At 42.2% G+C, this 136618-nt stretch overlaps 11 protein-coding genes and 1 pseudogene across 20 annotated transcripts; 4 read left to right on the top strand and 8 right to left on the bottom strand.

Annotated features, from left to right (window-relative positions):
• Window positions 1-36697: 36697 nt before the first annotated feature.
• On the top strand, window positions 36698-40695 carry zc3h15 (zinc finger CCCH-type containing 15). Its single transcript, XM_057048168.1, has 11 exons — window positions 36698-36921; window positions 37757-37858; window positions 38169-38280; window positions 38463-38615; window positions 38891-38982; window positions 39071-39253; window positions 39411-39491; window positions 39579-39644; window positions 39721-39825; window positions 40105-40237; window positions 40407-40695. The coding sequence occupies exons 1-11, from the start codon at window positions 36847-36849 to the stop codon at window positions 40571-40573; spliced, it is 1269 nt and encodes a 422-aa protein (XP_056904148.1). The 5' UTR covers window positions 36698-36846; the 3' UTR covers window positions 40574-40695.
• Window positions 40696-41662: 967 nt separating this feature from the next.
• On the bottom strand, window positions 41663-46825 carry rbm45 (RNA binding motif protein 45). Its single transcript, XM_057048167.1, has 11 exons — window positions 46514-46825; window positions 46119-46241; window positions 45912-46038; window positions 45686-45811; window positions 45368-45538; window positions 45150-45279; window positions 44720-44813; window positions 44294-44448; window positions 44143-44218; window positions 43938-44066; window positions 41663-42050 (listed from the first exon to the last, which is right to left on the bottom strand). The coding sequence occupies exons 1-10, from the start codon at window positions 46784-46786 to the stop codon at window positions 43950-43952; spliced, it is 1392 nt and encodes a 463-aa protein (XP_056904147.1). The 5' UTR covers window positions 46787-46825; the 3' UTR covers window positions 41663-42050; window positions 43938-43949.
• Window positions 46826-48958: 2133 nt separating this feature from the next.
• Window positions 48959-51691, top strand: LOC130534185 (cytochrome c). The gene is made up of 3 exons (XM_057048181.1): window positions 48959-49100; window positions 50291-50465; window positions 50626-51691. Exons 2-3 carry the CDS (start codon window positions 50297-50299, stop codon window positions 50769-50771), a joined length of 315 nt encoding a protein of 104 aa, XP_056904161.1. The 5' UTR covers window positions 48959-49100; window positions 50291-50296; the 3' UTR covers window positions 50772-51691.
• Window positions 51692-53474: 1783 nt separating this feature from the next.
• Window positions 53475-58671, bottom strand: LOC130534181 (gap junction alpha-5 protein-like; annotated as a pseudogene).
• Window positions 55914-66901, top strand: LOC130534183 (follistatin-related protein 1-like). Of its 3 annotated transcripts, none has more exons than XM_057048177.1 (13): window positions 55914-56062; window positions 62493-62539; window positions 62621-62694; window positions 62846-62920; window positions 64731-64820; window positions 65155-65284; window positions 65496-65525; window positions 65648-65778; window positions 65886-66004; window positions 66134-66246; window positions 66417-66527; window positions 66607-66707; window positions 66831-66901. In XM_057048177.1, exons 4-13 carry the CDS (start codon window positions 62846-62848, stop codon window positions 66852-66854), a joined length of 924 nt encoding a protein of 307 aa, XP_056904157.1. In that variant the 5' UTR covers window positions 55914-56062; window positions 62493-62539; window positions 62621-62694; the 3' UTR covers window positions 66855-66901. The 3 variants fall into 3 exon arrangements, with proteins under 3 accessions (XP_056904157.1, XP_056904158.1, XP_056904156.1); XM_057048178.1 differs by lacking the exon at window positions 55914-56062 and adding an exon at window positions 59818-61696; XM_057048176.1 differs by lacking the exon at window positions 55914-56062 and adding an exon at window positions 59819-61696 and having other exon boundaries at window positions 62493-62694.
• Window positions 66902-67153: 252 nt separating this feature from the next.
• On the bottom strand, window positions 67154-69043 carry runx2a (RUNX family transcription factor 2a). The gene is made up of 6 exons (XM_057048300.1): window positions 68980-69043; window positions 68491-68696; window positions 68195-68354; window positions 67900-68004; window positions 67749-67814; window positions 67154-67662 (listed from the first exon to the last, which is right to left on the bottom strand). The coding sequence occupies exons 1-6, from the start codon at window positions 69041-69043 to the stop codon at window positions 67322-67324; spliced, it is 942 nt and encodes a 313-aa protein (XP_056904280.1). The 3' UTR covers window positions 67154-67321.
• Window positions 68927-73918, top strand: supt3h (SPT3 homolog, SAGA and STAGA complex component). Of its 6 annotated transcripts, none has more exons than XM_057048170.1 (13): window positions 68927-69014; window positions 69847-69947; window positions 70677-70793; window positions 71079-71163; window positions 71804-71890; window positions 71965-72061; window positions 72152-72282; window positions 72363-72438; window positions 72744-72856; window positions 72941-73045; window positions 73164-73283; window positions 73420-73511; window positions 73778-73918. In XM_057048170.1, the coding sequence occupies exons 2-13, from the start codon at window positions 69859-69861 to the stop codon at window positions 73815-73817; spliced, it is 1152 nt and encodes a 383-aa protein (XP_056904150.1). In that variant the 5' UTR covers window positions 68927-69014; window positions 69847-69858; the 3' UTR covers window positions 73818-73918. The 6 variants fall into 6 exon arrangements, with proteins under 6 accessions (XP_056904150.1, XP_056904149.1, XP_056904153.1 ...); XM_057048169.1 differs by having other exon boundaries at window positions 72146-72282; window positions 73420-73509; window positions 73776-73918; XM_057048173.1 differs by lacking the exon at window positions 70677-70793 and having other exon boundaries at window positions 73420-73509; window positions 73776-73918.
• A 5-nt stretch (window positions 73919-73923) lies between these two features.
• cdc5l (CDC5 cell division cycle 5-like (S. pombe)) lies at window positions 73924-79451 on the bottom strand. The gene is made up of 19 exons (XM_057048166.1): window positions 79233-79451; window positions 78514-78617; window positions 78159-78320; window positions 77833-77960; window positions 77596-77695; window positions 77337-77463; window positions 77157-77248; window positions 76925-77069; window positions 76632-76820; window positions 76398-76546; window positions 76131-76314; window positions 75873-76037; window positions 75694-75774; window positions 75315-75566; window positions 75120-75227; window positions 74937-75026; window positions 74696-74827; window positions 74466-74546; window positions 73924-74311 (listed from the first exon to the last, which is right to left on the bottom strand). Exons 1-19 carry the CDS (start codon window positions 79275-79277, stop codon window positions 74198-74200), a joined length of 2448 nt encoding a protein of 815 aa, XP_056904146.1. The 5' UTR covers window positions 79278-79451; the 3' UTR covers window positions 73924-74197.
• A 1744-nt stretch (window positions 79452-81195) lies between these two features.
• Window positions 81196-85536, bottom strand: napba (N-ethylmaleimide-sensitive factor attachment protein, beta a). Its single transcript, XM_057048179.1, has 10 exons — window positions 85283-85536; window positions 84093-84172; window positions 83766-83882; window positions 83201-83247; window positions 82992-83069; window positions 82855-82910; window positions 82549-82633; window positions 82286-82390; window positions 82139-82207; window positions 81196-81921 (listed from the first exon to the last, which is right to left on the bottom strand). The coding sequence occupies exons 1-10, from the start codon at window positions 85378-85380 to the stop codon at window positions 81769-81771; spliced, it is 888 nt and encodes a 295-aa protein (XP_056904159.1). The 5' UTR covers window positions 85381-85536; the 3' UTR covers window positions 81196-81768.
• Window positions 85537-85859: 323 nt separating this feature from the next.
• Window positions 85860-101777, bottom strand: LOC130534177 (1-phosphatidylinositol 4,5-bisphosphate phosphodiesterase beta-1). Of its 2 annotated transcripts, none has more exons than XM_057048164.1 (32): window positions 101349-101777; window positions 99328-99405; window positions 98893-98970; window positions 98446-98586; window positions 98285-98364; window positions 97909-97962; window positions 97080-97155; window positions 96565-96665; window positions 96173-96336; window positions 95584-95730; window positions 95267-95424; window positions 95052-95134; window positions 94882-94966; window positions 94643-94808; window positions 93734-93789; window positions 92823-92919; window positions 92498-92582; window positions 92180-92304; window positions 91485-91639; window positions 90598-90765; window positions 90421-90520; window positions 89994-90098; window positions 89518-89630; window positions 89295-89445; window positions 89156-89209; window positions 88755-88932; window positions 88489-88621; window positions 88234-88310; window positions 87995-88084; window positions 87864-87921; window positions 87704-87790; window positions 85860-87612 (listed from the first exon to the last, which is right to left on the bottom strand). In XM_057048164.1, exons 1-32 carry the CDS (start codon window positions 101445-101447, stop codon window positions 87460-87462), a joined length of 3495 nt encoding a protein of 1164 aa, XP_056904144.1. In that variant the 5' UTR covers window positions 101448-101777; the 3' UTR covers window positions 85860-87459. The 2 variants fall into 2 exon arrangements, with proteins under 2 accessions (XP_056904144.1, XP_056904145.1); XM_057048165.1 differs by having other exon boundaries at window positions 98902-98970.
• Window positions 101778-107286: 5509 nt separating this feature from the next.
• Window positions 107287-110516, bottom strand: crls1 (cardiolipin synthase 1). Its single transcript, XM_057047988.1, has 7 exons — window positions 109937-110516; window positions 109513-109650; window positions 109312-109441; window positions 109147-109232; window positions 108967-109035; window positions 108800-108891; window positions 107287-107886 (listed from the first exon to the last, which is right to left on the bottom strand). Exons 1-7 carry the CDS (start codon window positions 110375-110377, stop codon window positions 107793-107795), a joined length of 1050 nt encoding a protein of 349 aa, XP_056903968.1. The 5' UTR covers window positions 110378-110516; the 3' UTR covers window positions 107287-107792.
• Window positions 110517-110628: 112 nt separating this feature from the next.
• mcm8 (minichromosome maintenance 8 homologous recombination repair factor) lies at window positions 110629-115933 on the bottom strand. Of its 2 annotated transcripts, XM_057047987.1 has the most exons (21): window positions 115796-115933; window positions 115190-115483; window positions 115004-115069; window positions 114826-114908; window positions 114592-114741; window positions 114417-114514; window positions 114131-114329; window positions 113956-114041; window positions 113679-113824; window positions 113529-113603; window positions 113298-113433; window positions 113181-113211; window positions 112955-113092; window positions 112804-112864; window positions 112618-112698; window positions 112237-112432; window positions 111949-112162; window positions 111660-111869; window positions 111488-111564; window positions 111176-111365; window positions 110629-111032 (listed from the first exon to the last, which is right to left on the bottom strand). In XM_057047987.1, the coding sequence occupies exons 2-21, from the start codon at window positions 115473-115475 to the stop codon at window positions 110940-110942; spliced, it is 2616 nt and encodes an 871-aa protein (XP_056903967.1). In that variant the 5' UTR covers window positions 115476-115483; window positions 115796-115933; the 3' UTR covers window positions 110629-110939. The 2 variants fall into 2 exon arrangements, with proteins under 2 accessions (XP_056903967.1, XP_056903966.1); XM_057047986.1 differs by having other exon boundaries at window positions 115190-115891.
• Window positions 115934-136618: the final 20685 nt, after the last annotated feature.

The following is a 136618-nucleotide window of genomic DNA, read 5'->3' as shown; positions in this document are numbered from 1 at the left end:
GTGTAAAATCCCATTTGCTCAGTTTGGAAGTGTATCACTCTATTTTTACAGCAGAACCAGAAAGTGGTCTAAATATTGGTCAAGCAGCAAGAGCAATCCAGCAACGTGGAAAATGTGGCTCCTTCAAGGAACCTGAGATGATGTTCTGGAACTTTGGTTTCTGAGAAGAAGGCTTTTGAGGAGCCCAGTGTTAGTATAAAGGGGCTTGAGATGTTCAGGTAATAATAGATTATATTCCTCTTCATTTGCCATTGAAATGCAGTGCAAAAAGTGAAAAATTGAGAGATGTCAATGGATTATGATAAGCATTAGTTGGCCACATGTTCTTGTTTGTAAAATGTTCTACAAAAATTAGATTAATATAAAATCGGCAGGAGAAGAAAACCTTTGGAATGCCCTCTGAAAAAAGTATTTTTCTGTAAGCTTTTTGCTTTTTTGATATAAATTGGTGTGTGCTTTTCAACGGAGGGTTCTACTTTAGAGAAAATGACTACTCTTATTAATACTCTTATTGTGGACGATGTCAGCAGCATCATAGTCCTTTCATATCATATCACAGTTTTCAAGCAACTGCTATTTTTGTAACAAAGTGTTGAATAGTGGGACTATTGTCGGGCTAATGCTTGTCAAAATACAAATGTTCACCACCACTAAATGTTAAAAGCTTGAGCATGATTATTTAAAACCATAGCAACAGCAGTTTCACCCTTTACTTGAAATGGCTTTTGAAGCTCTCGAGACAATAAAATAAAGTGGAGGAGGGGGGGGGGGCTTTAATCACGGGTCAGAGGTCAAGTGCCACTTAACTCCTCTGTCATAATTGCTGATTATCTGCCAGAACCGTCAGCGCGGCAGGCAGCATCTAAGGAAGAAGCAGCGCCGATTACAGCGTGATTACAGCTCACCTGAGCTGACCTGTGAAAAGATCAGAGTCGTGTGTCAGCACGCTGAAGCATCAGCATCAATCTGCCAAATTTCACCAGATGGGATATTAAGTGCAGGGTGCCATCGTCCGTAATTACCTTTGAGAAATATGCGTTCATCTCGCAGTTTCCCAGTTACCGTTGCTGCTCATGAATCTGTAGATGTTAGTTAAAAATGCTGCTGTGTGATTTGTGATTGAGGTTTTGTTCTTGCCGTGAGTCATTGTAATACAAAAAGCATGCAAAACAATGTTAACACACATTGTATTTGAGTAATAGATGAATTGATGTATTCATAGGAACCCTTTAAAAGTGTGCTAAATCGTCATATTTTATCATCTAATCTTTTTTTTCATGCAAACACCCAAAGAACATGATGTCTCTTCTATTTGCTGTTACTGTTTTCTGCTCTGCTTTTATATTTCTGACGTTTCCTTTTTAAAAAAAATCCACGAAAGAGGGCAAAAGGTTTTAGATCGGCTTGTGGAATAAACATCTCATTTATTCAGCACCCCATCATGTTCAACAATGATGGTGCTGCTCTGCACCTACACAGAAAATTTGCACATTTGATTGCAAATAAGACAGATGCACAGACCCACCAGCGGCTTGGCAGACAGCCTGTCCCAAAGCTGCGATCCACATTCAAGCTTGAGCTTCACAAACGCTCCGTCGCTGTTTAACTGCTGTTCAGCTTTTTCCACCCGAGACCAGAGCCATGACTACACATTTATTTTTTTTCCTCTAAAATGATTTCACATTTAATTCAGGAATACAGTTTGTTTTCCATCAGAGAGATAAAGGATACGAGACTGAGAATGGACGACATCTGTTAATGATGGGTTTTTAAATGGAGACTCCTTACTTGCTGCTCTAATTTGCTGGGTTGGAGCCACCATTAAACAGCCAATTAATGCACACCTGTGGCCACATAATTGTTAATTTATATGTTAATGTGCTAAAGGACGGTAATCAAGATTGAAGCGCAACTGTTCGATTTTCAGTTGCGACAGCGTGACACAAAGTACACATGAAATGAGTTCATTCGTGTGATTTGATTCAAACGCAGCTTTGATGTCTCTCTGGGACGTTGTGGGGAGCTTCCGGAGCACTGGCTACGTCAAGTATTATCAGCCATTCCAGTGAAAAGACTGTGGCAGTAACATCCCGGTCGCCATAGAAAAACATCTGAACGTCTCCTCCTTTTGTTGCTGCGCTGAAATCAGAGGGATTGTTAGTGTTGCACCGCTTAACACAGTCGTTCTTATCAGCATCGGTGTTGCGGCGCTGCAAACATGTCATCTGATGACATCCTAGATTAGAGGTTTCACTCTCTGGACTGTTGGCTGTGGGAATGCACGCACCACCTCCTCCCCAATTACATCAAACACCGAGTTGGGAAGCAGAGAGTGAGGGCGATCTGTGCATATGTGTGTGTAAGAGAAAGAGAGAGATAGTCGAGGGGCAGGAAATTAAAGAATGTCTTAGAAGGCCACAGTGATTTCAGAAGGAAGGTCTGTCTTTTAAAAATCCTTTTAGCCGGTTTAACATCAGGATGTAGATGGCTGTCAAATGGCTTCTTCTGCGGCTCATAGTCTTTGCATCAGTGCGGCAAAAAATAAATAAATAAAAGAGGCCAGAGTGTTTGGAATCTGCATTTTCAAAGGCACAAATGCCACTTTTGCTGTCATTAGCAAACCTTACAGCGGTGATACGCAGAGGTGAAGAAGTTTGGGCTAATGCAAATGCCAGGTGCAGGGAAAAATAAGAGAAAATATTTTCCACTGACATGAAAAGTGTGCGAGAGTGAAATTACAAAGATCGAGGCAGGAGTGTGGAGGTCTCTGCTGCTGGATCAAAGTGTGTATTTACCTTCAACTCCTGACCTAACTTAAATCACAGTTCACACTCTGATGGTTTCCATTTCATTTCCAATCACAGGTGAGTTTGTCAAGCCTCTTTCCTTTACCTCGACCTGACTATGTTGAGCAAGTTGCAATAAATTAATGCAATTTCTCCCTCCATTTCCGAGTTATACCCTATGCTGAGATGAAGAGTGGAAATGCTGATAAAGTTGATAACAGCAGTTGATTAAAGTACAAAAGCATTAATCCCCCTCAGATCTTTCATTCAAATTCAAATGCAAATATCCATCAAATGAATAAACTAAAGAAAGAAACCAAAAATATTGTTGTATTGTACTGTATTAAAAAAAACAAAAACTAACATGTTTATTCATTACAAGTGACAAAATTGAATAAAAGCAGGTCTGTTTGGACAATAACTACTGTGAATCCAGTCATTAATCACTGTCACAGTTGTTGCACGGCTGCGCTGGAGAGTAGGTGGTGAAGTAGGCACGACCTGCAAACATCTCATCCAGACTGGCATCACAATTCTTTCAGGTTGTTCTTTCATTCAAATTTTCAAATTTACACCTAAAGCATCTGTAATAATCAAGGCTATCTTTCACCTGACCCTTAAGCAAGCAACAGTCGAAGGGAAAAGATCCATTTTAACAGGAAGAAGCATTGAGCAGGACCAGGCTCATAAGGGTGAGGCCTTGCTACTGATGGTCAGCCAAGTAAAGGAGGAGGGGAAGGAGAGATGGGACAAAGGGGAAGGACAGAAAGAGGAGAGCCAAAGACTCACATCTCAAAGATATAGATTTAAAACTGAGCGGGTCAGTGGTGCCGGAGGTCGGTGCATAACTGTGAAGTCAGCAATACCTGTAGATGGTTGCACAGGGAGTGCGACAGAGAGACAGAGAGGGGAGGGGAGGGGAGGGGAGGGGAGGGGAGGGGGCATGAGGCTACAGAAGAAATATGTGTTAATGAGATCAAACACTGACTTACAAATCAGCCCATTATACCCTCTCATGCTCACCATTAAGGTCTCACTATTTCTGCACTATTTCTTACTATTTATGTATATACTGTATATATGTCTTATCTTATTTTATTTTATTTATCTTATTCTAGTGTTGTCTTTATGTTGAATGTCGCAGCGTCACACCAAGACAAATTCCTAGCTTGTGTAATACTGTGTATTACATGAACAATGGCAATAAATCTGATTCAATCTGATTCAATTCAATTCAATTCAATTCAATTCAATTCAATTCAATTCAGTTTCATCCTTTTTTGCAGTCTGCATTTGTCATTTCACAGGTAATTGATTAAAAGGCTGTTTTGAAATTAGGTTGTGAGAATCTCCAGTAATTCACATTGTCACAAATTCAGATTTTTCTTCCTGCGAGCCACGCCAAATCATCACGATAAGTTGTTGGGTTTTTGGGTTTTTTTTTGCAAATCGCAAACAAGTCTAAAAAAAACCATTAGACTGCCAGTGATGTATCTCACTCACTCTCACTCACTTTCTACCGCTTGTTCCTCCACTGAGGGTCACGGGGGGACTGGAGCCTATCCCAGCACAATGGGCGGAGGCAGGGTACACCCTGGACTGGACGCCAGTCAATCGCAGGGCTAACACATATAGACAAACAACCATTCTCTCTCACACTCACACCTATGGGCAATTTTTAGAGTTTCCAATTAGCCTAATCCCCAATCATGCATGTCTTTGGACTGTGGGAGGAAGCCGGAGTACCTGGAGAGAACCCACGCAGGCACAGGGAGAACATGCAAACTCCACACAGAAAGTCCCCTCAATCCCAACCGGGAATCCAACCCGGGGCCTTCTTGCTGTGAGGCAACAGTGCTAACCACCACAGCACCGTGCCGCCCCAGTGATGTATCTGTTACTGTAAATGTGTTCCAGCTGAATTACTTTTTAACTGTGTATTATCTTTACAAAAACATCTTTTCTGCCATGTGGAATCCCAAATCCCACCTCATGTCTTGGCAATCTGTTTCCTGTGTTCATGAAAAGATAAACAAATTGCTTCCCCCCATTTTTGGTGATATTGGGAGCTTTTTTGGCATGACAGGCCATCACTAATGTCCCACATTTGGATGCAAACCCTCAAATTGCCTGATCACCAGTCTTTATTTTCTTCTCCCCCTCCTGTCACACATTTGCCAGTTTCCTTCTCCAACCTGCTGTTGATTCACTTGCAGCAGCATTCCTGATAACGACGACACTCCCTCCTTTGGCTTTATTTCTCTCATGTTTAAAATGTAGACTGTTTCGAATTCCAGGTTGCACATGAAATCACGAGCTGCTATTTTGCTTCTTTGGTGTTTCAGTAATCTGCGCGGCCACGTGGTCTTTTCTTACCTCTTCACTTCGCCTCACGGTTGACCTCCACCTGCAGCCTGTACGAAGTGGGCGTCCCCTTTGCTGAGATCACCAGCAGTGCTGCCGGTTGAGCATCTCACCAGGGTCATCGGCCACGCGCTGCTGCTGCTGCTGCTGCACTCTTAGGAGATTCTACCCACTTTTCAAAGCATCAACATTCTCATGCACCTTCTGTTCTGCTCTCGCAGTTTCACCACTGTGGTTTGGAGCTGTCCAGATATTCCTGGGCTGTTTTTAGATGCAGCATCAGGCTTTGATTGGCACCTTTATAGCTGAGCATTATTTCTTGATGATTTTCTCTGCAGCTCCCTGCCTACTTTGAAACAGGAAATGCTCCACTTGAAGATCTCCCAGCTGATCTTTAAGGGGAATTGCACTCCAGTTGACCGCATTTCCAGTTCAGTCCAAGTCATTTTGAAACAGGAAGCGCTGCTCAGGCTCGCATTTTTGTGATGAAGAGCACGCAGACATCACGCAGCTGCTGTGTGACAGCTGCTCATCCATGTCAGACACCGTTCACAGCTCAAGTGAAATTTTAGCCAAGCGACAATACTCTTTAAATTTATCATGCAACTCTATGGCACACTCATGGACTCTTAATATTCTGATGTCATTCTGATGGCCTCATCGGTCCAGCAGCACAGCTACACAGTTTCATTGTCAGCCACGAGCTCATGGGCTTCTCCCCACTTTCATTTCGCTCAAGCTGCTGCCGCAGTGCCCAGTCTTTATAGATTTATCTGAGCAGCCTTTTGGACTCAGTCACGGCTTAGTTATCGGCCACCGACCCCCGCCCACGACTGCAGGAGGGTGGATTTATCTCGCTGCAGACATGCCTCCAACATGACATCCCTTGTGTTTCAGATTGATCTGCTGAACCCCAAAGGAGAACACCTTTTTTTATACCAACAACAAAATGCAACAATATGGTGCTTCCATGGGACCGATTTTGTTTAATATGCAGTAAACGTCTGAAGTTTCACTGCAAATGTAAGATATGAGGTGTATGTACATTAATCTCAATGCTTTTGTAATATTAGAGAAACATTACGCCTCATTGCAGCGACAAATTCATATTTTTTAGAGTTGAGTGGAGCAAGGAATAAATATATAAATCACAGTGAGATGAATCATGTTTTAAGCATAGGCCAAGAGATTGGCCTCAGTGGTCTGGGTGTGTGGGGCGAGGGTCATCTGACTGTGGTGCTTTTCCATTTGTCCACTAAGACAGAAATCAATACAAAGTGATTCTGACTGTTCACCAATAGCTCTCAAATCATTTCTTTCCTGATGGGCCTGGTTGTTATTAATTATTTATTTTTTAAACCTCATTAGGCTTCAGTGAACGATTCAGCGTTTGGAAGGAAGCGCAAGCTAAACAGCATCGGAGAAAACGTTGGACGCCATCACTAAAATGAGGCCCCTCTGTTCCCTGTTGGTGTCACCAGAGTTACTGAAGACGATCGTTTTGCTGCCCCTCGCTGTGATTTTAGACAGTGAGGTTGAATTTTGTGTGAAAAGTGTGTGAGGATCACCTGTGTGTGCCTCCAGACATCAACACTAAATCTAATGATGCCTGTATTTTTGAAAAGCCATATTGGGATGTTTCATCTTCACTATATCTGGAACGAGCTCTTCATTGACCAGCAAGACCCCGTTATGTTGCCATGTCACTGTTGCTACGAGAACAAGGAGCTCTCGACCAATAGAAAGCGCTGTCAGTGCTGCTAAGATACGCCCGCGATGCTACTTTCAGAGATGTGCACGACACAACCCAGACCAGTGCGATGGCAAATTTTTATAAAAAAGGAAAAGGCAATGACAGAAGTGTATAATAGAACGGGAAAATAAAATGGCAGGAAAACATGAGAGATAATTCGTACACAGCCAACTGCACATCTGCCAATAAAATGTCTCCATTAGTCACCAAACAGCCTGAGTCAGGAGACAACCAGAGAGAAACAAGCGGCTTCATTGGAGTCAGGGAGTCTGTTTCCCTAGTTTGTTGTCTGGCAGGTATCTCCAGAGGTTGATTTTTCATGAATTAATAATAATATTGATCATATTAAACTCTAATCTGGTTGACAGATAGGCTAGCAGTGACAGGGAGACTAATCTGAAAGCTACATATAATCAAATGTAGTTTACTGCTGCCCGCTCATGAACTATGATTATGGATGGCAGCAGCCCTTATTTCCTTTATCCAATAATGTGTGGCTGAAGCTTCGAACTAAGTGTTGTAAATTTTTTGAACAGGGTGCGTGATTGACACTGGAGTGCCTTTATAGACACTATGTCTGTGTAGATTCTCATTTAAAGGCACTCTTTCTTGTGAAGCTTCAAACTTCTGCTTCTCTTTGTTTGCAGTCAGTAAACAGAACCTTTGATGAAATTCAAATTCCTCTGGTTTGCTCTTTGTCAAGCACTTTTGGCACTAAAATTAATCACCTACAGAATTATTACAGCCCAGCAAAACACTCGTATTTGCCTGTGGGTCATTATTGTGGTGCCTAGGGTCTTTGAAATTTTATTCTATTGAACTTCAACTTGAATGTGACATCAAATCTCACACAGATACTTAAAGACCGGTGAACTTGTCCTGAGCGGCCCCTCGTGTGCCGATTGGTCTCGTGGACACTGTTGAGACTCACTGTTGAGCACGTCGTGATCCACCTGTGTGCTTTCTATGAGTAGACATTTTCATCCAACATGTTTCTTGTGTTTTGCTTTGCTTTGCCGTGTATCTTTCTTCTTGCATCTCATCTCATGGGGAGTTTTATCAGGGAGCGGGAGGGGTGGGGGGGGGGGGGGATTTATCTGGTGATTTGCAGCAGCTTCTGACACGTTCAGCCAATCAGAGCTGAGAGACACGACCATCCCTATCAGAGAGGGAGTTAATGGTACGCAGAAGATGGAAGTGTAGAGTACTATGATGCATGTAGACGGGACGATATGAAATCCAGAGGGGGGAGGGGGTGTGTGTGTTTGTGTGTGTGTAAGGAGGGGGGGGGGGGGTGCTGAAGAAATGGTGAAAAGATGGAAGGAGGAGGACACAGAGCGTGTGATGTCTCCCGCGCCAGATTGTAAGGGGCTGTAAGACACATATGCAGCAAAACTCTGTCAGTCCACATAAATAGCACGTACACATGCACACATGCGCGTGCATGCACACACGCAAACTAAATAAATAGCGTTATACACAGTAACAGTCAAAGTGGGTCAGACATCAAAGTAGCCACTCAAAAAGCCACTGAAGCTGTCGAAGCACACAAACACACATTGGCAAGCGCACACTTGCTTACTCCAAATTGCCTCTTGAACCGTCGCCACACTTATACACACATTTTTAGGTGCACACTTGTGCTTACTGCAAATTGCTACACTTGTCTTCTCTCTTTCCCCTTGCTTCTGTCTTGTCTTATGTGTGTGTCGTGTGTGTGTGTGTGTGTGTGTGTGTGTGTAGCTTCTTCTTGTGAATTGCAACCGGGTGCCCATGGTTGACCAAATAACAGCAATCAAGAAGGATGAGTGCTGAGGGACAAAGACTGTTGGCCACTCAAGACACACAAACGAACACATACACACACACTAACCATCAAATGCAAGGACATTGTCTGTTTTCAAAGGAGAATAAGTCAAATGAGGATGTTTGGTGTCACCTCACAGAATAGAATAGGATCATTCAGGATTCAATACAAGAATGGCAGAAAAGTTTCAAATAAATTCCACTAAATGATAATACACAAGACTTTCAGTAGATTATTAGCACTTTGTGGTACATTCAATGTATTTTTCCCCCCAAAGTGCAAGCCCTCCAACTTTTTCGCACAGTTCTTGCAACTTCAACCTCATCAGCTCGTAACTCCTCAACAGAAACAGACGGATTCCTAACAAGTGAAACGCATCTTTCCTGTATTACAAACATCAAGTGATTTATTGCAGCAACTAGCTTGTTGCTAAACACTTGATAGGAAATGCGAGAAAGGGAATTCTGTAAGGAGTGTTTTTGCTTCCCCAACACCACCACAGGCAGCTGTGGCAACACTCTCACCTCCAGATATCATCGCACTCATTCCTTAATTTACTAGCTGTTTAAAAGAATTTAGACTGAACTGTTCGTCCTCCAGTTTCCTCTTCCGAATCCTTCGCACGCTAGTGCAAACTCTATTAATTCTGAAATGTAGTAAATATTGAGGAATATAAATATTTAATTGCATAACGTGAATTTACATTTAGATCGATTTATTTTATCTAGCATGCATTTTAACTAAGTGAAACATTTTATTTATATGTAAGTCAAGTCAGTTCTTTTTTTTTTAAATATAAGGAAAAATATGTGGTTGAACTTTGAATGTCAAAAATGATCTTCCAACCTGAAAATCTGTTGCAGTCATGATTAAGGAAGGGCTTCTACTCCCTCTGACTGAATTGCTCTCAGCTGCAAGCTTTATTTTGTTTTTTTTCCCTATCGAACACTTCATTTTACTCTCACCTTGTCTGTCCTGCCAAAAATCATTCCAGCCCCGCAGCTTCTGCAATTCACCTTAGAGGGTCTCGCAGACCACAGGAATCGCACTCGGGCGTGAACACGCTGCACAACAACTGGATGAAGGAGAAGGCTGCAGTAATAGCCGAGCTTATTCCTCCCAGAAGATCTGCCAAAACAGGTAAACATGAAGGAAAGAGGAGATTGCAGGAATCTGCTGGTGAAAGTTCATTTCACCGTTTCTGCTGGTGCAAATCTGCATCCTCAGAGTGTGTTCGCGACGTTGGTGTCTAACCCCAACTGTCCCTCGAGGGCCCACAGCCTCTGGAAAGAAAGTATAATTCTTATGAACAAAAAGTAATTAGAGACTGAATGTGGTTTTTCCTCAGAGCTGATGCTAAATATTTCCTTCGGACTCATTCAGTGCATTTCCCAGGACCATCTGCCTCCACTCCTGTGAATCCCTCTTTCCGACACCATTTTCCATCATTCTCGCTGTCATCGCCTTCTGTTGACTCATGACCGACTGAACCCTGACCAGCATTGTCCTAGAGTTGTCATGACGACAATACAAAAACATTTAACTGTTGCTAATTAATGCAGAAATACTGTACGTGTTTCCCGCTGCTGTGTGACTTTCGTGTGTGTTCGAAGCCTCTCCACATTGTCTCCATGTCTTTGTCAGCGTCTAATGAGCCGTGAAATTAATGTAATCCCTTTTTTTTGACATCTTATTCTTTTGTGTTGTTCTACCATTGTAATCCGAAAGATAGCTTTGTTATCTATACAATGTTCATGAAAGGAGGTAAATGTTTGTTTGAGATACACACGGCTGTGATTTTACTGCTGTGAACCAACGATAACAAAAGTGCTGATTTTGGCACTGTTGATCAAGGCAGCAGGTTTATTCCATGTAATTCACTTTGTTGTACAACATCACTTGATAATATGGAATAAAGATGAAGAGGAGGAATTAAATGATGGGCTTTTTCTTTCATTCATATTTATCTCTTCTGACAGTGATCAGTGTGCAAAAACAGTCGTGCAGAGAAACTTCAGGTGTTGCCGTGGTAATGATAAGCCGCATATTTATTAATATTTACCTGAATTGTGGCGGCCTGTGCATCACCCACACATGAGATTGGCTCATTATTCATAGAACTATCATACGGCTGCACATAACTTGGTTAATTGACTCCCCATCAGTTTATTAAGGTCATTTACAACACGTTTCAGTTTTGGTACAATGAGCCTATTGTGGTTGCTATAGAGTCCACATGACTAGATCTTTATTCAAGTAATAGCTGGTAAACTAACTACTGTTAACAACCTTTAAATGTTTTAAAACTTGACAATTAAAACCCAACATATGATATTGTCCCTGTAAATCACAACAATCAAGTTGTTATCGTCATGCCGCATGACAAAGCAAGCAAAGTTGCTCTGTTTTTGCAGTTGTTTCTTTATCCTTTTAGGCTAAAGTCTGTAATCAGGAATAAAACCACCAAAAACAGTTTGCAGCCTTAAACAAGCAGTCAACCATTCAGGGAAGAAACTACCAAAGAATAGATGTGGGCGTAAACTCCTCCACTGAGTTTACTTCAGTGCAATAAAAAGTAGAATACACACACACACACACACACACCACACACACACACACACCACACACACACACACAAAGGCAAAGGCAATTTTTTTTTAAATAAAAGGAAAAATAACATGTTTTCATGCAAGACCAAAGCAGGAAATCTACGTTGGTACTCAGCAGATTTGTGAGCTTATTCTAAAACGAATTAGAGAGGAAGAGGCAAAAGGTTCCTGCATGTGCAGTAAAACAACATTCCAGTGATAAACAGAGTGCCACCGTGATTCACTTCAGGTCTTAAAATGATTCTTATCAGAAGTAAAGCACACATTTTTTTTCTTTCCCATCATATTTCCTGGCAGTGAGGCTGAGAAATGATAAATAAGCTCTCAGATAGCAGGTATCATCCATTCGGCACAGACAATAAACTGATCCGGGACAAAATAAATAAATTAAAACAACGAAAACCAGAATGGCTGCACATCAAATTTTTGTACCAAACCGGTGCTTTTTCCATGGCAACCGTATCTGTGGCAGTTTGGCAGTCGCTCTCAGCCAACCAAATGACGAATCAACAATGTTGGTTCCATCACACATCCACTCAGATGTCTGTCAGCCTGCGTTTTATTCCTGTCCATTCCGATATGTCCTCTGCAGATCAAGATGGAGCCACGCGACCAAAATAAGAATATTAAGTAGCTGCAGAGGGTAAATTGTAGTGTTTTGGTCTTGACAGACCAGACACACACAATCAACAGAGGCAACAGAATTACTCAAAGTGATTCAACAATACTGGTGTTTGATTCTGTCAGGAAAGATGAATGATGTTAAGTTCTCATGAAATGAAGTGATAACTGTAAACTATGGATTTGCTTTGAAAATGAATCTGTGGGATAACCAAAGTGTTGCTTTCAGTAAATTAAGTTACTCTGGTCAGCGTGAAAAATGCAAAATTATACTCTCATTCAGCCTCTTATGCATCCTTTATGAATGTGGAAGGAGGCATGTCAAGTAGTCACTATAAAAAGGATCCTTTCTCATTTTTACATTGAAAGAAACACTCGGAGGAGAAATCAGATGTCTGAAAAAAAATGGAAATATATACACATGCGTCTGTATTTGTTTGCTTCTGTGCTCTTGCTGAATCAAAGCTTTGCTTCTTAGAAATTGGGTTTTGACTTGGGTTTATTTTTTATTCTGGTATCCCATTTTTGCTTTGAAAATGTCCCAAATCAACAAACTACCCAAATTTCCATTCCAAAAGGTGAGGAATCACACGTCTTTCTCACCGTTTGACTCATAATTGTGTCCCTTCGTGTTACCTTGTGTCTCCTGCTGCCCTCTAAATGCTCCTTGGGGACAAATTAAAGCTTCATTTTCCAAGGTTTGGCAATATCAAGCAGTGAAAATACAAAAGACGAGGTCTGAATATCTAGAATATTTGCAATCACCCCGTTTTCAACAGAGTTGAAGGATCTTGGCAGGCTGCCTAGCTAGCAATGGCTTAATTTAACAACTACAAGTATTTTAAAGAGATTTAAAATACCAATATTTGATTTTAAACTCCACAAGTTTTGCAATCTTTTTGTCATGCATTGATACCAGACCTTTATTTTCACTTACATTAATTAGAATTTTTGGATATTTTGAATGCTAATATCAAGAGTTAATCAAATGAAGTTTCAGCCTCAATTGCAAAAATACGCCCTCAAATCCCAGCACTTTTTTAAACGATTTCTGCAGAAAGCGCACTCCGAAGTATGTGACATTGTTTTAACAGTTTCGTATTGTTCGCACGGATTCCCCTGCAATCGACCACCACTGAGCTCCTCTTTCAGCCTTGGCTGCAGCTGACAATCACAGCAGCAGCTCATTATCGCCGGAGCTGCTGATGTGAAGCGGCGCCCCGACTGGCCGACTGTTCGCAGGTGGGTGGGAATGAAGCGGCAAGAAGAGCAACCCTGAAACTCCAGCTGATTGGCTTTATAGTGCGTGTGAATAGGTGCTGGGCATTATCTTCATAATCAGCAGGGAGTGAAAGATGATGGTTGGTTGGTGAAACAATAAACCTCCGCGAATAGGTTCGACCCCCTCATTGTTGTTATTTAGAAAACCCAACGTTTAGGAACGTTTAACGAGTTTAAGATTCAAGTTCTCCTTTTATGGCAGTACATATCTCAGTATTGTCAGTACAGCTCCTGAGAACCTCAACACAAATGTTCTCCCATCCTGTTGGTTTTTCCCTCCTCCCCTCAGGAGGAGCTGACCTTCGTTCTTCTCCTGCTCCCACCCTCAAGCACCTACAGCTCATCCAAGCCAATCTACAAAGACCAGCTCCTTCACCCGCCCCTGGATGCCTGCATCATATTTATTGCAACCAGCCATGGGCTCCTATCCTGCTTGGCCTGGACTCTCCAGGACTCACCATTCCCTGTTGATCTCCAGCCTTGCCATGTTGTTCTTCAGACCACTGTCTAAAGCCTCTACGCAAGCATTTTGGGCTCATTAGAATCTGTACTCACATCCTTTCCTGTGCTGTTTTGACTGTTCGTCTACAAATCTGTGAAAACAGTAACTTCCCCTGTTCAGAGCCCAATAACATAAACCAGTATGAAGAGTTAAGAAAGTATTCTCATGAAGACGCATGGTTGTAGGGTGGATTTAGTGGCTGCACGTGACTGCTGTCATTGACAATGTGTGGAATTGGAGAACCCATGATGTTCTGAGCAGCTCCAGTCAAATGTCCGAACAACCACAATTCAATTAATGTGTATATTTTCCACCCAAGATTCTGCTAGAATTGCAGTCAGCTCTCTCAGCTATAAGGGTGAGGCGTGTGAGAAAACCTTTTTGTATTATTCATCATCACCCTACAATATCTGGAGGTTTAATTTTCAGCTGTTTCAGTCAACGCTGTGGATTTTTCCCAAGAGTGCAGCCCTGTATTTCCCTTATAGATGTGTGAAAACCAGTGCGCTGTGATGGGGGTTTAGTTTTTAAGGGCATGACTGTGGAAATGATTTCTTTTTAGTGATTGTTCTTAGCCTGACATGTCGCCCCAGCTTTATATCACATTTTGTTTCTTGCATTTTTGCAACTGTCATATGAAGGTATAATCCCTGAGCATGCTGGTGGTGTGTGTCCATTATGGTATTGACATTTGCACTTAATAATTAGTGCTGGAGTTTAACACCCATGACTTCCCTCCCTGTGTTGATCTGAAGAGAATGCCTTGTAGGATCCAAACACATTACTCACACAAATCATTTCCTCTGGCAAAGATCTATTTTTTTCTCCCAACCTGACACAAAAACAATTCCCACAGATGCCCCAAAGCTGCTAGAGACTTCTCTATAACAAAGGCTAATTTAAAATTAGGCAAAGTTAATTGTCTTTTTTTTTTTCCCAGTGAAGGCGTCCCTTCCTCTGTAGAGTTTAGTTTGCATTGCTGCAGGGTTGTGAGGGTGCTGACAGCGATGTAACTTTCTGCAGTGTTTACAGTAGAAATTGTTTGAAGCCGCAGACATCTTAAAGCCAAACACTGCCATGACAACAGCAAGGGTTCAAATCCCACCTCTTCCTCTCTCCCTCCACTCCCTCCCCTCAATCCAATCTTCTCTACCAGTGAAACCATTAAATTATCATCTCCTAACCCCCTCCAGATTCATATCTCTGCCTCATCTTTCTCTCCCTCCCTCCCACTCTGTCAATATTTACAGAGTTTCCCATTAACTCTCACAGGCAATAGTGTCTTATTCCCAAAGCTCTTCAAGGGGCAAAGAAAAGCACGCATTCACACACACTGTAAAATGGCTATTCCATCTAAATGAGTGCTATTCAGCTAACAGTCCCTGCTGACAGGTACAACTGCCAGGTGTGTGTGCGTGTCTTCATAGCTCACTGTCCCATCAGGAAACCTAATGGTTCAGAAGAGAAAAGGAGATGGAAAATAGGGAACGAAAAGACTGCTGGGAATGAAGGAGAGCGAGAAATTAAGACAGGCAGAGACATCCCTGCCGCTAGAACAGCGGAGGCCTAAAATGGCAATAAATATGCACACGCTTAGCAAGAAGTGCACAAGCAGAATGTGCATGTAAATATTAATGTGCAATATTCACCTTTTTTGCCTGCTTTCACTGCATGTTTTAGGCATCAGATACCTTCTTAGTCGCCACTGCAGGAGATTTTTGCGTCGCAGGAGTGTAACCCAGTGACCGAGCTCCCATGGTTCATTGGGGTGGCTGCTTGTTCTGCCAGTTGTTAGCCCACGCATACATTTTCTTGGTATCTCTCATGTTTTAATGTGGACCTCGAACAATTTCCCCACTGCTTGACACGTTTGTACAGGATGCGCTGCGATTGAGGCCCTTGTGCCGGCCAGTCAGAAGCAACTTTGGGAAAAATACATATATTTAGTTATCATTAGACACCACAGCACAAAGAGACCTGCTATGAAATGCACCTTCATCTATAGAGCTGCCACTAAATGCTGTACAGCTGAAAATGTCACTAATGACAATGCTGAGGTTAATTTCTGCATTATAACATGTAGGGGAATGCTTTAAATACATCGACGCACACACCTTTTTCAGGTAAGTAAATGAAAACAAATTGAGATTCCCCGTGAAAGCGTATTTAAATGAACACAAACATAGCAGAGATTCATTCACAGCAGCCATATGGACACAGGAATGGTAGAGCAAAGCTTGTGAAAATGATATCTCAAGATGTTAAATATTTAAATCCCCAATAGTTTCACAGCTGGTGCCAGCAGATCGTTTAATCAAATATGCAAGATGGTGTGGGTTTGCTCGCATATAGACACATATACAGTAGACGTATTTATATCATATATGTGGTGGACACCTTTTACAGAAATTACAGAATGTTTGCATCATTTGTCTTTTTGAGTTTTAATGAAAGGAACAGCATTCAGATTTCCTCGCCATCCATCTCTCATTAATAACAACTGAAGACCTCGCCAGGACAAATGAATAGATTACGGTATCTAGACTTTGATTTTTGGTTTTTTCGTTTCACCATTGCACTGATACCTCAATGGTGCTGAGACAAATTACCATGGAGACCGGCACCGACTGACAGCAGACTCTTAAATGGGCAACAAGTCAACCATTGTGAACATCAGCTCATCAGTGTGTCTATTTAGAAGTGGCAGATGACGCTTTTCATTAAAGTGTCTAAAAGTGAAGCAGCTGTCAGAAGTAACACAGCGAAGGTAATTTTAAGACCTCTGAGAACACGACAAAACTCTCCTGCCAGCTGTGCGATGAGCCGTGGCCTGAGAGGTCCAAGTTGATTACATAAGGAATTCTAAAATGCCCTTGATGTAAAGTTGTGACTCAACCGATTTCTTTCTTTATTTCTCTCTTTTTTAGGGCGACGTGGAGCCTAGAGTCTGCAGCCGCAGTGTGACCGGGCAAATCAGCATAAATTAGATGAGCTGCTGCTCCGCTCCTGCCCGCCTCACCTCCATGAAAACAGCCAAGGAATAGAATCCGATCACGGATCAATGCTCAGGCCTCTTTGAGGGACTTGTGAGACTTTGAGACCGCAGACTGTGCTGTGACTGACTCAATTCCAGTTACACGACTGATCAGTTTGACGACCAAGGGCAAGACCAAATATTCCCACTGCCCCCTGAGATTAAAGAGCTACTTCACGCTACATCCCACATGAAGGCAAAGCTTTGATGCTCCCACCTCTGTTGGTTAAACAGCGCTCTCACTGTGCAGATGATCACAGCTGAGTTTGGGGTAGTGTGCGACTTTTGACCGCAGCAGGAGATGTAAAACTGAAATCCAACTTTTAAGGTTCAAGAGTTAAGAAAATTTCAGCCCAGTATTTGAAACCAGGTCTTTTAAATCAGAAGAATCAGTAGGATATTGTGTATGTTTAGGGATCCACCATCATAAAGCCGATCACTCTGCCTTATTGATGTTTTTAGCGCCCCCTCATGGCACGCACACACTCAGAAGGCGGCCTTTGCATAATAAACTATTCCCTTCTCGACACACATGAGACGTTCGCACAGGCCTTGACCTTTGCATCATGTCCTGATGTGCGCACGATCATGAACTAGAAACATCCTTTGCCTGGATATTGATTAACAAATGAAACTTAATTAACCAATTAAAAACTAATAATTTAATTTTCGACTTACCGTTCTACTTGAACATTACTGTTCAAGAAAATCAGCGAATCGGATTGCTCAAAGATTGTACACAGTACATTTCACAAATGAAGTTTAATTTTTAATGTATAAATGATGAAGCCAGAAACACATTCAATCTCTGAACCCATCATTGGCAGCGTGAAGAGATGCTCACATCAATTGGATGTGAAATACTGCGCACGGCCCGGCAGTCTCAAGGCTTCAAGACTGTGGTGGGTCCTCTATTCTTCTGTCTTCCTCTGCATCACGCTACTGCTAATGTTTAAAGTCGGCTTGCTAAAAGTCACCTTACATCGTGCGAAAACAGACATTAAAGGGAAAGAGAAACAAAAATAGAGTCTGACTGTCGTGGGAGGTTCAGATCATGTGCAACCATGTTTAGGTGTGTTTAGGTGTCGTTACAGTGGCCGTGTGCAGCTCCCAAACATCTACAAATATTTTTCTACTGGTGTCAGTTCTGTGGGAGCCAATCCTCCACGACACCTTTTTGACTCTGGGATTCCAGGCTTGACTTTGTGCTGTCGGAATTTCAGTACATGAGAGCCGGAATCATTAAGAGTTTGATGAGCCTTTTGTATAACGAGGTCATTAACCAGCTGCACCGCAGATGACTTACTTTCATAGTTGATCTTGGGCGGCAGACTGGCCAGATCTTTACTGCGCCTAGGAAGCCAAACGTCGACCCAGGATGCAGATCCCGCTGATAAACTATGGATATGATCTGCACTCTTCCAGTGAAGAATTTTAGCTGGCTGATATTACAGCAGTTGTCAATTTAATGCATTTTCTTATTTCATTTTTTTCCCCTCTTCTTTAGTGTAGTTTAGTTTAGAAATATTTTTCCTCCTTTTTCCTTTATTAAAAAAAAGTAAACTCACTAATCTAAAAAAAAAAAAACATACCGACTGTTCTAAAGTCTGGTGTTAAACTCATTACCAGAGCTAAATTTGGTAAAAACATCCATTTTTATAGTGCTACACTTTCTAGTATTCCATGCACACATAATTATCAAAAATACTTTCGACTTTGATTAAATTGAACTGTTTTCCTTCAGTCTTTACTCACACTAGCAGTTAGAAAGTATGATAAACACACAATACAAACAAAAATGTCCACCAATGGATATTCTGTGAATTATTCAAAATATCAAAGTGCAGATAGAGGGAAATGTGATGGGTTATGCATGACTGTTATGGCGCTCAGTGTGGTTTTTTCGGTTTGTAATCTGTTGGAAATATTCACAACTGTCAGCCAATGACGCCTAATGGCAACCATTATAAACCGTGGCCAAAGGATGTAGTGGAAACCATTAACAATTAGGTGCAAAGCCCACCACAAATTATGCAAAGGCTGTAATGGCTTATGAGGCTTCTTTAATGGTTTGTAATGTTTCCACCAACTAAAATGTTCACGGGGTTCATCCGCGCTGTTTCATTCCGGGGTGAGTGTTGCAGTGGGGAATCACAACTGGAACACAACGAGCTCAACAGACTGACATTTAACAGCGAAAGGAAGTTAGAGGTTGACTTTTTCGTTTAATCTGCTGCAGAGATGAAGTATGAAATAGATCTACAGTGCACCCACTCACCCACACATGCAAATAAAATAGCTTTATTAAAGATGCCTATTTTAAGTTTCCTATTTTATTTTATCCTATCAGCAATGTCACTTATCTGGTCTATTAGCAGAGGCAAAACTACCTTCTTGCCACACGTGCTGTAGCTAATTTGATGCCAACCAGGGTTTCCATCACCTACTGACAGTCAACCAAATGGCTGCTCTGGTCCTTTATGTCACCCTAGCGTTCAGTAGCTGTAGGTGGCGCCACGACATATCGACCTCTTACAGTTATTGCACAGAGTTTATTTCATTTTCACACCACCCTGGTAGAAAGGCTGCATACACACGCAGCTAATACATTACACACTTCAACTCCTCATTCTTTATACCAGGAGCTTGCCGTCAGGAACTTATCAATTTGTGATCGATATTTTCTAATCAATTGACCCTATAACCATGGCAACCGCCATTTAGCCCTCCATCTTCAGCCATTCATTATACAAAGCTATTAAGGCCGGTGTGTGTGTGAGCTTGTGTGAGTTATTGCTACCATTAGAGAAGAAAGAGGCTCCTGCTGTCTGCAAACTATGCTTGCAGAATCACAACACCCAATACAGCAGCTGTTTCCTCTTAGGCCCTCACAGACGCAGGTTTATTGCTTAGACATGAAGCTGGAGGCCCTAAACACCCATGCTTGGACTATTCAGGTGATGGACTTCAACACAAACGCACTACTTGTATGCTAATGTGGCATGCTATGGTTTTAAGGAGACATTTCTCACATGTGTTGACATGTTTATGTTAACACAGATCAAATGTTGCTAGGACAGCTTAAAGCTTTATTTCCAACCGTTCCTATAGATAGATAGAAGAAATGTTCACATACCAATGGCTTATGATTTTATTTATTCATCAACAAGAAAGTGTTGTCCCCTTTGGCTGGAATCATTTTGGTGAGAAGCGTTTGTTGCCATGTACCAGCCTGCAACTGAAGAAGGTCTGACCCAGAATTCTTGAGCTGTGGGATGTTTGTTTCTGGCACGTGCAACCAGCTTCAACTCAGCGTGGGCATTGACACATCCATTCCCTGACTCTCCAGTTCTTGGTTTTCAGCCAGTCCTTGGTTGACTTACAGGTATGTTCTGGGCCATTGTCATGTACCAGGGCCCAGTTCTGCATCAAACCTGATTTTTGGGGGGGGGTTGTGCTCTCCCATGATGCTCTCCCATGTTCCTCAAGTCCCCTCTGATCCACAGCAGAAATCATTATGGATTCTACACTGCCCTGTAATCAGATCCAGCAGAAACCATCCCCACGCCATGACGCATCATCTCATCAGACCGAAGGACTTTATTCTAGAACTCCTGGTCCAGGAGTCCTGGTCAGGCTGGCCTTCATGTTTCTGCTTCTCTGTCACTCCTCCCATGAGATACAGCCTCCCTGGTTATACAGGAATGCACTCCCACAGCAACAGTACTGCAGGCGCCTGCTGCGGGTTCCCTGATGACATTTGAGAGATCTTGGAGTCTTCTTGTAACATCTCTCTGCTGTTGGGGAGGACTGGCTTGGATGGCCAGACCCCAGCGTGTCAGCAGTTCTTTTGAACGTCCACCACTTGTGGTCTATTTTCCAGACACTAGAACGGTTGTTTTCAAATTCTTTTGAGATCTTTTTAAATCCCTTACAACATTGAAAAGCTGTTTCAATCTTGTGTCTAATTGCCTCAGATGTGTGCGCCTGATGTCATACATCCGTGTGATTCCATCCATTTTAAGTGGGGAGAAATTGGGAGGGCGGCCTGATTCATTCCTCGGCAGAACTGTCTTCCTTTAAAGATCACATTTCTGAGAAATCTTCTTCTTTTATTCAGTTCCAATTCATTTATATTACTTTGCTCTCGCAGCGAGGAAAAATGCCCTCGTGTCTGTATTGACCGTCACATTGTTAATGCATGTGATTGATTCATTTTGCAGCCACTCGTGTGGGTTGAGGTTTAACCTACAGTTTTGTCAGAGCTCTCAAAGCAAAACAGAAAGTCTATTAACATAATCGATAGAACGCTGACATTTTCACCGGACTTTGAGCGTGTGGAGCTAATTGGCCTGCTAAACCCTAGTTGGATGCAGCCTGCCACTACAGATCAGTGGGTATCACATCAAAGAGGATTGGGGAGTGTCAAACGACGCTGTTCGATATCACACATGCTGAAGCAACGCTCATGTCAAATGTTTCCTGCATTATGTGGCGATAATTAGGTAAAGGGAATGTTTTCTCTTCCGTTCTCTCCATTGCTGCCTCCATCATTTTGCTGCTTCAGCGTGTTTATCCTGGCCTGCTGACAGACGGGTTTACAGATGTCACTGTCAATCTGCCACACTTTGTACACAGGAGAGATGCTCTCAAACAACAGATTGCCAGTTATGTTACTGGGAATTTTCACAGTCCCAAGACGGGGGTTCTAATGAATTCGGTGCCCCTGGTATCCTTGCCTGCACCAAATGTCACATTTTCACAGGATGTGTTCAAATTTAGTGACCATACTGGGATTTTTGAGCACGGTCATTAAAACAGCCACCAAGACAACAGACTCCTGTCATTTTGGACAGTGATTCAGAAGCAGAATCCCAAGAAAGGCTAAATCACTCTAGAGTAATCATATGTAATAACTTGGACAGTGAAAGAGGAGCGTCAGGGAGGATGATCTCTCTAGATTGTCTAGCAGGTAAAAGGTAAGAAGATTCTGCATGATCCTGACGTATGTTTCCTAAAAATGTCCTTTATGGTGTTGATTTTCTTTAATTATTGCACTACATGAATCAACAGGAAGAAGGTTGGCAGTAATTCAATCGGGACTTGACAAATCCCCAAAATAGGCACCATATCAGAGGAAAACACTCCAACTCCAAATCATCATGTAGGAAAATGATCTTGAATATTATTTTAGGGAAGGAGTTTTTTAATTCACACGAGAGAGTCGTAAAATTTTACATTTATATCAGGCAATCTCGGTCCATTGTACTCTCTCTTCATCTCTGTCTCTCCATAGTTCTCTATATTTCTCTTTTTCTCTCTCACACACACAGACACACACACACACACACATGCAGTGCCCTTCTTGCTGAGATGGCTTTTTTAATATTTCACTACATGCAGGGCGAGCCATATGCTGCCCTTTCCCACACACATTCACAAATGTAAACATTCGTATATCCATATTCTTCACGGCTGTAGCTGTAACAGCACTTGGTGTTACTGAAAACATCGTATCCCCCGTTATGCCAAAGTCCAATATCAACAAGTTCCCGAAAATAATGAGAGCTGCTGTTTCACAGTGTAGGTGGATTTAATTTATGCTGTTTCAACGCCTGTGTTTTGATGTCCATGCAAAGAAAAACAAAGCATCAGATAAAGGCTTTTACATTTAAGGGAGGTAAAGATGCAAGTGGGCATTAAAATATATAAGAACATTTAGAAATAATGTGGCTGAATATGCTGGAGACACACATCTAGACTTTCATGTTAGAAAAACTATATCAATGCTGTAAAAGGACGCTTGCTTCCAAAATTTCAAGATTTCATGGAAATGTAAACAATTTCTTCTAGTGGCTTTTACAAGTTTGGCTGTATTTATTTATGTATTTATTGCTGCTCGCGTACTCACCAGCAAGCTTTAGCAATAGCAATGCTGATGTTTCCTCCTGTTTTATCCAAACAGTCAGAAAATGTGAACATTGGAACATTTTTAACGTATCTGATGCTCATTCATTCAATTTCTGATATCACAGCCTGTTTGTGTCAAGACTGGAACTGTCTAAGCAGTATTTTTTGCTTATGATTGTGTGTTGTGTGTGATTAGTTTTCTACAGCTGCTCTGTTCCATTATGTAAAAAAAAATGCACACAAAACAATAAAATCAGCTCACAAGCAGCATTTTTTGGGGAAAAACGAAATGCTAACCTCAGCTCATTTTTAGATTATGGCAGAGGGATGGAGGACGAGAGATTTCCTTTTTCTTTCTTCCATCGCTTGCTGCTGAGGATGCAAACATCCATTTCAGACCGTTTAAGCTGATGCCTGTCATACGCCAAAAGCAATTTGTGTAAAGTCACTGACACTGTTGGGTGTTGCAGATTTGCATTATGTTCTTGAACGATATCTTCAAAACAGCAGACAAACTAAGAGTTGTACTACCCCCCCTCCAGAAGCTGCTCCGGTGGTGCTCTGACGACCAGCACAGCAGGAGACGCACAGCCACAGCCCTTCAAAATGACCTCCAGCAGGTCTCTCTGTGCACATTTCTACCCAGAACTGTCACCTTCATGGAGTTTGTTTCTGACAGAATCCATGACGGTGCCATGAGGGCCCAGTGTCCAGAAATGGGGCCTTTGCCTTGGGCGCTTTGGCCGAGGGCAGGTTCAGACTGAGCACATGTGACAGATGTGGGAGAGTCTGGAGGTGCTGCGGTGGAAGTTCTGCTGCCAAAAACAAGATGGTCCTTGGTGCCCATGGCTGGAGTGTGTCAGTTCAGGATGAGGTTGAGGTTCGGTCAGCCCGTTCACCAGGCCTGAATCCAATAAAACACCTCTGGGACGTCATGTAACATCATGTTCGACATATATTATAGTCTTCCTTTTGAAGAGTAGCTCAAGTCATACCTTAAAAAGGTCAAATAGACTGACAAGGGATAAAAAAAGAAGTGCTTTTAAAGATGAATGATTATGAGAGACAGGGTGTAGCAGGGTATAAGAAAAGGTGGCACACACAAGAAGTAAACCTAAAGGAAATATTGCTTTCAAAGCAAAAGTTTCGCTTGAACAGATGCGCTAGCGTTGGAAGTAAAAAGTTTTAAATCTATATCTAAGGGTTTTTTTCCTCCTAATTTCTATGAATTATTGATGTGAGGTCAAATCGGCACGAGATTACACCAGGAGATGATGAGAATCTGCAGGCTTAAAAGAGAATTGCAAAGCTAAAGGCTCTCAAATGCATGTTTGTGTTGGCAGGGAGCTTCCCTGCGCTCCTGTAAAATTCATTAAACTGTGACAACGTTTATTAACTTTGAAATCTTTGTACTCAATGTTGAACAAGAAAAATCTATTTCCAATTAAGAAGTTCGGGATTAGTTGGGAGAATATGAGCTCTTAAATCTTTATGAATCAGTCTACATTATACAACTGTTGTGCCCCAGCGGTGTTTATTTTCACATCTGAAATTACAAGTGCCATGAAACTATTTATTGGACCAACTCAACATTTATAAAAGACCACGTTAATTGCACAGTGAGGATGAGTTATAGAATTGCTCTGTCCCCACCATACTTGTGTGTGTACTGGTGATAGATAACAGCATGCTCAGAACATAATGTGATAAATTATCAATGGTTGCGGGTGTGTGTTTTCAGATTCTCTATATTTAATGAAGTGACCCATCGTGCAGTGGGCTAGACGTTGTGGTTCATAGCCTGCAAAGGAGATTTTGCCTTTTTCTTTTTTTAACTGTTTATGCATGGATTGTATCTGAATTTCTGATTTTAATCTTGCTGTTAGGCGAGGTTGCTTGGTGTTAAGTAGAAGGCTAAATTAAAAAACTCATATCTCTGATACGTTCAAATTATTACATTCCTTAAGCAATCATTTCTCCCCCGAGAGGCTTTTTCAGGTCATTTCTGAGCTGAAAGAAAGCACTTGGTATCAGTTTATAAATATATGTTTTAAATTGGCAGGAAACGTTTCACAAATGGATGCCTAAATAACTACATGTTTTAGAATCAGCATTTATTTTTTTGTTGTTGTTGTTTAGCATTTCTTAGCATTTAGCTGTAACTGTAACACAGCAATTTCATTTATTTTGCAGTTGAATTAAGGTTAAAAAAAAAAACAACAACCAAAAAACAACCATGCTCACATTCAGTATTTAGAATTACACAGAACACCAGCATGCAAGCTTTTAAAAGGTCCAGTAGGTACATTTTCAACCACAGCTGAATAACATGGCCAGGAATGTAAAACAGCAGCACTGGGAACAGATTTATCGAGTTCTAGCTTCACATCCTCTCCTGCCTCTCTGCGGCATTGACTGACAGCTGTAGAAATGATGGAGAAAGAAATTAGAAAACTCTCAGCTTGCCGCCACCTCCCTCAGCGAAGCCAAATAAATCATGCTGACACGGTAAATGACACAAGCTTGTAATAAACTTGACTCCGGCTGGACACTTTGCCTCCTGTCATGTGGAGTTTATCTGATTATTTTTTTTGTTTTTTTAATGCTGCTCTCTAAAAGCAATGCAATGGCGCACTCACAGAGGGACACTAACAATAATACCTCCCTCTGGCTTTGGTTGTCACAGTATTGACTCATGTCAGGCTGCTCTGTTTTTGCACTTAAAATTCAGACATTTGTTGTTTTCACAGACCAAAAACATGAGAATTTAAATGGAATTAAAACACACACACATGCACACACACACACACACACACACACACACACACACACACACACACACTGTTTGCTTCAGCCGTCTTGGTTCTGAGGCCCCGTACGCCTCTGTATGAGCTGAATTTATGGTCCATATTTTATCATATTTATAACAACTAACCTCAGTTGACTTTGATAACTCTGCATGATACTTATGACCAGGAGCGTGTTTAGTGTGTGTGCATGGATGTGTGTATGACTTTCAGAGCATCTGTTGGGTGCAGCCATGGCGGGGGGGCACAGGTGGTATATTGTTTGAAGACACACACACACACATATGAACACACACACAAAACATACTGATGCAGCTCACAGATGCTGACCTTGTACACGGCCAGGTTCCCGGACTGTCAGCACTTGTCCCACACATGCACACACACACACACACACACATGCATATACACACATATACACTAAGGTGCCCATTTACTCAGGACTTGTCAGTGGCTGCCATCCTGCCCTGCGGGGGTATGTGCGTGAAGGAGTGGGATATCGAGGTGGGTGCACTGATGAATAATGCTGCACTTAATGAGGAAGGTGATGACGGTGACAGAAACACAAGCAGCCAGGAATCTGTTTATACTGCAAGCACTTCACCGCTGCAAACTTCAGGAAGAATGTGAGGAATCTGATGTTGTCATATAATAAGCCCTCCACTGATCACTGAGGTAGGGACCTCTTTGAAGGTGCTCACAAGGAGAAGCTGGAAATTCATAGAAGGCAGAAGATTTATGTCCTGTTGAAGGTGCTACTAGCACCATCACAAATGCTGTAGAGGAATATATTTAATCAAATCTTGCAGTGATTTTGAATGCATCTGCTAAACTGCTAGTAATAGTGCCTGCTCTATTCATATTCATGGTAATGCTACCAGTTGACAGGATTTTTTCATAACTGTTACAGTGATTTTTCTGGACGGCTGCATTTTGGTGTCTCTCCAGGTGTGTTTTGAGGTGGAAGTGTTTGATTGTGAGGTGTTTCATGCTGATGATGTTGTTACAGTGTCTCAGCTTTCATGCACAACACAGAACTGTTTGTCAGAGACTCTTTGGTCACCATTTTTGTGGCTTAAATGACACAGATGCGTCACACATTTAATTGCAGTTGAATATTTGGACATATCTTATAGGTAGGATCTGGAAGGTGTGGAACCTCTAACCTCATGAAGCATCTGTAACTTCATAAAAGACGGCCTTAACAGTTGAATTTGGAGTTTAATTGCAACCAGCAGCAAAGCAGTGAGATGCTTGTAGCTCAATATGTGCTAATTCAAGTTCATAACGTCTAGCAATACTTAACAACATGTAATTTCGTAATTACTTACCATCGTCTGGATAATTGAGAAAAGATGGTCCTAGTTAATAGTAATCATTATAATTATTACAACAAATGACCCAGTTTTCACATGTATTTATCTTCATTATATTAATAGAGCATGGGCTGCACTATTAAAACACGCGTCAGACTTTTAAGAAGAAGAAAAGATGAAATTACAACATTTTCATGGCATAATATAGTATATTAAATAGTTATATAAAGCAAATACCTATGTAATATAACCGATGATGCCAGATATTAATGAGAAATATTGATGCTGCTGTTTTCATAACCAGAGTTCCTCCAAAGTTTCCTGTTGTTTCTTTGGTCAGTTTAAATCCCAGGCATAAGCTTAATTGAGCCGAGAATGAAGAATTGACTGTTGCCTACAAGCACAAAGGCTCTAGATGGTCTTTTCTGCATTCATGTCACTGAAATCAATTGATTATCCATCAGCTGCACTCGGAACCCCCAGGGTCAGGTTTTCATTATGTAGCCATAATGACATCTTCCGCCATTGTAGAAGTTTAACGGGGCATTTCAGATTGTCTCCAGAACCCTGACCAGATTAAAGTCTCGTCTCAGATGTGTTCCTCATTAGATGTTGCTAAAATTATTTGCAAACAACTGTTTATGACCCAAAGTGTCGGTTGCTTATTCAAACATGAAATGGAGGCGGCTATAGAATGGTTTTTTTTTCTGATTTTCTTTTTTTTTTTGCTGTTGTTGTGCTCCAACAACAGCGGGGAAAAAAAACAAAAAAACAAAAAAAAACCCACCAGCCGTTAGTGCTCTGCGCCATAAATGGTCCCTTTAGTGATTTAAGGAGATGAGCCCTACACGACATACAGCAAATACATTCTGAAATGTCACGTTTGCCCATATGTGAGGGGTTCAATGGCAATATTGCGTCTTTTGGTGCGTCAGCAGTCTGGTGCAGATCCCAGCACTCCATTTTCTGTGCATTGATCAACGGCACAGAAATAAAAGGGGGGAAAATGTCAACACTCTCTTATTCCACAGGCACTTTTCATTCTCTGATTGGTTGACAGTTAAGTCCCATAGCTGGACTTCTCCAGAGCGAACAGGCTCCCTGCGAATTGAACGGGAAGATTTATTTAGTCTAGCACAAACAATATGTTTCTAACGTTGCAGCTTATAAAAGCTTAGTAAAGCAGGAAGCGTCTCTGGTTCTGGAATGTAGCTGATAGATTAAACCACTATAGGCACTGCTTTGACTGGTGTATCTGTGTTGTAGATGCTCCGGTCCCCTTGCTTGTCTTTGTAGCCTTCACACACTGTGCATAGATCAAAGAGTTATAACATCTTATCTACATGTATTGCTCCTGCAAATCAAATGTGCAGACATCTTCACAGTGCACTCTCACTGCATTTCTGCCCGTTAGATAAGTAGATTTAGCGTCATGGTGAGCTGTATCTAAGGGCTTTTCATTTCACTGCTGGGATGAAGCTCTCCTCTTTGAAGCACGGGTCAATATTTCCCAAATGATCATGGTTGACCTTTTAAAAGAATCCATAATGAAACACTGTAAACTAAGATAGGAAGACAGGCGTTAACACTGTTTATATTCAACATTTTTTGACCATGTTTGAAGGGTTGAAGAGTCTAGCAAGGTGTTGGAAATCACCTGTAACTGCTGGTGGGAACACAGGGACTGCAGGAAACATGGCAGAAGTTTACAGGAATACCCTTCCCAGTTTATTTTTGGTCTCATCCCAAGCCAAATCCTTTAATTTGGGTATCTGCCAATGCTCACCTAAAGTGTTGGCCAATTATGCCATAATAATAGATGTGCTCTACTGAAGATCTTTGTTTCCACCCATGAGGCTGGTAAACTTTAATGTTGGCCAGCCAAAATATTATATGTTGAAACCACTCGTGATTCCTATTACTATAGCTATATGGTTGTATATGTGGAAGATGTCAGATTATTCTTACTGGATTGAATCAACACAAATCAGCTCAATTTGGCTAAATGTTTAGATATTAGAAATGAGCAGGAAACACATCAGAAATTAGTCCTTGATGCCAGTAGACACGGTGGACCCCCTTAACATGGAACCATTTACAGTGGAATCTGTTGAATCCTTCATTTTCCCCACACTTCCACTGATTGGCAGCACAGCTAATACCTTTTATTATTTTTATTCACAAATGTAAAAATTGTCAAAACTCAAGATGACAGACTTTCTTTTTGGGCTAATCACTCAAACACACACTTTTCTTTAATATGAGTCAGGTGGATGCCTCCAAATGAAGGACTGGAGGCAGACTGATCGCTGGGATGTAAGTGAGATTTTGAAATAAGTGAGATAAGTGGTGTGAGTGATGTCAGGTGAGAGTGTTATAAGCGATATTTTATATAACTACATGGAGGTACCAGCTACCAGACACAGGATCAGAGCGAAGAGCGTGAGCCCACCAGGAAAGGTCACCGGTGTCAGTGTTCAGCTAAGTTTAGCCCTGCATGACAGAACCGCCAGCGTCATGGAGGGATGAACGCAGACTCCATTTATCTCCTGATACAATACGACCGCACGATCATAGATTTTTCTATTGTGATGCTGAGACTCCTCTGACCAATAAATTAAACTTCTGTGCATGTAATTTGAAGGAGAAAAGAGTTTTCGTGGCATTACTGAGGCTATTGTTTGTTATAAATAGGCACCAAGTTACAAAGCTGCTGATGCACAACATCAGTATTCGTCAGTAGTCTGAAGAGTGTTTCAATTTGTACACCAGCTATTTACAAGAAATCACTATTTTACAACAGCACGTTGGACTAAATCAGCCCATAATTATATTTGCTTTTAAAATGTATTTTCCGTTAGATTTTAGTTCCTTGGACACTCAGCTTCCTAAATTGCCCTCTTTCCAGGCTTTGTGGTTTGATTTCTGACTATTTATTTAGTGTTTTGTAATAATGTTCTTTTGAAATTGTGTTTGTAGATTGTGGGACATCCAATGTGGCCGAGTTATTGCTTTTGATTGGTTTATGGATGAACCTGCGCCTCATATTGACTTTGTCATTCCAGCAAGAAGCAGCCAAAGATTCGACCATCATGATAAGAGGGTTTTAGTTGGTGATAGCCCTGGATGTTGTCGAGCTGTCTCAGAGCTCAGTGCTCCCTAATGCACTGAGTATTTACCCTATTTTGGATCTGATTCAGGTGGATCCTTGAAGAACTCTACAACTTCCTCCTATAATAAAGAGAGCCCTTTTAATATTCAGCTGCCTCTTTGTTCAGCGTGTTTATCAGCAGACCCTTAATTTTAAACACATCAGGGAGACAGGAAAGGTCTTTTATCAGCCACAGCAGTTTATGAACAGAAGCCGTGTACACACACCAGCTTTAATAAAAGCTTTGATTATATATAGAATGGATAAAAGTGATAAATTGATATCCAGGAGGACTATACACACAAAGAATCGATGAAGAGGTACACAAGGAATCTCACACACAGCTGAGAAGAACAGAACTACAAGCACGCATGCACAAACACACACACACACACACACACACATATATACATAGAGAGAGGTTGGATCGCCTCTCTATGTCAAATCAGTGCATTCCTTATTAACAGCCTTTTTCTTTTCTTCTCTCTGTTTTTTCACCCTCTTTTCCCCTCTCTTCCTCCCCTCATCTCTCTTGCCCTTCCTTCACTTCTCCTCTCTCTTTTCTTCCCTTCTCTCCCACTCCTCTGTCAGAGAGCAGATCTGCCTGAATAATTTCTTCCCCCTGGACCAGCACTGCTCTTTAATTCATGAGAGTGCAAGAGTCTGCCATGTGCGTGTGTGTATGTGCGCGCGCGTGTCAGAGAGCGTGTGAGTGTGTGTATATTTGTGTCAGCAAGTGAGAGAACAAAAAAGAGAGCTGGTGACAGAAAGTGTGACAACCTCAATGTGTGTGTGCGTAAGCGAGTTCACTAAAGTATAATTGTGGGGTTTTGAGGCTGCTGCTTTCCAGTGTGTGTCTGTGTGTCAGGGCACCATCATTTGTGTGTGTGTGTGTGTCTGTGTGTGTGTGTGTGAGAGAGAGAGAGAGAGAGATTCAACTACAAATCTATTTTTAACTTGGTTGAAACTGGCTCAGAGTTGTCTGAAACTGACTCCTCAAATGAATCTCTTTCTTCCATTCCACGTTAAGCTATCGTTAAGATAAATCATCTACTCCTTTGCAAACTCTTCAGAATGGATCTTTAAGCCACTTTCAGAGCATCTCCAAATTAATTATTTGGTTTGTCAGCCGTTCTAAATTGAGCCATTTAGCTGATTGCAAATCTCAGCTGAAATGCTCTGATCATTAACTCCAAAGTTCATTTCAGCTGCAATCAAAAGTTTTTGGTTGCTCTCTCCTCAGAACGTGACAGGACTCCATAAAAAGGATCACAACCTTTTATTGAAAGCTCAGAAACAAAAGAAAAGGTACGATAATAGTCTTCTTATCATTGTTTTCGCAAAAGCAGTTTGCACGCGTGTGCACGAAGCTGCCGCCGCCTGCAGTGACAGCAGGTAAAACCTCCCTGGTTTTAGTTTTATAGGCAATAACAAACCATGGCTGTGGGTCTGAAACTAATTTATAGCATTCATTTGAGCAGCAATATATTCTTCTTTACTGACTGAGATTCATCTGTTAATATTTGAGAAATGCCATTTATTAAATCCTTAAATCACAACAGTTTTCCAAGCAAAACGTGACATGACTCTAAAGTCTGACAGTACTGAGCTTTACAGTCAGGAAGAATGAGCTATGGTATATATTATTCCATTTGTTATCATCTGCTATGTCATTTTGGAATAAAGCCATTCATTTTTTTTATTTGCAAGGAGCAGTTTTAATTAACTGTGGCAATATCTCAAATATCAGACTTTAATTAAGCAAAGAGTTTTGAATTTTATAAAAACTTCTCTTTCTGTTCATTTTCTAGTGTCCATTGTGTAATAAAAATCATCCCAAAGAAGAGTCCGATGCATTTTGGATCTGCCTTAACTGTGTTTTAACGTATCAATAATAGAGAAGGGTTGCGTTAGAACAACATATGAATTTTTAACACAGGCACATTTAGTTATCTGTCAGACGACATCCCATTCAGAGAAGATGTTTAGAGTCCTGATTTGTGGCTTTTATGACTCTCTATAAGCATTTTGTTCTGTTTGGGCTTAAAGTATTCAAACTACTGTAGTGACACACAAATCAGGCAATCCTAATCCCCAATCCTAAAAAGACCATATTAAACGAATTAGCAGTGCTACAAACTACGAGGCACTCGCTACATGCAATGTTATTTATTAAATTACCGGTATCATAAAAATCTTCACTTGTAAAAACAAAGTTGTGTGTTGCAGTAACAGGTGACAGTAAAGGAGATTTGCACTGAAACCACCATCTCTCTTCACTGAGGTGAGTTCAGGGTCATTGTGTGTAACTCGATTCTTGTGGCGCACGCAGCGAAGTCAGACCAAATCAGGTAGATTACGCTTCGGGTTTCCCCTCTCAGGTCCTGCAGTCAGCAGCTGGACTTGAGGGGACAAAAAGTTTCTTGAGATTGAAATTGAACAGAGAAAAAAAGAGCGCAGTTGAATCTGTTCACATCATTGAAGCAATCAAAGACGTAAACGCACAAAAACACGTACATAGTAATCCCATCTGTCAATATTGTCGCCCTCTGGTGGTGGGCTGCAAGGGCCCAGTTCGGCCACTGCAACACAACAACATATCTGTTAGCAAATGTTGCAGTAAAAAAAAGTTGCATTTCTGATTAATGGATTTTAATGACAGGTTTTTTTAGGCCTCCCACTGCATTCTGCACCCAAAAATCTTGTCTTGTGGTCCAAATTTGCTTTTTATCGCAGTCTTTAAGTAGAGGGAGCCAGTACGCATTTATTTCATGTTCCAGCATTAATCAGTTAGTTTCAAATTTTCTACACCCTTTCCAGAAGATAGAGAAGGGATTGTTTTCTTTACATCTTATTCCAAAATGTCCCAAACTCCACCAGGAGGAATGAGGAATAAGAAATGCATTAAAACACAGGAACAGAAGTAAAATCACCAAGAAACAGCCCACATTTTTATGGCACGAGCTGAGAGAACCCTGCAGCGAACCGATAGCTGAACATACTTTTCTCCGCCATTTTTCTCACACCAACGACAGGTGGTGTAGCATTTAAGATCGCCGTTAATAAAGTCTAGCAGAAGCTTCATGTAGCGATGGAACAGTCTGTGAAAAAAGAGACGCTTAAAGGGAAATGTTTTTCAATGACAAAACCTCAGAACATATAAAATGTGCATCAAATGTTTCTTTCATGTTTATATTACTTGATTATTCAGTGCAGCGACAATGACACAAAATAAAACGGGGCCTCATAAGCGGCACTAAATTCCTCCCCAGCATGAGCAGAAGGCTAAACATCCTGTTTTGGTGTCAGTCCCTCAGGATTATTGAGCAAAGTGCTGCTTCCCAGACTCTTAATTTTGCTCAGACTTTTAACTGTCACACGAGGAGAGAGAGATCCACCTACAAGAGGAAGAACACACAACAATCCATCCGCCAACAGGACCCTCGAGGGACCTGAGCACAATACATCTGGCAGAATAGTCGTGCGTTATCAGTAAAACAATCCGATTCTCCCATTTCTCGGATGAAGAGAACTTGATCTCTCGCTGTCGGTGTTACCGGTGCTCTGATGATCTGAACCTGAATCTGAAGTTAAATACGTCTCTCCTCCTCGGGTTTGTGGAAGGTAACGGTTATGTTTAACTGTCCAACTGCCACTGTTTATGGCTTTTCTTAGAAACTCCAATGTTTTTTTGCAATGTTTTTTTATGTATTCGGTTTCAAAATGTAAGACTGTGGAACTGCCGAAACGTGAGAAAAAGGGGAGATTCTTTCAAATGGGAGGTGCTGACGTCATAGCCACAAATAACGAATGATGAATTCAAGTTTTGGTGATATATCATGACGAGTGTAACATTATTAGCTGATAAAATGCAGATAGGTAAAGAGATAAGATTATACAGGTGGAATCCACCTTCAGAGGCATTCATTTAACAGTTTTCACACATCTGTTTCTTTAAACAAAACCCATAAAGTAAATGTTGAAGAGGCAAGTTGTGGGATTAACCAGACAAAGTAAAATAAGGAACTTCCTATAAATTCGGCAGAAAATAGGCTAGCAGTCACGGACTGATGATATCTCAGCGGAGGGACTTTCAGGTCTTCACGCAGCACAAACAGCGGCTCTTTAAGCTTGAATTGCTTATGTGTGCCTGGTTGGAGGCAATCATTCCTGCCCTTTCCTCGGTCCCGGTGTCGTGCACAGCTGCAGCCTGCAGCCAATGACTTGCTTACCTGTCAGCAATGCAGACAAGGTGCTGTGGATTGTCCTTGAGGAGCAGGAGGAGGCAGAGCCAAACTGACCTGCAGAGGATAGATTTGGCAGTTGCAGGTTTCTACGGAAAACACGGGAAAGGGGATCGACCGTTGCGCTTTGCAAATTAATCAGGAGATGTTAGCTCTCAATCTGCAGGAGTAAACAGATTAAAGTGCATTGTGGGCTTTTCTTTCTGCGTGTGCATCCATGTGTGGCCTCAGCAGGAAAGATCGATGGCTGTATGAATATGAAGAATGCTGTTATAAGGAAAAATGGTCATGCAGCAGATATAATGATTTATTAGGCTGCCGTCATGCCCCCGCACGCACACACACACACACACACACACACACAAATCAGGATGGGGAGCAGGAGAGAAATTAAGAGAAAATCTTTGCATTAGCCAATATCAACCTATTCTATCTTTTACATTAAGCCTTTGGCCATAGGAATTAAGACAGTATAGGTTCTTAAATAGTTCACACTCATATATTCATCAGAAAACTGAGCTGCATGGTGAAAGATCCCCATGTAGGATCAATATGTAATACATCATTAGCTCCACATAGTATATGAACTAAAATAATGTAGCATCCTAGAACACAGAGCCTGTGTGTGATGGCGTTTGCAGCCTGACGGGCTTTTGTAGGGTAAATCTGCTGTCTCGATCATTAAAGCTTCACACTTCCAGTGGTGCAATGACGTAAATACCCAAACCAGGGGAAATGCTGCCCCTTAAAAGTAAGACTCGTTAAAACACAGGAGGGCAAATGAGAGTCCAAAAGGAGCAGGCATGTGTGACCCATTTTGGTTTCTGAGTGTAGTGGAGTTTGACACATGCACACACACACAGACACACACAATTATGAAATAGCTGGAGAATTGCGAAAGTACGTGCAGGAAGGCCAGACGTGTCAACTTTGCCAAGTAAAATGATATTCATAGGTTAAGTGAAATGCTATTAAATCAAGACGAATCAGGACTTGGGGCATTAAATTTACTGCTGTTTGGCTTTTACTCCCCAACCAGGATGAACACGAGTTTAAACACACAGGGCTGCGACAACCACTGCAGATATTTGTTCTGTTTCCTTATTCCCTCCCCCTTTTTTTGGCCCACAAGATCTCAGTTCAGCGATGAGCTTCAAAGATCTCAAACGGGTTTAAAATTCCAGCCCATTACCATCTATGTACTCAAAATCTCTAATAGATGCAAAATGCTAATAAAACAGTCCTGTGCCCACTAGCCAGATGGTGACTTTTTAACAACCCTTCTGCCATAGAACATTCATCTTTCAATTCGTTTTATTAATGAATTCGTGGAAGAGAGTGAATCCAAAGAACACAGAAAATCAGTTTATGTAACAGTCTCCCACTGATTGATTTGCAACACATTTGTTGTCTATTCAGGAAAAAGTTCCCTCGCAAAAATATAAATCACTCAATTTTGCCTAAACCAGCTCGGACTCCTCTCATGCAAAGCAAGAGTTTTGATTCCAGATCATTAGGTTGCTAGAGGTCCCAGAATGAGACAAACATCCCATAAAGTGATCTGATAATTGTAAATGCAAACAGAAATATTTCAGCATGATAGATTTTACTGACATTCTATTCAGGTGAAATGCAATACGTTGTTTTTTTTAAAATTATTATTATAAGATTCATCCCCTTTCTTTGAAGTTTAGTGAGTACTTCTACAAAGGCTTTTACTGACATTTGTGATGTGTTGATAATATAGAACTCATTAGTTTTTTGGTGATGTTTTGGATTCCAGGGGGACTTTGAACATTGATCTTCTAAATATCAAAACCAAGGTGCCTGTATTATGGCTGCCTATAGGTATTTTAAGTGGAACAACCTCCATTAAAAGGAGAAAACTCCTGCCTTGATTCTCTAATTGGAACCATTGCCTATAATCTGCCACCTCAGTCACGATCCTTTCATCGACTACAGGTATTCCAGATAATTGGATCGTTCGTTTTGCGTGTAACAATATGTGGGGGGTAAATGACCTGCTTGTCGACATTGCAACACTCCCCCTTAGTGGATACACGTTAAAACTACAAAAACCGACATTCCTTTTGCAGCGTTCACAGCCATTATTTAAAAATAATGATTAAAAAAAATAAATCAAATAAAACAACTTATGAGGTCTTTACAAAATTTAAGGTAACATCTAAAGTTTTCCCCCCTAAAATGTTAGTTAACGGACTAACAGGTTAACATTCCTTAATTGGATGTAAACATTTTAGAAAAGAGGGTTAAATAATATTTTTGAAAAGCAAAATGAATAAAATTGATAAAGGATAAGGTAACAGTCACCGCTTAGAATTTGTATTTTAATACAAGAAAAATAATAATACATAACTATGCCAATTTTCGGGAAGATAACATATAATATGTACAGACCCTTTTCTTCAAGTACTGTTTATTTGTGGAGTAAAAATATGTTTTCGTTTCTTTCTTTTTTCCAGTTGACTACACTACCCGAAATGCTTTGCTTCGGACGTCCTGACGTCAAGGGAACAACAAGTTGCATGTGGCCTGAGCGCCTTTGCTAATTTTCTAGCAATGTGGAGCTGATTTTACAGCTGAAAGCAGTGCATCAAATTAAAGAATAGCGTCTCTTGTCTTTTCAGAAATTTGCTCATAATGCCTCCAAAGAAACCCGCACCGGCATCGGGAAACAAAAAAACTCAAGAGAAGAAAAAGGAAAAAATAATTGAGGTACAATAGTACACGCGACAACATGTCTAGTTTAGCATTAGCTAGTCGGTGGTGATATTAGCTGCGTTTAGTGCTAAGAAATTTTAGCATAAGCTAAAGTTAAACTTATACCGGCTTCGCTTGTTTTCAACGAGTAGCGATCAATATTGATCTTTCCAAAGAATGCTTAAAATATTACCGTTGCAATGTAATGCGATAATCCAGCTGTCAAAAGGCTAACATTTTTGACAAACGCGTATCGGTGATTTGACTCGATCGAAGTGGCAATTGTTGGATTGTGGGTACCTTATTATTAATGGTTTAAAGACGTACTAATACATAACATTGTTCTTAAAACAAAACATGTTGTTAGGAGCACATATATGAGTGTTCGGTACGCAAGACTATCTTGTGTTAATGATAATGTAGCTGGCGTCTTGCTTTGGGCCTGCTAAGCAATAGGCAACTTCTGACTGACGACTACAAAGTGGAAAATTATTAGAACTTAACCAAATACTCACATGGTCCACTTTGGAGTTTCATTTTTCATGGCTTTAATCTCTCTGATGGATCAAATTTAGTTGTGTGCTATAGTCTGTGAGTGCATGCATACAGACAGCATTAAATGTTTAACAATGTTAAACTCTGATTAAGTTTTTAGGCTTTTTTATATTTTATAAATTTATATTTGTACCAAGCAAATATAAATGTAATGCATCCACCTATGACAGTAGTGTGTAGAGATAAACTTGTATTTTAAGCCTGTAGTCTTCATGATTTCCATGTGTCTTGCCTGTGTTGCAAATTGTTACCGAAGTGGGTAAACATATTATTTATTGCTTTATGTGTTTTTCAGGATAAGACATTTGGCTTGAAGAATAAGAAAGGGGCAAAGCAGCAGAAGTTCATCAAGAATGTAACACAGCAAGTTAAATATGGACAACAAAGTGGCCGTCAGGTTGGGGGCAGTTATTTTCATTATCTGTTATTATTATTATTATTATTATTATCATCATCCCAGTTTCTCATTTTAGCACTACTGAAATAATGAAACTCTTAGCTGTCATATTTATTGCCTATTATCTTTTTGATAATATAGGAAAAGCAATATTTCTGAACCACACTGAGTAACATGCATGTATGCACATGTATGTTCATATATGCTACATATATATATGTAGCATATATGCTATATGGAAGTTATAAAGGAAAAAAAAACATTGAAATTCATGAAGTTTAAATTACCCGTCCCTTGTTACCTTGTGTAGGTTGCTCAGGCTGACCAAGAAAAGGGCAGTAAAAAGACTGACAAGAAGAAAGAATTGGACCAACTCAATGAGCTGTTTAAACCTGTAGTTGCTGCCCAGAAAGTCAGCAAAGGTGACCGTCGACCGTGTTTTTACTGTGTTGTAGTATGAGATTATTGGTTTGATTTTTGGACTTTGTTACTTTCTCAATCATATGCTATAAAATATGTCAGCGTGTTGTGCCAGCCAGTTTGTGTTCATTAAATAGTTACATCAATTTAAAATATTTGTGTCTCTCTTCTCTCGTTTCTGTAGGCGTCGACCCAAAGTCAGTGCTGTGTGCGTTCTTTAAGCAGGGCCAATGTACTAAAGGTGACAAGTGCAAATTCAGCCATGATTTGTCTGTGGAGAGAAAATGCGAGAAAAGAAGCCTCTACGTGGATGAAAGAGATGAAGAATTGGAGAAAGGTCAGTGTATTGGAGATGCCCAGGATGTTTTATCAGTACATATCACGAACAATGAAATCAAGAACATAAACTAATGAGTATTGCTGTAAAAAGAGGAATCACAGGTAAACTGCGGATTAACTGTAGCAGTATGTCTTTCTTCGTCACTATTCTTCTGCCATGCTGCCCATCAGCTGAGAAACCCTTTAATTTAAAACAAAAAGAAACATAATGCATTCATTTTGTTAAGCCCATGATATATAAGACCACCACCATTTATCTTCCATCTCGTTTAGATACCATGGATAACTGGGATGAAAAGAAGCTGGAGGAGGTGGTCAACAAAAAACACGGAGAAGCCGAGAAGAAGAAGCCCAAAACGCAAATTGTAAGTACACTGTATTAATATTTTAACATGGTGTAAAACCACAGTGTCAGCCTGTTGAGCTTTGACATCTCCGTGATGTTATTTGCAGGTGTGCAAGCATTTCCTGGATGCTATAGAAAATAGTAAATACGGCTGGTTCTGGGTGTGTCCTGGTGGGGCAGATACCTGTATGTACAGACATGCCCTGCCAGCTGGGTTTGTGCTGAGAAAGGACAAGAAGAAGGAGGAGAAAGAGGAGGAAATATCACTAGAGGAACTGATAGAAAATGAGGTAAAGATCAATAACAGTAGCCCACATCTCTCCCTTACAGTATGGAGTCAATATTTCAGCCATTTTGTGTGTGTGGGGGGGGGACAAAAAACGACAATTTTGCTTTGCCTCTATATTATATATTTCTTATTATGTAACTTAATGCCCATCCCAACAGCGCGCAGCTCTCGGGCATAATGTGACCCGCATCACCCTGGAAACTTTCCTGGCTTGGAAGAAGAGGAAAAAGCAGGAGAAGGTCGGCACGCTTCCATTAAACTACCGCGAGTTTACATCAGATGTCACGTCATTGTAATCATGCAATTTTTTTTGCTTTTTTTGAAAGGTGGACAAGGCAAGAGAGGATTTGGAGAAGAAGAAGGCTGACTTTAAGGCTGGAAAGTCATTAACAGTAAGTTTGGCTGCTTCTGAATGTGTGTGTGTGTGTTTTTAATTGCTTTATGTTTAATTGAATCTTGTAACTGTAGGTGAGCGGCCGTGAGGTGTTTGAGTTTCGTCCAGAGTTGGTCGATGATGACGACGCTGAAGCTGATGACACTGAATATGACAAAAATAAGGAAGATGAAGAAGAGGTAAATGTGTCTGTTGGCTGCACAGACAAACCCTGTAAACTAGTTTGTGCTGCATGTTTGTCCAATGAAATGGCTGAGACGTGTTGTAGAGTTGAGTAACACTTTAGTTATTTTACTACTTGTCAGTGTATGCCGCTTGTTCTATTCACATTTAATTTTCAAAGACACCAGCGTTTTTAGTTCAAGAGCAAACTGGGTTTTGGAGGACAGTTTCTTCATTTCTTCTCATCAGTGACTACATGTTATTGTTGTCTACATTGTATACACCTCTTATTTCAGACCAAGACGACAGAGGTCCAGGACATAGACCTGTCCCGCTTTGTTCCAAAAGAAGTTGACAACACGGGCATTACCATGGCAACCATGGACCGCTTCACCTCAAGGAATAAAACTCAACCAACGGAAATAGACGGTAAGCAAATGCCCATCATTAAAATGTGCAGTCGAACCTTATTGCAAATATTTACAAACCAAATTGGTAGTACCAGTTGTTTCTTTATTTAATGGTAGTATGTGTAACTGCAAATTATGGTGAATGTGTGTGATGTATTAATACAAATCTAATTATTATTAAACCACAGAGGAGCAGCTGAATGGAGCTTGTGGTGGTGCTGAGGTCAACGGTCTATCAGGAGCGGAAGGAGGCAGTGAGGAAGATGAGGAGGTACCCGTGGATGAGAACCTCTTCACAGGAGAAGACCTGGAGGAGCTTGATGAAGAACTCAGCACAATGGCACTGGAGGACTGAAGAGCTTGAGATGGAAGCTAGGATGGACTGAGGGATGCATGGAGTTTAACACCAGGGACAAGATGTTGGATTTTTAAATTTCAGAGACTCCAGAAATAAAGCCTGATTATATTATGACATCACTGCCTGTCTCTCGCCCCGTTTTCTGTTTTGCCCCTCCCACGTGCCCTCACATCTTTGGCTTCCGGTTCAGGTTTACCACACAGGGCTGATAATGAGGTGGCCTTTTTGGCGTGAATGTTTGGCAATTCCTACCTGAATTCCACTAATGTTGACTCCTACAACAAATTGGGCTCATGTTAGATCCTCTACAGTGTTTGTGCCATTTCAAAGAGCATATGATGAACGCACTATTCACTGCTGAAACATGACGAGCAGAGCTGAAGACATCAATTCATGTAAAAGCTGCTACCAAATGAAGTCAATCATGAGAAACGTCACTGAAATCAGTTCAAAGCCAACTTCATTTAAGCTAATGTAAACGACTGTGGAAAATATACAAAACCTTGAAAATTAAAACAATCCAATGTGCAAGTGATATTTCTTATCAAACTTTCAACCTAATGTAAATAATGTTCTCATGAGCTGCCTCTTGAGGAAGAAATAAAGATTACTGTACATCCAGTGCTGGATTTACTCCAAGGCTGTCAACTCTAGAAGTCGAGTATGGATTGTGTTACATCAGCCGATGCAAGATTTGCTACGATTGATTTTTGCTCTCCAGCAGGGGTGTTGGAACCCAGGCCCTGAGGGCCACAAGCCAGCTGGGATTTCATTCCTCTCAGGTAGAAGACAGCTTGCACCAAAGCAACCAGTAAATCTGGTGGAAGTGTGGTTGGATTGCAGCCCTCAGGGACTGGGTTCCTACTTTCTTGTTCTAGAGAAATAACATTCTACTGTAGTCCCAGGGTTGTGGATCTACAGGGATCTCCATAGGAACGCGGTGGGCAGAAATTACACTGTATCCATGGCTGCAGCAGCATCGACGATGACGTCCCTTCATATCGCAGGGCTAAAGGTCACATTAACATAACTCTAGTATTAAAGAGTTTTCCATTTTCTGTGCAGGTACAAAAAAGACAAATAGACGACTGTGCATTTCTCTTTATTGTTGCCCCCCCAAAAAAACCCCACTACAGATAGTCTAACAAATGACATTGAACTCAGCACATGGCAAGAATAGGATAGAGGCCAATTCTTCAGATATAACTAAACACTAATCATGTAGTTTCATCATGGCATTAGGCTCAAGCTACACAAAGGATTCCCAGACAGTCAGGGCAAAGCTCTAACGTTGGAATTCTGTAGTTGGAGAAGCACAACGCTGCAAGGAAACTACACAGACTAACGCTGTAGCGAAGGTTACTGCAGTGTGCAGCAGTGAGTCACAGCAAGGGTCAGACAGGTAATTAAAGGTCTTGATGTCGTCGGTCTGTCGGTCGGGTCAGGTCAGATGTCATTGTGTCGTGACAGTTGCCTAGGGGACAAGAAGCTGCAGTGTTATTGACAGGAAAAAACAAAACTCAAGTCTAGCTTTCCCCACAGTAAAAATCATTTTTAAAAGGTTTTGTTCACTACACGCGTCAGTGTAGCACGTGTCAAGCTCACTTTTTTAGCGTGACAAAATGTGAGATGCTGACAAGTCTTCTGTTCATTGTCCCGGAAGAGTCACGAGGCGAAATGTTAAAGTCTTTAATACTGTACCTGACAGCCTCAAGATTAAAACGTCTATTTAACTGCTTACAATGCAGGCTACTGTTGGGGAAAGCTCTGATCTGGATCTTTTAGATCTTTTCCTTTACTGAAAACAAGGCGCTGTAGTGCAGTCAGTGCAGCAGTCATAGGACTTACATGGAATCCACATTATAAACATGTTTTGATGTCTTACAGATAGTAACCTCTGCAGTGACAAAGCTTTACAAGGTTTACCCACTTATAAATAACGTAGGTACACTTCTACCTTTAGGACAAAATCCAGTAAAATCCAGAAAAACACATTTTAGGAATTTTAAATTTGTATTTTATTGCACGGAACAAGGATTGGAATGTCTAGCAACCAGCAAGACTCCTGGCTCTCACGGACGTGTTAGTTTAATAAGTCCTCCTACACTTAATTGCACATGGTTGAACTCGTGACCTGTATAACAGACACCTGTCCACACACTCAATTAGACCAAGGACAACAGGAACAAAACTAGAGCCACAGCAAGCTGGTAGGAGGTACAGGACAATGAGCCAGCAGCTTGGTGAGAAGGCAATAGTAATAGTTGGTGCAATTGTAAAAAAATGGAAGACACTCAAAATGACTGTCAAGCTCCATCTGACGGGCTCCTTGCAAGTTCTCGCCTCATGAAGATGATCATGAGAAAGGTAAGGGCACAGCTTAGAACTACCCGGGAGGACCTGGTCAAAGGCCAACCTTCAGAAACAAAGTCCTGCAAAGTCCTAAAATCCTGCAGTGTGCAACAAGCTCCTTCTCAAAACAACACATGTCCGAGGACCACCTGGATGGTCCAGAGGAGGCATGTGGTCAGATGAGTTGAAAATAGAACTTTTTGGTAAAAGAAAGGATGAGTACAAACCCAAGCACATGGTCCCGGGGGTGGAAACAACATCCTTTGGGGTGCATTTCTGCAAAGGGTACGCCTACCACTGCACCATACTAGGTGAGGATGAATGGGACCATGCATCACAAGATTTTGGGCAACAACCTCTTTCCAGTAAGAGCACTGAAGGTGGTTCATAGATGGGTCTTCCCAGTATGAGGAGAAGGTGACTAAAATCCCTGTTGCAGTGTGTGCAAACCTGGAAAAGACCTACAGGAAATCTTTGATCTTGGTAATTTCACGAAGCTGTAATTTTCCATCGTTCCCCGCAATAAAATTATTTAAAATCCTGTGTGATTTTCTGGATTTTTTTTTTCTTTCAGATTCCATCTCTCAAAAGTGCACCTACAACGGGTCTCATTCTTTGCAAGTAAGAAAACTTGCAAAAGAGGTGCATAAATTACTTATTTTGCTCACTGTAAGTGGATGTGAGTTTGTGCCACTTCCATCTGGTGGGTGTTACATGTCAAAGCACCAGCTGGGTTCTCGGCAAGACATTAATATGACAAGATGATCAATTGTTTTGACTTTGCTGGCTTATCTAACCTTTATCACGGACAGAACTGCTCTGTAGGACATTCTGTGGTTGGATTGGTGCGATCAGACACAGGTTTCATCATACAATCAAACCCTGTTTCTGATACAAACCATAAAACTGGCCTTATTGCAAATACAAAGGTATACCACATTGGCTAAATAAAATATATTGTCACCAAAATTTAAAAGCATACCAGCGTTCCCTGCAGCAGAAAACTCACCCTTCTATTCCCTCAGTAGGTACGAAGGCGTTTGTGAGACTCCTCTCTGGGAGGATCCGCCAGCATCACCTTCATCCTTACTCCATTAACCATGCGGCCGTTGAGCACCGACATGGCCTCATCTGCACACTGGGGAAGATTGATGCGGTTTGACGCCAGTAACGGCCAAAACGTTAAGACTGTATCCAACTGTTCAAAGAATCACCTGTTTGTCTGCGTACTTCATGTATCCAACCTTTCGTCCAGACACCAAATGGACCTCAATAAGTGAACCAAAGCGACTGAAAAGGCAGGGAGTAAACAAAACCCATTTGGCCGATTTACATTTTTATTCAACTTTCCTTGAGGATAGTTACCAGAAAACATCTTCCAATATATCTGTAGGCAGAGTGGCGGGGCTGAAAACGACAAACAAGCGCTCCTTCGCCTTGCTGTCCGGGGGAGCCAGCTTTTTTGGAGGAGGCAGGTTGACGTCCGTCTGAATGCGGGAGATTGGCATTGCAGAGAAGCTCTGGAGGATGACAAACATCAAGGATTGATCAACTTTGAGATAAATGTATCAGGCAAATTTAACTAAGGGAGCTCCTCCAGTACTTAATAGTTCCTGATGACATAGCAAAACTTTAGTCATTACCTTTACCCTGCATGGACAACATTTTGTGTGTTGACTGCCAACAACAAAATTCCAATTTATAAAGTTATTTTTGTCAAATTCAGAAAAGTTTAAAAAAATAATAAAAAATCCCCCCAGACCTAAATGAAGAATCATTTCCCCTCCTCACCGAAGGTTTCATTACTTGGCTGGTGGACGGACCATTCCACACTGCAGACATCATCTGGGCAGCAACAAACTGCATGGCCATCCGTCCCACAGAACTGCGCACACACACACACACACAAATGAGATGCATCTTTCAAATTATTTTATATGCCCATAAACATTTCAGTCCAAAGGAGTATTGCATACTTGTCCATTTTGTGCAGCAATATTTCCGCGCACAGCCAGATTTTCAGTAATCGTGATGGTAGCTAAACTTTGCTTAGACCATGTTACTTTGTGTCTGTAATACAGCATTTACACTTCCATCACAAACTTTTTATTGAGTCAGACAGTAAACAATTCCCATGGACTTTTGTTTGTGGTGACATTTGGACCCATTTTCAAAGCTGATGGGTACATAAAAGTTTTACTGCATGTAAATGTTTATGCACCCGCTGCGGTCCTCTCCATCTTCAATAAAATTTACTACGAGTCTGTTTCCTGGCGGATACTCAAAGCCATTCAGCTTCTCCTTGGCATAAACTGCTGATCCAAGGTTACTGTAGCGAATCAGGGCATGACCTGGGGAGACACAATACACACACGTTTCACATTTCTTCACCAAGCAGACTTGATCTTTATCGACTGTATGCCACATGGACTCGCAAACCTTTGCCAATTCCATAAGCATCTCGCTGAAGTTCACAGTATTCCATGCCTGGAATGAGGTCAAACAAAGCAAAAAGCTGTTCCTGGGTGAGTCCGGCTCGAGTTGACACCATCAGGGAGCGTGTGAATTCAGCAGAGCGGTAGTCAATGACCTGGTAGTTGTTGGGGTCAGCTGGTCCAGGAAGAGAAGCATCACAGTTAGTACCAGGACATTCCAATGAGACTAATATCAGACACTGCTATGAAGGAAAATATGAATATTTGGCATTGTTCAAGTTACAATCGCTTCCCTCTTAGATCAATGAGCTTCTGGTCTTACGCAGAGGGAGCGCATACTGGTTCATCTGCTCGGCACCACCCATGTAATCGTTCCTGGAGGATCCTGCAGGATAATCTTCATTTGCTGTGGCTTTGTTCCGAGGCTCAGCCAAGATGGCTCTGTAGGCTAAAAAAAGCCAACATTTATGACCCACAATTTCCACCCAAAACAAGCTTTTAAAACTTTCTGGAGAAGAATGACACTGAAGAGTCAGAGCCAGCCTTACTTTTGTCACAGTTCTCTATAGCGAGGGAGGCTTGGGATGGTTTGTAGTATCTGACATAACCCAGTCCTTTACTTTCCCCCGTGGCCTTGTTTTTGAGTATTACGCAATACTCGATATCGCCATATTCCTGAGGACACATATGCCATTTATAAAATCTATACAGATCTATATAGATAGAGTGATGGATGGTGCGATATGTGCAAATACTTTGAAGGTCTCTTTAAGATCCTCCTCAGTATAGCTTTTAGGGATGGTGACGAATATCCTGGTCAGCTCTTCATCTTCGACATCTCTGTGTCTTGTTGAAGAACGTGACTGGGCAATAAGTACCTTTAGGGAACAACAAAACAAGGGGAAAAGACAGATTTTAAATTAATCCGCCATAACAAAATAGGACTAACAGATGCACAGTGGGATTTTAAAACGTTTCACTACATTTTGTGTTAAGCTGGCAGAGAAGTGAATCAAAACGTCAGGACTGACAGGTGTGTATCTGTGACGTAACATGCTAACAAGCTAATTAAGGGCCGGATCCCGAATGTTGGACAGCAGCAACCAAGGTTCTTCCAAGTCACGACAAGGGCAGAAGACATTCTCCCTACCTTAATGGGTTTGGTTCCTTCCGAAATCACTTTTCCATGCATTTCTTCCATGGCGAGGCAGGCCTGCGAGGACCGAGCGAATTTCACATAACTGATCCCTTTGGGCTCCTTTGTCTGCTTGTCTTTGACAACCCAAACACCTTGGATGTCTCCAAAGATAGAGAAAGTGTCACGAAGTTCATCTTCGCTAATGGACCGACTCGTGACCACGAAGAGCCGGCTATTGGGGGGATCGTCGAGATTTTCTACTTGTTTTGAGGAGTAATCGTCCATCTTTGCTTCCTGTTTCTCAAAATACCGCAGCTGCGTAGTATCGCGTTGCCTTCAAGTACTCTTTGTTCTTCTTCTTACATGTTTAAGGTGGTTGGCGTCCAGCTACAGGTACAACAGTGCCCCCTGCTGCTCCGGAGTGTGGGCCAGAAAGTAATCTACCACCAGAACGTTTACACGCACACCGAACCATAAATATCTAAACCATTCCTAACCTGCCTTATATCCTATAAAAAGGTCCAGTGTCCCTCAAGAACTTTAATACTATCCTGACTCGGGCTTTCTCACTCATTTACATGACTGCCTTTAAATTTAGTTCCTGAACCCCTAACTCCCTCAGACTACTTCTCATCACCTCTCTCTATATGCTCGATGTGTCAATTATGTTAATAGACAAGAACTTCACATGATATGTCTTGACGGCTATTCAATGATTTCAAGCTTGTCAGAATGATGAATTATCTGAGCAAATCAGAACCTTGTTGTGTCCAGCCTCTTCCATCCATCTTAACGCTACAAACATTGCCAGCATCTCCACCATATAGACCCATAACATATTTGATGAGCTTCTATCCATCCTAATTTTCTTTTCTGGTACAGCTACCGCAAATTCTGTCACTTCTATCACAGTTTCTTAAGCTCCAGCTGCATAAATCAGCATATAAACCCCTATATTCCTCCATTATATGATAAATAGCAGCACTTCCCAAGTCTGTTTGACCAACTACCAGTCAATTAATTTGCCACTCTCCTAGTACTGCTTTTGTGACAGTCACTGGGTCCCAGCAAATTTGCTCAATGACCCCTAGCTAATTCTGCCATAATCGGTCATGTCATTCTTATTAACGCAACATATACTCTTTTCATTGTTGTGCTACTAGCTCGCCACTTTCTACCTGTCGGACATCTCAAAACATTTATCACCTTTTTGTATTTTTCTTTTATTCTGCCACTATGACCCACCCATGTTAACAGTGAATCAACTCCCAAAAATTCAAATGTTTCCACTCTGTCAAAGTCATTCCTATACATTCTTATTTTCCATTCCTTTATCTAGTCTTTTCCTACTTTAACCAGATTGTCTCCCTCTCTCCAGCTGGCAGCACACACCTTTTTTGTAAAGCTTCGCAATAAAGCCTTGTTGAATTTACATCTTCTGGCTTCCTTTGAGCCAGTCCATAACTCTACAAATTTATTCACCATTAGAATAATACACATACCGGTAATACAAATGACACCTCCAGCCAACATTCTCCACACATTTTATGAGGAAAATATATCAGCCATATATAGAATATATATACGTATGAGGGCAGCTGATGAAGGTGTCACAGGCCTGTGAGTGACTAGCTTGCCATGTTGGGGTGAGGGTTGGATCCCGGCTATATATGTCTAACCTTATTGTGTGTTTCTCTGTGTGTTGTCATTATTCACTCGGGTGACCTTTGTAAATTACCTCAGAAAACTTCAGTTGAATATTATTTTATATAAATCTCTATATAGATCTCTCTGAGAGCAAACTTAAAGCACTCTCAAATGAAAGGTATGTTTTTAATGGCAACTACTGAAATCTAGATAATTTGTGGGCCTGTGTGAAATGAATTTGACATTGGTGTGCCCAATTTACCAATATACAACACTCCACTACTATTACATACATACATACATACATACAGACAGACAGACAGACAGACAGACAGACAGACAGACAGACACAGACAGACAGACAGACAGACAGACAGACAGACAGACAGACAGACAGACAGACATCTGAATAGCTCTATAAACATGGGTAAAATATATATTCACACATAGTCGGAAAGTCTATAGTTTGTTAGTTTATTAATTTATTTAGTTTTCTTGCAGCAGGTGCTGTTGCGCTCCTCGACGGAAGCCGCGAAATGTTTCATGAAGAAACTGCGGACCAACACAAAAGACTATTTTTTCCACTTGCTCTTTACTGTCCTAGCCACTGTCTTATCGCTTCCTCTTTACCATGATAATGATCTGAACAGTATCAATTTATTGAATAGTATGGAATTTTACTGTCTAAAGAAGACTTTTTTATATGAATCATTTAAAAAAAGTCTATTTACTCGTAAAAGGATGCAACGCTTATCTAAATGGAACGTGGCCTGCTACTCGCTTTGCGCAACCACGAGGAGTTTTCTCGGCACGTGATTGGTTGATGACGTCTAAAGCCGGTGCCTATAGACACGAAGTGACCTTCTTTACGACCGACAGAACCATTTCGGACCCATCCTAGGGAGCATCCTGCACCTGCAGCAGAGAGATTTTCCTGAAGCACATTTTCTAGGTGAGCCTTTTGTCTCCACTGATAAATTATATCTCAAGATCCGAGTGTTGCTGATTAAGTTTAATATCGCAGACGATTAAAGCCGCCTAACGGTACTCCTTGGTCAGCAGTAGCGCTCCTATTGGTGGATGGCTCTGGTGCTCTCTTTACGCACGATATCCTCAACGCTGCTATTTAAGGATATTTTTTTCTTATTCCTGGGAGAAATCTCGTAAGCCCTTTTTGGTAGTTTTAGTGAATATGTGAAAATAACAGCGCTGAAAGGAGGAATTCAGCACCGACATTGAAGCATCCTTGACACCCTGGAAGCGTTACATATCCAGGCAAATCAAGCTAGCAGACCGGCTCCACCTGTATCCCAGACACTGTACCTTTATTAAGTTTTGCTATGTCTATAAGAAATTAATGGCACCAATATAACGATGAATGTCATTGTGTTATATGTCGTGCCCTTGGTGTTAGAAGGGAAGGATGCGACTCGGCCGGTACCCGCCATGTTAGAGGCGGGTAACGGCATAATGTAAAGCAAGGGTAACAACCATGTAGTGAGATCGCAGTGGGAATTTAGGTGTTTCCAGGAGATTCCAAGTTATCATTTGATCAACAAAGGTAATCCCATGAAGAAGTGGAGAGATTGACTGCCCCCTCTGCAGTAAATGCTTTAAATCTTCCTCGGGGCATTCTTAAGACGTCCCACATTCACCTAAAAGTTTGCCGTTTTCCAGTCAAGTCCCCCGGGGGCTGAGCAGAGTGAGCGCCGCCGACAGTGACGCTCCTCCCGGGGCCTGAGCAGCGATTATTGTCGCTGTGAGCGGCTTCTTTTTTCCGGTATGCGGTTGAATCTCCGCAATGTGACCTCTGCGGGGTGCAAGTGCCAGAAAGTCTCGGTTCAAGTTTTGAAAGTGCCGTGTAGATTTCACCTTAAATGCCCTTCGCAATATGGCGCCAGACAGAGCAAAAGCTTCGTCCACAACTGCTCTATGAATAGGACAGCTTCATTCATGGATCTGAACCGGATTGTCATTACTGTTATTACTATTCCTCTTTTTGATGCCTCCTCCATGAAGGCTGTGTTTCGGCTGGAAAATTATAAGTAACAGCTCCAATGTTTCTTCTCCATTTGCAGATCACCTGTTGTGTGTTATTAATAATCACTGACTTCTTTTTGTCTTCTTTGTTCCTTTCTACAGCTGACAATGGGAGACATTGCAAAGGGAAAGAAAACTTTTGTCCAGAAGTGTGCCCAGTGCCACACTGTAGAGCAGGGGGGCAAGCACAAGACGGGCCCTAACCTCTGGGGACTGTTCGGACGAAAAACCGGTCAGGCAGAGGGCTTCTCGTACACAGATGCCAACAAGAGTAAAGGTCGGTGCAACAGTGACGCTTTAAATAACCCGCATTAAAGTTGTGGTGGCTCCACTTCCTGTTGTTTACCTCAAGTTCTTCACTTTTTAATAATTACCGCGGGAAAAAGATGGAGGAGGTCATTAAAATGCTCACTGATTGTCGGCGTCATCTTTTCCAGGTATTACTTGGAATGAGGACACCCTGCTGGAATATCTAGAGAACCCCAAGAAGTATATTCCTGGAACCAAAATGATCTTCGCCGGCATCAAGAAGAAGGGAGAACGCCAGGACCTGATCGCCTACCTGAAATCAGCAACCTCATGAAGGAGAGCCACGAAATAAATGTGCTCAAAATGTTACAGTTTAGTTTAGTTTGCACATGGAAAAGATTTGGTTTTGTGTTTAGTCATTTGTACATATATTTATTTATGTGATCTGGGGGTCAGAGAAGAAGATGCGAGTTACTGTTCAGTGGCTAAACATAAAACCAGTCTTCATGTTGTTGTTTTGTTGATTAATCTGGACTCAGCAGACCCAGTGACTGTATTTAAACTATGTACATCTAATTGGCTGTTTTTGGTGTAAACATCAGTCTGGTACATTCTACCTAGAAGAGCCATTTGGTATCAAATGAATTACTAAAATAAGTATATTAGACTAATGGATTTTAATTTTTAGTGCTAACCCTGCAGCTTTTGTTACAGCTTGATTTTCTTTACACAGTCGCACAGTGTAAATATGTTACACTCCATGTCTGTCTTGTATAATACAGCCAAATTTACTCATTCTATAGTTTCTCTTCTGAACGCTTTGGCCAACATATGCCGTCACATTTTCTGCCTGCTAACCTGGGACTGCCTCTGAGCGCCTGTTTTTACCTGCGGTACAGTTTCATTTTACTCTGCGTACGAGATGACATCATCTGCTGCTTTAGAGCTAAGAACTACACATAAATATTTCCCATTTTAAGGCCACAGACATGCTGATATCCATGTTGTGTGACTGACTGAACATCATTGGGAATCTGTTTTTTTTTTTAGAAAAACTGTGAAAGGAAAGACCTGAAGGGAAGGAAGATTATATTAACCTGGTTTCACAGGCCTGAAAGGCTGTCCTTTAACTCATTGTACTGTAATTTGGCATACTGTATGCTCAAAAGGAATACTGTAATGTGATATGTGTGGTGTAGCCATGGAGAAGATGAAGAATTAATTAAAGAGAACACGCAGACAAGCGTTCCCTGATGGCTCATCTTGTTTAATGCTTTTTTTTCTCCTGTGTGATGTCAGCTGAGGGCAGATCAGGTCCTGATCCATGCTAAAACACCACCCACACACCCGTGTCTCCATCAAAGTTGAGTGTCCAGCAGAGACAGAGACCAGATCATCAGCCTGGATCTGCTCCCACAGGGCACAGATGGAATTGTTTATGCTCTGAAGTCCTAAATTTATATGGATTTATTAACACCAAAGCTGCATGTGGTTTTGTTGTACGGCCCTGGTGGAGGCACTGGTTTTAAATGTGCCCTTTAAATAGCCTGTGGTGTCCGTAACGTGAGGAATCTCAGCCTCTTCGGGGGGAGGGGGCACTGGCCTGTTGCACACGAGTAGTCCTCAAAAAACAACAAAGAAACTCCTCTGCTGTGAAGCTTTCCCCTTTGCTCCACCTTACTGGTGACCCTGAGGGCAACTGGGAAATAAATAGAAGCAAGAGGAACAAATGGTCGGACAGAGAGATCACAACCTCTGAAGCTGAAAATATAAAAACAGTGTCTTTACGAAGTGGAGAGCCACGAGAGAGTGCAAATGTAATCCTAAACTAATACCAAAGTGGTCCAGACGCCTTCAATCAATTAAATGTAATTTTAAAATGTCCTGGGTCCCATTGAAATATTGAAGTCAGATATGCTGCATAGACCTAAATGCCATATTTACAGTACGTACAGTAAAAGCTCCACTGACCTTGGCAGAAGTCAGAGTAGCGTCTCTTTTCAACTGCTTTCAATTCTTAACCTGTAACACAAAAAAATGTAATAAATAATTTTCTGACAATTTTGAGACCCAGATCTGTCATAATTTTACATACCCTCTTAGAATGTACATTAATATATTGTATTCTATATCAGCCCCTGGTTTTAAAACTCTGACATTATTTAAATTAAATTATTTGGATTTATCACGCCACCCTTTAGGTGCTGCAGTTATATATATGGCCAGAAGATAGCAGCATTGGCCATATTTTAAATAACTATAAAACTTCACATTACAAAAATTTCAGATGACGAGTTTCAGATGATTTTTTCATTCATAGATGTAACTTTCCTATGTGTCCATCACAATGCTAAAACACGCACTTTACATTTGATTCATTTGGCAGATGGCTCTGTCCAAAGCGCCTTACAGTGACCTTTATTTCCATTTCCTCCGCTGTCTTTTCTAATCTGGTTGTGTTCCGTTCTTTAGTCTTTGGTATCACCAGAAATGAAATCTAAGATACACGGTGATGGGTTACCATCCGCATCTGTGGACTACTGATGTGGACATGCTAAATTTAAGGTTACAGATGATTTTCCGGCCAGTGATGGGAAAGAAAACAGAAAATCCCTTCAGTGATTCCGTTCCCAAACATTCCTGATGAAAGTCAACGGTCACACTCTGGTCCTGACCTGCAAAGTTTCCATGAGAACGGAGATGTTGTTTTTTTTTTATTTCTACCTACCTACTGTAGATATCCTGGCTCAACTTTAAGTGAAACTGGGTGTCATCTTAAATTTATTAATTTCAGGCCATTAATTAATATGTAAATCTACAGAAAACTAGTAAGGCAATATATTACTTGGAGGTACTCAGAAATACTTTCAGAATCTATTTTAGTGATTAAATAATCAATTTTCTTTGCAGTCATTTGCCATCTGATTAGCCCTGGACTGTTATCTGCTAAGATTCCCATTTTCAAAAAGTACAGCTGCATGAATTATATAATAAAAAACTGCTTCCTGTAATTTATTTCTGCTGAGAAAACACAATAGAGATTGAACACGAGAGTTTATGTGTAACACATACACAGACATATACAGACATATACAGCATTCATGCCTCTGTATTAAGGAGTAATAAATAGGAAATAGTGGTAAATATCACTGGGATGCTTTAAAAACAGGAGGCACATGTGAGAAATTTAAAAATAGCTGTTGAGCGAAAACGAGTGAAAAGATATTCATGTAAAAATGTGGTGGATATTTATGTTTTATATTTATTTACACAGTTTGACTCCTGCAGAATCAAACAATTTAAAACCTGCCTAACTGTTTGGTTTATACAGCAAAAGTGCAACAAAGAGACCTATTCTGTGGTGAGAATGAGAAGAACAGCAACAGCCTGTAAAGACAGGAGAGTTAAAGGTTCTGTGGTGAAAGTTGTGGGGAAAATCTATAACCGAGAGAGGCAAATGTGACTTTCAACTGTCAACCAAATGTCTTGGCTACCCTTAAAAGATGCCATTATTAGATTAGTGTGTGAAATTCACCTATCCTAAAATAGATCTCTTGCTTTATTTCTTCTTCTTTAACATTTAAAGGTAAACTCCTGCTTGAATCTTGCAAATTAGGCATGTTTGATCTAAAATGGCTAAAAGTCAAATGCTTTTTTTTCTTTTTTTTTAAATCAAGACAGAAATTCCAGCTCAGCTCATTTTAGTGGCAGTCAGAAGGTTGAATGTGTGTCCACGCAGTTAAACGGACAGGTCGTCCGCTCTTGTTCGGCTGCTGGTGCCGCTGGTTCTGCTGAATCTCCGCTTGTCTTTCTGATTGTGAGCGCCGCCGGGGCAAAGCAAGAGCCTGTCGGAGCCTCCATTTTGGATCTGTGAACAGCTGATCTCCCTGCTGCCGGGACCGTAGCGACTGTTGTCGTTCCTCAGGTAGGGGTCGTCCTGGATCTGACTGGGGTTGGTCTTCTGCCATCCGTGTGAGTAGCAGCCCATCTGCAGGAGGGTGGCCTCCTCTACGGCGGCGGCTATTTTGTGCTTCTCGGTGGCCATGTTCTCTGAGTTCTGCTGGTGCGCCAGGTGGTGGTTGGGGAACGCAAGAGGAAGGAAGTGTGTGGAGCCCATCATGCACTGGCTGAAGTCTGGAGGTGGGGTGGACTGTGGTGGAGGGGACAGAGAGACCTGTCGGCCTAGCGAGGCCTTGTTAGCCGCCGCCGTCTTTCTGCTAAACAAGTGCCTGCAGAGGATGTTTAGCAAACATTATCTGACACAACCGGCACGAATGAGGTTTGCATCCTTGAAGCTCAAAGCTCATTTAGCGGTCCTACCTACAGCAGTGCCTCCACGCCAGGTGTTGCAGCTCCAGCACGCTGAGGACCAGAGAAACGCCGGAAACGGCCAGCATGAACACAATAAAGACATTTTTCTCTGTTGGCCTGGAGACATAACAGTTCACAGGATGAGGGCACGGCCAGGCCTAAAACACAGAGAAGTGGGCGAGAGTGTAAGAACCGAGCTGTGTTTTACACTTGACAATGAAGAACTTTCTGTTTTTACCTTGCAGACATACAGAGGATTAAGGAAGATCCCGTACATAAAATACTGGAGAGTGAGAAACACCACCTGTGGAGGGGCAGCAATCATTTCATCAGGCGGAAGTCACACCTTTGGGCTGCAACACAGCTGCTCTTTCACTGCTGGACATACCTCCATGATGCTTCGTATCAGTATACTCAGCACATAGGTCTGTAGTAGCGCTCCCCTCAAACGCAAGTGACCTCCACCCTCTTTCTCTCCGTGCTTCTCCACTTCTCTCCCACCTTTCTCATCTTCTTCCCCACTGTCATTTCCTCGTCCGCCGCCGCCCGGGTCCTCCTCCTCCCCTCCCCCTCCCCTCCCCGCCTCCCTCCTCCCGGCTCCTCCTCTTCTCCTCCCTGCGGACCCTGTGCATGGCGTGACCCATGTAGATCAGGCTGGGCGTGGACACAAACACAATCTGCAGCACCTGAAACAGAAGGATGAAAGGTTTCATCAAGCCTGATGCGCTTGCTTAGCGTCCGTTAGCTTCCAGCCTGCTGCAACTCTGACTCAAACTGCAGTGGCTTTATTGGTTTTGCTTAGATGGTGGCGTGCATTTCTTTATTTACCCAGTATCGTATATGTGCTATTGGGAAGGCTCGGTCATAACAAACGTTCTCGCAGCCTGGCTGTTCCGTGTCACACTTGAAATCTTCTTGCTCGTCTCCCCATGAGGACTCGGCGGCGGTCCCCAGCACAAGGATCCGGAAGATAAAGAGGATGGTCAACCACACCTGTGGAGCAAAAATGAACAAGTTAGAAAGGAGATGTTCCCGAAATGCTGCTGAAGATGACCTGTGAACAATATCATCGCCAGATTTTAGTGTTTTGGTGTCTATTTGCCTTTTTTGATGATTTCTGCATAGATGTACTGTATGTTTTTGTTCTTATGCCACACCTTTCCAACAGAGGTGGAATGCTCCTGCACCTCCTCCAGGAAGTTCCCCAGTAAGCTCCAGTCTGCCATGGCTGTTTGGACTAGTCTTCTTTTTTCAGCTCACCTGGTCGCCTGTGACTTGCGCAGGTATCTAACGCACCTGCAGAAGAGCACACAGGTATCGTATATATTGTTTGCATTAAGGCTTATAAAACAAATTAGTACAAGAAAGGATGATGAATGTATAATGGGAAATAGCTGTAACCACAGATTTTAACCAGGTTAAGCTAAGCATCAGTTGTGACTTTTGCTTATTTTGATGTAATTTCCTGTGACTATAACATGTCTGGCTGAAGTTCTGTGACTGTAGTTACAATGTTTGCTTGTCTGCTTGGCCTCCCTGGACCCACTCCTCCCCACTCTTGAGTCTGTCTATAAAAATGACTGTGCCCTCGTCTTATATTAGCTGCACTCTTGGTTCTCACACTCCCATCAGTCTGTCTCAGGGGAAGGAAAAGTCAACTGTAAACACACAGTTGGTAAAGTCTTGAGTGTATACAGTACATATTCCTAGTTTATTCCTCTAAAGGCCATTAAAAACACAGGAAAGAAACTGCAATTCTTAATTCCTGAGCAGCTATTTGTCGTCAGAGAGGATGCAGTTTCTTGATCAACTGACTCTGGAATTTGTTTGATTTCTTATTTAGGCTGAGTTGTGTCTCACCGATAGACAAACGAGTGTAGTTTGGGAAGGAAATGCAGGCTTTATTAATGCGTCTTATGTTTGTTGTCGCTCCGGGTGAAGGCTGAGGCTGCGCCGATAGTGAGCGATCAAACGCCACCTTCTTTAACAAAAGAGGACAGAACATCTCCAGAGACGGGTGCTGCTTTAGCACATGTTTAGAGATTGCTGTCGATAAGGTTGTGTGATTTTTTGGGATCATTTTCCCTCGTTGGTCCATTCGGCACCCACCAGTGTCTGTTTTGAAGGATTCCCTTCACGATGCCGTCAAAATAAAGTAGAACTAGGAATTTTACAAATTGTATCTCAGTGTGCTTTAAAGACCCGTCCCTTCCTGTTTGTGTGTATTTGGGTGTGTGTGCATCGTTCAAAAGTGCTCCCAGAGTCATTAATAACAATATTACTTCCCTGTATAGACTTTCGCCTGACCTTTAGAGACATGTTCTTTTTGCTGCTTATCAGCACTCAAGTATTGTTTTTCATCCTGCCTCTACACACACACACACACACACACACACACGCACACGCACACGCACACGCACACACACACACACACACACACACACACACACACACACACACACACACACACAAAGGTCTGAGAATGTTTTCAGTCTGATAATGACAATTAATCCTCAGTCTCAGTCAACTAAATCTGCTGATAAGCTAAAACGTGGATGAAAGGCTGCAATAATTCAGAAACATACATGTTAAATATTGGCCTTTAAAAAAAATTGATATCACAATAAAACCAGAAACAAACAGAAATATCGTTCATGAATTTTAAAGTAGAACAGGCTAAAAGAGGACAGAAACAAAGAATAAACTCAGAAATGCTCTGTAAGAATTAAAAAGCAGGAGGAAAAATAGTGTATGTATAGCATAAAAACGCATTAAATATTTTAGGAAAACCCAACCACAATCCTGGCAGCCAAAGGGAGGCACGAGAGGTCCAAAAATTAATTAGATTTAATTGAAAAATCAACTTTTGTCACAGTGTTGGAGGAGAAGAATGTTTTTAAGAGAATATCAGAGGAGGCCGATATTATCAAAGCTGACACCAGATGTCAGCCTGCGGGCTTTAATCATTCACGCTTTTGTGTAACAACTGTGCTTCTGAAACTTGATTTAATACAGTTCATCCAAAAAGGTTCAGGCAGAATGTCAAAATCTGGTTTGTAACCATTAAATACAACATTAAAGTGACAACCATACCTGGGTCACATGACTCAGGGACTGAAAAGCATAACACTTATGACCCTAAAATTCAGCATTTAATAATATAGATAAAAAGGTAACAACAATCATATTTTAACTGATTTTGATAGTTCTAAAGAGCTCCTGCATTATTCAGTTAAGGTTGCGGCTTCTTCTCTGGTTTTAAGTGTGCCGTACATTCAAGGGGGGGACGGAAAGCCTCGGACGGAAAGGCCTCCATCACAAGAGTGTTATCCAAGATTTGAGCGAGGGGAAAATAATTCATTTGACTGAATACTGCTTTGTAATTGCATAGGTATAAAAGTGAGTGTTTCTCTTACTGTGCTCTGATACGCTCTTTAAATTATAGTCAAAACTCATTTGAACTGCATTCTTTGGCTAATTACAACACAACTACTAACAGTTGTTATTGTATATATCGGTTATTACAAAAATGCTTTTAAATTTGCATAAAATTCTGTTGTTGGAGGTGTTCATTTCAATTTTGTTAAACTTACCTGGGTTCAAGAAGCATCTATATCAACACATTACCTGATTTTAGAGGCAGGAAAACTGCAGCCCAGGAAGTCTTGTCACAGCTGGATTAAGTGGCCACTTTCCTCTCTTGTCTGTGGTGACTGATGGCTGAGGCGTGTCCCAACACCTCTTCGCACTGATCTACGGCGGTCTGGTGTCAGAGGAGAGGTCAGATGAGGGCAGGAAGCTGGCGTTCCGTGCGTCGTTGTCCGGCTTGAGATGCTAAATATGAGCGCGGAGGTGAAACCGTTCGGCTGGTGTGGAGGCATGAGCAGCAGAAAAGTTTGTGTCTGTGCTGATATGCACCACAATGAAGTTGGTACCAGCCCCCCTCCCCCCTCTCTCCCTCTCTCCCTCGCTCGGTCCCTTGCTGTCTCCCTCCCCCATAACTCCATCGTCTACATCTACAGAGGAAGTGGGCCTCGCTGCCTGTTATTCAGCTCTTGTGTACGTGAATGTGCATGTTTGTGGTGTCTGGCATCTAAAGGAAGTTAGATATTGTATTAGGACACAATGGATGCAGGTCCTAATCTAAGTGCCATTCTTTTTATGCCTTCAGACATACATTCAGTGTTACTAGAACACTCAGTTTCAGATTGAGTGTTGCCAAACGATCAGTCAGCAATTGTTTCTGTTCCCATCACTCTGGGCTCAAGATTAAGGAAATGGAAGAATTAGCTCCATGAATTTGGAACAAGGGCTTCTGACTTGGCTCCGCAAACCTGATTCGACTTGATTTTTTAAAGTAAGAAGAAGTAAAAATGAATATTTGTTACCTTTCGGCCCTTTGATAAATCTGTATTTTGCAGTTACTCAGACAGTTAATGTCAATTTTCTGCAACGTTCTGGATTATGTACTCATGCTTAGATTGGGAGTTTGTTGTGGGTTTATGTGCAAATTAAGTGCTTGATTGCCCTGAAAGACTGATTACTGGGAGAAAGTGGAACATTTCTATTTGTTGTCCCTTCCCAGTTTATGGATTATGCAAGAATTTTCATCTTTGACCATTTAATTGACCCCCAACAATCTTTAACAGCATCGACCCCTTCCAGTGATCTCTCTAAGTGTAGGGATGTGGACTGTTTTAGCTCCCCTCTTCCTTAGGCCGGGAACATTGAAATAGGAATGACTATTCTGTTGAGTTGCTCTAATTGAGATATTTGACAAATTCCCTCAAAACATGCAGCGTGTCCCAGAATCAGAGCTTGAAGTGAAATAAAGAAAATGAACTTTTTTTTTGGCCAGGAGCTTTGTTATTTAGAAATAGGGTGACTGATAGAGACTGGGACGATGTCCCGGACAACTTGTGATAGTGTCAAATGTTTCCCTCCAGGCACCTCTCTGTGTATGTGTCGTACAAATGATCAAAATTCCCCTCGATTCATCCCAGATAGCAGCTACCCCATGTGACACTTCCAAAAAAGAATGCACTCCTTCGTTCTCTGTGGTCAGATGTGATTGATAAAGAAAGAGTTGATCATCTCCTGGATAAGGAGGTGGTTAAAACCCAAACTGCATGTATGAAATCAAAACAACTTCCTCTTGAATGTAGAAAAGCTGCTATTGTTCAATAAAAGAGCACCAGAGCTTCTATAGTAACAGGGAGAAGATTCCTCTAGATGCAGCATTTCCATCACAATAACTGTGCAAAAGCTGTTGCGGCTAAAGGATTCATCTGTTTGCCTTCAGTCAGTCCTTATAACTTTTAATCCAAATAAGAAAAAAGAAAGAAATGCATGAGGCCCCGAGGTGATGGGAATGTCGGTTTCACGACTTGCAACTCATGACCCCTTCATTACAACTCGCCTTTGAAGAACCAGCATATCTTCTTCTCCCCGCCATTGATCAACAAGGTTTTATCTTCCTAAGTGAGGGTTTCATCTTGTTCAAAACAGATTCTGATTTGTGTAAAGCATCACAACAACGCTTTTTTGAAGCCACCTGTCAACTTTGAGAACTTTTCTGCAGGGGGCTGGCATCAATATTGTCCTCTGTAGTCTGGTTTTAAATTTATTTCAAAAGATTTATGTCTACAGTGTTGACTTCTAGTGCTTACAGATGATTTCTACTGTTGTTACATCTAAAAACGGATTGATTTACACATTTTCTGTTGCAAACATAAGAAATTGGTTTTGCTCATCATTATGGTCCCGCACCAGCAGCGGCCCTGCCTCACTGATAAATCAGAATCTAATTTAAATCACCAAACCAGCACCCTCCCAACACGGATAAATGGAATCAGCATCGTAATCCTTTGCAGATCGCGCTGTTTCCTCTAATCTGTGTGAAGGAAACGCTGAAAAGTTCCACTAAAAGATACCGTATCTGCCGTGCGTTACAGTGAAACTAGAATAGACTTTTATGGACTTTTATTTTGCTCTATTTTGCATTTTCTTCAAGCTACATAAAACACATAAATAAAACAACACAAATGTGCAAATATATAATAATGTTTTATTCCTGGAGCAGCCAGGATCACTCATAATGAGAGTCAAAACAGTCCTGGCCCTTCTAAACATTGACCCCAATAGACCCCAACAAAGTGTGTGCTGTGGTATCTGGGACCAAGATATTAGCAGCAGATCCTTCTGTTGTCAACATTAGACATAGAATAAACCGCACCGCAGGCAAAATGGAGGGTTTAGGACTTCAGCTCACACGTATATTCGTGCTGTTTGGGGGACTTTCGAACCACGTGATGTGAAGTTTAGAAAAAAGAAGACGATCTGTCTGATTAAAGGGCTAAAACCTTCACAGAAGTGTGTGGCGGAGCCTGTGATTTAAAACCTAGGTGTTCACTGAGGTTTATCGTCAGATGAAAGTAATGTGTTCCATGATTAAAGAAATATTCACATTGACTCTTCTCATTGTCTCCTCAACATGTGAACAGAGACTCATTCACTTGCTCCTATCATCCTGGCTGCTGCTCTCACACCTATGTGTTAGTGAGTGTGCGTGTGTGTGTGTGTGTGTGTGTGCGCGCGTGCCTGTGTGCATGACACCTTCGTATCAATAAGCACAGGGCTCCAATGAGGAACAACATGCCATTCCTTAAAAGAAGTCACCACTGGAGATGCACAAAAGCACAAGTGCACATGCACGTACACTCACACAGACACACACACACACTCACAAACACACACAGAGAGACGTGAACTCTGCACAGTCTGATGCCAGACTTATAATACACTGGCGTTGCAGCACACACCATGAAGGTCGGTTTATCTCAACCTTCGCACGTCCTCTGACACACAGTTAACTGCTGTGAGGAAGACAAAGGGAGAGAGTGGAAAAGAGACAGAGACAGAGACAGAGGGAGAGAACAACACTTGGAGGTAGAGGAGATGAACTAGTTTTCATACTGTATGATTCCAAAACCATTCTGTCACAACCATTTTGATTCTGGACAGAATGTAGTGATATTATGATGATGACATCATTTTAGCTCTTCTGTGTTAATCATAGACATATAAATCTAAAAATTGTGAATGTGGTATATTCTTTTCATGTATATTCACCTAATGTATATTAATATTAACCTTTGGGTTAACATGCTGCGTTGATAATGTCTGCCCCCTGGTGGCCACAGTGTAACAGCAACCGACTGAAACGTCATTGAAAAGTTTGAAAATTCACTTTTGATGTCTAAAAACACCATGATCAACTTAATCTGCTAAAATTGAACGTAAAAGCCCAACATAGCAGAAAACTGTAACAGTGCAAATAAACCCCATATCTATTTGTGTACTGTTTTATTTTCATTCATCATTTCCTCAAATATGTATAGTAATTTTTTAATATTTTAATTTCAATAATTCATCCTACGCCAGGATAATGTTTCGTTTCTCTCTATAATTACCCAGTCAAGCTTCTGAAAAACAAGAGTGACTTTGTTTTGGGCTCATTCAAGCCTCAAAGTTCAAACATCTGTCGGAAAATGTCAACAGGTTCTGCGCGGCGCGTTTATCAGACACCGACGAAACGTCTTCTCCCCCCTCATCACAGTATCACTGCCTGGACATGTCAGCTGGGCGTGTGGCTCCAACTAAGGACAGCTGCTCTCATTTCTCTGCCTCCATCCCCCCTTCATCCCCCTTCCTCCTCCCCCCTCACATCTCCTTTTCTTTGTAGTTCACATCTTGTCTGACTCCAGAAGAAAGCAGACATCCTCTCTCATGGTTGGTCTCATTGAATCTCCTGAGCTAAACGGATCCACACTGATGATTTTGACATTGGATGAATTTCCTGCCTGACCTCAGCTCATCGGATTCTCTGATTGCTTCAAAGATTTGCTGGACTACAGAGCAGCACTGTGTTCCTGCTGCATGGCACGGTAATGTTCTTATTGATAGAAAGTAGTGCAGCATGAAGAGTTTTGCATTCATAGCTGATTTGAAAGTGTAAAACAGTTTCTTGAGGGTGAATAAGATACTTTGACTCCAGTTTACAGCATATTGATGGATTTCGTCTCCTTTCCTGTGCAGATGCTGACGTCCTGCACACTCCTGCTCACTCTGCTCCTCTGCTCTTCTCCTGCATCCTCCTCTCCTCTGATGAAGGTAAACTCTAGTGTAACACGTTCTCAGGAGGGATTTATTTTTAAATGATTATGGCTCCATTTTCATTACTTTAAGAAAGATAAGATTAATGATGCAAAGGTTGGGTCATTTGCATCATCACTGCAAGAACGTGGGTACCAATTATAAACTTGGGAATTAGATAAAAGTATTGTACAACAATATTGTACATGTAATATTTTTCATACATGAATGTTGTATTATTATAGGTATTATTACTATATACAAATTAACTTTTGTGTATGTTATTTAAACTAACCCAAAAGGGAAAAAATTGCATCTTTCTATTTTTCAGCAATCAGCATCAACACTGTTGCATTTATGTTTTAAAACTGTTTTTAAATCTCAACTTTTGAACAGTTGTAAAAGTCTTGTTTGGTGCTAAACTGAACTAAAAGAAGTACAGCCTTTTAGCAGCAATAATACCTTTCCAGCAACACTGAAATGAGAGCCTTCTGATGGTGACCTACAGAAACATGTAGGTAGAATACTTGGAAACAAGTGCCAGCAGGTATTCTGACTCAGGTCTTAAACATGTCCAGTGATGGAATTTTCATGTAATTTTCCACTTAAATCCATCATGGGCCATCACAGCAGAAGAAGACTGCTGTTGACCTCTAGCTTTTGACAGCACGAAAGAGGAATAATCTGGTACATCCCTATCTGTGTATTTTTCACATCTTTTATGCGGAGCAGCTTCAAATATGAATCTATGTTTTTCTATGCATATGGTACACATGATGAATGAAATTTGTGAAAAAAAGAAGAAAATCAAAGGATTGGAGATTGATGTCATACCTATACACAGTCAGCAGGCCCTGTGTATCATTTGTCTGCAGCAACACACACACACACACGCACACACACACACACACACACACACACACACACACACAATAGGAACATCTGTTGTCTCATCTCCAGCTGACATCTGCTCCACTGCAAACCTGCTGTTAGTAACCAGCTGACTGTTGTCCCTCTGTATGTGTGTGTGTGTGTGAGAGAGCGTATTTGTATATGTGTGTTTATAGGTGTAAGACTCTTAACTGTAATATACAAAGCTTTATGGCACTGAACAAAGAGGATGATTTAAAAATGCTAACAGGATGTTGAAAATGCATCTGATCAAGTGCAAACGTGTGTGTGTGAGTGTGTGTATGTGTGTGTGTGTGTGGTGTGTGTGTGTGTGTGTGTGTGTGTGAGTGTGTGTGTGTGTGAGTGTGTAAGCATGTATGCGTTGGGCTTTCTGACCTGCAAATTAAGAGGAATGCCTGCTAAAAGTGGTGCACCGTTTATTTCCAGTGTTTGGTTATTTCAGTTTTTCGCTTACGTAAACTCCATTTTCACTAAGTTCAACCTATACAAATACATTTGTGAATTTTAACTTTAGTACTTTTAAACAAATCTACTTATACTGTTTCAAACTGCAATGTAATGCCAAGTATCATTACATGTAGGCTATCACCACATATACATTCAGACTCTTAGGTAAATAGTCTTCCTGTCTTGTTCACTTTTAATTTATTGGCATAAATACCTTTGATTTTACTTGCATATTATATTAGATAATTTTACAATTTAAATTAGTTAAATTAAAGTTAGTACCAGTACATGTGTTTATACATATATGCATATAAGTCAGGCCTGTGGTCCGCCCGCAGGCGTGCAGGCTTTTGATATTCAAAAGTGGGAGGTCAAAGGTCACCATCTGGATTGTGAAGTGCACACACTTGTCATTTCCTTGCATTGTTGTCCATTCATTCAAATGCATTGTGCATTCTCTCACTCTCAGGAAGAGTCCGTCTGTGCCAGAACAGAGTGTGGAGCCGGTCGAGAGTGCGTCCCAAACAACCGAGGAGAATCGGTCTGTCGCTGCTTACAGGTTGGGTTACCAGTGGTTACTCATAAACACAACAATATCAATAAACCACTTCAATTTCAATACCCTACATCAGAGGCACAAACACAAAAGCTAAAAGCACAGTGTGCTAACCAATATATTTAAATATAACACAGACAATAAAAAAACAAAACATGAATGAATGATTTCACACAAAATATCAAAACAGAGGAATAAATATATTCACAGAAAAGAAAATTAAACTATTAGATATACAAAAGATTTAAAAAAAATCTGCATTTAATTTGCACTTAAGTTGAATAAATCATCTTTATTAGAGGAAATGTAGCCCTTCTCTTGTGCATTTCCCCTGCAGCGATGTGGTGAGAGAGAGAACTGGGTGTGTGGCAGTAATGGCAAATCCTACAGGAACCACTGTGAGCTGCACAGAGAAGCCTGTCTCACACAGACCAAGATACACACAGTCCACCAGGGACACTGTCAGGGTAAATACTGGATGGATGGATGGATGGATGGATGGATGGATGGATGGATGGATGGATGGATGGATGGATGGATGGATGGATGGATGGATGGATGGATGGATAAAAAGTCTATTGGCTGTTTATAATGACATTTTTACAGATGAATCCATACGGATTACTTAAAGTGCTCCCTGTGATCATGTGTAAATGTGTCCTTTGTCCCTGTCTCCAGAGAACCCCACAAAGAGAGACGTGAGCCCCAGTAAGACTCTTAATCTTGTCCCCAAACTTTAAATCATTTTCTTTGCTTCTAGTTCACAGTCATTAACTGCACAGCCTTGCACTGTTATTTTACTTAACTTGTATGCTGGTGTGCTTGTGGAGTTGTGTGCTTCCTGTCTGATCGCGATTGGTTAAGACAGAGAGTGATCCAGTGGATTCAAGAGGAGGTAAAATCTGACAGCCCGGCCTCGAATGTCTCGTCAGCCAATGAGCTTCTGCACATGTACTTCAAGGTCAAACCTTCACAGTTTTCTGAAAGCCTCGGTCCATTTGCAGAGTTTAACTTATTTCTGTCATTGTAACTGACTCTAAAAGGCTGTGATGCGTTTGTGTGTTACAGACATATGACAATGGGGATTCAGAGCTTGATTCCAAAGAATTTCTGAGCTTTCTGAAGCATAACGAGACTGCGCTTCACCTCACTTACTCGAAAAATCTGGAGACTAACGCACTACTGAGGTGCGTGTGCAGTCAAGGCATCACATTTTGTGGCAAATAAGTAGACCCACATTCTGAATACATCACTGACATCCGTGTTCTGACGTTTTGGTTGAAGTGCTGGTTTCGATTGCTCCTTCTGTCCCTCAGATCTCTGTGCGTTGATGCTCTGATTGAGCTTTCTGATGAAAATGCAGACTGGAAGCTGAGTTTGCAGGAATTTGTCAACTGTCTGACTCCCACCTACCACCCCTATGAAAGAAGTAAAGACACCTTCACTATTAACTCCCACAATATTCAATTTTACATTTAGTATTTAATTGCTGTGAGAACATGGATTTGTATCTACAACCTGTCAAGCATATAAAAATAGCCGTACAGTTGCTTTTTCCGACACATTTATCTGCACGTTTTGTTCCATTGGTGCATAAAGAATGTGCTCTGGAAGATGAAGTGTTTGAAGATGGGGCTGAAACTCAGATGGAGTGTAACAAGTGTGTGTGCGCCTGTGGGAACTGGGTTTGCACTGCTCTGGCCTGCAATGGTGGGTTTGTACCCGTACGTTTATGGTGCAGAAATGCTAAAGGAATGGGTTTCACCTTTTTTTTCCTTCTGCCTCCCAGGAGAGCATCACAGTCAGGAGTTGGCTGGGGAAGGAGGAGAGGAAAAAGAGATGACAGAGGAAGAGTGGAGTAGGAGAGTGGCTGAACTTAAAGCTTTACAGGTACAATAGCATTATCTTTCATTTATCATTCCCTTCAATTGCAAGAGGAACCTATCCTCTGTGTTTCCTTAAATTGTTTGATAAATTGACCTTTTATTTAATTTTTTCTACATTATTCAACAGGAGAACTTTGCCTTGGAGACCTAATGCCAGAACTTTGGGGCCGCTGTCAAGTAGAAAAATTCTTTTGGATATCAAGAAAATGTCATTGCAGTTATACTTTGTGGATTTAAAGTGTTATATTGTTCTATTGCATAAAGGTTTCTATGGGTTAGGAGTTTACAATGTCACAGTTTTCTAGCACTGTTACAGAAATTTGTAAAAAAAAAAAAAAAAAGATATTTAAGATGTAAAACTGTCAAGATCTAAAATTACTTATAATAAATTTCTTATTTAAACTTAAATTGGCTGATTTATTGTCAAAACCTTCAGGGATGTACATGAAGTCAAGTGGAATTTCAGTTTATTGTTTAACCATAAATGTACATATTTATGAAAAAATTATATGAGCAATATATTTCAACAATGTGCTTCTGAAAAACATTAAAACCGAGTTATTGGAAAACAAGGACAAAACCCAATAATATAATAAATCAAAATAACATTTTCATCCATCAATAAGGCCTCCAGACAGGCTCTTCACCCCTCATGGAGAGACACGCCCCTTCTATATAATTGGTCAATGCTGTGACAACATTGCGGTCCTCGGCCATAGAGTAGAACTGTTGATTCTGTCCATAGTAGAAGCTGCCGGGCTGGAAAGAACTACTGTGGTTGAGTGGAGGAGGTGGAGGAGATGACAGGTATGAGGTGTAGGTGGTGGGCTGGGTGGCGTAGGAGAAGGTAGGCAGGTGATGCATTCTGGGACTTGGAGTGAAGGGGGAGCTCAGAGAGGTCACCTGGCCCAAAAATGAGGGCTCGCCTGTCCAGAGAGAGGAGGAGAATGATCTGCAATCTGAAGCGAAGAGACGGCATCATGAGCCTATTCACCACAAGGTGAAACTAGAAAGTAGAGAGAGTTGCACTGAAATATTTCCAGACCTGCTGATGCGGTGCTGCAGCTGCCTGGTCTGAAAGCCCCTGATTTCACCTCCTTCTGCCTCTGTCCTGAAAGAAAACCAGAGCAGTAAAAAAAAGTGAGTGTGGTTTTTATTTTCTAGCCATCATTCTGACTAATACACCGTCTACTGACGTCTGGGCTGCCGCTGTCCATCCACGGTCACCTTGATGGCTTTTTGTAAAGTGGCGATCTGAGGTGGTGACATCAACACATTGATGGAAACTGTGAAACTCTTGCCTGAAAAATACAGTGAAATGCTGTTAATCTATGGTTTTGCCTTCCTGTCTCCATGAATTTTATTTACAATCACTATGATAAATAATGAATGTAATGACTAGGTTTTTATTGTTATAAGGCAATGATTATTGTTCAGTAAATGGTGTTCCAACGTGAGGAAAATTATTTTAATGAGCAACTAATTGTATACCTCTCCCACTGCGACCTATGAAGCGGAGGTCGTTGAAGTGGGCATAGCCCTGCTTCATGGTTGCTGTGGCATTGCGTAATTCAGCACTGCTGTTTTCTTCATTGCCGGCCATGACAGTAACAACAACACCATCGGGAACATCATTGCCCAGGGCAAACACCTTGAAGATGGAGACAAGTCAGCACTGGTGTTCAACACATTGGTAATACAATTCAGTGGTCTTGTTTGGCATTTAGCTTACGAACTGAAAGTCCTCTAAGGTTAATTCAAACAGATAAATGTGTGTGATTTCTCACTGTGAATGGTCGGGGCAGGGTCTTATTACACCTCCAATGTTGGGGCAAGCTTGTGCAGAGGAAGTTTGGGCTGTCTGTCTGAACAAGTCCTCTGGGTATCCCCATTCTGGGTTGCTGGATAGTCCCCACATCCTGGTTCTCCATTCGGTGATGACCTGGTGATGGCATTGGCCTATGCTTCACCACAGGATCTAAGAAAGAAAAAGCTGTTTTTTTTTTTTTGTAGTATCACTAATGTAAATAGAAGTTGTTTATTTAAAACCTATGAATGAATTATGGAATCAATTCCATAATTCAATTCAATCAATTCATTCAATTCCTTTCCATACCTTTTGTGATTTTTTTAATTTTTTAATTTTTATTTTTGGCGATTAAGGCACTAGAGCACGAAAAATAACCCAAAAACTACATATACCGTCAGCCCGCGTACTGTGCATCTAATTGCGTCATCAAAGCGCGTCGAACTTAGTCCAAAAGAAAATCGTCAACATATGGAGCCATAGTGCCTTTTCCGGACGTTTTCGGTGAGAATTTTTAGTTGTTCTTGTACCATTCTTGTACTCAATCCCTTTGATCCCATATCCCTTCTCTTGTTCCCGTCAGCTTCTTTTAACTTTGGCATTGTGTGTTTTCACCGCAGTGTTTGAATAGGAGGGAACTGCGCTGCATTATTATTCAGATTTTACTGCCGGAGGGGTAGTTACTGCGGTCACACCACCTGTTTCCTCTGCATCCACCTGCGTGTGTGTGTGTGTGTGTGTGTGTGTGTGTGTGTGTGTGTGTGTGTGTGTGTGTGTGTGTGTGGTGTGTGTGTGTGTGTGTGTGTGTGAGTGTGAGTGTGAGGGACAGGAGGTGAATGAACGATGGTTGTTGTGTTTTCAAATCTATTCTGCTATCTTGTTATTTTAAGCTGTTGCCTAAGCTTCTGTCTGTGTAGCGGACTAGTTTGGGTTTGGATAAGACCCCAACCATCACAGAGTGAACATTCCTCAACACACTGTCCTTTCTTGACCCTGAAATTTCACCTTGTACAGTTGTTGGATCTTAACTTTTAAACTTGCCAATAATCTACTCCGTCTGAGTCTACTTTAGTGCTATGAAATTGTCATCTTAGTAAAGTTTTATGGAAAATGTTTCAGTAATATTGATGTTGATTATAATGTTGATTATATAAAATAGCCATACACCAGTTACAATAACGTGCGTTAATCATTCTTGTTTCCTTCTTAACATCGTCTCAAATCAACATTATTGTTGCAAGGATTATAAAGGCCAGCTTTGAAAATGAGGTTGGATACTGAAGTCTTGGTGTAATTTGATGGTAATATTTTCTCTCTGTTTTGCTGACGTTGTCAGGTGGCGGCGTTTATGAGCGCCATGGCTGGCTCCACTGCCTCCAGTTCTAAAGACCGGCCATCATCCAGGACCAGTTTTATTCCAGAATTACAGAGCATGATGTAAGACACACAGAAGATAACTCACCCCAGCAGATCAGAGGACTTGTGCTACTGAACAGACTGTTTGAAGCCATAGAAACCTGGGACAGACCCAAAATAATCTACTTAGGAAGTGTTTCAATCAATTATGCTTTGCATTAGTTCATAAAGTTGCACATTAATTGTAATTCAATATAGATCACAGTCTGCTCATCAACACTGAAGACGTGTTACGTGGCTAGAGAAAAAAGGCGGCGTTTATTTATTTAGTTTTTTAATTATAATTTATTAGTCAATTGATTAATTGAAAATCAGCTGCAATACAGAAACAAAATCATTTTTAAACAGTTGCCCTTAAAGAATTTAGTATATTTGAACCACACAAATGTTCAATGTATGTACTCTAGTTTGGATGTTTTTGCAGAAAATTTAATTTACTTGCTGTTTTCTCAGTTGTACTACAATCATAATGTGTTATGTACGTGTGCACACGACTGTATGTGTGTTGGGGATACTCACCTTTTGTTTTGAGATCTGTAGAGAGATGTTGGTGGTCAGAAAGGCTCAAACCAAATAAACCCCAAAACCTAAAACCAATGTTGCGCTGGTATCTAACCTCTGAACCTGAAGCCAATGTGGCCACAACCTCAGACCAAAATCATCCTCACCTGTATAATTGACAGCTGTAAGGAGCCAATGGGAGCAGGGAGGATAACAACAGAGAGGCTGTCTTGTGTTTGTATGTGACAGACAGAATGGATGGAGAGATGCAGTGAAAGAGAAGAAACAAGGGAACGAAAACCCTTCAGGATGTGGCTTCAGCTTAGTCAGCCATCATGGAAATGGCCTCTCTGGATGCAAATTTGGGTTGACCAAATTGTGGTGTGTGTGCCGTGTTTGAGAGATGGAATCTGATTGTGCAGAGAAGGAAGGCAGAAAGAAAGGCGAGAAAGAGCTATTGTTTTATTCATTGTGGAATTGTGTGTTAATCTAATAGAATAGAAATCTAATAGACCAAATATATGTCTGATGGGAATAATACTTCTATTCTGGCAGAATGAATAATATATCCTGCTTAAAGGGATTGGTGCTAAAGTTTGTTTATTGATGCTTTGGTGAGAACAGATAAAACTGTGTGTGTATCTGACTCAGGTTTGCTCTGGGAGATGCCCGCCGGCCTTTACACGAGACAGCAGCTCTGGTGGAAGACATCGTGCACACACAGCTCATTACTATGGTAATGATCCCTTGATGTACAGATCCCCATCCTGATCAAAATTTTAAGACCAGTTTGAAAAAGAATTTTTTGCATTGTTGGATCTCGAGAAGGTTAAACTTTTTTTCTCATCAGAGAATACAACGTTCTTCCACCTTTCAGTGTCCCATATTTGGTGCTCTCGTGTAAACTCCAAATGGGCAATTTTGTGCCGTTGTAGGAGGCGAGGTCTTTGAAGAAGTTTTGATCGTCCTGTGTCTTGACGGACAGCCAATTGGATCCTCCGACTCAGGGCCGGTGAAGTTTTTTGGGTTCTTTTTTTGAAGCACCACTTAGAACCTTCTTAAGGTCCAACAGTGCAAAATGTGAAGTCTTGCAATTTTCAGCTGTTTCAAAATTTTGATCAGGAGTGTATAATGTGAGAAGGTTGTATTATGGCATGCTGATAGTTAATAAGGTGTAATTACGATTTATTAGGGATGCAGAATGATAATGTACATGATTTATACACAAATGCAATGATAGAAAACTGCTTTATGCATATAACCGATACAAGTGCTAAAATTACCTTAATTTGACTCAGAACTGTGAGATTTTGCTTTACAACAGTTCCCATATCCATATGTGGAAGCTTAGTTTGTGCTCTCTGTTGATTGGTTAGCTGCATCAGGCCTGTGAGGGAGCTGCTCTCCGCGGGTCAAGGGTCATTTCAGCCGAGGACATCTTGTTCCTGATGAGGAAGGACAAGGTAAGGTTATTAACATATGATGAAACGATTATTCGCTCTTTTTCACTGTTGATTTCCCGGCATGTCTCCATCAGATGAAAGTTGCGAGGCTATTAAAGTATCTCCAGTTCAGAGATTATAAATCCAAACTTTTCAGATCTCTGGAGGATGATGACCTGCTGTCCGACACAGGTATTTATGCAGCTTCTGATACTTTGTTGCCCTTTATGATATATCAGGAGGATTTATAATGAGTCGTGATTGAATACTGTCCAGCTGCAGGCGGAACTGGTGCCGGTCAACGGCGGCAGCGACTGGCTCAGGATTTTCTCACCTGGATGGATCAAACGGGTGACTTGCTGTCACTGGCCGAGCGCCAGGAAGGTGACCCCATTAAACAAGAGCGACTAGAGGTCAGAGGTCACTGAGACCACCATGTCCATGAAGCATGTTTAGCAGTGATGTGTTGATCAGCACGTCTCTTCTCTTTCAGCGTTCAGAGCGTCAGACCCGAAATATGGACCAGGCTCAGTATGCCGAGTTCTGTGAAAGTCGGCAGCTCAGCTTTGGTGAGTTTATCCTCGAACACTCACATTTTAGACATCAGATGCTCTTTTGTACCCTCTCATTGCTTTTATATGTGAATCTGTTTCTATGAATCTTTTAAATGTGCAACCACTTTTGAGTCTAACTACAATTGTCATATTTGTGAGGATAAAATAAATACATTTGAACTAAAAACTTTGTCTTAATTTGTCTTAGCCAACCACATCACTCAGGATCTAGATGTCCCTGTGGAATAGCATTAGGAGTGATGTTAGATGATATTTAGCCTTTTTTATTAAAGAAAATGCAGCTGTTAATGTTTTTCCAGCTAAGAAAGCGTCAAAGTTTCGAGACTGGCTGGACTGCAGCACGTTAGAGCTGAAACCCAACAGCCTGGCCATGGAGATCCTGTCATACCTGGCCTATGAGACCGTGGCACAGGTATGTAGAAGTTGTCCCAATGTTATTTTTCATGTAAAATCAAATCAGTTCTCTCCAGAACCATAATTAACCTTTCTCCTTCAGATTGTGGACTTGTCTCTGTTGGTGAAGCAGGAAATGACTCTGAAGACCAGTCCCATCAGTCATGTGATCTCTGCCAGCTATATTCACTACAACACTCACACTGAGGTGAGGTGTACACACACACACACACACACACACACACACACACACACACACACACACCAGTATAATCCTCATTTTTGATAAACAATTAACACTTGTTCTCAATATTTTTTCCCACAAGGTAAAGAAGGATCCAGACTCACCTGACGCCACTCCACCTTCGACCCCCAGCTCCTCAAAACCCTTCCTCCAGGGTAACGGCAGCATGGACAGCCGCACACGGCAAAGGAAACGTAAGAAGGTGGGAAATGATCCATTGTTTTCTCTTTTCACTTGTTTCCTTAGTGATTTTTTTACCTATGCTAAATCCACATTGTCTGCCCATCAGTCACCCAATATCTAGAGAAATAACTGAATTTCTAAACCATTTCCTCCAGAGCTGTCCAGCTACCGTCGAGCCTCCCACCGGTGCCATCCAGCCTTGTCACATACGAGAGGCCATCAGAAGATACAACTACAGACACACAGTGTGTACATACACTATATTCATAATGCGGGCAAAGATCAGGCTGAAATAACATCAAGTCATCATTTAATTGGTTGATTTGAAATTAAGGTTTTGGGAGTAGGGACAATGGGGTCTATTCATTTCTGTCCAAAATAAATAAAGGTAAAGTCTGGCAAACCAAAAAATAAGTCATTTTAAATAATCTGCCACTGAAATCTTTTATTTTGAGCTACATTAGTCAACCTACTTGAGTGCTGCTAAAACATGTGCTTCTTTCTCTCCTAGAGTGCTTATTCGAAGAGTGGGATGGCCTTCCTCACCTGCTAAAGTCATTTGTTACACCTCTTTTTTGGAATTTGAAACACTTTGTATTTTTTTTGACCAAATGTTAGTTTACTTTCAAATTAAATTTTCAAAGAAACACCGAATGCACTTGTTTTTGTCACCGTTGAAACGAAACTTTATTCATCACTAATACAGAAACACATGTTACTGGCGAGCATGCCCAAAACGCGGCTTGGTATGTTACATGAGCAAAAGCACACAGGTGCAACCCTGAACAGTCATAACTGCTGAACAGACGGGCTCATTAATACAAACAGACTGAAGTAAGATTTGTTTTTCCTCACAGAAGCTGCTGATGAGATCACAGTGAGTGTTCTGTGTGTTTGTAGCATGCGTGTGCACAACTCTGTGGTTGGTGTTGCTCAATATTTAATCCCACTGTTGATCAGAGCCTCCCTCTCCATCAGCAGCTCTCCGTATCGCTGCTGAAGTTCTCTCTCCCTCTCCATTTGCCTCTCCACATCCTCTCGTAGGGCCTAACGTGAGAACAAACACACAGATGAAGTCAAACATTTGGAGATTACACGTGAAGAGAAAAAAAAACCCACCTAAAAACCGCACATCTACAAATAATAAATGATAGTGGCAATGTAGACGACACCTATTTGAATTTTCACGTGTCAGATTTACCTCCTGTCTCCTGGGAATCGCTATATCTTCTTGCTTCTTCAGCTGACTAAAGGTCTGGAGCTCCGTGGCAGCCTGCTCCACCTGGTGAGCCACATTTGGATAATATTAGAAGATTCAACAATGCTCGAGTAAATCCCTAAACTCTGATCAGTTTGCAGTGCATTCTGATTCAAGAACCTACAGTGATTTTGTTCTAATCAAGTTTCTACTTTATGGCAGAGGTCTAGTACCTGTTCCCATAGTTCATTGTGCTGCTTTAACAGCCCGAGAGCTCTGGACTGAAAGCCACCCAGCAGGATTTTGAGTTTCTTTTCCAGTTTTGCTGCTTTCCGGGCCTCTGCTGTCATGTGAGCCCGGTTCACCTGAATGGAGAAAGACATTGGTGATAAGACCAGAGTCTCCAGCAATACATTATGATGTAAATGCTACTTGGGATGAAGCTCCATTGGTTACTTATTATGCTTTGCTGACCTCAAGTTTTTTCTCAAAGCTTTCAATGCGGTCTTTCTTTGATGCAAGGTTAGCTCTGGTGTACCTGTTCTGAGTTGGCAGATACAGAACCTGCAGAAAGATTGAATAAAAAAAAAAAATCCTTTTAAAAACCAGTTTAAGTGACCAAACCTGAGTTTTAAAGGAGCACAAAGGAATGTTTACCTGTCCATAGCATTCCTCCCACACCTGGCTGTAAGCCTCCATGCTTAGATCGCCATGACCCATTCCAGCCTTAACCACTTCCATTTCTGCTGCGAGTATCCCTTTTGCCTGTCAGTGTTTTTATATCAATATTTATATATACCGGTATATATTTTTTCTATAAAACAGACCAATTGAATCTTGCTTTGTTGTTACCTGCTCCATTTCCTCTGGGCTGAGCGGCTTATAGGAGTGTGTTTCCAGATAAGCTATATGTGATGCGTTGTTAGACGTTGAGGTGGGGCCCCTGTTTTTGCCGCGCTGCAGCTGACTGGCAGCATTATTTGTTGGGTGGTGCAGACAGTCATGGTGCAGCATGGTGATCATTTCCTGTTTGATCAGCTCCTCTGCTAGCTGGAGGTCTGACAGCGGCTCCATGGATGCGGGCCGCAGGACAGACTCGTTAACCTGTAGGGACATACGGCAACAAACTGATATGACAAGAACTTTATAAAACAATTGCTGTCCCTCTCTTGTATTATGAGTGCTGAAACAATCCCAAAACTTTACAACTAAAATGGCTTGCATGGGTTACCTCAGTGGGTCTGGGGAGATCTCTCTGAACAGATGTGTGCCGCAGCTTCAGCTCCTTCTCTCTTTCTGCGTCCAGTTGCGCCTGAACAAAAACATCACGGTAAAAACTTTAAGTCATTTTGATCATAAAAAACACTCACAAATTATACTCTCGTGCAGATGAACCCCGTGTGTAAATACCTGTTTGCGTGCATCCACCTCGGATGCGTCTTCTGTAAATCCGCTTTCGGTCTCCATTTCTTCCAGCTCTTTCTCGGCGTTTTCAGGAAGAACAATCTCAAAATCGTTCTTGGGGGCTGGGAGTGACAGCAGACCCTGCCTCAGCTGCTGCAAACTTTCCTTTTGCTGTGGGGGGGAGAAATCATTTACTCGGTATTTTCAAATCTAAATATAAATGATGGATGACTTTAAGAGAAAACAGGAAGAGGCTTCACTTACCGCGTGTTTAGCATATGCAGGATCAGTCAGTTGCTCCTCGGCGTTAATATTCAGTTTGTCTCGCAGAGGAGTGCGGCCCGGGGTCAGGCCTGGGGTCAGGCCTGGGGTCACAGCTCCACGTGGGGTCATTGCTCCACCAGCTTGAGGGGTCATGCTTTCCTGTCCTTGACCCGGTCCAGGGGTTCTAAAAAAAGAAAAACAGCATAAGTATAAATATTAACACTTGAGGTGTAAATGGAGGACGAAGAGAGTGGCGGGTATAAGCACCTGAATGGTGTGCTGAGAACAGTGTTGGGCGTTTGTATCTGCTGCTTTTGAGGAGTCACTCCACTGAAATCACTCTCATGCAACGGAGTATTCAAGCCTCCTTTCAGAGGAGTATCGATGTTGGTCAATGCCATAAGGTTCTGGGCTTCCTGATAACACAAACACGTGCATTTTATTAAGACAATGTAAATATCCCGGCGTATACTCCAGATATATCTGTTCTTTCGTTGTTACCTGTAGAATCCTGTCCTGAACGGCAGGTGTGCGTGGGGTATGTAGGCCTGTTACAGTGTTGGTAACACTGTACTCTGACAGAAGGGCAGAGGAAGCAGAATTACCGCTCTCGCTCTCTTCAGCAGCTTGACGGGCGACCTCACTGGCAAGGCCTAACTTGACAACTTCCTCTAGCTCAGCATCACTGATCTATGAAGAGCAAATGAAAGCAATACATTGCTTATTTTATCAAGCTGACTTGACAAAAGTGTTTGGGATAAACTGGACACCATCTGCAGATGGATTTTGCCTACTTGTGGTGCTGGTAAAACCAATTTGGAACGTTTCTTGGTGAATTCAGCCACTCCACTGGTCTGCAGGATGGCAGAAGGAAGATCGCTTTCCTTCTTCTTCTTAATCTTCTGTTTATCTCTCTTTCTCTCCCTCTCTTCTTGCTCACTACAAATACGCACACAAGAAAATAAATTTTGTTTAATTTTCCAAAGTGATATGTGTGTTTTCTAAACCTGGACGTATGCTACAGACTTGCGAAGCTCTCCATCCAAGTGCTGCTGTCTCAGTCGCTTGAAGTTGGGCTCCAGATGTTCAAACTGCTCCATAGTGGTGTCATAGAAACCCTGAAATAAGAGGTTTACAAATTACTGCACTGCAAATTAATATTTGCTGTGCTGTTTTGTGTGGCGTCTGCATTTCAATAATGGTTACCAGAGCAGGTTTCTTCTCAAAGGGGATTTCAGCATTGTAGTCTACTCCTCTCTTCTTCTTTCTCTTCTTGTGAATGTTAATTCCTGCCGCTCTCAGCTCTCGGCGCTTCTGGAGAGCTGCTAACCGTCTGTACAACCACGAGAACATTGGTCATTTATGTTAATTTTTTTGGACAATATAACTAGTTTCATTAGTGTTTCAGTCAAAAAAAAGTTTAGTTAAGAAGAACCAGCAACAAAGAAATGAGGCACTGACTCACCTGGCTTCCTCTAGCTGTTTCTCTCTGGCCTTCCTCTTAGCTTTCTTGCCCTGGGTATTAGCCAGTCGAGCTCTGGCCTCAGACAGCATCTCCAACTCATCTACAGATAGACAGGGGAAAAAAAACAATTTAGGACCCCCACAGCAAATTCATTATGCAGACATTGTATTTGATTTCGTGGCAGCAGATCTCGCTAGACGCTAAAGCCATTACTCATCACCGTGTGAGATGACAAACCTTCGTCCATGTCCACTGGGTCAGGTCTGGCAGGTTTAGTTTCAGGATTAGGGTCGATCTCTCCTGGTTTTAACTTCCGTGGGTCATCTCCGACTTCTTCCTCATCATCTCTTTGTGCTGCTTTGTCCCTACACACAAGCATTTGCATTTAGTACAAGCTGACTTAATTTGTCCATATTATGTAAAGCACAAGTATTAATTGCTAGTTTATTACAGATTACAGTTGAATCAATCCTAAAAGAAAGTGTTTTTATTTTAGGATTGATTCAACTGTATATGTCTATATCTATATGTGTTTATGAAGATGTGTTAAAATCATATCATACAGTAGATATTCATAATGTTCCAGGCACTGGGCAGCAGTACGTCCTATGATGGGAGCAATGGTTCTCCACTGAGTTGGCATAAGCTTGGCCAAATGTAGAAGCTTCTCCTCTTCTTCTCTGGACCATTCTGTCTTCTTAATACTGGGGTCTAACCACTCGTACCTGCACAGACACAAACATGGCACAACACATCTAATGTTAACAAGCTTAAGATCTCTTTTAGACAAGGGTAGAAAATTCTTCCAACCTCATTATTTATTAAATCTGCTTTTATAAACCTCACAACTAGGTAATCTTACATTTAAGTGCTTCAAAAAATGGTATTACTGCCATCACATGTTCGATGAAAACTCACCATCTGGCTTTGCACTGTTTAGCAGATTTACGGTGTAGCAGGGAAGCAATACGAGACCACTGGTTTTTCCCATATTTCATCACCGCTGCCTTGAGGATCTCATCCTGCGTAAATAATAAGATAAGACAGACACATTACATTTATTATGGATTATTTTTCTTTCTCTCTTATGCAATTCCCCCCCAATGAAAAACATTTTCTAAAAAGGGGGCAAGTGTACTGATTTTCTGAATGGCAAAGATGTGACTGACCAGAAAATTTGTACTGAAACAGAGGAATGAAAACTTACAATCATTCATTTTTTACATGAAATGAAAGCAACTACAGGCACCGATTCATTAAATTACCAAAAATTGAGATCGACTACATATAATATACATCTATCATCTGCTGTGCTCGTAAAATTAAAGAAACGTTGTGAGGATTGTGGAGACGCGAGGGTATCAGACTATGCTCTTTGCAAGTGACCTAATGACAATCAAATCGCTGCAACAAAGTAATAACTAGTAAGTTTCTTGTTGTTGGCCATTAGCCAGCACTTTATAGACCATGCATTCCAACTTATCAATAGAAATTCGATTATCCCGGTAGCACCACAAATGCAAGATTTTGGCTACGATGGGTTTCTTGAATTGAACATCAAGCTTCATGCTTGGACTTTAAGATTTCCGAGCAGCAGTTAGCATCATGCTAAAGCTGCTAGCCAAGTAAACACGTACCTCAGTGTTGCGCCAGACACCTCCTTTGATCATAATTCGCGGCATCTTGGCGGTTTGTTGATGTAGTCCCCAATAAAAGTGTAAAAACCTGTATCGACCACACCGTGAAGTAATGTGGGATTCACCGTTTGAATTCTAAATAAACCAAATGCGAAAGAGCAACAAACGTGTGCCACAACGGAAACTTAAAAACCGGAAGTACTTCAGCTTGGGCGCTTCAGCCCAAATGCATTCTGGGTATATGTTGAAAATCGCGTGATAATAAATAATTTTGCAGAGCAACAAATCAGATTTAATTTATGTCCCAGAAAGATCAATCTTAATTCAACGTCATTATTTCTGCACCTAATATATGATACGCTGTTTCATTTCCTCAGTGTTCATAGTTTGCTTGCATTGTTAGGAGTTTAATTCTATGTATGCCTCCTATGTTCAATGTGTGCACAAATATTAGCAGCAAAATAGTTCAGATTTACATTTTTAATTATATAAATCAATGTCAGCAGTTTAACAATCCTACCATCTAACCATAATTAGAGGAAGTTAGTTCAAGGAAAGTGTGAACAACATATTGAATTAAATGCACAAATATGTGGTTTTATATGTGATGTTTTTATTTTAACACCATTTCTGACTTGTTCATTTAACACAAATGATACAGGACAAAATGTTATTCACACATTAGCGCAACAGCTAACATTAACATCAACAAGACAACAAACATGCACGCAAAGGACAGAGATAATGGCTGAAAAGCAGTCAATCACTATGAAGATATTAATGCCCTTTCACTCTGCATGAGTTGTGCAAGTAGACTAATGAATGTTCAATTGTTGTTTTTAACCTCCCTTGTGTTTGTAGGTTTTTACAGTACACAGTTTTGCTGTCCCAGCTATGCAAGGTTTATTATTGCAATGACATTGCAAGATGGCCAATGGTCAGATAAAACAATCACAAAACAGATAATTTCCCCCTCGCCGAAGGTGTCCTCATGTCTTGTCCACTGATGGACAGCCTTGTACCCTTGGCCCTCCTTGCACATGGTGTTTGTTATGGACAAATTAAGTAGCACAAAAGTGAAGCAAAAAAAAAAATAAGAACCCACTGAGGTTCCTAATCACGTCTCTCTACCTAATAGTGTCCCTGCCTGTGTGACACTGGTGTCCCCAGTTGGTACTCCTTCCAGTACTCCTCCCAGGTCCTCTAAGAAGGACAAGTACTCTCCACTTCTGTTTGACTCATAAGCAAAAACAACAGTGAGAGACCTACCCTCGACCTGAAGGTCAAGGCTAAGCTGAGTAGATATAAGAAATGAACATTTTATTGGGGTATGGGGTATTTCTGTTTCATCCTCCAACTACTTCCTAATTGTTCATAACATTTCTTTGCTTCATTGATATGATAAAAAAAAAGTTTTTACCGGTAATGTTAAGAATGATTATAAAAAGGTCTGTCTGGCACAAATGGTGGTCAACTCTTATTCACTTTGACTTCATGTCATAGTCTCCTTCATTACAGAAAATAAACCGGCGCACATGTGGCACTCTCCAGTGATCAGCTCAATCTCACGCACCTGTTTCCTCCAGTATTTAAACCCCAAACACTCGGCACTTGCTGCCAGGTTGTTTGAGTGCTGGGCATCATGCGCTGGTGTTGTTTTTGCCTCTGCTCCTGGTCACTCTTGTCTCTGGTGTCAGCACTTGATTAAAATTGCTGAACATTTAGATGCTGTTTGTGCTCATTCTACTCTGAAGTCCTGTTACCTGTGGGGTCTGAAAGTGGGAACACCCAAATGTATTAGATTCTCAAAGCACAGCACCTTCCAGTACTGCTCCCTCCAAGCAGCTCAAGTACTCTGCACTTCTGTTCGACCTACTAGGTGATTTTAAGTTTTGTTAAGAGGAAAAGTGCACAGAGTTTACATCCTACTCTATTAAATGCACAAAGCACAACATCATGATCATACGTGTGATGTTTTTATTTCAACACCATATCTGACTTGTTCATTTCACACAAATGATACCGGACTACATGGTTGTTATTCACACATTAGCACAACACAGATAACATTTACATCAATAGACATGCACAAACAAGGCAGAGATGATGGCTGAAAACCAGTCAATCACAATATGAGGATATTATTAACTTGAGGGGGCACTGGGTTTAGTAGGGAACTGGGTACGAGGGGGCCCTAATACCTAAAATATTAAGACAAACCATAACACTCAGCACCATGATAAACAATAAATGATAGTTTTGACAATGAATTTCTTCCTCTTTAAGTACAATTCAGTCAGTGTTATCAGAGCAATACTGTTGGACCAGAGACACAAAGTCATCTAACTGTGGGTAAAAGGGGATGATTGGCTAATAAGAGGGGAGGTCACATGCAGACTGGTATGTACAACTGTAACCCCAATCCCAGCTTCCCTCCTTCAAACCCCTTCTCCTCATTCTACCTCACCCTTGTCCTCTTCTTCCCACTGCCCATAGTTTCTCCCCCTCCCATTTCCATCCCATTTAACTCTAATGTCTATTTCAGGTCTCCAGCATCTCCCTGGATGGTCTTTTTGATACGGAGAAGCATCGTGGTCAACCACTGGTCCAGACGAGATATTGAGTCAAACTCCTTGACGGCCTCAGTGAATGCCTCGCTGTTCTGCTCTTCGTGTGCTTCTAGGAGTTTCTGTTGTAATGAAACAGGAACCAGGGGTGATTTATTTACTAGTTTGCTTTTTTTTTACATTGCTATATTTGGATCATAATGATTTCTGCCCAAACTCAAGAGATCAATAAATTTTAACATGAGCCACCAAATTTGAATTTGAATTTCACTTATTTCTCATAATAATATGACTTAATACATGACGGAAACAAATCAGAAACAAATAAATGTGAATTACCTTCAGCAGTTTGAGCTCTCTTGAGTCTGTAAAAGCTGGAAACATCTCCTCGTACTTCTCTATGGCCAACTGAAACACACAGACGTGATGACCATTCAAGATGGGCGAGTATAAAAAGGTTTTTCAAAACAGGAACATGAGCGTTACCTTTGCATTCAGTTCATCCACAATGAAGTGACACAGTGAAGCCTTGAAGAAATATTCTTTAGCATTGTACTTTAACAGCGGATTGTCCATGGTGCTCATAGCAACCTGAAAAACACACACAAATATTAATTTTGATATAAAGTTCTTTTACTTTAAGCAATGTTTGCATTGCACCACATCCCAAAATGGCTCATCTCTGTTCCCACTCCTGATTAAAACCATATTATTGTTTATTCTCCTAGCATAGCAGAAACTGGAAGTACCTGCTCGTAGATTTCAATCGCTTTTTGATACTGCTCCAGCTGCGCGCTGTAGTGCCCGACCTTCAGAAGGCATTTGTTGGCTGAGCTGAACCACAAACAAATCCACGAGTTAACAAGTTCATATAAACTCCACTGCCTAAATTTAAATGCATACCCATCCATCCCACCCCAAACTAAAAGGATACACAAATAAAGACTTTGAATGTGTCATACCTATCTTGATTGTCATCACGTACTGTATAATTTATGTATCCAATAACAGGATCAAAACAGAGAAATAAAGTTGTTATAGTTGCTTTGGTTCACCTGTTAGATTCCTCTCCTTTGTAATAGTCTGCTGCCTGTTCATAGTGAGCAATGGCCTGAAGACAAAACGTGGAAATTAGTTGTAACGATCAGCTTCATTCTCAACAAGAAAGTAGTTTGGTCCAAACATGTCATACCTTCTCAATATCAACCAGCTCCGACTCATAAACCTCAGCTATAGTAATGTGATGTTTGGCTGCAATGGTGAATCTTCCCTGTCGTCAACACACACACACACACACACACACACACACACACACACACACACACACACACACACACATCATATTACACCATAATTCCTATTATTATGACAGTCACAGTGCAGTCGAGAGAAGGATCTTACCATATCAGTGTAAATGTCAATCGCCTGATTTAGACAGTTGATGGCCTCTGAAAGCAGACATATACAAAGGTTTCGTATAGTTAAAGACTGTTGAAACCTTCTGGGCCTGTACAGCTAAATTAAAACTGTTTCCGCATGCTGCGATGACTAACCCGCTAACCCATAATATTATATTAAGCTAATCACGAGGGGGGCAGGAAGGATGCTGCAGGGTGACCCCGATATTAATTTTCCTAGAAAAATCTAGGGAGCCATTTTAATGTTCCAGTAATACCACCTCTGGCTCCAGAGTGTCTGGTTAGCTGTTGCTGAGCTTTAGCTTTGGCTGTACAAATGTGAAGCAGAGCAAATTTTTGCATTTAAAATAACTAAAATATATTGTAAAGGATAAGTTGGGACAAAGCTTTGTGGCCTTTTTAACTGGGAACAGACTGGAGAGAGGGCATTCAATAATTCTGGATGATGTTGATGAAGAGGTATCAAGTGTAATATTTAATGTTGTGTGGTTCTAACACAGCAGGGCAGCATTTGGGGCAGCAGAGTGTGGAAGTAGGTTTGCACTCACCCGGTGGGTCGGCTTTCTTGTACGCGTTGCCAGCGTCGACAAAACTTGTGGCAGAGTCCAGCTTGTTCTGCAGCTGCATGTGGAGCCGTGCAGCCTGGCAAAAAGCATTGCCAGCAGCTAAACACACACACACACACACACATTATATGTTACTCATTCTTTTTAAATTATACATCTGGACAACATTTATGGCTATTATGGCAGCATGTGCTAATAGAATTATTATGAGCTTTTCAGGTTTGCGTGTGTGGAAATTTAAGAGCCGTTTATTTTGACTCATGAGCTTGTGATGCACACACCGCGCATGCATGCATACATGTCACCTACCACTCCAGTTCTTGGCCATTTTAAACATGTTGGCTGCTCTGGCGTACATTTCACAGGCATCCTCCACCTTGTGGTTCCCCCTGTGAGCAGAGGAAAAAGGTTTTTAAGTCAGGATTACTTTTAATGTTGGTACCAAATTAGCAACCGGATTTGTCCCTCTCAAAGACGTAGAGGAGCATGGTGGATCGCTTCACCCTGCAGCTAAAAATCATCCCTTTGATGTGGTACCAGTCAGATGTTTTGTGTTTATTCTTATCAATATTTTGACCTATAAACCAGACTGGTGGACCTCTGCTGCCTGCAGCATGAACCGCTTTAATGTATTTACATCGGCCTGTCAGGAACTGAGCTCAGGTTTGCAGAGCCGTGCTTAAAGAATGAATGGATGAATAACTAACAAACAAACAAATAAATGGAGGACCATGACTCAGCAAATACTTGCCAACAGGATGTGTATTTGCAGTGGTAGAATAACAACTAAAATACATGTTTATTGTAATTATTGTTAAAATAAGCTCGCTCCATATGTTATTTGAGGGTTTATTTGTGTGCTATATGCAATGGATCAATTTCTATCCAAACATTAACATCCATCTTCCCACGCAGCCAAATGCAAATGCATGAGCGTGCGCCGCACACACACACACGCACACATACATTGTCCCTGCACCACTATCGACTGGTTTGCTTTCACACCATACAGGGTGCGCTGGTCTGCGTGCCTTTTTGCCTCTTTTTCCTCCATGCACACGCTTCCTAAATCTGCCTCTTGCAGCAACATCACCATCGCCAGCAGCCGGATAACAAACCCCATTTCTGATGCGTGACAGCTCAAGACACGCAGGCCACATTATCTGCGATGACAGCTTAAGCTTTCCTGAGGTAGCCTCGCACAACGGAGGGAATCCCACAGTATTGTGAGCCACCTCATCGAGTTAATTACGCAAAAGGACAAAATGTCACAGGTAAAGTTAGCATCTCCTGCAGAGACCTACGCTGCCGAAGGAAGAAAAGGCCGACAAAATGCAAAACGCAGGATATGATAACGCCACAAAGCCAAGAAAATCTCTAATATTACTGATTCCATTGGCGATGGAGCTTGGCTTTAATTGGCCCTGTGCGCAAATCCCCATACTCAAATAAGAAGGGGGAGACAGAGGTAAACACTGACAGTGACGAACATAATTTACCCGAACATCCCTCCGAGGAAGGACCCGGACGCTTTGACCTTCTTGTCGGCTTCGGCCATCAGCTGCATGGCCTCCTTCTCTTTGCCTGAGTTGTCCATGGCGAACTGGGTCTACCACTGGCGGAGTGATGGGAGGAGAACAGGCCGATGTTCCGCAGTGGAAGAAGCTGGTTAGAGAGGAGGATGGAGCAGGAGAAGGAGGAGGAGGGGGGGGGGCTGATGCTGTTGATGCTGAGGAGAGACGAGATGAGCTTTCTTCTTCTACGGCAGAAATGTAAACACGTTACTACTAGCGCCACCTGGCGGAAGTCTATGAGAATGCAACGTCTTTCAATTCAACGATTCAATGTAACGAAATAGAACTGATTTTCAAAATATCATTTCTAAAGCTAGACAGTGCCATAAATGTTCGCTTTATTATGTATCCACGAACACTCTTGCTCCCTTTTTTATATGCAAATGCATAGAAAGGCTGACATATACAGGCTGGCATATATATGTAGAGCTGACATATACATGGGAATGCAAACACTTCCAATTGACTGAACTGACATCCACAAAAAAAAAAAATCCAAACGTAGATAATCAAAAACCTTATTGCAAAGGTGGATTTATTGGCACTTTTCCCAGTCACAGAGATGTTTATTAGTCAGATAATGCACCCACAATCATATAATCTATAATTGCATTTTTGTAGACATTTCCTCTCTTTATCACACCTAGTTTTTAGATTAAATCATTTTAATAGTCTTTCATATATACCAGTACACATTCAGGGAAAAAAAATAGGGAAAACCAACTGATCAAGAAATCCAAGAGAATAAAGCATGCTCAGTTTAATTGCCAAAGCAGTAGTGTGTTCAACAAGGCTTTTGCGTGAGAACGTGTGCTGTGACAAAGATCTCCCCCAAAAAATCGTAGCAGAATAATGAGGTACTTGAATTATTAGTTGAGTATTTTTCCAAAAGAGAAGCAGTGCAAACTAAGAGTAGAAACCACTGGAATACCTTTGAATCTTATTGACAATAATAACAATAATAATATTTGCAGTCTGGAGAAAAAGTTCCCCTGCAAAAAGGTTGTTGAACACAACTCAGATTTAGTCACTGTAAGTGCAGAAATACAGAAAAGTTAAGTGTGAAAGAGTCCCAACACTTATTTGTTGGAAGATCACTATACAAAGTGGCAAGCTTCATTCATTTTACATTTACCTTTTTACAGTGAGACAATTTGGAACCAATGGATTCTTGTCTCTTATCATCTACAAAATCAATAAATACAAATTCTCAAAATGGTAAAATTACACTCTACAACTGTCACATCAAAATAAATACCGGTAGTTCATGCAATGGCAGCAGAATGTTCTTCAGGACATCCTTTTCATCAGGAAAAAACAATAGAATGTGGGTGCTACTTCTCAGAAAACTCTGACTTTTTTCCAAATAAAATAAAATAAAATAAAATAATAATAAAACGTATTTTACAATCTCTATCTTCTGCACAAATAGTCCAATAAACTTTACAAAGCACAGAGTCAACTTGTGTAGGAGTGTAGGAGTCATGCAACATTTCATTTCTAACAGCTTGACAGCTATTGCAATTAAGATTTATTTGTGATTTACAAACTCTATGAATAAATGACTGCAAAATCAAACTAGTGAGGATACAATAAAGGATCCAGTAATGTCAAATAAATAATAATACAAACAATCTTTTTCTATAATCATATTTGTTTAGTGATTCATTCAGCATCTTCTAAATCTGGCTAATGTGAAAAACCAACAGAAAACAGCAACAATGGAAAGAAACACTTGCAGAAAATGTATATTGATTAGGCTACAATGCTCTAAATTGTCCTCTAAAGGGGTGTGTGTGTGTGTGTAACTGTATAAGTGAGTGAAGTGACAGTATTGTTAATACTGATAAAGGGGATTGATGGAGAATTCCATGCATTCCTAAAAAACCTACGATGCAAGCAGGCAGGCAGGCAGACAGACAGGCAGGCAGAGACAGATAGAAAGACAGACAGACAGACAGACAGACAAGTTCATGCTTGAATTGATGCGATTAACTGAACTATTAAAACATTTGTGCATTAATAACAAATTAACAGTCTTTATGAGCTCTTCCATCTCGAAACATCTGTCCTCCAGACGTCCTGACACATTTCCTAGCGTCTCAGTCCTCCTCCGACAGAGTCTCATGTGGCGTGCTTGGCCTGGACTTGCTGATACCCCGGACCTCTGCCCTCCTCTCCTGCAGGAATTCTTGAATTTCTCCAGGTAAACAGTGGAATTTCTCCTGAAAGTCTGCCTCCACGGCTCCCTGCAGCTGGAGAAGGACACAGACATTGACGTCTGACAGTCACGGACTTCAGACAAAGCATAAAGCCACTTTAGAGGATTTAATTAGCGTTTTTAACCTTTGGTTTCAGATCTTGTATCTCCTGCAGGAGCTCATTGTACTGCTCCACCAGCTGATCGTGGCGTTTGGCCTGGGTCTCTTCAAGCTGCAGACACAGAAGGAAGTGAACACTCGTGTAGCGTTGAGACAAAAGCAACCCTTTACCTTCCTCTGCTCACCCGTTTTATGTTCTGAACAACTTCATTGACATATGATTTATTGATCTCAATCTTCTCCCTGAGAAAAACAGATTTGTGAGTTAAGTTTGTATTTGTTGCTGAGGGGAAGATGACAAATCAATGCATCATACTCTTCAGCCAGATGTTTCTCTTTGGTCTTTGCCTGGTTGATCTTCTCCGTTCTCCTCCGATCCATCTGCCTCTTCAGCTCTTTTTTCTCTCTGCAACAAGAGGACAATTTCAAACCATCTTAATTCACTTGTATCAATGCATTATATTTTCCTCAAAAAAGCACCACGATAATCGGTTCATATTGTGTATCTCTGCACGGGGCTTGAATTGAGCATCATCTGTTAATGCCTCTGCCTACTTGTCGCAGATGTCTTTGAGTTTCTTCATCTGGATATTGTGACTCTCCTCAGCCAGACTGTTTAGGCGCTCTGTTAGCTGCAGGAAGCCAAAAAAGTGGATTTTCATTTGTCTCCATATCGCAACATCACATAGTAGCAGCACAGAAGTTAAGCTCCCCGCTGAAGTGTCTCATGCTTCCAAAAGAAACAGCCGCCAACTAAAAGGGAGATTTGGGGGAAATAACGAGGAGTTTGACGCTGCTTTTGATTTTTACCATTTTGATGTGTTCTCTCTGTAGATATTTCTGACTGTAGTACTGCTCCTGCCTCAGAGCCAGGAGCTGCTGCTGCTGCTCGTCTCTCAGCTGTTGCAGGCGCTCGTCTTTCTCACTGCTTGAACCTGAGCCTCTGATGGCGACGTCAAGAGAAACACATCAATAAACACATCAGCTCACTGGATTCTATTTTGAAACGCTCATAAATCCAGAATAAGACATTTAGATGTCCGATATTCTGCAGATTAAGTGACCGTCTCTTATACCTGCTCTTGCTGCACTGTCTGGCCATCTTCTTGTACTTGTTGTTGATCTCCCGGAGGAGCTCGGACGTCTTTTTCTGATGCCGTCTCACTAACTCCTTCAGCTCTTTAAACTGCCGCTTCTGCTCCTTCTGGTAAAGCTTTGACTGCTGCAGACTCTCCATTGCAATAACTGGAACGTCTGGCGCCGCCAGTGATCACAGAGCATATTTTATTAAACTTTAGGAGAACTCTTTTTTTCTTTCCTCCTAAGCCTGAAAGCTTTAATGATCTCATTTATTATAAAGTACTAATAGAATATTTTGGGTAAACAACATGCATAAATTATGTCCTTCAACAGGGAGAAGATAGCTTAAAAGCATAACCAATAGTTTTAAAATAAAATAAATTTAAATAATACAGACCTATCAAAACCCCTAAAACCAAATCTTCACTCTTTGCTGCTGGTTTAGCCGAATCTGCAGTCAGAAAAGACAACAGAATTAAAGACACAAATATGAGAAACGGAGATTGCTGAGTATTTGTCTGAAAGATGAATGGTACCTGTTGTGACTGTCTGCTGACTGGCTGCGGAGGCTTTAGGTGTCGTGGTAACCGGAGTGTGACCCGCAGGGGCCGAGGCGGGGCTGAGCCCATTCTCCACTGGAGCTGCTTTGGGGTCATTCTTACGTTCCACACAAGTGTCAGTCTCATCCTGATGAAGAGCAGCAATTGGTGATGGTTACTTTTGCCTTTTCTGTCGCCTAATATGTAAAACGGGCCAGACCTCTGTCGGCGCATCCTCCTCAACATCGTCAAGCGTCAGAGCAGCCAGTTGCTTGGACCTCTGCTCCAGCAAGTTCACGTACCGAATGGGGTTGGACAAAGCCTCGATCACATCTGGAGATAAATGCAAAGTATTGCAGTAGTACTGCAAATCTAGAAATGCTGTTTAATGTAACCTTATGTGACCCTCAGACATTTTAAACGCAAACTAGTAAGACATGTTTAAGTAATGCCGCTTAATCCTGGATCCAAAGCTATGAAGTGAGTAAAAACATTGTTTATGATTGTATTCTTCACTGATTCTTTTTCCTGTCCACATTCAGGTTTGCTCAATAATTGAGTATTCTGCTAGTTCCCTTTAGATGGCGCCAGAGAGCTGAATTGACATTAAAGGACTCACACTCTACCTAATGCACTATTTGAAGCTTTAGATGTAACGTTTTGGCAAAAGCAGGAGCGCATTTGTGAAAGTCATACCTGCAAAGGTGTCTGGGACATAGTCTTTGACCTCAATGTAGACAAACACGGCTGGAAGAATCAGAGATTGATTCTTCTCATTTCTCAAGCCGATATAACGATAACCTGTAAAAAAAGGAAATATTCAAAGCAACATTTGACAAGACATTCCATCACGGGTTATTCACTGATAAAACTGCAGTAAGTGACTGCAACAATCTTATTTGAAGTCAGTGAAGAGTCTCTCCGCAGTCTTTAATCAGTTTTGGACGACAACGGAAGCAAAATGGAAGACAAATCTGCTTGTGGGCTTAGTATCCATAGAGATTTCACCTGTAAAACCATTTGAAATCAATCATTTTTGTTGGCATTTTCACCAACAAAGTCACTAAAAAACTGAAAAATCTAAGACAAGATCAGTTTGCACATAAAATAAACTTGATCTTACCTGGTCTTATGGCAGACACAGGGATGATCCGATGACCAATAAACTTTCCTCCTTCTTCAAAGGCGGCGATCCTCAGAGAGGCCAGAGTAGGAAGGATCACCTGCCAGACAGTTTCAGTCAATTTTTCCCTGACGAGCCCCCCCACTGCTGCAATCATCACGGTTCTCTCTGACTCACCTTTTTGAAGACAATTGGCTCCTCGTCCCACACTGGGTTGATGGCGTTATTGTTCTGGGAGGTCTTGGTCTTCAGTGCTTTTCTTCTGGTGTCTGCAGGAAGTCCGAACATTTCTACCTCTACATACACGCCCACCCGCCGCTCGGTCAGAAACTGACCTGAAATCACCTGACACACAGATATAAAAAGAGTTCGACGTTCAATCTGGCAGCACAGAACAGCACAATTTCCTCTTAGATGTCAGTTGTACACCACGGTCTCTATAACAGGAACCCAGATCTGACCCCCAGACAAGCAACGATGGAAAGGAAAACCCCCCTTTTACCAGGATGAAACCTTGAGCAGGCTCATATAGGGGGAACCCTCTAGTAAAGGTTCAGATGGACCACATCATAAAAATCTCCTGAAGGGCAATGTTAAAATGCCCCTCGCCCTCTAGTGGCAGACAGTAGTAAGACAATAATTCATCTGCTCATTTTCTTCAAGGGTCCACGCTTTGTGTTCCCTTTTGGCTCCACTTAGCTCTTATTACTTCAACGACGAGGACTGCATCTGAGATGGACGAGAGGACCTGGCGATGTGTCATCCATCTTAATACCACATCGGAGATTATAAACAATTTGTTGACCAGACCTCTGCCGAAATTAAATCAGCTTATCCTTGAATCCAATCTGACATTTGCAACAAATTTGATGAAAATTCCGTTCAAGTGTTCCTGTCATGTTTACATGAATGAAAATGACAAACAACATTGAAATACGAGGCCTCTGGCTGCGGCCGTCAGTGCTGGAACATGACAAAGTGCCTTTCACACATGCTCAACATGTAAAGGAACATCTGCTGTCCTGCAGAATCATCACTGTGTCAACACCATCAAGCCACTGTACCTTGACAGAAAGGGTGTTGGCAACGATGCCGTCCACCGTGTTTTCCGTGAAGGGGTCAAAGTGTTTGTCTGGGCGTCTCATGAACTCGGGCTTCAGTCTGTAGCCGCTCCGGCCATTGTATTCAAACATGAAGAGGTTCAGCTGCATAGACAAATCTGGAACAAAGGGGCTAAAATGAAGGCTAGGCCCATGAAGGGTCACCTCATTAATGTGGTTGATGCAAGAAGCTGACGGACAGCCTGTCGGAGGACAAGGACAATATAGTCCTCTGAAAAACAAACTGCATAAAAACATGAGTTCGGCCGAATACAGCGGTGAGCAGCATGCTAATCTAAAAGGGTAATCTATCAGCAGCTCACACACCAGTGCATTAGGGTGCATTCACACAGGCAGGTTTTCATTTGCAAGGAAACTTGTCTCATTTTCAAAGGTGCAATTCGCCATCGCGCATCAAATAAAGTGATGGGACAATTATCGTTTATTTTTATAGCGGCTGTTGTTGGAACTGAAAGCGTTGCTCCTAGAAATTTGGCTTTTGCTCTAAAAGAAAGATGGAAGAAAAAAACAAATCCAGACTCGGGGCTGTGAGCTTCTTTTGCATCTTTAAATGTCAAACTTTAATTTCTCAGATTGCTGCTTTCACCTGGGAAGCAGTTGTCTTCCTGGGAGGACAGGAAACCCTGCTGGGCTCTTACCGATTGTTTGGTAGTTCAACGCCACTAACTGACATCCTGCATTCCAAAAGAGTTGAGGCATGAAGTTGGATGAGTCGACTCTGGTGCCTTTGGGATAAATGCGACTCAACTGGGACTTGTTATATCTGGTTAAAGTCTTGTTAAGGACAACGACAGAGTATACTCACATTTAAATTCTGGATTCAGGATTTCATCACATGGCAGTGTTTAAAAACACTAGACAAAATCTCGCCGTGCTAAAATCAGTACAAATCACAGTGTACATTGAAAATATGACATCAGATTTATTTATACACTGAAAACTGTTGCCAAGGATACTCTACAAACTCCACCGGAGACTTTGTAAGATGCTCCAAAGCTTTGGTCTCCACAAAGGATGACATGTGGTAACAGCGGGCTGCCTCTACACACACACACACACACACACACACACACACACACACACACACACACACACAGTTGAACAGTTTTGAAAGGTCATTTGATCCTGGAATTAGTTAATTTTAATGTCTTTTTTGAAAAAAAAAAAAGGTTTTATTTTCAAAAACAGGACAAACAATGTTACAGACTTGAGAACAAAGAGCCAGGAATGTAAACAAGTGTGTATCAGTACACGTGTCATGTTCCGTTCCGCTTTTCTTACTCTTGGAAGCTTCGAAGGAGTTGAACTTTGTCGGCTGCACATAGTTGACCAGAGTCGACATCTCCTCTGTAGCTATGGCCTCCCGCTCCGATGAACCCTGAGCAAAAGAACAGAGGGCAACTTCATTTGTCAAATGTATTTATTGTGATTATCTGCACGTTAAAATTACAATGGTCTGATTAATTGGCTGATGTACAGGGAAAATGCAGGGAGAGAGACGCAGGTGTCAGTTTTGTGGCTTCATACATAAATAAGACGGATATTTACTGGAACCAGCCAGTTTTCAGCATTAATTACCTAAAAAGATGGTGCAAAGGCCAAAGGATTTACAGCCTTAAAAAAAACAAATGTCACCTGTTCTCAGCATGGTTCAATTCTGGTTAGATTCCTTAAATGATGGACATTTTTGTCACATCTGCTCCTCTGAGGGAAACTTAAGCAATATTTTAATTAAAGCTGCATATCAACATAAGAGTCAAAATGAATGAGCTAATGCACTATTCAGCAAAATTTAAATGATTTCTTCCTGAAACTCCCCAGGCATTCAGTGCCATCTTACATAGTTGTAATGCTTCAGAAATATGATTTTTATAAAATCATTATGGCATATCAAGGGGAAAAACTCTAACTGAACTGTCTGTTGAAGTGGGAATTATGTAAAATAACCTTCCATCATGTGTCTGGCGTTGTTCTTGGAAAGCAATGCACTCTGAAAACTCATCCAAACCAGTAAACAGTAAGCCACCATCACCTACAGGTGAAGCTGGGAGCTCTGAGAGAACAAAACAACAGTGCACAGCACACATTAAGCATGATGTGAAGAACAGAAAACAAAACACCGAAAACAAACACTGACAAATGGTGACGCTGAAGATGACCGACGCTCAGCTCTGTGTGGCGTCACCACGCACCTTTTTACCATCGTCATCATCGTCGTCATCTTCTTCTTCACTTTCAGCCTCCATTTCTGTAAAAAAGTGCAGAAAAATGACAGATTACATCTGATTATAACCACTTTTTGTCCTTATAACCCCTTACAAAGACTGTGGAAAAATATTTTCTTGCTAATCCTGAAGGGAATTGTGGGTAAATTAATAAAAGTTTAAAAATATTTCTTCGTGTTAATTTTTCCTGTTGCCACCTACACATTACTGAGCATCCATATATAAGCATTTCTACGCTCTATCCAAGTGAAAAGTGACAGAAATTCTTGGATATTTCTGGCATAAAAAATGAAATAAACCAAAGCACTGTTCTGGCATTGTAAACAAGGCACTGTTTAGACTCTGCAGGTGATTACTCGGCCCACGCAAGCGGTTGTTGCCGAAAAGATCGTGACCGCTGTATGAGTAGGCACTTCAGCATCAGTCTGGCAGGTTGTTTACTGGTCGGAGTCTGAGGCTCAATACGGTTTCCAGGGTGTGCACATGTCAAAAAGGCTACCCAATTATCCCCTTCTAGTGCTCTCCATTTGTTCACCCCCCCTCTGACCTCCTCTAGGCTGTCCTGCTCATTACCGAGACGTCCGCGATGACTTTCAGATGATCAAAGCAGCAGCAAATTTGTCAATTCCAAAACCAATGATGAGACCAAATGATTTAACAATCTGCGTAATCAGTCCTAATATCATAGTTGGAAAACAGCAGGAACAGTTTATAACAGACAGTTCAGCCCTCTGAATGAACTGCCTGGCAGTAGCCTGGAAATTCTTATTATCGTGGGTCCATTTTCTGATACAAAGAATCTTGATGCGTTCTGTGTTGTACACATCGAGCATAGATTTCTAGGTTGAAAGGAGTCCTTGTGTCTTTGTGTCTTACCTCCTGTGTTGTTGCTAGGAGACACAGGCTCATTGCTCTGATTGGCAGGATGGTCAGTAAGTCTTTTGGTATCCGTGCTGTTGGAGGGTTTGTGCGATTTCTTGTTCTTGATGAGGATTTTACCCATCAGCTCCTGCGGGCTGGGCAGAGTGACGCCCGACTCCAACTAAAAGCAACGTTTAAAAAAGGCAAATGGGCTAAAACTGACACGCCATCAGGTTCATGTGATTTGTACTTACAGGATATTTGTCCAGAGGGTCGATCAACAGAGCCTCTCCGAATATAGATCGACAATATTCGGCCATTTTAGCCTGCTGCTTCAATCTAAGATGTGCACAGAGGGGTGAGGCATTTCAATTAGCTCAAAAGACACATGTACTGACAGGAAAATAATAGAGGGGGCGCTCACGAGTCCACGTGGTTTTCAAAGGAGAGAATGACAGGAAAAGGAGAGGTCTTAAAGGCGCATTCTGCTATGGCTTCAACAACCTCCTGTAAAATATCAAACATTGCACGACATCATCTTCAGGAGGCCTCAAGCAAAGCAAAGTTCACCACTTTCCAAAAATGCAGCTGCCTATTGTCTTCTATAAATGCCGTTTATACGTGTGATTGTTCCCACACCTTGAAGGGGATTTCTGATGTCATGGTGAACCCGTGTGTGATGACGGGCTCCTCCTCGGCGGTTCGTCCTTTCCAAACATCTAATTCCACGCAGCGGCAGCCAGCCAGAAGAACCTGTCTGTACATCTCTACCGAGGAGCTCCCTGCCAGCTGGCCCGCTGAAACAACCGAGGAAGAGATGCAAAACACACTGAACTACTTTTCACCTCCTTTTGCCTCCAACGGGGAATTCCTTTGTTTTTCACCCCTTGAGCAGCGCGAGGAGCTCGAATCTTTCTAACAGCAGAAGTTGTGTGACTGAGCCTGCGTGTCCGTACCTGTCAGGTAGGTGTTATGGGATGAGTTGATGAAGTAGTGCGACAGGGGGAAACTCATATCTTCGGACTGGTCCAGCTTCTCTGGCGGGATGACTCCGTTCTCGTCACTGGAAAGATAACTGGAAAAACCCTGGAGGGTGATGATGCCTGCACAAAAACATCAGCATGTTGAACTTTGATTTGCACATATGACTGCACATATCTAAGCAGGAGTGTCCGGAAGCTGCTGTTTTCTGCAGGTTTTTGACTGGACCATCAGCTCTCTGACCCCTGGTCCATCAGCCACTGGCGGCAGTTAGATGCTTATTGCTCCTATTTTTCAATCATCGCAATAAAAATGTGATTAAATCTAGTTATTCTGAATTGTTGCCTATAAAAAAACAATCAGTGCACCCTTGAATAGTTTGTAAAGTTGAAAACCTTCAATGTTAAAATTGTTCAAAAGATATTGTTTTCAGTACAATAGCTCTGACAGATGGACGTTCAGACAACTAGAAATCATAATTCCTCTGAGCCTGTCTGTTGGCAGACACATACAAGTAATAATTAACAAAATAAGTACATGCCAGAACTGGGATCGTGTGCTCACCTCGCTCCAACTGTGCCTTGTCATGCTGATACCTCTCCATCAGAGTGTGAGTCTGTGCAGGACGAAGAGGCGGGTAGAGGATCTCGTTGAGTCTCGGGTCTCTCTGCTTGTTGTTGATGAACTCTGTCATCTGATCGACTGACATTGCTCCGTCATCAGCTCCTCTGCAGACCAGAGCAGCACACACTTTTAAATTCAGCCCAACATAGCAGAGGTAATAAGGTTTAGGTTTGTTTTTTTTAAACGTGTGAAAGGAGGAGAGGCTGAGTCATGTTCCATCAAAGAAATTGCCAAAGGAAAAAAAAAAAAGCCGTTTTTCATGGGCAGCTTTATACATTTGCTTAGAGGTCAGAGACTGCAGCAATAATGAGACAGAGGTTCTGAATACTTACTGCAGTTTGAAGATGCTGCTAAGCTCAGAGCGAGGACACAGACTGTCTAAAAAGCTCCTGTAAACCTCCAGTGTAAAGTCCTCCAGTTTAATACTGTCGCCCTGTCAAAAGAACCCATTCAAATGAACCACGGCTGGTCATTGCTGCCTGCATTTCAGTTCACTTTGAAAATGCATTCTCATTTAAAAGATTATTCAATGTTTAATGGGAGACCTTGTTAAACCTCTAATGTTCACGAGTGAAAACTTGGTGACGCAGAGATTTTCTTTCTCGTTTCACCCCTCTGTGCACTGTGAGTCATTCTGGACAAAACACATCAGAGAAATGCAACGGCGGAAGAGAATAAAGGAAGAGGAGGGATGAAGTGGAAGGTCTGCATGTGGGAAAAAGCTTTTTCAAAGGATGTGCAGGAGACCTTCCTTTAGCAGTCCTCATGGGCACCTACCGCCTACTCTCACTAATATTAATAATCATCATCATCATCATCATATAACAATAATAATGAGGATATTTACCCGGCTGTAGGGTAGTCTGCAGTTCTCCAGGGAATTCTCCACTCTTTTTCTGTCTGATGAAAACAGTCTTACGATACTGCAACAGACAATAACATCACCGTCATTATCGGTGCATCACAAAGGATTAAATATGGCTGTCAACCAGTTAAACATGTGTCGTGTCTGCAGGCGATGACAGACAGACACAGATGACATGAGAGATCATGTTGACAGGCCCCGGTCTTAGTTTAGAAAAAGGCCGCCAGTGTTCAGTTATTGGATGCACGGAGAGAAACATGGTGACCGACAGTTCTGTTCAAACAGAACACTGCGGCTCTGCTTCCCTTAATGCGGCCTCGCCTGAAGGGACGTCAAATGATTGTCCCCAGATGACCTGTCAAACTCCAAACTTTCTCAAAAGAAAAAAAACCAAAACAATCTTTGCTCGTATTAAACACAACAGTTTGAACCTGTTCACTAATTCTGCTCCTGGTTTATTTCTAAAACGCGGCGCTCCATCACATGCTGTATAATCCATGTCGTCCTCTGGCAGTAGTTGATTACCAGGTCAGTGCTGAATTAAGCACCTTCAAGAATCCTGTCCCTGTTTTTGCTTCCCCAAGTGCACATGGAATTAAGTTTATTTTAAGAAGCGAGGGACAGGAAAGAGCAAAGTTTGAGTTTGTGCGCGTCTCTACAGATTTCGCCAGCTATTTCCTCACATTCTCATCCATGTGTCAAAGTTAACCCGGTCAGAACTATTGATTACTTAAATGCTAGTAGTAGTACCACTATAAGTACTGCAACAGAAGAAGAGGAACAAAAAGAAAGGGAAGGAGAAGGGACTGACTTTTTGACAGGAATCCGCCCCTCTGCATTTGGCTGGAGGGTTAACCGCACGTATCTGCAATAAAATGAGCAAAAATAAGCAGCACTTGCATTAGACTTAGTGTAATCCTGCTATTTAAATATTTATTCACCTCAACAATAGTCACAATAAATCTATGAATGATTAGAACTTTGCTTGAGACCCTGAATGTTGGATTTCCTGCATCCGCTGCCACTAACAAAGCACTGTGGAATGACAGCCAACACAGATCCCCCCCCGTAATTGGGCAAAATGACGGCTTGTGCCTAATGACTCAGAATAGAGCGCGGCCGCTTCCGAGGTCGTATCGCCCAGCGCCGTGGTGAGGCTTGCTGATGATGTACAGCAGAGTACTCACGCTTTCAGGAGACCGTGGTCTCTGTTCAGGTTGTTGCTCAGCAGGTTGGAAGAAAGAGAAAAAAGTTCTTCGCACCACACCTGCCAACACCAGACACATCATCTTCGTCATCATCCTCATCACATTTCTTATCGCCATCATCATCTGACAGCCATCACTACCTTGGCTTCATCCTCCTGCGAGGCGATGAAATTGAGCTGATTAAGGTTCACGAGGTCCGATGCCGTCACCACAGTAACCATCCGGTTCTCCAGGCGGCCGACCAGGTTCCCCACGTCCAGCAGCTCCCGAAGCTTCGCCTCCTATTGGACAACAGAGATTGATGCTGTGAAACGGAGCCATGCTTGAGTGACACACAGGGTGAAGTGAGGCGGAGACGTTTGGGTCTGCTGCTCATGTTCGCTCATTTTCCCAAAACAAGCATCAACTAAGCTGCCACTCATATAGAAGGAAAAACAGGCTGAAGAGCTTGTTTGGTTTTTAAAAACAAAAATACAAGTCTGAATATCGATCTAATGATGGCAGAGGAAAACCAAATCTCATGAATTGCTGACTGGGTGGAGTTCTGTGAAGGGAGTAGATTGTATATACAACAGGTAAAAGCTAACGTGTGGTACTTTGGGCGGCTTGGTGCTTCTTCCTGTTCGGACATCTTTGACGAGGATCAGGTCCAACAACTCTGTCTCCTACAGAAAACACAGAAAAACAAACAGCAGGAAGTAAACACCTCATCCTGCTTCCTGCTAAGGCTTTAAGCCCACCTAGAGGGGCTCTGTGTGTGTTTCTGAGAGACAGTAAGTGTATGTGTGTGTGTGTGTGTGTGTGTGTGTGTGTGTGTGTGTGTGTGTGTGTGTGTGTGTGTGTGTGTGTGTGTGTGTGTGTGCTAGAAAGACAAAGAGCGTATGAGGGTCACAGGTTATATCACATCTATATTTTATTAAATTTCACTGTGAAAGAAATAGAAATAATGATGCTTTTTAATGTCTGTAATTTGGTGGTGAAAAACAATGAATTCATTGAGTATATATCTGTTCATGCTCCACCTTGTTTTGGTCAGTCCAGTAAAGGTAAAATCCATGTGAATCCACATGTAAAGTCACAGGAGTCACCGTGGATAGATCCTGAAGAGAAACACATAAAATACTTAACAAAATTTAAAGTTACAGGTATTCAGAATCAGCCTGTTGTGATTATTTGTTTATTTTTGGAATCAAAGTAATTATTATAAGGCATGCAGAGAGTCGCCCATCATCCAGACATCATATAGGTTAGTAATTGAGCACTGGAGCTTGGAGGGAGGGGAGCCAAGCGGAATGATTTAACAAAAAAACACCCAAAAATACACAAGGAGTAGCTGCTGGCTCACTCAGGGGGTCAGAGTCCAGGAAGGAGTTTTCTTTTCAACAGGTCAATAACGGTATGAAGTACCACCTGAATAGGAAGTTTTTACTCAACTGTCTGAGTAAATGTATTTATCCACCTTTTGTCCATCTGTCATTTATCTGTTTATCCCACTCCAGAGGAGAGAAAACTGTCATTTATTCCTGAACCATAACCATCCACAGCACCCCCTGCTCAGTCCAACTGAATCATTTCGATTGAACCATTTTACAGCCCCTGTTTAAAAATTTTCTCGACCTCCATCTAAGAGTCCAGGAGTCACAGTTGCCATAGTAACTCGTCATGACAGCTTGTAATTGGTTGCAGGTGCATTCGGGCCGTGCAGCTTCACTGATCTTTGGGTCTGTTCACGTGTGCGACTAAGCATAAAGCAACAAAGGTGTTTACAGTCAACAAATCTAGCACTTCAGAAAATCCCTTCCCTTAATTTTGACGCATTTATGAGATATGTATCTTTTCACTTGAAGAATTAGCTGGAAAAATGTCTTACATGACATGAAAGACGACAAGATGATAATTCCACAGGTTCAATGTGTTTGGGTAGCAAAACTCCCAAAGACCCCCCATCCCCAACCTGAGTCCTCTGAGCAGCATCTTCAGAGGAGGGTAGTGGCAGCACAAGTTGGATTTCATGATGGGAAAAAAGCTTGTTGCTTGATATGAAATCAGTGAAATGGTGCATTCTCTACATCTCACTATCAAAGACACTTGAGAAATTGCTGGCCAGGTCCAAAAAACCACCTTTTTGACATTTTCTTCCCTCCAAAGATGATACATGATAGAGGTCTGTGCAAACGACGCTTTAGCCACACAGAAGAATGTAATTGACAAATGTAAGGGGGGTAACTAAGAGCCTTACAAGTAAATAACAAATGACCAGTTCATGGAACAACACCAAGCCTCCATTTGTTATATTATGAGCATTGAAATTTTACACCACATTTTCTATACAATGGTTCTGTCTGAGCTTTTCTCATATCAGTGAAGGTGGAGGGAACATTGCAAGGAACAAAAACAAGAAAAAGATCTCAAGATGGTTAACTGGTAACCCGGTTATCAACTGGTTGGCATGGCAACCGACTCTAGTTTTCAGAAAAAGGCGAGGAGATATGTTTGGGGAAAATCCGATGAAAAAAAAAAACCATACACATGATTTAGTCATGGTGAATAGAATTACACACATGAACACACACGTGGACACAAGACATCCATTCTTTATCACCCAAATCAGATATGTTTAGGTACCCATGCCAGTTACCATGGTAACCTGAAAGGTCCTGTACTTCAGCATACCAAGACACACGGGCATGCGTGCACACGCAGACCCCCGGTTATGTGAAGGACTTTTGTGCATTTCAGATGCATTTATGCAAGAAGACTGCTGCATGTCACAGGTGGCAGCAGGGAAATGTGACATCAACGCATTTCACACAATCACACGCACACACAGATACACACAAACACACCACCACCGTCCTGCTGGTGCACAAGCCACAGGTGCTCGCTGCCAAAGCTTAATTAACAAATGAACAGCAAACACACCACAACATGGCCCGTGACATCAGCCTCACTCTCTCACTTGGGAAAAAAGACTCTGACACACACTTTGCCGTGGAGGCACACATGTCAATCCAACGGAGACACTGGGAAGTGTTCTCTTTACCTCGTCCCATTTGATGAAGTTGCTTCCATTCCTCAGTGTGAGAGAAACGGTGGGAGGCTGGAGTTTCAGTGCGTGGACCCCCGGCTGAGCACTGGCCATCGCTTCACACACACAGGTACACACACACACACGAGTGCACGCTATCAGACTCTGAGATGCTGCGTGTCTGTCAGGTCCGGGCTAAAACTCCTCAGAAGTCACACAGAGATGTTCAGCAGGAGCAGCATCCTCTCCCTGCCAGGCTCTCTCCAGACCCTCTTGTCTTTTCTTTTCACTCTGTAGAATTCTCTCTCTCTCTCTTTTCTTATCCCTCCTTCCTGCCTTCCTGGTTCTATTCCTCTTCCCTTCTCTTCTGCCGGTGCTGCATCTTCCAGAGTCAGACTGAAACAGATGCCTTCGTGGGAGACAGGATATGTGTGTGAGTACGTGCGTGCATGTGTGTATGTGTGTGTGCGTGCGTGCACTGCCTCCACAAATTGACTCATCTGCGACATGCGCACAACCGCAGCTTCCCACAGATGGGGGAGGGATAAGAGAGGGAGACAGCAGGAGTGACAGGGAGAGGCAGAGAGAAAGAAAGGAGAGAGTGGGAGAGATGGAGAGAAATGAAAGACAGGGAAGAGGGGAGGGGAGAGAATAAAGTGTTGGTGGGAGAAAAGGGAAAGAGTGGGCGATCCAGCGGAGGGCGAATCATGCCAGCCGAGGATTTTCAGTCTAATGAGGCCACTTTTGAATATAGACCGTGCTTCTGAAAGTGTGTGGACACAGAAAGGCGAATCCGCCTGTTAAACCTCCTTCGATAATCTGCCGCAGCAACAGTCTCCACTCCGACTGTATCTGGCTCCAGCGACACTTCCCATCCGGGCTGGAGGGATTTGGGCTCTTTCAGCATTACTGAAATTTGGCAAACGTCACGGCACAAGACCCGGCTTTGCTCTCAGGGTCAGGGCAGACCAAACTCAACTTTGTTCGGTGGGGGGGTGGGGCGGGGCGGGGGGTCGCTCGCCCGCCCACTGTGCAGCAAAGCTGTTAGTTCACGTTTGGATCATAATCTTTGGTGCATGCCACGCAGCAAACATGATCCTGTTACTTCAGAGAATTAAGGTGTGAAGATTTAGTGGGCGCATCAGTCGCCCCCATCTTGTTACTCACAGAGACGTCTGCTTGATGTGCCTGAAAGATTTACAATGAATAAAAGCTGTCCTCGCCTCTAAATTAATTAACAGAGTTTAGACATTTTGAGTGAATTGCCGATTTTACTCCAATTCCTTGTAATCATTTCGATGAGAAAATGGAAAATATGGTTTGAAGCCATAAAATATGGATAAATCACAAAGTGGGGAGAAAAAAAGCCTTCAGGATTGGTTGCTAGCACTCGCCGTCACCTCCGTGTTCATCAAATCATCACAACCTTGGGGTCAAAATAATTCTGGCGTTTAAAAACCAGAGGTGGAAATTAAATTACTCATGTTTACAAACACGACTAATTATAACGGAGGAATTAGAAGAGTGGGCGAGTCGGGGGCCGTTTAATAATTCAATATTGGAACAATATTTTAAATGAACACCAGGCAGAGAGCCTTAACAATGAGTCAGTAGTTTTAAATGCACGATCTGATATTGGCAGTTCGGGTGCATAAAGCGTCCAGTAAATGAGAGGACGTGGTTCCGAGCGTGAGCGTGCGAGCGATGACTCAGACGTTGAAACAGCAAACAGGGACATTCAAGGACACAATCTTGATGTGTGTTGTGTTTGTGTCTGAAGACACCAACCACATTTGCATTAATGCATATGATGGGCAGGCAGAGAAAACAATGACCAGCTGTATGTCCTCTGTAATAATCTTAATTTAGAGAAAAACACACATAATCTTTATGATATTGATACGAGGCCTTTTGACATCCCGACACTCACACTTCGATGTCTAATGAGACTGGTACAGGGCTGTTGTCATGACAATGTCATAAATATGATCTGCAAATAGCCAGGATTTAAATGCAACCAAAAAAAAAAGGAAAGAAAAAGGACAGAAAGCGCATCAACGCCCACCCAGCGAACGCTTCAGTCCGTGCAACAACCTGGCGTTCTTCAACAAAGAGGGCCGTGTGCTATAACTGCACTGAACAACTTTCGCGGTTGTCAGCACAAACGAAGAGTTACGGTGCTGTGGTGCACCTCTGCGAGTTGAAGCAGGGGCTTTGAGGAGCTCCACCGCATAAGTGGGAGGTTGTATCCCGGATGGGTCGGGATCATTCTCTCTGGATTTACATCCCTCACATGCTAGATTGCTAGCTGCTGCTTGTTTCTCGCAGACTGTCTCAAATGAATGCCAGGTCTAATGTGATAAAGAGTAAGCAAAACCCCAATATCATCATTGATTGTGTTTAATTTTTTCATTTTTATATCCATGTATGGGCGTGATGGAACCATGATGAACTGCCTGAAATAACCATCCCAGAACCAGGGTGTGCGCACAGCTTCATCACTCGATGACTAATCTTGTGTCTTGCCAAAACTCCAGATTGTTACATAGAAAAAAGGCTTTTTTGTCTTCTTTGAAGACTTTGTTTTCTAACGAGCTACACGCTGCAAAACCACCAGAAGTTTCCCCCCGCACACACACACACACACACACACACACACACACACACACATGTGCGCAAACACACATCTGCAAGCGCACAAGACACTTCTGCTGCCCACACGCTGGCATACACACAGACAGAGGTGCACACGTGCACATGCAACCTCTTAAACACACACACACACACCAGTCTTCACCAGCATCTCCACGATGGAAGCTTATATAAGGGCGAGTGGGAGGCTGTGAGCTATTTCGGGAAGAGAAAAGATGTGTGTGGTTAAAGTGGGCATATGGATTTGGGTGCTGTGTGTGTGTGCGTGTGTCTATGTGTGTAGGCCTGCCGTAAGCATTATAAGGTCTGATTCAGTTAGTTTCATAACCAGATAAGTTTAAAGTGAAGTTTGGCCCTGACCCGCCGGCACAGTCACACCCTCGCTGGTCTCAATGCACATCAGAAAAAAGAAAGAAAGAAAGAAAGCATGAAAAACACGAAATGGAGACAGAGCGAAAAGGCAACCTGTTTACTTGGAGCACCCGAGATGTTGGTTGCAGCCGGATGTTGTGGCGGCAGTTTCCTCTCCTTTTCAGCTTGCATAAGAGCCTTTCAAAGCCTTTTTGTAATTACAGTCTTTCTCTAAAAATGCCCCTCTGAATGCACTGACAAGTGTTACACAAGCTTTTAAGGGTTTGGCTCCGGAAATGCTCCTGAAGTCTATCGCTGCTTTGAGCATTGCAAATTAAATTTTACTCAGTTTTATCATGGTGGGCTGGAGGCAGAAATCAGTCAGTTATGGAAATCTCTGAACCTGATCCAATAAATCCAAAATGATCTGCGGGAGTGTGGAAGAGTTGGGGGAAGCGAGCGGCGTGTACGTCTTGCTAACAGCTTGCCTCTGGGACAGAAATGTTGGCTGGTTGTGTGAACCCTCTCTCCTCAAATATTGGCCGCGTTCCCACCGAATGGAGAGCTATTTGCGGTCTCCAAAGGATGAATCGTAATTGGTGATTCACAGAGGTGCGGCGTGAGTGGAAAGGAGAGGCCTGATTACTAAGATTATAAACTGCATCGAGTGCATCCCGGAGAAGGGTTCCATCGGCATTCTATTATAATGCAAAACACTTTCTCAGAAAGGTCAACGGCCACGAGGAAGACTCCGGCAGCACTGATGACCTCGCTGGATCAGAGCAGCCGTTGCGTCGCCCTGTTGAGTTGCGATTGCGTTGGGATAAGATGCCTCCACGGAGGCGGAGGTAGAGGCTTTTGCAAAGATCTCAACTTAGCATGAAATGTCGCCGTCGAACACAAGACAAATCCGGTCATGTGACCCCCGAGCAATATCCAATATGGCAGCCATCAGAAGCTACACCGATGCGAATAAGCACACCACCACACTTTTTGGACTGCGACAGGAAAGGACTCGCCTGGTGTTGTGCAAGTAAAGTGAATTTTATGTCCTGCCAGATTAAATAAAACATGTACAGAGTGAATTATCCATCCCGCTGAGCAGGGGAAAAGCGTTCTATGGCTGTGATGGAGATGAAATTCTTTCAGTCGATGTGGGAGCGACTGCCACAGTGAGCAGGAGCCAAGGCTGCGCTGACATCAGCATACAGATCCAAAGATTTGTCCTTGTTAGTGTGAATCAGCCCGGAACATCTGTACTGCCGTCACAGCCAATCATTTTGAACCGTGTATAGCGCACAAGGTTATCTGCGCATGAGAAAAAGCACGAGTCCAGACTCGAGAGAACCGAGCTGTTCTTCAGGTGTGCTGCGAACGGAAGCCTCATCCGGTGTGCGTTCAAAGAAAATGGCAAGAGATGACTGAAGTCAGAGCAGATTTGGCAGATCTTTATGGCCCCAATGACCAAAACATGGATTTATAGATGTTCTATGTTTCCTGCTACAAGCTCTTTGTGGTATAAAAAGCTTTGTCCTGTCATTTCAAATCATCTCAGTGAATCAATAGCACATTATGCAACACTCGCTGCTGGCACACATGTTGCTGTGAAAGCAGCAGCAGCTGATCTTCTCCACTAAAATCTCATATTTCTATAACAATAATCATCGTAAAAAGACGAGTATCTACTTATAAAGAGAAAAGAAAAAAATCGTAAAGATTTCCAGCTTACATTATTAAACAGTGACGACTCAACCCTCAAAGGAGGCTTTGAGAAGTTCCGATACTCGATGAAACCTGAATGTTTTCCATCACAAATGTTTGCGTCACCTCTGAGAAGAAATGCCTCCTTTGAAGCCGTTAGTGGCTGTTTTTATGGATTAAAGATAAAGGTTGTGAAATTTTTAGAGATTTTTGTGGGTTTTACTGGTTTCCTCATACCCAGTGTGGATTTGACATATTGTAGAGGCTGAACAAGCTGCAACATTTAACTGAGAGATATACTTCATTTGCTGTAACCTTTAAAAACAAAAACAGTCCCAGGAGACATTTATCACTTCCGAGTGCTGATGTGTCTCTCCCTTCCCGAGACGGACGTCCTCTTTCACAACGCGACTCTTTTAAATAATTCAGTGATGAGGTAATGAGCAAACATCTCAAACGAGCCCGGCAGCCATGGATGCATGCTGGTTAATGAAGCAGGATCACCAACAAACTGTTGGGAAATAAGTGAGGAGAGTTGTGGAGGTCACCCGTTTGTGTTTCCTTGTTCTAACAGGTTTCTCTCTCTCAAAAAAAAAAGAAAATAAGCAAATGAGTTGGATGAAACTCCGAGAAAGGTCGAGCAGTTGCTGGCAAGGAACCCAAACCTCCACATAACCTTGAGCCTTTTAAACTTAATGATCTCCAGATTGAGCCAATTTGGAGCTCCATCCTAGAAGCTGCGGTTCTTTTAACAGCAATAACGGCGGAAGTGCACAGAGAGGAGGTTGAATCTCAACAGCTGTGGGAGGGACGCGAGCAACGACCCTGAAACTGTTCAAGTAATGACACTAAAATATGAATCTCTGGCATTTACTGGGATTGGAATTACTCATTTAAAAAATTGGAACCATCCCCATTTCTTTAACATTACACTCTGGACTTATTACATATTCATTAATCACAAATTCTGTTTGAATTTTGACATTAAAATACAAAAAGGCTTCTGGTAACTGTGATGAGCATGCGTGGAGTATGAAAAAAATCTGGCCGAATCAAACTGTTTAAATATTAGGTGAATCAGCGTGAGTGCGAGCAGCTTTTGCGCCACCATATTTCCATAAACACTTATTAATCCCTGATGCTTAATTCTAACGGGTGAACGGTCAGATTTGTGTCTCATAAGATTAAACATGCGTCTTCCCCCGCCCTCTGCAAAGATAATCTGCAACAGATTCACACACAGCCGAAGCACATTTTCATTTTTAATCAGGAATCATAAACCTACAAAAATTCAGTTCATGTGACAATGAACAGGTCGACATCAGCACCTGTTGATTGAAAAGCTAAGAACAAAAATAGCAGCTCTCGTCAATTCTCTTGACTAGTACTCGACATGGGTGCCTAAATGGCTGACGGGCTGTGTCTGTGAGTGTGTGTGAGTGTGTGTGTGTGTGTGTCTGTGAGTGTGGGGGTGGCTGGATGATCCATGTTTGTGTTTGTTGCGTGCAAGTGTGTCTGGTTCGCAGCCAGTCCAGCGGCCGAACTGCAGTTTGTTTCTGTAGTGCCTCAGTCAGCCATCTGTGGCCTCGGTTGGTTTCTGCTCATCATTGCCATGGCGACCCATAACCGGTTGTCACAGCACCTTGGTTTCAGAGCTCCTGGCTGCCATCCCTCGCTATGTCCAACTTTTGCCACGGCTTGTTGGTGTCTCCATCGCGGCGATTTTGCACTTTTTCCCCATCCCGGTTGCGGTCATTACGGGGATCTAGTGTTCAGCAGGCGGACAGTCTTCCGGCCATAGTGCCAGTAGCTGTAGCCTGACGCTGCTGTGGTCACTGCAGTTACATACCTGTAAAAACAATAATACATCTTGCTGTGATGTCCTCCACTTTTAGTTACAGTAGCAGTGTTGAAATTAGCGTCGTGTTAACTCGATTATTTACTGGGGCGAGTTTAATATGAAGGTGACAGGTCCACAAGCACCTTCTGCAGATATCACAACTCAGCCTCATAAAGCTTTGATTTAATGATTGATAGCTGTACTAGGAGCCTTGGGAACTCTGTAATTGTACCAAAGAGCTCATGTTAAGTCAACATCCTCCGAGTCAGTTTAAACTGATTTTATGGTCTGGTTTTCTCTCTCTTCCATCACCTTTGCAGCACTGCGCAGCTGTCAAACCAGCTAAGGTTAAAACCGTTTTTCCCCGACACCTCAAACATGTGAACTGTCAGCACAGCCTGATAACCTTCAGATCCAGGTTCCAAAACCTCTCTGGTATTTTAAAATGAGGCGGTGGATGGCACACCATAGCCCATAATGCTACATAACTAGGGTAACATTACATCAGAAGTCATCATATTGCAACTAAAATGAATCTATGAAAGCAAATGGACTGAAAAACAACAGAAAATGCAGGTTTCTGTAGCAGTAGTAAGATAAGACAGGCTTATCTCAACCATGAACAGGTAATCCATGCCAGTAACTGGTGGATTTGTGAGTAATTGCGCCATCTAGTGGCGTCACCAAACAAATACAAGATTTGATAGTTTCTCTCAATAAATAAGTCTTATTTTCCACTCAAAAACATACAGATTCTGGTTGTCATGCAGAAATTGTGTATAAAAATATAGGACCATGTGTGTGCAGTTGAACTCACACTATGCCACAAAAACTGACTTAATTTACCGGTATGTGATTATTCTAACCACTTGATCATAGTATAGGTATCCTAAAATACACCAAAAAATAGTATGTGATTTACCATAAACACTGCAGGGGAACACTGTCGGTATACTGAAAGACTGGGCCAGCCAGTGAAGCTGCAACCAGAAGGAGCTGCACGGCTGTATTCACCTGTCGAGTAAGTCAAACAAACCAGTCAGAATCCAAAGAGGGAGCGTAGTTTAAATCTGGGTGTGTGTCGGTCACCTTGCTGAAAAGGGTGGGCTTCAGTTGTGCTGTGGTGTAGCAGGGGTTAAAAAACTTACTAAGGGTCACCTGCAGATGACAAAGAAGGGGACCGTCAAGTGCACATTTCCTGTAAAGCCTCCAACATTCCCATGCTACACCTAACAAACTAAATTCAAAATTAACTGGAGTGTGTCTCACCGGTGGAGGGACAGTCTTGTATCTGACCCAGAAAACTGCAGCTATCAAACCGACATCTCTGCAGATCACCAGAGCCGTCAGAGGAGCTAAAGTTAAGAGCAGAGAACTACGACATCAAAAAAGGCACAAAAAAATGCAACAGTTCATATATGTAGAGAGAAGTACCTGGTATAAGTTCCGCATAGGTGAGGCTGACATATAAGACACTGATAAGAATCTTATCAGCCAGAGGGTCCAGAGCGCTGCCCAGAGCTGACTTTTGATTAGGCCAAGTCCTGGCGATGAAACCATCCAGCTGTGACAGATTAAATAAATTCATTGCACATATTAACACAAGGAATGACAGCATTAGATTGTGTTTATTACCAGGTCGGTGGCTCCGGCCAACATAAAGAGAGCGAGGCTAAGGTGAAAGTGCTGCTGGATGATCAAATGAGCGAGGAATGGTGCCAGCACAATCCGACACACACATAAGAAGTTGGGAATCGTCCACGGATTCTCGTACTGCAGAAGATTGGTTGGAATACATGTCAAAGGCCAGGGATGCCAAATTATGCTGCAGTAATAAAGCAAGTAAAGCACTCTAAATATGCTCTTAATATTGAACGAGAGGGATTAATCTGTGAATACATTAATATTTACTTGTTCAATCCTCATAACAACATAGATTAAACATTTAGGAGGAAAAAAACATGTAAATCTTGCCCTGTAGAGATCAGTGCAGTAACATTTTTTTTAACTACACACATTAGCTGCAGCTAATATATTTTAAGCTTGGCTGGGTACTCACTAACTCTTTGAACTTGAACAGCCCCTGTCCGGGTATCGGACTGGTTTCCTTCCAGTTTTCTGCCGGGGACTGGTCCGGTGTCTCCTTGGGCTTTTCGCTGCAGAGCCCTCGGGCTTTGAGGGTCAGCAGGGACCGGAAGCTGCCCACAGATCTCTCGCGAAGACCGGGGTAGGCAGAAGACAAGACTCCGCAGGCGGACCAGAAAGTCGTATTTCCCGGCAGCAGAATCCCAGTACAGCAAGTACCGGGACCGTTCCTCCCACTGAGTTTGGATACCCATGAAACTTTAAATGAGGGTTCTTTGACGCTTCCGCTGACAGGTGCGTGCCTGTGCCGCCATGCGGCACTTCTGAGTTTGCTCACTCCCGCAGAGCGACTGGACACCAGCCGGTGAATTTTCTCTGCGGGGGAAATTCCCCGAAACCACATACCCACGATCATCACACGCGTCCCGCTACCGACCTGATCGTCCCTGGTCCACAGCACCCTTCATGATGAGGTTTCCACTTCTGACGGTCAGGGCCGACCGAAGGCCAACTCAAACCAGGGAGCTGCCATGTTGCCGTAAAGCGATACACGGGAAATGTCGCAAAGTTGACACGTTTAATTGCGCGACTTTTATTTTGAAAGGTTTCTCTGTTTTGCTACAATGTGTCAAGTTGCTTAAAAAAGAAAATGTTAACCTCAAAATATGGATTTTAATATATTTTTAATATTGCATACTGTACAGTAATTAACCACTAACTATCACACTATCGAGTAAGCTTCAATACTAAAAATATACTTATACAGAACTTAGAATATTTTCAAAAATAAAAGTATAGGCAAAGTATTATTTGGCTTTAATGATTGCTTTAAAGTAGTATATGTTGAACCTTTTTTCCTTTCAGAATTTTTTTTAAAGATAAGTGTACACCTGAAAAGAAGAGACAATAAAGTGCATTTAATTGAAATCTGCAGTCACACGTGCAGGCATGTATTCTCTGTGCTCCAGTTGTCAGCATCACACAGTCTGCAGTTGGTACAGCTTTGGACCTTTCTTCAGCAGAAAACCCTGTTCATTCAAAGAACTCACCAGACCTTCAAAATCCATGACCTGGAAAGAACCCAAACACACCAAAACCATAAATACCATAATCAGACTGAAATGAAGCATCTTCATGACTTGAACATTGAAATATGTTTTTCAAATTCTTGAAATAGCAAGGCTACTTATCACATATGTGAATCGTTGCTCACCTTGATGTTGAGCTTGTCAGCCATAGTTCGAAGTGTTTGCAGGTCAAACTGTTTTTGATTGGTTTTCTGGGAATGCGAGTGCAGCGCGTTCACGAGTCGCTTTGCAGCGCTGTGCTGACTCATGCCTGAGCCAAGCTGAGAACGCCCAAAGTCCAGATTCCCCAGGCCATCCGAGTATGTATCGGCTAAACTGTTCCGAGACAGGAAGTAACCAAGCATGAGCACAGAAACAAAATCTGAAATACTTTCTCTGAGCAGAGTAATACTATACACTGTCATATTAATATTTCCGCACGGTTTATTGACCGTTACCTGCGTTTCATGATCTCCACCACATCCTCTGCATCACTTTTGGTTGCTGTTTCTCTGAGCTCCAAACGGGCTCTTGCCTGCCAAAAATGTTTTTTTTAAAAAAAATCACAATATTGATCGTTCTTATTTCTCCCGACATATGAGACTGCAGCAGATATTCAGCCGGTCACACCTCAGTCAATCTTATTAAAGATTCCAGCTGTCGTGTGGTGACGGGCGTGGAATCACCCGGGTGCGCCTGAGCTCTCAGCGACAGGTAGAACTCTTGAATGATCTGGGCTGCCTCCCGAGACAGCGAAGGATGGACGTACTGACGAGCGTAGCTGATGTATTTTCTTAGCAGACAGGGTGGAATGGGGTCTATGCTTTCACCTGGAGGAACCTTCAAAGATGTGAATTCACATTTTTGAGAGAATAACTCTGAGCGGTGTATTCCTTTTTAGAGGATTTTCCATTTTTACCTGCAAACGTTCAGACAAAGGCATGTCTGACTGCACTAATAGGATGGAAGTCTCCAATTCCGAGTTAGTCCTGGTGACTGTTGCACTGGTGGTTCTGGCCTTTCCTGCTCTGTTTGCCATCACATGTTCCGACAGGTGGCGGTCATGTGACTCATCTGGAATGTCCAGCAGGATGAAGATGACATCAAACCGAGACAGAATAGGAGAGCCCATTCTGAAGCAGAGAATACACCAACATAAAGTATAATACAACTTACATAAAAAAAATAAAAAGTGGCTTTAACTTACTTCAAGTTTTCAGACACGGTCTTGCCTCTGTTGTAATGGCCTCCGATGGGGTTTGCAGCAGCAATGACTGATGCCCTGGCAGGTAGAGAGCAAACTATTCCAGCTTTAGCTATACTCACTGACTGTTGCTCCATGGCTTCTAACAGAGCCTGCTGCTGGTGCCCCAGCTTATCAAACTCATCGATGCAGCACAGGCCTGGTGAGGAAAAAAAGAGAGAGATGAAACAAAAAAGGAGTTTTTTCTCAACGTCAAACGTCAAAATCACCAGAGCTAACGTATCATCAGTGTTGTCGATCTTTCACATCTGATCTGAAAATTTATCCGAAATGTTTAAACTGACTCCATTGCTGTGCAACAGGACTATAGATCATTTTTCATACCCTGGTCAGCCAGTACCAAGGCTCCAGCCTCTAAAGCATAATCCCCTGTTGTTGCATCTCGGGATAAACTTACAGTCAGTCCTAAAAATAAAGACAGTGATATGACAAAATGCTGATTATTATTGATAATTCCAATAATGATGCTAATAATTATTATCATATAACATAAAGGCAACTACATATTACCTGTTGTGCTCGCATTGCTGCCACACACATAGATGCCTCTGGGAGCCACATTACACACTGCCTACAAATAAACACGTGCAATATTGAGGTACTTTTTTTAAACCTTTACTTCTGAGGAAGTGCAGATTATTTAAGATGCTTCATGTGCTACCTGCAACATTTGGCTCTTTCCCAGTCCAGGGTCTCCAACGATCAGGATGTGTGGGTCCCCCCTCACTGGGACGCTATTCTTGTCTGTGTGTTTTTGCCTGCCTCCAAACAATGCCAGAGTCAGCGCCGCCTTCACGAGCTACAAACAAAGAAGAAAAAAACATGGACTAAACATAACTGAACACTTCTGCAAAACAAATATGATTAGTATCAGTGAATAAACTTACCAAGTGGCCATAGATCAAGGGGCAAAGAGAGCTGAAAGATACATTAGTGAATTAACAGACCCCACACTGGCAGCCTGATGTTGATAAGCTGTGTTTTTGATAATGCAGTAATCTTACTTTACAATAAGTCTCAGCAGGTTGGGCTGGGACTGAATCTCCTGGACAGCATACAACTCTTTCAGAGTGAATTCTTCCCTTCCAGACTGATCTTCGAGGGACCCTCCTGACCCCTGCCTGAACTTGGTCGGCTGACCTACACAAAAATGAAAAATAATACTTCTTTGCTCCATTACATTAAAATCATCAGACCCCTATCTTTTTTTGTTAAATCACACATATGTTCAGTACCTTTGTTGTTGCTGACTGAAATGGCCTCTAGGTAGATGAGGAACATACACTGATCTTTTTTCCCCCGTGAAATTCCTGTCAAAAAAGATAGGCACGGTTATACTCATAGTCACTGGAAGGAATGATCATGATCATTATATGAGTCTGTACCATCATTTGCAGCTCTAACTATTCCTGTCACAGTCACTGTGTCTCCAGGCACGCAGCTGTCGCACAGATCTGCGGTAAGGTGACACTCCAAAGTACGTGGGATTCGTCCAGTCTCTCTCTGCTCCCCAGCAATCAGCTCTTGGACCCTGAAGTAGCATAGAAAACCAGAACACTTCAATATTATAACAACAATATAACAACTGTACACAAGAAAGTTTCCCTGGACCAATGATTAGCAAAATACATGTTTTGATAAACCACACAATGCTGAACTTACTTAATGATCTGCCAGTCTACCGTCTGTGTGATGGGAGAACTCTGACAGGGTGTGAAAGAATGACTCCGACATCCAGGTATGCCACACTATGAAAACATACATATGCATCATGTGATATGCGTGGAGTTATTTACATATAGGGTCAAAATCTGAATCCGTGTTTAGTTCTGCGCACCTTGGTAGGTGTTGCATACTTCCCCTGCTGAAGAGGAAGAGACTGCGTGTGTGAACACCCCAGGCATCTGAAAGCCATCTGTGTACAGAGAGGTCTAATGCTGCTCACTCTGACCACTGTTCCCCTCACACACACCAACCGCCCGAACGCACTGGCGCGCAGCATCCGCAGAGGAGTGAGAGGTTCATAGTTAAACAGCCTGCGGATGATCGACGAAAACTGAGTCATGTTCATTCATGAGCAGAAGACCATGTACAGGAAAAGAACCCGTTGCATTTGGCATCACCGTGCACTGATGTGGGGGATGTTGACGATTGGTACGGCAACAGGAAGTTCTTCTTCTTGTAACTCAGCAGCCTGATTCTCCAAATCAACTGTCAACACCTGAAACATGCACATTAAAACACTGTATTAAAAACAGATCTGACTAGTAGGCAGCATTTCTTTTTATCCCCCACTACCTGGTGGATAGCTAATCCCAAACAGTTGAGCATCAACTGTGGCTGTTCCTTAAGCGCTGTGGTCAGATCAGGAAGTGCATTACATACAGACTGGTCTCCAGTCAAATCCACATAATCCACCAGAACACTGCCCTGGCGCTCTATCTCATCCTGTCAACAAATACACAAGGATTTAAATGATGATGATCACTAAACAGGGTGAAGTCACCCAAGCAGAAAGACCGGTGGAAGGACCTTGTTATACAGGTGAATCTTGGAGGTGAAATATTTTTCAAACACTTTGATCTTCTCCACACTTGGTGAGCTTTCTATGAAGCCTGCATAGTAAAACAAACATTGAAATATACCACAGATGTGTGAAAAAGCCATTATAATTCTGTGTTTTTGCATTCCTAGATAGTTGCACACAGACCTTCAGAGAAGTAGAGCGTCCATCCTTTGTAAGGACACAGCACATCCAGAGTAGACTGACTAAGGACTACAAGGGTCAACAGAGACAGTTATGATTGAGCAGTCATGCTCAACATTGTTTTGATTTACTTTTACAACTGTACTTTATTCAATACATTCTAAAGTAAATTTTTAGATTTTTTTTAACCTCTCTGAGTGTTTCCTGGCCCTCCCTGGGGATAACTGGCGCCTCTTGACACCCATCCTCCAGTAGATCCTCCCCTCCACGGTCTACCCCTCCATCCTCCCCCTCTCCATCCTCCTCCTCCTCCACCACCACTGCTGCTTCCTCCCCCTCCTCTCCATCCTCGTCCTCTCCATCCTCGTCCCCTCCATCGTCCTCCTCCTCCGCCACCACCACTGCTTCCTTCTCCCCATCTCCCTCCTCCACTCCCACTCCTCCCAGTTCCTCCGCGGAATCCATCTCCGCTCATTGCTTTTCCTAAGGAGAAAGGGCAAAAACTGATGGACCTTGTGAAGAATGTTTAAGCTGACTAAACACATTAACATTCAACACAAACGTTCAAAAGCTTTATAAAACAAGCTGACATTGTGGAAGATGTACTTAACGTAACTTCAGCACTTCTAATATACATGCAATCAAAATAAAGCAATAGATTTTCCAGTGGATAGTCAGAATCATTTCATCTTATACGTTTTTACATTCGTGTGCTGATAGAACAAAATGACGTTCGTAGCAAACGTTAACTCAACTTCGCGCAATCGCTGACGAGTGGAAATCGGGGATACAAACCCTTTTTTGTCGTTAAAGAACTTCCTATGAAGCTAGAGTTGAAAATAACCCCCTAATCTTACGCAATGTTTACTTTGAGCAACCTGTCAAAGTTCCCTCCATCGGGGAAAGCTTCTTCTTCTGTGGTCAAAAATGTTTTCTCGAGCATGCACTGTCCCCTGGCGGCCAGTGTATGAATTACAGAGAAGAGCGCGGGTGCAAATGAACTGATTAACAACCCGGTTAAGGAGGGCATGAAGGATTGACCTGCAGGGAGACACACCTGCACCTCGTCCCTAATCTAAGCAGCTACTTAAACCCAGCTGGGCTTTTGCCTGCTCCTTGGATGGTTGCAGCTTTCTAGTTTAATCTATGAAGTGCTGCTCTGTGCTGTTGTTTTCAGAAATTGTTTTGTCACGATTGACTTTTATCCTTGTCTTTGCAGTTATGAGGTAAGATGTTGAGACAAACCCAACGGAGCATAGAAGTTACGTAGTAACTGGGAGGCTCAACGCTCATTGTTATTATTGGTTTTTTTGTCCACCACCTCATCAGCCCTGCGAATGACTCAAATAAATACAAGGTTTAGTTTGGATGAATGAATAAAACATTAAGTTCTAACGTGTAAAATAGATTGATTGAATATTTGCAGGGATTCATTAGATCCTAGTGAACTGGTACAACTTCCACCTCAGCACCCTGGATGGTGATTGCTGCAGGTTGGATCCAATAAGATCTCTAACCATCTCCTTGGTCTTTCTGACGTTAAGATAAAAGATGGTTATTGTCACTCCAGTCCACATGGTCCCTGAGTCCTCCCCTGTGCTGGTCGCCCTCACCTCCTTTAACAATGCGGCACCCCTGTTCTGCTCCGGATTGTGTGGGAGACCTCGTTCTGAAGACCTAAACACTGGTCTGCACCAAGCTCCACTCACGATAGTTCCACCATAACAGCCTAGTTAATGCCTTAAGTAAGGTAGCTTACATCTTACAATATAATGACTAGCTGGTGCCTGATCCTGGTGTCAAGTGCAGCTATTCTTGTTTTATTTTATTTTATTTTATTTTCAACATGGAGCATCAAATCCAATTAATGTCTAAAACAAGTGGAATTAAACTTAAGCGATGTCTCAGATGGGCCACACATGCATCTCCTCACACTCAAATGAAGCCGTCAGGTTGAGACAGAAGAACAAAGAGGAAATCAATACTTGAACCACTGTGGCCTGCAGTAGTTAGTGGCCAGAGGTTGGGGGAGGGGTGAGTACCATTAACAGGTTTCATTAATTTACTTATTATTAATTAATCATTATTTCCTGAGCAATATTGCCAGATAATTGTCTGTGAATGACAACCACCTAAAATATCATGTCCAAAGTGGAATAGGTTCTTTAGGATGTATCCTTTTTGAGGCTGTGGGGGCACAGAGTTCCTTCATGGAGATACTGGAGTGTCAGAGACAAGCCCCCGCCTCAAGCAACCCCCCCCCCCTCCCACACACACACACACACACACACACCGTGACTGTCCACAGCACATAACCAAGGCTTTGGACTAACTCTTGACGCTCTCACTGGCAGCAGCTCCACTTCGTTGCTGTTTCCACCCCGTGATGACCCGACCCAGCCACCACCACTACGGTGCCATCGGCAAAGTTGCAGGATCAGGTGGGGGTCAGTAATTACCACAGAGCAGAAGCTGTGAGGTCGTGGGGTTCCCACTCTGACCCCACAACCTCACAGCGGAGAGCGATTGTACAGGAAGTTAAAATAAAGAGCTCCCGAATCCTGCTGACACGTTCACCCCAACATTACTGGGAGCACTTGGAATTACTATTATGAAACTCAAACGTACAGTTAGAATAGTTTCAGTTGACACGGGAGTTCACACTGAAAAAGTTTCTCTCCTCCATACAATTACGAGCAGATTCCCTTGAATTTGTGAAATGCGCTCCGGCTAAACCCATTCAGTTACATTCATTTTTATTTCCCAAGAGGCGACAATTAGCTCACAACAATCGACTCTTTAAAACAAGCGGATTGAGGCTGCAACGATGGAAAGAAACAATTACCCGGTAGTTTTTACAGGGTAGGGATGTTGCAAGGCAATGCATGTTGCTCCTGGTAATTGTAGGTAAAAGGGACAGGTCTCAACACCTTTTACTCACCAGAAAAGCTCGTCTGTTCTGTGATTTTCTGTATTTTTCTTTCTTTTTTTTTTTTGACCAATCCAACCTGAGCCTGGCAGTGGGAATGGACTTTCAGTGGACTCACTTTGACAGTGGAAGTTGCCTCAGAGGATTACCAGTCTTGCAGCTGTCGGCTCAATTTATCTCCTGGACCAATTGCTGCCTGTCTCCCGCTGCCTGACAAACCTTTAAAACGTTGAAAAGGGGACTAGAAGAGGACATGCTCAGGTGAGCGGAGTTAAGTAAAAACCATTTCTGGGGAGGCGAAATGTTAACAGGTCCAACAGAAATATAATTGTACCGCTGAAAAAAGAAAACTGTCTTTTTCTAAGCCCATTAGGAGAGCATGACTTTAACAGTTTTTTCTTGTGGTTTTGAGGGATTACTCCCTTTTATTTCCCCCCTTGCTCTCAGGGGACTGACACTAAGCAGAGTGTTGCCATATGCTACTATGAAAATAGGAGCACGACTTGCTCCAGCGGGCTGACGATCCCTGGGATGAAAAAGGCCCAGTCACATCATTAAATAAGAGCTATCAGAGTATCAAAGAGAGTGTCGAGCTCCGAAACATGACTGTTATAAAGATAAAGCTGCGAGCCAGAAGGTGTAACAAACACGCCCAGGAGGGATGGAAAGTAGAGGACAATAAAGGCGGTCTGGGTTCATCCAGTCTGGAACCCACGGTGCACTTCATCAGCCAGATCCCTCAGCCGTCACCCAATGACCCTTTCAGTCACATGACACCAGTCAATGAGAGCATTTATCACCCCAGATCCAGCCGGAACACTTTGTTTCACTGCACTGATAAGAAATAAATGGTATGAGTGCGTTAAATACAAGAAAGAAATATGTAAGTAAGCAAAAATCCAATTTAGGGAAATAAAATGTGCTCATAAGAACCGTTTTCCGAGTCATCTTCCATATAAGTCTTGTTGGCACAGTGGGTTGTAAAGCCAGAGGCACAGAGGAGACAAAACCTATCAATCAGGCTGCGTTTCCAGGCTGCTAAAGACGTTCACTGAGTGCTTCTCAAAGCCGTGCCGCTGCGCTGATTTCCCATGACTAAAGCAGATCTGAAAATCTGCATTCTGTCCTGTCCTCCTGTATTTGAGTCAACGACGTCTGCTCCGTGTGTTTCACGATTAGAAGCCCTCCAAGAGACGCCGGCGGGGTGCAGCTAGTTTTATGGGTGTTGATCCGAAGCAAAGGCACAAAAGGGCATCAGTCCGAGTTGAAACAAACATGGCTAAAGTCCGCTGCCATTAACAAATAAACTACATGCGTGTTTCTGTGATGGGTTCTCGACTCAGTCTTCTTCTGCATTTTAGCCCTGACAGCAGGTATAGTAGGAATCTATTTCTGTCTCTGAAAGGGCAGAATGAGTTCTTTTTGCGCCAGGAATGAAAATATCTCTTACGCTTTACGCTGTAAAATGCAGGACACTATTTATATTTGCCGTGCAGACACTGAATCAAACCCGGTTTATATTAATATCTAAGAGAAGGGAAATGAACACAATGATTAAAAATATATAACAGACCAGCAAACCAGACAAGGGAGCCATAAAGGGAAAACAACCTCCCCTCGTGTCCTGACGACTGGATAGGTGGAGGACCAGCACTGCGAGGGACCTCTTCCATTAGAGCTCATAGAGAAAGATAGATGCTGCTTAATGAGCCTCCACACCAACTCTGATTCGCGGCCTTTACCCAGAGACCACTTTGTTTTCATTGATAGTAACTGCCGAGGAAACTGACAGCCTGCCTCACTTTTCTTACATGGATATTACACGAAGCAGCCGTCATTAGTCAGCCGACATGCTGTTCGGAGCCAATTTCCCCACATTGCCTCACCTATTCTGCATTTTTTTCATGCTACAGACGTGCTTTGTGAGTCAGGCTGCTGCTGGAGCTGAAGGAATGAACTAAAGCTGCCTTTTTCTATTTCAGACCATCTTAGGCCCATGAAAGATTGCAAAAACCCACATCATGGTGCTACAATGAGCAGTATTGCAACTTTAGCAACTTGACCTTTGCTTGATATATACTTAAATAACACTTTGACGAAGGTCAAAATTGGGAAAACCTTCCTGTAAGTAATATTGACTATTTGTTGTAAAAAAAAAATTAAAAAAATCCTGCATGCTTTCCTGCTTTTTTCCTGCTTAAATCCTCCAACTCTTCAGTTGGTGTTTTTTTTTTTTTTTTTGATTCAGAAACACAACTAATTTATATAACAACTGTATCATGGGAACATCTAGTAATTTTTTACCATGGCGTCCCATCCAGAGTGCTCTACGATGCTGAAGAGTATGACACTGCGTTGTTGCTGGTGTTGCTGTTTATGCCCACAAAGCAAGAGTGGAGAGTAATAAAGGTGTGACCAGAGTTTGATCGACTATTCACACGACAAAAGAGAAGCAACTGCAACAAGGAGGTTTAAGCAACTTCTGGAACTTTGAGAACCTGGAAGTACTTTGACACGTGAGGGGAGTCGAATGCACTACTGGGACTAGCGGGAGGCTCAGAGGAACAATATTGTAGAAGTTTATTCCAAGAAATGCACACGTGTTTTTCAAATGTGATGGTCTGTCAGAGGTGAAAAATCGACTTCATAATGTTGGGCACAAACAATTGCAACCAGAAGGTCACAGGTTTTATTCCCTGGACGGACAGTCTGTTTTAGATCCAATGGAAACACAGTACGGCTCCCGTCTCTAATTACCAGTGCTGCTGTGCCCTTGAGTAAGACCCCCACCCTAATTGTTGGCAGGACGGGTGGTAGATTGAACCCGGGGCTCCTGGTTTCTCTTGCTTCTCCTGCAGCAGAGGCACAGAAAGAAACTCTCTGCGGCTGCTTGTGGACGGGGATGATGTACCCTCTTGTTGTCAGATCTATGCTAAATGCTTCTAAAGTGCTCGCGGAGGCGAGTGACAGCTCAAATTATCTGAAATGAGCTGCGTGTGGTTCCATTCCGTTTATTTGTGCTTATAGCTTTGAACTGTGCCAGGCTCCTGCAGATGCTTTCAGATACCACCCAGTAATGTATTGTTTGTGGCACGGGGCCTCAGGCAGACAGGATGATGGATTGAACCCCTCTGTTTTCTTCTCACAATCTGTCCTCAAAGAGAGAAATCGATCTAGAAAACCGAAGAAGGGGGAGCGAGGGAAAATCACAAAACTAGACTTTCTTTATTGTGCTTTGATTCCAGGATGTGTTGTTTTGTTCAGGGACGTGGTGCTTTAAAGTAAAATTACAGTGAGAGCTCAGTTAATGCCGTTTTGGTTGAATAATATCACTTTTGTTTGTTAGCACCATGTAACTGCTACCAGTAGCACGAGATGACACCACAAGTGTGAATTCTGCCAAAAATGATTCTTCAATAACATATGCTGCATAATTTCCTTTGAGCAAATTTATTATCGCTAATATAGTCTATAAAAGTGTTTGCAGTATAGGCCTGGGACGAATTTAATGTCAAAGTTATGTTAGAGGGACGAGGAACAATCTATATTTTTGCCTTTGCTTATGGGTTCATGATCAATGGAGCCAGAAGCAAGAGGTAGCAAAATGTAGGTATTTTGAAACGCAACAATCTGATTTCAGCAGGTTGAGGTGTGAAGTAAACTGCCATATTTAATTTAGCAAACGCGTACAAACAAGAAAACAGGCTGCGCAGCGACCCGCGCTGTTGCAGCACCAGTCATGGCCTGTAGAGGGCAGAATGGCCCCACTTTAAATTTAAAAAGCCAGTTTCTCCTCTACTTTCATCCCCACTGATCTGTTGGCGTCTGCTCTTTCTTTCACTCCCTCTCCTTCCCTGTGGTTTGACAGTGTCACAGGCTTCACAGCTTTACCAATTCCATCAAATAGCTATTTAACAAACCTCAGACCTCTGCAGCTGGGCCCCAGTGCCTCCACACCACCTTTATTTTTCCATCTCTTTCTCTCCCTCACTGCCCTCTTTTTCTGCTGAATGTCCTTAAATGGGTCTTCCTTTCTTTTTCTGTCTCTTCCTTCTAGTTATCCATCAGGATCTGCAAATCTTTCTCTCTCTTTGTCAATCTCTATCAGCTCTGTCGAGGTGAAACCGTTGTAATGAGACTCGTGTCCCCCCATGTGAGAAAATGCTCAGCGAACAGTGTGTAGATGAATAATTAATTGAAAACAAAATAAAATATAGTTGTCGCAATGCGCTGCATAATGGTAACAATTCCATAAATTATGCACGAGGCATCAACAAGGACTAAATGTATATTTTCCAAATAATTTTTCAACAACAAATTCAGTTACAGAAAATGGCCTAATAAAAACAGAAAATTGAGCTTATTTTAGAGCTGTATACCAGGAAAGATCATTCTTTCCTCGACCATTATATACAGAATCCTTAGATCCAGGAATAAGGCGCTAATGCTATAGTAACAGTACTGCACATTACAGCAGATTTTCCACACCACTTAAAGTGACAGTGGCATTACTTTTTTTACTCTTTTAAAATAGGAAGGGGAAGAATTTGGTAGGTGCCAGAGTGTTTTGAACTTATTTCCCAACACCAGGGAAGTGTCTTTCAAGGAGAAATCAATCGAATCTTTATCTTTGGTACCAACAACCAACAGGTCAAACTGCAGTGGTGCAGGTACATTCATAGATTCATAAGCAATAGACAATGGAAATTAAAAAGAGGACAGATGTCATCTGCAGCCATGTCTTTGTCCCTCTCTACAGCCTTCTACTTTACATTTCTAGAGTTAAAAATTCCACCTGGAAGATTAACTGAGCTCCACAAACTCCAGTGGGGTGATTTTGCTTCCATCCCCACCTGTTTCCTTACAGCCTTATCGCTCTGTCTGCTCTTGACATCCACATTAATCTTGAGGGAGAATTAAAAGTTGTCACTGTATGGATAGCATTTATTACCTAGCACGGCTAACCGCTGCTCTGAGACATAGTTGCCAAACTTTTCTACATCCCAGAAAATCTGGTGTTGCCAGAGCTCCAGCTCTGAGGTGCTTGGTGACATCATGACGACGTTTTGATTTTAATTTGCATCTTTATACTCATTTGAAATACTGACTGAATGATAAAGATAGACACAGGAAGTGAAAGCTGCATCAGGACGGGAGGCTTAGCATTTTCGCTAATGGGTGTGAACCCAGATGTGTTAATTGTTTCACACACGGCAAAGACCTGTCATAGCACCCAATAAGCTGAGCGTGGCGGCTTAAGGAGCCCTCGTTACCGCGTTTGACTGATCCGAGGACAACAGACGCAGAGAGAACAGGAAGCTCGCTACGGTTCTTACTGGTGCTGGCAGCTTCTCAGAAGCGTGTATGAACAAAGACAATTACTCGGTGGTCTCTTGTGCAGAAGGTGGTAATGTTTACCCCCAAATGGGCCTCTGTGCTTCAGGTCCTAATAGCTTTGTGCTTTTTTAGCTGCAGATGACGGCTGACCTTTGTTTGATTGCGAGGAACTTTGAAAGTTGCCCTTGGTGCCTAATTTTTTTCCCGGTATAGTTGTATGACGGGCAGCTAAAATTGTGCTGAGGCAGGTGGGAAACACCAGCAGTGCAGACAGGCTGGACGTCCTGGCTGACAGCAGGGTGCAATCTGTTTTTGTCTCTCCCGGTAAAGCTCCCTCCTGTCAACCCCAGACATGCACCTCTTTGCCCTCCTGCTCCCCCCAAACCAAATTTACTGGTTTGAAAAAAAGCAGCACCAGCAGTAACAAATGCCGAATGACAATTAATTCTGCCTCGCTCGATTTGCCAATAGCCACCCCGCTGAGAGGTGGGAAAAATACGACCGGGTAAAAGGAAGTAAAGAAAAAGGGAGGGAGAAGTAGAGACAAAGGGATATGGTAAAGAGATTACAGCAGGGGGAGTTATGAGAAGATAACCCCAGTGATAGTATTTTCATTTAGGGTTTCATCACACTGGATTAGTAGGCTATTTATTTGTTGCCATATCGCACAAAATGGTTATTTGAATTTAACAGAGAGGAATCAAGATAAGAGGGGAGATGAGGGGATGAAAAGAGGGGATAAGAAAACAGCTATTGTGTCCATGTGATGAAAGGAAGCATAAAAACAGGGGTGTTACTTGCTGGAGGTCATAGCAGCAAGACATAGAGAGGAATAAAAAGAAGGAAATTAGCATAATAGTTCTGCCCCTTCAGTGAGCTGGACTCCACCAGGCGGGTCTGGAAGTGCCGCAACTGTGAATTAGGTCGTGTTTAGCCTATTGATATACGATCAAAAGGCAGAATCCGCCTGTGGCTCATCTCGGACCTGTCCCAAAAAAGCAAGTGGCGGCTCTGAACAGGAGGCACACGATGAGCTGGCGTTTGCAGGACAGGCTTTGCATCCCGTGGCTGCAGGCGCAGTTTTCCTGGGCAGGCCCAGTCTTCCCATTCTCTCTCCTTGCTGGTATGTTTTGTTCCAACAAACACACAAGGTCCCCCCCAAAAACTAAATTCTCAACTTTGGCATCAAAACCACAGCCGCAATGCTAGAAATGTGCAGAGCAGAATGCAGAAACTATTTTGATGGGTTCGGGCATGAAATCCTAAATTTGGAGAGTTATGCTGCAGCAGACAAATCCTCGGATCTGTTGGGTGAAATCTGGATTCCTCTGAGAATTCTTTGAACTTTTTAAGGTGAGTACAGGAAATCTGTCCATCATATGATCTGAAAATGAATAATGATCAAAGTCAAACTGACAACACTGTGCTCACAGCATTCGATCATGAGAGTCAGAATAGGCTTTGTGGTAATTGTTTCCACAAAAGGGTTGAATCTCATTCATTGTCTCCAGGTGTCATTTTCAGAAACTGCAATCACGCCATCTATAACAGCCCAAAAACTCAAGGTGTGCATGTCACAAAGTGGGTTTTTATCAAATTTCTTATCGGTCTTATTGTGAAAGGTCAGAATGCAACAGAAAAAGACATGAAGATGGGAAAACATGTGTTTAGCATGCACGTGGACGTGCCCTCTTCCCTCACCCAGCTTGAACAATTCAGCAAGGTGAGAGGACGTCGAGGCAAAGCTCTCGGAACCGCAGGTTTGACTGACAGCTGGGTGGCTTGATTATTCTGTATATTCGTCTGTCAGCTCCCTGAAATCAAAGCGCGCCGCTGCGTACCTGGAGCTCACGCTGGACCCGGGAAATAGGACTTCAGTTTGCTGCGGATGAGCGTGTGGAAGGTTATTTCATGCTGAACATCAGCGGCAGCTCATTTATGAACGAGGCCGCGTTTCAAGCTGCTCCCAGCAGGTCATTACAGCCATGCAGCTCCTATATCCCAAATAAAGCCTAATAGATGGAATACAGAATAAGTGCAGATTGTGGCGTTTTGTTCCTGAAGTCATCGATGAGCTGCAGTGGTATTTATAAAAACCCATCAGTAAAAGGTAAATAAGCCTCCTTTTTTACTTCAGGAGCTGACAAAGCTTCCTCTGAAGGACGCATTTCTTCTCCAGGTGTCCTTCCTCCTCTTTGCTGGTAGATTTACACTTGTGATCTCTTTATACTTAAATAACGACCACACGGGGCTGTTCAAGGCTTACAGGCTCTTCACAGCTCCTTTGATCAGCCAAGCCGACGAGTCATAAATGCAGTAGACCATTTGTGTTTGTGGAAAACACGTTTGATTTTTTTAAAGATGCTATTTAAGAGATATTTTCACATAACAAAGTGGGTCATGAATGGTCTTCTCACTCTTTCAATATAATCACCTCATTTGTCAGTTAATTGACTCATAAGTTCTGACATTCGATACCACACATGCAAAAACGCATGCAAGCTTCCCTCAACATAATTAGGACTGCATGGGCATGTAGTCTGCATACAAAATGTAGTTAGAGTTCCTATTCTGGGGAGATTATGCATGCAGACGCTGTTTCTGCGCTCCAGTCGTTTCCAGCAGCATCAGCGTGCAGATTAACTGCCCGTTACTCTTCCCCTATTGTGACATATTGATGGCTTGCTGTAAATCTTGCATTCGGGACGTTTGGCGAGAAGCATTACTGGCCTGACAAACGGCAGCAGAGCCGCTCACGTCTGCAGGTCTGAAAGCGTAAAGAAGGAGGCTTAACTTGCAAATGCCGCGACCAGTGTCTCGCCATCACGCTTATCAGAGCATTTCTGCGCAGCTGCGGCGTCTTTTGAGCCACAGACAGGACGTCGTCAGTCGTCAGCAGCTGCGTTAACACGGGTCTGATTTCAGAATGGACTTCACACTAGCCGCCTTCAATCTGGACTTGGACCAATGTGGACACGAAGCCTGTTTGGGGTGGCGAGGGGCCGCGGCTGATGGCTCCATCGGCTCTGGTTTGCTCTGCTGTGCGTTGCATCAAGAGGAGCTGCAGCAACGATCGGCTCAACCCCGCGTGCAGATTTATGTGCGAAGTCAAACGTTGATGTACTGCTGAACTTTAAACGCTGGTAATCACTGCCTGACAGCCCAGCAAACAGAACCCCAGTAACTCCAGTAACACAAAAGCTAATAAGTTGACATAAAAACTGTGGGGAGAAGACAAACACTGAGCTTATTTTATCCGACAAATACAGAAACAGGAATGCTGCACCATCCTCTGAGCCTATGTTCATCCTAAAAATAGTTTTATTTCATATATTATTCATCATATGAACCTGACTCAAAGGAAAATGTGTAAAAGGAACATGATCTTTGTTATGTGAAAATATCCTGCTGCCACAGCAATCAATTAAAAGCACATGACAGCAACCTTCATGGCCCACAGACCACCTCTGAGGAGAGGAGGTGACAGCCAATGCAAGAAGGCTCCGAACAAAGCAGCCACTCAGAACAAAGTACACCCTCAAATTTCAGAGGAAAACCATTTGTATAATGTAAAAGTGCATTAAAAACAAACTGGAGAGTATCAGGGGATGCAACCCGCTTGTATGCTTTGAAATGCCACGACCCTGGCACACGTTGACGATGAGTCTTTTAAGCGTTGAAGTAAAGCCTTTATTTTTAGTTCAAATCTTTGGCTGTGCTGGACATCCTTTTGGCTAATTGGTAACATGAAAGCGAGATCTCAGCTCGTGTGGCCGGATTCTGGTTGGACCTTCTGAGAAGACAACATGGAAACTAATAAATGGTGTAGAACTTTGTTGCAATATCAAATGTGACAAAGTCCTTCAGATTCAGATGTTTTTAAGGTCTTTATTAGCTATGCCATAAATCACCACTACCCAATTTCTCTCTATTGCTTCTATTGTTTATTCATTTCCACTCTTTCTTCTTTCTTTTAAACCCACCTCTCTTGCTACCCCTCTCCACACTCTCGCTCTCTCTCCCTGGATCTGTGCCATCCGTCTGCCTCTGAGCCGGAGGTGCCGGTTGCTATTTGGATGATTTGGTCCAAGAGGGAGAGAGGGAATTCATTAGCTGTTTACCTTCGGGCCTCTGCTACCTGTGGTACTTTAATGCTATTTTATTAAATATTAAAACAAAAAAAAATCCCACGTTCCTCCGTGGAGGAGCACAGCAGCTCAAAGGGTGAAAGTTCACCCCATGCATCTGGCGCAGGGTTCAAGTCCTCAGAGTGGCTGTGAACCTTTGGGCTTGTGATAGCAGCAGCACAGCAGGGATGGTGGATTTATATTCCAAGACATGATGGCAATGGACTTAAAGGATCAGCAGGTTACGGTGAAATGCGGCCACAACAGGCATCAAATGCACTGTAGCTTGTGCACCCTAACCCATGGTATCGTGTTGTTCGAGAATATGGAGGCCCACCAGGGTGGAGCTGGATATCCTGGATGAGAGTCTGTTTTCTGATGTGCTGCATCAATGCTTTATGTAAATCTGTCTCTGTTCCAGGAGGGAGAAAACATCCGTTTGTCCTGCACGCTGTGTTGTGAAACCCAGCTTGTGAGAAAAGGCAGGAGGATTTTGATTAGCGGTACAAGTTTGGCTCCCTCTAATTAAAGCAGAAATAAAGTTTACGACAATCTGGATTATATTTAGCGCAGAGGAGTGAGAATGAAATGAAATCAGGCAGAAAACCACCACAGGCTGTATGTTCAGGAGAAAATGGGATAAAGTATATACTGATTGTTTTCTGCCATGTTCAAGTTCAATATCACAACAGTATGCAGCCACACTCAGTTTTGTTATTTAATTACTTTAATTTCAAATATTCTATGTGGGAATCAAATCAAAGCTTGGAATTATTTTGAATTACAGACAAATGGATAATTTAGGTTGAATGTCTAAACGTTAGATTTTTCTTCTCATTATCTTTTATTTAAGCTCCAGTATATAAATGTATTTCAGTCAAACATGGTGAAATTTTAACTTTAGATGCAGACTATGGGGAGAAATTCATTTATTTCATCATATTATTCAAAGTATTAGCACTATTAGAAGTGTGGAACTCTGGTTCTCTCCCAGCAGACACTCATAGTGATCTGACAGCATTTGCTTGACTAGCAAACCTGCATTTAGTGGCAGAATTGATTGACATTATCTCCGTTACATTGGCTTTAATCAGCCCTCTCTGGCCTTTGACATCATTTGTATGCTGCAGTGAACATCTCTACTCACAGACAGCTGTGGCTAAAATAGGTCACACACACATGCACAAACACATGTGCATCTAAAGCTATCTTAGTTCTGATTTAAGGGAATCAGTCACTACCCAACTGTTATGAAATGAAACATTCCTCGATGCAAAAGGCAACGATTTACCCGAATATTTACTGCAAATATTAACAAGGTCTTTTAATCATCAGATTTAATAGAATAAAACAGAGACCAAGAAAAGTTCTTATCAGCAAACACTATTTTAAAGTTTGCTGATATTATATTCACTTACTGTTGTTTCCAATTTTGCCAATAAACCAGATATTTTGCCGACTTCTGAAAGTCTTGTTGGCTGTTGTTTGATCATAACGATGTCAAATGTCCGATTGAAGTGAAACACACAGCCGTCTACACACGCTGGCAATGTGTTCAGTAGAAATCTCTGAAGCATCCGGTGGGTTTGTGCTTGATTCTGTTAAATGAGCCAGACGCGCCGAGTTGCTTTGGCTGTTCTCCAGAATCAGGATGCAAAAGATTGAGGCATCACTCTTGCAACAGACGAGGAGCTTGCTATTTCTGTGAGTCTTCCTCTTGGCATGAGCTGAAACAGAAAACACTGACTGACAGGCGGCCTGGTGGAAAGGTTGCTGTGGAGGCTCGTCACTCTGGGAGAGCCCTCCGAGCTCTTTGCTGCCTGAAAACCACTGGAGCTACAGTAGGGCAAGTGTCTTGGGAGGCCTCCGTTCCTGTCTGATGCACCCTCATGGCGCACACACGCGCACAGACGTACCTGGTAGCTGAGGGAGGAACAGAGATTACGGGAGGTGAAGGGCATCACAGCTAGAGCTGGAACATTCGGCTTTTGCTTTGCTTCTTTCCCTCCATAACTCTTGGTGTCATTGCTCACAGCCTCTTCTTCCAACCTTTAGTGGTGCCCTTTATTTCTGACCTCCCGTAAGCCTCCCACCTGCTACTTCTCTGTGCCTTCTTCCATGAAAGCTTCCTCCCTCATGTCGTCACCCCCTGTAGCCTCTTTCTGTCATTTGTGCCCTCACCCACTCTTGTCACCCCCAAGTATTCCTGTCACCTTTCAGTCTCCTCTCCTTCCATGCTGCTTTCAACCCTCAAGTCCTGTTCTATCAGCCTCTCCTCCACTTCCTATAGGTCTGCTTGCAAAGCCGCGGCTGTCACTTCGCTTCCCCTCATGCTGTGCCTCATCCCAGTTGTCCCCACGACCTCCTGTCAGTCTACCTGTTACATGACCCACTTATCTTTCTTCTTTTTCCAGCTTTCTCCTCTTTTAGAGGCAATTGATCAGATCAGTGTGTCCAGACATCCCTGAAGAAGACACAGGCATGTACACAAAAACACACACCTGTCAGTCTGTGCAACCAGTGGTGACCTGTCCATAGCAAAGGACGCTGGTCCAGTTTGACCAGTTAACTCTACCAGATGGTCTGGATGTTACACGTGCAGCGGTCATTTTTATTATTGGGATAGATCCTAGAGCACGGCGTGTTGTAGTCCTCTGTTCCAGCACACAGGTAGAACCTCACAGTATTACTACACCATTAGCCAGTTTTTCTGCTTGTTTTTCTTTCTACCTTCTTCACTCGACTCAAGCCTCATCTGATGACACGCCGATGACATATTCCTGGCACCGAATGGACGAAAACTAATCAAGTGGTGAGTTCCTCCTAATGTTTAGGCCTTTGTGTCTGTTGACACGGAGATAGAGAGGAGCCGGGGAGGTCATTAACTGCTTTCCTCCACTCAGGGGTGAAATAAAAGCGAGGCCATTAGACCTTATTCTTCCTTTCTTTTGGTGCACACATCACGGAGACACACAAAAACACCCTCTGTCATTTATCATACGAGCCACTACTAAAGAAAGCTCTTTGCTAAATGCATCTCTTTTCTTTTCAGCGTTGATCTGTTCAAAGATCTAAAACACCGATCTTTAAATACTCTTTTTTGGTGGAAGCCATGCCAGTCTGCACTTGCACGATTGCACCAGGAAGAAAACAAATTGTCCAAATAAATAAATAAATATTTCACCCTAGAGCTGCAGGTAAGCACAGCATTTGCATGCATGATGGAGCAAATCTTCAGCCGCCGGATCAGATCCAGTCAATTGGGGTCATCTGCCACCTGTGCAGGATTCGTTATCGTTAGAGTGAAATGATCATTTCTAGACACACATATCATGCACATTTAGGAAGGTTCCCACTGTATGTAAGGTTTTACTGTATTTTTGCTGCTTTGAAGGTTTCCTGTCTGTTGCCCCCCCAACCTCTCAGGTGTGTTATTTATGTGCCAGCCCACTGTGAATGTGTCTGCCTCCATTTTATGGTCACCTCTTTCAAAACACATTAGACTCTGAAGGGCAATGTCACCACCACTGCAAAAGAAGCAAAGTGGAGCCTTTTCTTTCACCTTGCTTTGGATGTCTTTTTTTTTCTTTCAAATGTGGGCTGGTTGAATTTGAGCACAGATGGGAACTGGACGGGCCTAAATAACACAGCTGAAGGCTAACATTAACCCTCTCTTGCCATTTCTCATTTTGTTTTCACCTGGAATCAAACATCATTTTTTGTATGAATCAACAGGTACGTTATGCGTATAAAGTTCTTGTACTTCCTGAAACAGTTGGGCCTTTATATTCTTGGACCATAACTGCCAAGACCATGTCAGGATTTTAAAAAACCCAAATCATTTCCAAGAGTTACAGTCACATTATCAACCGTTCATTCATCAAGAATTGGAAATACTGAGCATGTTGCTGACAGCCTGATGGTTAAAGTCAATATTGTTACAGATAACATGTATTCATGCCAATGATCTGTGACTTTTAAACCCTCCTCTCTCCTTTTTGTCCACATCCATCTCTCCTTCTGTTTACCTTTATCCTCCCACCGTCATCTCTCTCCTCCTATCATGCTCCCTTGTTAGTATTTTTTTTCTGTTATCTTCTGTCAGGCAGGAAAACAGTCATTTGGGGTCCTGCCGACAACAATTTCCACTGTGGGAGAGAGAAACATACACACATACACACACACACACTCTATCTAATCCCATCGCCGCCATACAGTGTCTAATACAGCTCTCAACACAATCTCCCATCATCCCTTGCTCTCTCCCCATCATCTTTCTGTTTCCACTCCTTCACATTATTGTGGTTGTTTCCTTCTTTTTACCTCAAATTGCACCTCTGTTCTCTTCCCTTCACTCTTTAGTTCCTGATCACTTTTCACCCTCTATCCCACCTCCCAATCTTCAATCTATCCATCAGCTGTAATGAGAAAGCTGGGACTGCTCAGCCAGACTTTGTGTGTTTGTGTGCATGTTGTGGCGTGTTTACGGGGTTACGGGAATTGCATTTCAAGCGGGTTCATTTGCCTTGGCACTGCTACTCTGCTTCCTGACAATCTCTGTTTCCGTGTGCGTGTGTGTGTGTGTGAGAAGGGGTCGGATGGCCATTTTCTCGGTGAGCTCGATGTCACACGTTTACAGTCGCCTCCTCGCAGCCAAACCATTTCTGTCACCATCCGTGAGTGCATGTGTGCATCCCTCCTTTTGACACATATCTGACAGAGTTTGCTGTGTTTAAAGGCTTTTTGCTCCTGGACTGATGCTGATGCACTTTCTGTGGGGGTCGTGTGGCTTTATGCTAATTCTTTTCATGGGATGGCTGCCAATGTAACCCTAAAATTTGGAAGGGCAAAAAATATTAAAATGAAAAATGAAGCCATTTGAATAATGTTGAGGTAATGGATCTCCAAAGTTTATCTGTGGCTCCTGAAAGATGACTGTGGCATCGCCTGCCTGTCATATCTCATGTGCAGCCTCTGTGCGCAGTCACGACATTCATCAGGTATGTCTGCAGAGCATGTAACATCTGTAGTAGTTTATCAAACAAAGCCGCAGCATTCATTAAGCCCACAGTCTGTTAGCTAAAAAGCCTTGAAGAGGCCGAGCAAATGAGAGCGACAGTCCTTTGATCAGCATCTGACGACATTATACGGGGGGGGGGGGGGGAGTGAGAGTGGGAAAAGGGAAAAGAATATTGATGAAATGAGTCAGCGTTAGGGCATTGGATTAGAAATGGAGGAGGCCAAAAGAAAGAGGGAGTTAGAAGACAAAGAGATGGGCAGTGCTTTGATCATGGCTAACAGCAGCCAGTAGTGAGGGCTGGTAAACTGTTGCATCAGGTTGGCTTCATAAGGGGGTGGGATGAGCTTAATAGAGACTGCGAGTATTCCCGAGCCACATCATTCTGGAAAAAACGTCACACACACACACACACACACACACACACACACACACCACACACACACACACACACACACACACACACACACACGATGGGATTTTCTCAACCGCAAATTCCGTGCTGAGCCCACCATGTTTATTCAATGAGCTCTATCTGCTTTCCCTGATGTAACGCCCTCTCACAATGGGAATGCTGCAGCTGAAGAAGGAAGTCAGGCACTGAGCATGCAGCCCGCCGCCGGCCCTGCTGCTGGTGAAGACAGCACGTTTGTGTTAATTTGTTATATAAGAACGCAGAAACAGTTTGTGCAGCAGCCTGTCAAAGTCGACCCTAATGGCAAAGCAGTTGTCACCAAGCCAATTAAGACCTGCCGAAAGCACAGAAACCTGAACGCTGACGCTTCTCAACCTTCACTGAGGGGAAGATATGAACAATTGAACAATTGTGACATGTCTCTTTTTTTGGCTCCATTTTGCCCTGATTGTGGGGGACAGCAGTGTCAGAAAGGATGCCAAGACCATCCTCTCCTGAGCTTCCTCCCCTGCTCCTCAAGGAAAACATTCCTTGACTAGATGAGATGATATAATCCAATGCCTGCCCTGGGTCTGCTTTAAAAAAATGAGCTTTAAATCAAGAGCCAGACTTTAGTGCTCATTTCACCAGAGTCCTCCGATCATTTCATAATCTCCAGTTCAAATAACATTTGGATATTTTTAACACCATTTAAGGTGGAAGTAGTTGCTATTCAGGTCCTTTATATACATGCATGTGTTGGACATCTTTAAGGAACTTTAAGGATTAAGGAACTTTAAAAAAATATATGACCCAAGACACTCCAAGATATTTCAGATAGTGGAGATAAAAAGCCACAGGAACAAAGACGACAAACTTGAGACGCAACATTCACACGGGCACACAAGGTGATCCAGAATGAATTGAAGCCTTTAAGACCAATCACACCTTCAGATGTGTTTTATCTCTGACAAGCTGCTGTCAGTTCTCTTCCTAACTGCCCTCTCTACAGCCACACACCCCACAACACCACCAAAACACACACACACACACACACACTCACGTTCTTGGAAACGGTGGATATTGCAATGATGGGCACGAAAGCAAGAAGGTGAAAATTGAGACCAGACGGCACGTCAAACCAAGGACTCATAACGGCTCAATACATCCCCCTGAGAGTGTGTGTGTGTGTGTGTGTGTGTGTTATTTTGGAGCCACCTCTCAGCAGTGCACACACACACACTCATGTGCGCAAGCGCGCAGAAAAGCACACACTCCATCATAAGACTGTAACTGACGGATGCGTCATTCTGGAGCCACTGAAACATGGAGGGATCGTGTGATCGTTGTCACACTCATTTACAGAGGCCTCTCAATCCATCGTGGAGCTCATGTGTCTAACTTCACAGAGACGACCAGAGCGACAGAGTGGTGACCTCTCGCAGATTGCCTGAACCCATATTTCCACCTTCGATGCTTCCTCTCCTCTAACTTCTTACCTCATCTGCCTTTGGCCCGTTGCCAGGCTTTGTTTACCTCTTTGCAAAGTTTCACAAGAATCCATCGTGGTGCATCAATTAAATGCTGCTGAGGGTACAAGTTCTAATTTTAAGAAATCTATACAAAGAGAGCTTGAAGGAGGCTTGTTAGCACTTTGTTAACATATGTATGAAGTTACAGAACCCTCTGATTTGAGGTACCCTAGAGACTGATTACAAGGGTAAAATAGAATATCATTAACACATTCAGTAATAATGCTTACAGTCTTTACAACACATTTTAATTTTGCTAATAACAAGGTTATTTGTGTGAAAAGAGCTGTTTTTACAGCTCACTGCAGAACTGCTGATATGACAAGGATAACAACTAAGGTGAGGTTCACTGACATCCGGGAAGGTCGGCATTATTAAGATGGCATGTCCTTTCAGAAGACAACGCTGGTTAATTGGAGTCAATAATATTTGTACATGAACATATAACATAGTGAAGAATCTACTCTCGAATGGTTCCGACCCCTTCTGGCATCTGTTTCTGTGGCTGGACTCTGAAGATGTGCCGGATATATTTATTCAGTCTTTAAAACTTGTCTGAACCTGTTACTGAAAACTGAATTCTGTATTTGCCTGTTAGTAGATAAAATAACATCAATGTCAGGAACAGAAATTTTATTGAGTGATCTGAGCCTCAGGCTTTCAGGTGAGCACCATTAACATGTTTCAAGCTGTGATGAAGGACGTCCAGTATAAACTTGAAAATCTTGGCACATTCTATAAGAAAAAGATTGTGTTCTAAAAAAAAGAGATTGCAAAAAAATTATGAAACTTCACCCCCCCCCCCCCCCCCCCCCAATATTTCACCATAAGGTTCTACAAACTGTTTCTCAAACCATACGATGAGCATTTTAACTGGGATGGATGAAGGGTATTTACACCCATTCCTAAGGGATTCTCAAAGATTGTCTTTGATTATCATTGTATAAAGCATTCTATAGTCATGAGACAGATGATTTTGGAGGGACAAATGCATGATCGTTGTCATTTTGAGAAGGAGGATTGATTGCACATCTGTAGCCATGTCAGTGTTTTTCTGGTTCACAATTGTTTAGTTTTGAATTAGGCATTGGCCACAGTGCTGCTCTCACCAGTCTTCCTTCTATTTTGCTCAATCCAAACAGTGCTTCTCTAATTGAATAATCTATTAGTTTGCTGCTTCAGAATTTATGACTTGGGTGGCCAATAAGCTCCCTCACACACTGTCCTAATGGAAAAGGTCATTAATGGCGAGAAACGTGAATTTAGAATGTGGGAATCGGAGTAACCGTTGAAAGGAAATATCGACTGAACCATAATTGATGGCAGAGAGAAGTGTGTGACCAAAATGCAGAAACTTAATTCGATTTTAAAAGAATGCATAATAAAAAAGTGGGACATGAAGAAGAAATGAAAACACTTGAACAGCTGAATTGTCAGAGAGACATACTGGATATCTAGCCTGCCTGATGAAATAGCAACAGCAATAATAATCTTTTTAGCAAAAACTGGAAGGGTTGGCTGTATTGTATCTTAATTTAACACCTATTTGTTTACTGCACAGTTTATGTTTTGGCACATTGATTTAGAGTTGGGCCAGAAGCAATAATGACCACATGACCTAATGATTTTAAGCTAAACATTAACCACAGGAAAGGACTTGCTAAATTTTCCCAACCCATATGACAATTTATATGGCTGTAAATAATGACTATAGTTGTTCTTAATGATATTCCTTGAAGGTAGATTATTCCCCTGAGTTAGTCTTTAATCTTCAAGTATCTCCTTTCCTGGCTCACTCGCTTTTGCCTCACAGCCTTTCCTCGGGCTTTCCTTGCATTTTGCTGTCCATCAGCACTTTGGGGAAAATGAAAGGGAGAGGAGTAGAGGGCCTTGAGGCCCGCCAGTGGAGCAGAAGTGAGGTTAGAGAAGAGACGCGAGAGATGGATCTAAAAGGGAGGGATGGAGGACAACAGGCATGACACTCCCAAATGTTCAAGCGATGACAAATGACCAACTAATGACCTGAGATTAACTTGCTGAAAGGTCAAGAAGAAGAGAGGACCCCTGAACACAGAAGTGATAAAAATTGTGAAAAACATGATGGGAGGGGGGATACAGAATAGAGTGAGATGTATAGACCTCACTCCAGGGTACCAGGCTCCCATGTGTTAGTTGAAATGGATGGAGGCATTTATCATGACTTAAACCTCTCTCCAGTGGTGAACTCAGGGGTGGCTAGCTGGTAAAACTGACAAGAGAGAGCTCAATATCCCAAACAATAC

This window comes from Takifugu flavidus, chromosome 11 (assembly GCF_003711565.1).
Source record: "Takifugu flavidus isolate HTHZ2018 chromosome 11, ASM371156v2, whole genome shotgun sequence".
Lineage (NCBI taxonomy): Eukaryota > Metazoa > Chordata > Actinopteri > Tetraodontiformes > Tetraodontidae > Takifugu > Takifugu flavidus.
Note: the sequence above shows the minus strand (reverse complement) of the source record. Positions and strands in the feature narration are given on the sequence as shown.

Coding starts and splice junctions, on each gene's coding strand:
- zc3h15 (XM_057048168.1), top strand. CDS start 36,847: ATGCCTCCAAAGAAACCCGCACCGGCATCGGGAAACAAAAAAACTCAA. Junction 37,859..38,168: donor GACAACAAAGTGGCCGTCAG/GTTGGGGGCAGT, acceptor TACCTTGTGTAG/GTTGCTCAGGCTGACCAAGA. Junction 39,254..39,410: donor AGGAACTGATAGAAAATGAG/GTAAAGATCAAT, acceptor CCATCCCAACAG/CGCGCAGCTCTCGGGCATAA.
- rbm45 (XM_057048167.1), bottom strand. CDS start 46,786: ATGGACGATTACTCCTCAAAACAAGTAGAAAATCTCGACGATCCCCCC. Junction 45,812..45,911: donor TATAGAGAACTGTGACAAAA/GTAAGGCTGGCT, acceptor GGCTTTTTTTAG/CCTACAGAGCCATCTTGGCT. Junction 44,219..44,293: donor ATATTGGAAGATGTTTTCTG/GTAACTATCCTC, acceptor CTGCCTTTTCAG/TCGCTTTGGTTCACTTATTG.
- LOC130534185 (XM_057048181.1), top strand. CDS start 50,297: ATGGGAGACATTGCAAAGGGAAAGAAAACTTTTGTCCAGAAGTGTGCC. Junction 50,466..50,625: donor AGATGCCAACAAGAGTAAAG/GTCGGTGCAACA, acceptor CATCTTTTCCAG/GTATTACTTGGAATGAGGAC.
- LOC130534183 (XM_057048177.1), top strand. CDS start 62,846: ATGCTGACGTCCTGCACACTCCTGCTCACTCTGCTCCTCTGCTCTTCT. Junction 66,247..66,416: donor CTACCACCCCTATGAAAGAA/GTAAAGACACCT, acceptor TGGTGCATAAAG/AATGTGCTCTGGAAGATGAA. Junction 66,708..66,830: donor CTGAACTTAAAGCTTTACAG/GTACAATAGCAT, acceptor ATTATTCAACAG/GAGAACTTTGCCTTGGAGAC.
- runx2a (XM_057048300.1), bottom strand. CDS start 69,043: ATGGTACAAGAACAACTAAAAATTCTCACCGAAAACGTCCGGAAAAGG. Junction 68,355..68,490: donor CCCTGCCCCGACCATTCACA/GTGAGAAATCAC, acceptor TCCATCTTCAAG/GTGTTTGCCCTGGGCAATGA. Junction 67,663..67,748: donor CTGCAGCACCGCATCAGCAG/GTCTGGAAATAT, acceptor TCTTCGCTTCAG/ATTGCAGATCATTCTCCTCC.
- supt3h (XM_057048169.1), top strand. CDS start 69,859: ATGAGCGCCATGGCTGGCTCCACTGCCTCCAGTTCTAAAGACCGGCCA. Junction 73,046..73,163: donor ACTACAACACTCACACTGAG/GTGAGGTGTACA, acceptor TTTTCCCACAAG/GTAAAGAAGGATCCAGACTC. Junction 73,284..73,419: donor GGCAAAGGAAACGTAAGAAG/GTGGGAAATGAT, acceptor CATTTCCTCCAG/AGCTGTCCAGCTACCGTCGA.
- cdc5l (XM_057048166.1), bottom strand. CDS start 79,277: ATGCCGCGAATTATGATCAAAGGAGGTGTCTGGCGCAACACTGAG. Junction 75,567..75,693: donor ATCTCCCCAGACCCACTGAG/GTAACCCATGCA, acceptor ATGTCCCTACAG/GTTAACGAGTCTGTCCTGCG. Junction 74,312..74,465: donor CGATTCCCAGGAGACAGGAG/GTAAATCTGACA, acceptor TTCTCACGTTAG/GCCCTACGAGAGGATGTGGA.
- napba (XM_057048179.1), bottom strand. CDS start 85,380: ATGGACAACTCAGGCAAAGAGAAGGAGGCCATGCAGCTGATGGCCGAA. Junction 84,173..85,282: donor TTCCTCGGAGGGATGTTCGG/GTAAATTATGTT, acceptor CTCTGCTCACAG/GGGGAACCACAAGGTGGAGG. Junction 82,208..82,285: donor TGGATGAACTGAATGCAAAG/GTAACGCTCATG, acceptor TGTGTGTTTCAG/TTGGCCATAGAGAAGTACGA.
- LOC130534177 (XM_057048164.1), bottom strand. CDS start 101,447: ATGGCCAGTGCTCAGCCGGGGGTCCACGCACTGAAACTCCAGCCTCCC. Junction 99,406..101,348: donor ACTTCATCAAATGGGACGAG/GTAAAGAGAACA, acceptor GTTTCTCTTCAG/GATCTATCCACGGTGACTCC. Junction 94,967..95,051: donor TTTGAAAACCACGTGGACTC/GTGAGCGCCCCC, acceptor TGCACATCTTAG/ATTGAAGCAGCAGGCTAAAA.
- crls1 (XM_057047988.1), bottom strand. CDS start 110,377: ATGATCGTGGGTATGTGGTTTCGGGGAATTTCCCCCGCAGAGAAAATT. Junction 109,442..109,512: donor TGGCCGGAGCCACCGACCTG/GTAATAAACACA, acceptor AATCTGTCACAG/CTGGATGGTTTCATCGCCAG. Junction 109,233..109,311: donor CTATGCGGAACTTATACCAG/GTACTTCTCTCT, acceptor TCTTAACTTTAG/CTCCTCTGACGGCTCTGGTG.
- mcm8 (XM_057047987.1), bottom strand. CDS start 115,475: ATGAGCGGAGATGGATTCCGCGGAGGAACTGGGAGGAGTGGGAGTGGA. Junction 114,909..115,003: donor GACGCTCTACTTCTCTGAAG/GTCTGTGTGCAA, acceptor TTTACTATGCAG/GCTTCATAGAAAGCTCACCA. Junction 113,825..113,955: donor GTAGACTGGCAGATCATTAA/GTAAGTTCAGCA, acceptor ATGCTACTTCAG/GGTCCAAGAGCTGATTGCTG.